Source organism: Pyrgilauda ruficollis, unplaced genomic scaffold, assembly GCF_017590135.1.
Source record: "Pyrgilauda ruficollis isolate IOZ18807 unplaced genomic scaffold, ASM1759013v1 scaffold24, whole genome shotgun sequence".
Taxonomy (NCBI): domain Eukaryota; kingdom Metazoa; phylum Chordata; class Aves; order Passeriformes; family Passeridae; genus Pyrgilauda; species Pyrgilauda ruficollis.
The window spans coordinates 7,494,152-7,611,414 of NW_024523648.1; the positions used below are offsets into that span (position 1 = coordinate 7,494,152).

Below are 117,263 nucleotides of genomic sequence, written 5' to 3' on the forward strand. Positions count from 1 at the left end.
GCGCTCTGTGCACACATCTGCCAGAGAGGCAAAATAGACGAAGAAGAAAGTTTCAGGAAGCTCTCCCCAGACAGGTTTCTACACTAACCATAGAGACACCTCTGCATCTCCCAGTTCCTGCCAGCCCAGCTGCAAGCCTGCCGTGGCCCTCCCGATACAGTCAGCCCCAGAGAGCCTTGAAAGGGTGCCTGCAGGTGTGCTTTCCTGCCCGCTGCCTCTCTCGTGTTTCATTAACTCTCTCATCAGTGTGCATCGGCACAGGAGTTATCTGAAGGTGCAGGGAGGCTATCACTTCTTCAGTGGTGGGTTTTTGATATCTGTGTTCCTACCAGCTCAAGGCAGAGACCTCTGAGGTGCTGGCTCAGCCTTCCTGTACAGATAAAGGTGCTGCTAGCCTGTGCTGCTAGCTGGGAAAGGGAAATCTGCAAGAGGTTAAAGCTCCTACCTGCTCAGCTAAGCCTTTCTGCACCAAAGAAAAGTGGTTTGCTGTAGTCATAGGCTGAAAATACCTTTCAGTTAAATAATAAATGAAAGAGATTATACTTTGCTTTTCTTTAATACTCTGCTCATACTGGCCTTTGCCTCTGCCCTGCTGCCCATTTCATCTCTGTTTCACCAAGGCACATTCCCCTGATGGGGTTCGGGCCCAAACACTGCTCCAAAAGGATTGATGGAAGTCTTTGATCCCCATAACAGAGAACCCAAGCCCATACTTGGCCAGGACTAATGACATGGATCATTTCCCTGCCCATGGCTGATGGCTCCTGCCACTCCCACTCAGCAGAACCCACAAGGGTTCTCTTGGTGTCCTCAGGTCCAGGATCATCTTCACTGAAAAGCGAGCTCTGATTGTATCTCAAGTAACATCCTCCAATCAGGGAGGTACACAAAAGCCTTTCCCTGGAGGTGATATGCTCCTGGCTGGAAGGCCCACCAGGAATAGGACCCATCGGGCCATGTTATACCCAGCTTTGTCACGCTCTCAGCAACTTCCCACCTGCCCAGGAAGAGGATGGGTTCTCCTGCTGCCCCAAGAAGGTCCCACGGTGGCAGCAACTCACAGGCCTCGCTCCTGAGCTATCACCAACAGAGAAACACCCTTAACTTTCTTTAATCAAAGAGGTTGGAGTAATCCTTTTCTTGCCAACCTCTGATTTGTGGCCACATCCTTTAACAGAAAACCCATAACAAATAGAAATGCAGTTTGTGTGATGATAAGCTACAGAACTGAAGTGACAGTGCCTCCTCTGTCACTGCTCTGAAACCCAGGGCTCTCTAGTACAAACCTTCATTGCAGCCAGCTGGAGTAGCTGCTGTTGGAATCTCAGAGCCAGACCCGGCATGGTCAGGGAGGACTGAACCCAACACACACCTGCACCACAATTTTGCCACAGAAATCACAAAGCAGCAAGCATGATGATTAAAATAAGATGCTGATTATTCCAGCAATCCTCCCTCCTTTTTGTCACTAAGTTTTGCTGCGCTGTCTGTCCGACATCCAAAAAATACTTATTACCGTCCTCTCTGGCAGTTCATCAATGGAGCAACTTGGCTTTTTATGTGACAGACTGAGCACAGTGAATGTGCAAATTTATTTGATACCTTTGTTTGCCTTTCTGTTAGTGATACAAGCTCTTCTTCTTTAATCTTTAACATCCATAATTGACTTTATCCAAAGGATTTCCAATAACAGAAATCCACTTTTGTCTAGAGCACAGAAACTTTTCCAGAAGGCTCAATGCCCCAAAGGGAGCCCTGTACTCTCTTGAAGACCATGCTGAAGGTGCTACAGCTTCAGCCTTGCTCCACCAAAGCAGGTTTCCACACCCTAATCCAATCTTTCCAGTAAAACCAGGCACTGTGAAAGAAGAGCCCAGTTATCGCTCTTGTAGGTTTGGACTGACCAGATTTCTCTGGACTGAACACATAGGCTGGCCAAGGACACTGAAGTTCTGGAGCAGTTCTGAAGTGTTGAAGAGATGAGGATGTTATCAGAAGTTGCATGTAGAATAACACAACCAAGAACCAGAGTGTGCTGCCCTTGCAGTTTCCATGCCCTTGAATCTGCTGAGGAAGTTTGTGTTCACAAGACAGCTGCTGCAAGTCAGCAAAGGACTTCCCTGGGAGGTGATGATTTTCCCTTACCTTTACTCATGTTAGGTAAGTGCATGCAAATCTCTGTCTCTATTGTATCTATTATATATGTATTGTGTATTTTGTTAGAAATAAAGGAAGGATATTTTATTGAGCAAGCCCAAATCCCAATCAGCAGTCTGAATCTATGTATCATATGCTTCCTTTATGGAGACTTGTTCACCAGAACAAAAACTCACAAAGGACAGAACTCAGACAAACAACAGACTCCACACTCAGAAAAAGAGAAAACCATCCAAACAAGAGATTGCTGTGAGAACATCTTCTGTGATGAGAACTGAAACTGCAAGTCACTGGTTTTCATTGAAAGCAATGCAACCAAGAGTCTGAAATCAGTCATGTCCCCCAACTGATGAGTCGTCTGAAATCTGCCACCTTCCAGATAACACAGATCCTGAGATTTCTCAGCTTCCTCATTTGTGATCACGGATTTCTGTAAAAGGGTATTTCATTATTAAAATTAAATTAATAATAGTAATCATGTAGACACAATGGAAAAAATCATACACAGAAGTTGCCTGACATGTTTGGTGTTATTTTCCCCTCAATGAATAATGTGATAATTTTTCAATTTATGCTGCAAGTGATTTAATACAAAACCTTTTATCTTAGAAGTAATGTTGTCAGAGGTCGGTTCAGATACATCAGGGTTTAGAGCGGACTGGACTTAATTTCACAACTGTATTTTAACCTAATTCTTCCATGCCTGCTGCAAGAGCTTCCAGCTAAGTCAATGGGAGTAATCATGTGAATAACACACGCAGGTTTTGGCCTGAAAATCTCTACCACCCTTGTTTGTGGGTCAAGGTTGGTCTGCTTGGGGAAAAGCACAATGCAGTGCCAACAGTGAATGGCCTTTACATGGTCCATTTCCAAGAGATACAATGATACCACCAAACCACCAGGACTGTATGCACATAATGAAAAGTGACAATGCACTCATTTGTGAAGGATATAAGACAGCCATGGTAGTTAGGGCAACATTTGCATAATCACATTAACTTTAAGGACCTACTTTAAAATTGACCTAACAATGGCTGTCATTGTTTAAAGCCACAGCTGCCCATGCTGATCTGGCAACATGCTTGGTCAACTTGTGTCGCAGCCATCTTCTTCAGGAGGACTTAAAAAGTTTGACTGAAAAAATCATAGGCTCCAGGACATCCTGTGAATGTCTGGCCTCCCACCGTGGTTCGAGTATCAGAGAATCCACAGCTTTCAGGGCTGCACAACTGCTGCATTCTCATTGGGTCCGGTGTAATCTATGACACAGCTTTATTTTTCAGAATTGTTCATCAAGGTTGTGTGGAAAAAGACACACCAATTACTTACTGGCTGCTAAAAATATTGCAAAACATGAATAGTCTGAGCCCTGATTATTTTAGGCTTGAGCAAGTTACTGCTTAAGATTATTAAAAAATCAGAACATGTTCTCCAGACACGACACTTCAGTCAGATGTTTCTTCTACACACAGGGAAGACTGAACCATTTGCACCTTCATACGCCTTGCACAATCATCCCCCACCACAAAATTGCTGATATTCAGCCAAAAACGTACCTGGTGAATGTTCTTCAGTAGAAAAATATTTACATACATTATCACCACATTTCAGGGTATTCAGTTGGTCAGGTACATGGTTCTGGTGAAAACCCATACTCTTAGCTAAGATTTTTTTTTCTCTGATTATAGAAAGGCAGCCGTGTCCACTTTGAAAAACATGTTTATTTTTAACTATTTTCAGGATTCTCAGACAATGGAGGTGGTGCTGGACTAGCTGGAGGGAACTCAGAGTTTCAGTTACAGTGTGTCTTCTTTGAATAACACTAACCACAGGTAGGAGAATGACTAGAGCACACACTCTAGAATGGAAAACAAATAAAGAGAAATGTCGAAGAAAAAAAAAATGTTGTAGCAAAAGCAGTTCAGCCCTTTCTGAGAATGAGGTTGAGGAAAACTGGTTTTTCCTTGCCGTGGTAGGCCTAGTTAGCATAGCGTGAGTCTGTGAACTTTAACTGACTTTTTGTTTTGCATTGCATATAGTGTGATTAAAAACCCATTTAGACTCCCCACTGTCATTTGGTCTGAAACCATAATAACCAGTTTAAATATTCTTATATTGGTTTCAATTAAGAAAATCTCCTGGCTTTACACTGTGGACTCAAAATTTTAGGCAGGATTGTAATTTGTGACTCTTATACCTATGAGGACTCATACAAACTTGACCAAGTCTTGCCCTCGAGCACTTCATTCAGCACAGGAGCACCAGGGGCTCACCTCCCTTCGGCAGTTCCCCTCCTGGGCAGGACGTGCCACCTCTCTGAGGGCAAGGGGCTGCCCGTGTCCATCTAGCACCCTGCTCTGTGCTGTAGGGCAGTGTCACAGCGGGCTCAGCTGAGCTGCCTCGGTCCCTCCTGCTGCTCCACACCGAGCCTGCTGCACGGCAAGGACCAGGCTGCCCAGCACCAGCGCGGGGCAAGGTGGCTGTAAAGGCAAGCTGGGAGCCATGGGAATGACTGGCTAGGAGCCAGATGTAAATATGTGCATGAGTGTGTGCGCACACATAAATGTGACTGCGTAATTAAGATTAGTATTGTAATGAATATACACAAAAGTGGGGAGTGAGGGGAGGGTGAATTAATTGCATGTCAAACCTCACTTCTGACTCCCCTAACTTTGAAGTACTGCACTCCCAAGCCTTAATGATCTTTTAATTTATACTTTAAATGATAATTTTTACCTTTTGATTATTCAGAAGATGGGCAACATTTGACACCAATAGTTTACATTTAAGAAAAGTAATTGAAAAGATGCAAATGCCTTCACTGAACAGATATGCAGAATGCCCTTCTGTGTTAAGCACAGCTAAAGTGAACAAGCATATTAATATAGGCAAAGTTTCACTAACCACACTTATTTATATTTTAGGCAATTACTTCATCATGAAGATCAGCATTTATTCCTCATATTCATATCTGATCATATTAAGGCTACTGGAATAGTTCAATAGCCTTACAAGAGAACTGCAGAGCATAGATAGGAATGAGATCTCTGAAGCCTCTTCAGAAACACCTATGCTGTTCCAGCACTTCTATACTGTTTCAGCACTTCAGAAACTTGTGTACTTTGGGACTGAAAGAAAATGCAGCTTCATATCAGTTAGACACACACACCTTTGCCACACGAAGGAAAGCCTCAGAGGTGAGTACTGTTAAAGAAAAAGTAATGGTTGTGCACTACTGTCTTCTGACAGTCAAAACAAACCTTTGGCAGGGAAAGTGATATGACACCTTCATTTGATCTTATTTTAGGATTCAAAAAGCTATGGCAGTCCCTTTATGTTAAGTTGATGTCAATATTCATTATGTGATTTCCAGTTTTGAAAATCAGCATTGTGGCATTCGTAGATTCCTATGGATTTGGTTATTACTTGAACACAGTTTTGTTGCATAATAGTAACTAGGTATTTAATTACACAAAAAGTTTTGTGTAAGTTTCTGCAGGGATTCAAGGCTGAATGATCAGATTTCATTTCTCGGTGTGGCAAGGATTACATTAGTAGCTCTGGGATTTCTGCCTAGAAAAAAATCTCACTATTTCATAGGAGAGACTAAAATGTGTAAAGCACAAAGGACTGAACAGGGGAATCCATTAATGTGCTCAGTAGGTGGAGTATCAAAACCCTCCTCATCATCAGACACATCCAGTACCACCTGCCTGCCAAGGTATCTGCATTCACACTACAAAACATGTGGCCATTTTTAGATGCCATTCCCAGCCCCTCCCCACATACAAGCCCAGTCAACATGGGCTAAACCCAAACCTTTGCCAGGGAAAAGGCTAACAGCAAATCAACATAGCATCCAACTCAGGCCTTCTCCACTAACTGGGACCATCCAAAGTTTGTGCATCCAAAAAGGAAGAAAAAAGTTCTCTTCGGGAAATCACACTTGCCTTTCAGGCTCATTTACTTTTGAGGTAAAAACATGCTCGTTTGTTTAAGCAATGAGCATTCACTTTCCTGTTACCACTATTTGCTGACAGATTAGAGTGTTTCAGGTTTCAGCTCCACCATTTTACATAGACTATAGCACTTATACTGAGCACGTCTTCATTGTCAAACAATTTGGAATAACTTGAAAATTATGTCAAATGTGAGCTCACAACATCATAAAATTGCCTATTTACAAATAGTACTGCTGGTAAAAAATGCAGACTCTAAACATAACTTTAAAGTCATCCTCTGTAAGACAAAATTAACTATTACTAATGCATGTGGATGTAAAACGAGGAATAAGAATAGGATTGTAACTGCTTTATGTAACTGTCCCTGTGAAAGAGAAACAGTGAATCATTTATCTTAATGATGCCAATATTCTGCCACATGTAAGATAAAACTTCACAGTGTGGATAGAAAGTTCAGAAACTCATTCAAGCACCAAGCAAATTCTCATCAGCTATCAGGAAAAGTAACTCATTTACTACAGAGTCAGACAAGGTTTACAAGGAGAGCAATATTTTTATTAGACTACCTGATAGAGCTTCTTAGATCAATGGCTGAGCTAATGCAAAGATATTACAGCCTTTGATTTTCTCTGCAGCAGAAAGCATAACCTCACTTGCACCCTTGGGCAAGCACAGGCACAGGAGCACTCACTAATTGCATGGCACACGTGGGACAAAGTGTTGTCCCATGACTGCATGTGGAAGCGGCGGTGCAAGACCAGCACTGGCAAGAGCTGCCCCGCAAAGTCAAGGGTGGCACTGACACCGCACGCCAAAGGCCAAGCAGCACAGAGGCACAGGAGCACACTGTGCGTGTGCTGAAGCAGGTAGGACCCTCCATCCAGCTGCCATCCTCTTGTGCCTCACACACACCACACGTGGTGGCACCTCTTGCTGTAGGGACAGGCGAGAGCTACCTGCAAACCAGGTTAGTGTTTTCTGCACTGGTGGAGAAGAGGCCAAGACATCCTTTTTGGGGTACTGCATGCCCTGACATGTGAGATTTGGTTAATCTTTCTTAATACCAAGTGTTATTTTGTAGCCAGCTACCCATGTTGTACACATAAAAATACGCTGTTTAAAGACAGATTAGCATTAGAAGGTCACAGGCAGCTCAACATAAAATTACACAAACCCGACCCAGCTACCTCCTCCAAAGTCCCCATACACTTCATTGCAATATGCATGTGGGTTAATTTCAGCTGCTGTAACTCACTGATCTCCATTTAGCAACTTCTGTTTTTTTTTCCTTTTTTTTTTTTAATGGCACTTTGAAGGTGTAGGCTGGTAGAGAAGTGATGTAAAACAACAACCCAGGAAAACAACTTAAATTAAGCATCTGTTCATATCACTGAAAAAAGAGGAGGAAAATGATATGTCTTTTCCTTCTGACAGTATTGTCAAAACCCACACAAACGTGCATAACTCTTTAACTTTTCCAATGGATATTTTGGGGGTTTCCCCTGCTCAAAGCCCTTTCACGGAGACTGTTATCCTGCAAGTTCCGCTGTTATCCTTATGTTCCACTCACATTTAAATATCTCAGATCTTACTACTGCTCTTTACCTGTTGTTCATTTCTATCACAGCACCAGTCAGAAATGTGAAGGAGAGCCTGACTGTGTGACACAGCGTAGCACAACCCCAGAAAGCTCCTATTGTGTCAAGCAAAATTTGCTGCTAGGAAAATTATTTAATAGTAAAATATTGTTGTAAGAATAGATCTCACACCTTCAAAGAGCCCACGTGTTTTCTGTTGCTCTGCAGTGAAGGCACCTTCACAGGCAGGTAGGACTACTCATTTTCATCATACAAGAGCATATTATGACATAAATCTGCACGGTTTCTGTGAGAACTTCTTTCATAGGCACAAATCAAGACATACAGCCAGAGCTCCCAAGCAGTCTTTTGCCTTTCTTTTGCTTATTGGAGGAGCTGCAATAGCTCCTCTATCGAGGAACTGCAGTAGTGATATTGCAGGGTGTGTACTATACAGTGGTGGCTCGTTCCCCTAGTTATGGTCAGCCAGTTTGGGATTTCTTCCATGAGTTCACTGTTGCTCCCAAATTAAAAATAAATAAATAAATAAATAAATAAAAGGGGTGAGAAAGAAAGGAGGGAGGCAAAAAGGGGAAAAATTAAAGTTCTCAGCCTGTTTCTTTCACATGGAGACCACGTGCAGCCTGCTTCCTGCTTTGCCATGTTCTGTGGCAATCACTTTGATCCCTGGGGAGGTGAGACGGAAGTTGGTCTTCACCATTTAATTTTTTTATAGATAGCAAAGTCCATCCTTCCACCTGCATCCAAAGCACTGAGGCAGCTGGCAGAACAAAGCAGGAGAGAAAAATACTTGACCAGAATCTATCTGAAATTGCCAGCATACAGGTGCAGTCTTGTTTTTCATCTCAGTTGCAGCAGTCCCCAGTGACTGTCAATGTTTTACTGAGGCTAATTAACCCCTTTTTGCCTAGAAAGGATCAGAGAAAGAAAACAACAAATCAAAAAAACCCCAAAAGCTATCCGAACTAGAACAAAATTACATGACTAGAGAAATGCAAGAATCATATCTAGTTCAGAACTATGCTACAAATAAAAAGGCTGCTATGCAAGTAAAAAAACCCCAGCAAATCTGTGGGGGAAATTTGCATCTTTGGATTGTTGAGACAGCTCCAAGGTTAGCATGTTACTTCTAACACCTGAACAAGGTGGTAAAGATAAACAGAGAAATCACTCAAGAAGCACCGTCGAGAGTAAAGGAGCAATTGTTAAGCAAGGAATAGTAAAACTGAACAATAAACTTGGATAAGCACTGTAGACGGGAAGTCAGCAAATCTAAACAACTGAAATAAGAGATAAGACTTTGAGGAGAGATAAGAATTCCCAAAGCTGCAGTTTGGCTGAGCCGTCCACATTAAACATTCCTTCGGATCCTCAAGGAGAAGTGGCAAAGGAGCCTTATGGGGAAATTCAAGTGCAAAAGGCAGGACTGTTCCCTGCAATGTGGTGCCTCGTGCTCCTTCTCTGGCTGGTTGTTCAGGTCCTAAACTACAGGCTTCCACTACTACCCTGAGGTGATGATCCCATAATTTCAATGTTAAGATTTTTCCATTTACATGTAGCCCAAGTTTTGCTTCTCATTTTCATCTCATTCCTGCTATTTATACCTCCTTCCATTAAAAAGAAAATGTCCATTGTTACCATTTGATTATTATACATGTTGGCCTTCTTTTCACTCTCTAGCTAAGCAGCTAGGGTGTATTTACTTCTCTGACAGCCTCTGTGGAATCCACCTGGCAGTGAAGGGTCTCTCCAGCCCTCCAGGACCAGGCTCACTGCAGTGACTGAAGGGAGTGAAAGGTCTTTATTTCTTGCTCCCATCACCTGATACCTTCAAATGCCCCTCTCAAAATGCACTGGGCTTCCTTCTCCAACCACATGCTGAGTGTACGTCTAACCTCACTAAAAGTGCAGTTTCTTGTCTTGCAGAAAGTTTATTTGGTCCAGGTTATTTTTTTCCCCACCATCAGTTTTTCCATAGCAACTTGAATTAGAACTAACTGTCCCTCTGATTTGCCACAAATTCTGACAGCTGCCTGCCCACCACCGAAAGCTGAGTGATGGCAGGACAGAGACGTCAAACACTCAGGCAACATCTGGGCTTGTTTTTACCTTCAGTCTTTGGAGCCTCAGCTTTCAGGGTGGAGAGTTGGTAAGGATGCTCTGCAGCTGCTCTTCAGCTGTGACAAAACACAGACTTAGCTCTGCCAAAGCCTCGTAGCTGTAAATAAGGCAGTTTTGGTAGAGAATAATGCATAGGTCTGGGAGGAAAGAGGGGGAAATGGGGGACAAAGGCTCAGTTGTGCTGGTACAGCAGGAGTTCAGCACTGCTGTCAGAGCTACTGAGCCCTTCCTGATTCACCTCAAACAGGCCAGTTCGAAGCTCCTCAGCAGCCCAGAGGGAGGGTTTGAGCTGCACTCACATTCCTGGCCCTCAGTGGAACCCCCCACTCTGCGGCACCAGGGACAGCAGCGATGCCTGCAGACCCAAGAACTCCAAGGCTGCGCCAGGGCTGGAACTGCTGCAAAGCCGGGCTGTGGTGCAATCCTCTGGCAATCATCAGCTGCGCTGCAGCAACACTTGCCTGGCTGTGCCACTTGTGCCTTCTATATCCCTCATTTTGAAGAATGAATGCCATGTGCAGACTCAGTGAAAGGAAAAACATTTCCCTTGCCAGGAGACTGCAACAGCAAGTCTTGCATATTCTGTTGGCCATAAAAACAGAAAACCCTGTTTGGTGATGGAGATGCCCAGTTTCTTCTGACCTCTCAGTTCCACACACAGTGTTTTCTCAAAGTCTTACCTGAATCTTCCTTGCTGCAGTTCAAGCCTATTCCTTCTTTTTCAGTCAGAAAGATCATGGAGAACACCTCGATGTTTTCTTCTTTGCAGCAATGTTAAAAGTATCAACAGATAATTACCCTCTAATGAAATGGAATGGGATTTAGAAATATCGGCCATTAGGAGCCTTCAGCTAAAGGGGAGATGAGGTATGACAAAACCTTAAGTATAGTATTTCAGGATTTAACTGGATTCACACTGTTAAATGGAAATTCCACAGCAAATGGAATTCTAGGCTTGCAAAACTACTTCCTCCCATTTATAAATGGTATCACTTTGCATATATTTGAATGGTCAAACATCTATTTAGTCCCTGGAATTATTTGCTCTTTCATTAATGGAGACTAGATGAAAGCTGCAGATAACAGCTAATAGTGATTGAACATAAAGTAAAACCCCTTTTATTGTACAGGATCTGCAGCCCGAGCACCATGGCAATAATCTAATGATGCCAAAACTTGGATGCCCTTCAAATGCTCCAGAACAATAGGTGCTGCCAGCATGACCTACACGAGGCACCAGCGGCTGAGGAGCCAGACTCTGAAGTTGCACTTTAACTCTGCGGCCGTGGCAGCGCCCCAGGGGCACCCTGGAAGGGCTGTGCCTGCACAGAGCTGGGCAAGGGGCCAGCGCTGCTCAGGACCAGCCTCTTGGGGCTCCTTCTGCTTTAGAGCCTCTGAAGTCCAGCTGCCAGAACTCAGGAGGAGGGAAATCGGAGTCCTTGTCAGGGTATTCCAGAGCAGGGAGGCCCAGCAGCTCCCATGGACTCCAGAAAGGCTTGCCCAGCAGTGAAGCTCAAAAACATCTCTGTTTGCAGAACTTCCGCATTTTAAAGTTGACAGGGGCTTGGTCTGGGTAAGGGCTGTAAGACGAAAGTTGCCTTCTCAGGGACAAGCATGCAGCACACTGTGGACAATTAAATGCACTGATTGTGTGCACTCAGCTGTGCATCAGCAACTCCTTTAGAAACATTGTCCAGCTTCTGTCATTTGACACCAAACCCCAAATTATTTGAATGGCTGGTGGGAGTACTCAATGTATGTGCCATAAAATCCACACGTACTCTATGTAGCATGAAACTAAAACACTGATGAAGAAAATACATTTATACTAGCAAGCAAAAAGGGATTTCTCAGACTAATACATGGAGTAGATTTGGTGCTTTCAGACAATTTGTGGGACTGGGAAATGATAAGGAACATAACAAAACCAAAATATGGTAATGTGATGTAGCTAATTTCTTGACTATTATTTCCCTCCTGTCCACCAAATAGTTGCATTCACAGACTACCTAATTTCCAGAACAGAAATCTTGTTAATTCTGCATTGCGGAGAAAGAGACCCCACAAAGAAAAAATGTGAGAACATTACAGACCATTCACCAACTGAGATCACAAAAGAAGAGAAATGGACAGGGAAAAGGCCAAGCTCTTCAACAGTGAGACATTTCCAGCTGTACCACAGTATTTATTTTAGTTTAAACATATGGCTCAGTGAATTAATGAAATGAAGGTACAGAGGTCAGGATCCACCAGAAATACCCCTATCTGCTGTCATCATATAAGTCTGCATATTTTTCAAAAACCTAAGTGATCACACCTTTTATTAGTCCCATTTCAAAGTAAAGATACTTCCACTCCTTACTGAGAGAGTGCTTACACTTGAGATAAATACTGGATTTTCAGCATGACCCTTCTATCTATGGATAGGACATTATTATCTTGTGTTCTGTAAAATAAGCAGGGTCTCCTCCACTACTTTTTAATATATTTCTGTTTTGTTATCAAATCAAGACAGCATTATATGTGCTGGGCAGGCATTCCTGTTTGTAGAGGACAGAAACTTGGGTCCTTTCCTTGCCAGCTTATCTAGCATTTATCTTTTCTCTCTGTTTTGATGGTAATTATCACTTTTGAATGCAAGAAACCCGAGGGGAGAAGTAACCTCTCTTTCCTTGCCATGGAACGTACTTCAAGGCTTTCAGTTTTTCTGGCCAGACTCCCATCCCAGATTTCTGGAGCTCCAGTGGAGCTTGCTCTACTATTATAGCTGCCAGCAGAGTGTATTGTAGTACCCTATAGTGTCCAACTACAGCTGAGTAATCCACCTTTACAAACAAAAGGTCTTTTCCAGAGCTTTTTTGCTCACATACCTGATAGTGCCAGCCCCAAAAATAAAATAATCAAAATTGCCCTTCCAAACTGTAAGACTGAAAAAACATGATTTCACAGAAGTACTGTAAAAATCCCCAAACCCTCAAAACTTAGTCCCACCATAAATACAGACTGCCTTTCGGCTACTGAGTCATAGGTATGTGACAGCTAAACTTTTAAGACTCTGCTTGAGGACTGGACATTGTCAAGACAGTCTCACACAGATTAACTCTCAGGCTATCCATGGGAGAAATATTAGTATCTTCAGCTAAAGACAGGGAAATTGAGGTGGAGGTTCAATTTAATCAAGGTCATGCCATAAATCACTGGAAATGCACAATTAAAACTGAATAGCCATGGGCTCACGAGTTCTGGAGAAAGATTCAGGGTCAGGATTTTTGCTCCAGCTAGAGATTTATGACAGAGGAGATAATGAATAAAAACATTTCACCACAATTTTCTTCTCAAAGAATGGTTGTTATGCACCAACACTGATCTAAGTGAGTCTTACAGATGATATTTTAGAGGAAGAAAAAGACAACTAATAGTAGTACACATAACAAAGAGCAAGAAAGGAAATACATGATCATATAATTTAAATGGACCTAGAAATAATTTTTATTTTGCTCCATCACACTGCTGTAAAATAAAACTAAACTTTTCCATGAGAGAGAAAAAATAATAGATGATCTTTCTAATGAAATCACATGGGCATAGATTATACCAAACAGAGCTACCTCATTTCTTGCTTTCTATAAAAACCTTAAGCATCCCTATTGTGTCTCCCAATCCTTACCTCTTCTACACTAAAAATTCAATCCCTTGCACATTTTTTGTAGGTTTCTAAATCTGTTGTCATGCCCACTGCTGTCCCCTGAACCATATTCAGTTTGTCTGCCAGATCCAGTATGCAGTGCCCAAAACTAAAGCAAAGTTCCTGCTGAGGCTCCACCAGCATAACTTGGGAAGGAGTAATAATATGATTTTACACACTTCACCTCTGTTAATATCACTCAGGTGACCTATTTTTCCAAACAGACATAGTGTGTTGATGATTCACTTAACTCATCTTTGAACCTGTCACCTTTCACATTTTTCTGCAATGAAACTGGAAAGCTACTTTGTATTTTTGTCTTTGGTTCCTTCTTCCTCTAGCAGAAATCTTACTGGCTCCAATTTTACTGATTTGCACCATTACTTATATTTTCCAACATAATTTTTAATTCTGATCATGTCCTACAAACAGCCTGCAAACTCCTGGTGTCACACACACAGTTTATAAATACAACTACATCATCCAGCTCATTAATGGAAATAGTGAATAGAAGTGACAGAGAACTGACCTCAGGGACCTCACTTGCAATATCTCCCTGGTATGATAACTAAACTTGGATAACTCTTTTTTGAATGCAGCTTTTCTTTTTTAATTAGTTACGCATCAACTCCTTGTGATAGTTGACCATATATTCCCCCATATATTTTTTTGGTAATAAAAAACATCATATAAGACATTATCAAAAATCTTACTGAAATCAAAAGTCATGTCACTTATTATACACTCTTATTCACTTAGACCACTTTTACTGCCCACTGAGTGAGTTGATTTGAATATCCAACATCAGTCTTTTTCATAGAAAGATTTTTCCCCAAAATGGTCCTTAAATAAGCACAGAATTTTTTTGTGAAAAACTGCCAACATTTTCAATATTTCCTATGACAATGTAGTTCTATTCTTTTCAAAATTTGTAAAATCACTGCTCGTATTTTTTTAGTAAATACTGATAAAATATAGCTAATGAATTAGGTCTTTGAGTATTTAGACACAAGTTTCAGATTAAAGTAACTAATCTGATTTCAGTTGAAACTCACAAAACCAGCTGTAAGTTAAACTCAGCAAAGTGGAAACAAATAATCATTTCAACATCTTTTGACAGAGTGTTTTCTTGGTTTTCAGACAGCACTAAGAACCCATACCACAGCTTTTAATTTAACTTTCCAAAGCATTTCCAAATGCTTTTCTTCCTAGAGCGGACACTTTAGCACCTTAGGACAGAATAAGCAAAAACTACTTCTTCTCACACCTTTCTAGGCAAAAAAGTTGCAACGATAGCGGCAAATCAGCAGCCAACCTGCCTACACAAAAAAGCCAACCTTCAAAAGGGCCGAGGTAAAACAAGGCAGCTATATCAATATTTGCACAGATTTTTCCAGGAGTGGGCAAGTTCTTTGAGCCACAGGAGGCACGAGTGCCTGAAGCAGTGAGTCACGGCGGGGATGGACGGCAGGCTGTCCGTCAGGGAGATAAGCGGCGCTGGATGCCCGGCAGCTGGCACACTGCCACCCATCCCATTTCTCCATTTCAGCTGGAGTTTTGCACAGGAGGCAGGAGGCCAGCAGGGAGCTGAGGGCGACTGGGAGGGAGAATGGGAGCAGCACCACAAATTGCATGTCCTTCCAGGAGTCCTTAATCCCATGTGACATGTGCCACTGCTGACAAATCTGCGGAGAGCCAGGCCTGTTTTCCACACTGCTGCACTGTGCAGAGAGACTGCCAGAGCCCTGCTCAAGCACTTCTCTGCTGGTATCGCACAGGTTCAAATGGCAGCAAATTCTCTCTTTTCCTCTCTTTGGCTGAGCTCTTATTCAATTTACAGGATTCAATCTGACACTGTGAGATGCATTCAGGACAAGAAACTCCAACTCACACCAGAACTCTGCAAGTGAGGTTAGCCAGCATTCAGCTACTGTTGCAGGCACAAACACATGGACCTTCAGTTTGGAAACTGTGCTGGTCCATTGCTGGGTCCTAAGAAAGCAAGTATCTAAATTTAGCTAATTCTAGCTCTAGGAAAATATGGCAACACTCTGGAAAAACATACCAATTGTTCAAATTAACTAGGAATAGATTTCTTCAATTATACCAATTTCAATTATACCAATTTGCAATATGTTTTACCACACATTCAAAACAACAACAAAAAAAAAAAGGAACAAAACCACTAAAAAAAAAAAAAAAAAAGATAACCCAAAACATTCACAGATGTTACAGCACTGATCTTAGTGTGGGAAACTGGTGGAGTTCAAACAACTCAATGAAGCAACCTCAGCCTACAAAAAGACCAAACCTTGACAGTGTTTGACCAATGTCAGCCCCAATGTGCTGAACTAGTCACTCTTTCCTCTCCTTGCAAAACTTGTCCTTAGAACAAGCAACCTGAGCTAAATATTAGCTTTATCACCTTTGGTGGCAGGCCTCGTATGTACATTTAGGCTGGAAGATATTTGAGTCTTACAGCTTTCTTCTAGTTATCATAGCTCAGGAGAAATCTTTGTTGATAGTGATGTTGGTAATGGCCGTCAGTATTACTTGTTCTGTATCGCCTTCCATTTCACTGGCACGAAAAAACAATCAATTCGAAGCATTGTTAAAAATATTAACTCTCCTGATGAAGCAAACTGAATCCAGTTTGATGACTGCTAGATGATAGCACAAACCATCAGGAAATTGTATCTTACACCATGTCTACATAGGCCTCTTCCTCCAACACAGAACCTGACCAATGAGCAGAACCTCAGAATTATCAGACAATTTTTTTCCTTGTGAATTCAGGCTACTCAGGGATCTAACTGGAGGCAGCCAAGTCTCTAACTCTTGTCCCACAAACTGATATCAAAAACACTGCCTCAGGTAGGTCTCAGCAAGAGCCAGGTGCCCAGGTTCCCAAACATGACTTGAAAACCCATACTACTGCATTGACAAAGAGTACAAAGGGCAGAATGCCAGAGACACTGAACTTAAAGAGCTGCCATGGAGGGCTTTATCTGCTTTCAGAGAAAATCTAACCCTGACTGAAGGAACAGCAAGGAAGGACAACTGCAGCTACCATTTCTACCGAGTGTGAGGCAAAAGTGCCGCCTAGAGCCTCCACCCTCCTTCCCAGCACTGGCTCAGTGACTGGCACTCATCCCTGGGGAGCAGGAAGCCCGAGCCCTGGCCCTGCTCAGTACCAGCCCCTGGGTGCCCCTGCTCTGAGGAGTGAGGGTGCCCTTGCTGACCCTAAGGGCAGCCCACCTCCTTCTCATCCAAGCCTCTGGATACAGGCAATCTTTGGGGTCTAAACTAGGAGTCCTGATTCTGGGATGTTTCTCATGGAGAACATGACCTGCAAGGTCCAATGAAGCTGTATCCTTGGGAAGCAAGCCAGTGCAGGGCCAGTGTTGCTCCACACCCTCTGTGTGCCTGCACACACCCACCGTGCATCACCAAGGAAAGCCACCCTGGGATGTTCATGCTCTGTAGCTCTGTCTCAGTTAACAGGAGAGCCACTTCCAGTCACCCTCCATTGCAACCTGGACCTGCTCAGCTCTGCTCATGCTGTTGCTTAAGGAGGAGGGATGTCAGGAGCGCTTGGCCACACTGCAGTGCACATTTACTGCCCCTTCTGCCCTTTCCCTGATGTCACCTTTTTATTATGACATTATACTAAACAACAATGGGGATTAACCAACCTCGTATAAGCTTATTATAGGCTTATGCAGCCTGCTAAAGCTTGGCTTTGGATGGCACTCATTTTAATGAACCTCAGGCTGATGTCACTATTACACCCATGACTGTATATCCCCATCAAGCTCTGAAATGAATGCAGAACATAACATGAAGTTCCTTTATGCAGTGTCTGTACAAAGGTGTCAAAATCCTGATGACATACACTGAAAAAAAAGCAGGCTGATGATGCAATGGCAAAATAAAAATGTTGAGGTGAAACTAAAGGAATAATTATGGTCCATAAAAAACCAGCACTGCCAAGTGAGTAACACTTGGTGATGATAACTACTTGCATGTACTCTGCACAGCTCACCTACAGCAATGGACATGCAAAGGCTTAACTTGTGCACTTTAAAACATGCAGCGCAAGCAAGGGAGCAAACCAGCCTATTCTACTTACCAAAAATTTGGGAGGGGAGAAAGAGGATTTTCTTCAAATTATACAGCTGAGCAGTGCTGAATTAGCTATGTTTAGCTGTGGATTAATAGCAGGATGTTCAACATTGAAGATAACCTCCAGAAAAAGATGAAATTCAGTATTTATTTTACCTGAGAACTGAGGCAATGAACTTAGGATAAGCAGCTGAATGCAAGGACAACATGTTCTAGTCACCTCTGTAAGAACTAGAGACATTAAAAAACTGATTTGTGAGAAATCTGTACTAATTCTCTTTCCAACTCACAGACAATTCATTGGAACTCTTTCACTATTATTTAATGAAACCAAGAGTCTCAAGCATGGGCAGTAAAACAAATATGGACTGATCAAGAAGAAAGTTAAACCAGCACTGAGTGTCTCAGCTCCTGTTATTAACTTCATCACCAGAAGATGTGGCTAGGCCTGTGCTGACTCAGAAAATGTGTGAAAAGAGGTCCCTCAGTTGAACATGTCCACGGAACTTCATTAACTCTCCTTCTGATCCCAGAACAGTAGGATCTAAGCCAATATATTCTGCAACAATTTCCTTCCCAGCTAGTTAAGGCAGAGGTACTGAGTCTGCCATGTGCACTCCACGATGCTGGTGAATGTGAGTCTGGTGAAAAATTTCTACATAACAGAAAAATAATGGTAACACTGGGCTACCTTTTCTTCTTTTTCCTTTAATACCTGCATTTTATGTGACTACAGAGTTTTCAAACAGCTATATCATAACAGTCTGTCGCAAGCGTATTGGGTGTTTCAGTTTGCCAGACCTGTCATAATAAATTAATTACAGGATGTTGCAGAAGTGGCTGAGTTCCAGCAGCATCTTGCACAGTTTAATATAGACCTATTTCCCCATTTCGATGTATTTGTGGTTAGATAAATCCTCAGAAAATTTACAGCTGCTACACACTAGTTTATTATACTCCCTGCCTTTGCAGGCGATATAAATGCAACAAAAATTTGAAGTCTGCTCAGAGCATAGATTTTACTGATATTGCTTTACCGGCGCGGAAACATTTTTTCCGCTAAAAGTGGCATCTGCAGCTTCTCCTGATTGTTTGCATTTGAGCATTACACAGGACTTGTAAACTTGCTTGTCACAGCCAAACACAGTGAAAATTCATTTGGCTTGACAAAGTCCTCACAAACAATCAGGTGGACGAAGCTTTGTATGAAATGCAGAGCTGACATCTTCATCTGTGACTGCAAGAGAGAAAATGTTTTCCCAGCCTTTAAAGTTAGTATACACTAATTGCAGCCATGATGTTGTGGCTCAAAGCCTGCTCCTTGCAGATTTTGCTGGACTTTTGAGTATAGGGGTCCATCTACTCTGAGCAGCTTGCAGGACTGGGACTCTACACAGACATCCCAGTGCTGGTAAACAAACCCTTCTGAAGGGGAGGGCAGCAGGCAACCTTCACACAACAGATGAACAAAAGACAAAACTCTTGTCAAAACCACTACGAGCAGAACACACCTACATGTAAAAAGGGATCCTATGACATTAAATGTTTGAAAGAGCAGCTTGATTCTTGAAGTTCCAATCTCTGCTGCAGCTGTTTTGCACCAGATGAAGAGGCTGGAGAGGACTGAATCAAGGCAGTGGTGCCTATCACAACTGTGGTGCCTCCTGAAAACCTGTACCAGAAATCAGGGAATGAAAGCCTCATCCCTCCTAACAGCTCTGCAAGTCAGACTACATGGAACTCCGCAGGCTGTAGCTCAGAGTTAGAACACCACAGAGCTGAGTTACTGGAGAGACACAGAATGTTGCTCATGGGTCCTGAGAGTTCATCCCAAAAGTTTCTGTAAATGGCACAGAACAAATGTTTTAAAAAGTGAAGTGGTTAAATATCTGAATTTCTAAAGTCTAAAAAACATGACTGAAGGAACCAAAGCTCTGCTATAACATACCTACACGCTATCTTCTGTTCCTTCTTCTTAAGTTCCAATTTCTAATTGCCACATTTTTGCAAGTCTCCCCCAAGCAGCAGCTTTCTTCTCAAGTTGCTTATTTCCCTCTCTCAGACCTCCCCTTGTTTCTCTTCCCTACATGCAGCAGTTTTGTTCCTAAAGCAGGTACGCTAAACTCCAAGCAATAAACCCCCTTGACTGAACTAACACAGTACATTTTTACAAGTGCAGGTGTACTTAAAGTAAATGAATTTGTTTGCAGTATTCTGTATGGGCACTGGACAGAATGCTAAGGGAAAAAACCTGGAGTACCAATCTTTACATGAATTTTCCTGGCCTCCCTCCACTAGTCAGAAAATATTTCTATCCCCTCCCAATTCCACATCCATAAAATAGGTTGCGCTGCATACATACTAATTTCATACGTGCTGGAAAAGGATCATTAAAAAACCCCGTCACTCTTTGTGTTTACCAAACAAGTGTTTTTGCTCTAGTCTGTTCCCGCCTTCAACGAAGTATTTCCTATTCACCTGAGTAATTAGAGCAGAAGGATGTAGTGAATGAAGTGCCTCATTACCAAGTTTGCATCCACGGTCCCTGCAGAATGACTACCATGCCGGCTATTTTTCATAGCTGTCTGCTTTTGCTTGTAATGGGCCATTGTTAACCCTAAATGATCCTGACATTCAATTCTCTGGCAGACAATTGCGTCCAGCCGGCAGATTTAGTTCACTAGTCAACAGAGACTTTCGGTTGTCATGTTCCTCTGTGTTCTCATTAGCCCTTGTTTGACTGTGATCCATCCCCTACTGCCTTCTGAATTAAGTGATGCTACAAATATTATGTTTTATGATGTCTGTTCCTCAAATTATTTTAAGGAAAAGAATGAAATGCAATTTGATGGCTATTGGGAAACACAGGAAAAACACGGCCACGCACTTTCTTCTGCGTTGCTGATTTACACACAGCTCTCGATATCTCTGCCCTACCATAAAAACATAATAGCAACTCTACCGGGCAACCACACACACAAAACCTACAAACACCAGAACAATGAAAGACCCACGATGCTGCTATTGCCAGGCAGCTATAAATATCTAATATTCACACTTTTTAAAGCAACATTTTGTCTGGTTTGTCCCAGCAATGAACTCGGGTCACCCTCTAAGGAAGTCTCACAGAGACTTTTATAACTCCTGCATTTTAATTCATACATCATGGCTCAGGGAGCAATTTTGCAGGACACTGTAATGCTTCATCTAACAAAAAAGGAAAATTTTCAGTAGGCAATCTGAATCCTTCTGGAATTCTTTTCTTCCACTGATATTTAAGTCCTCTAAGTACTTAAGCAATATTCAGCAAATGTACATGATATTCACTGTAAAGTGATTTTAGAAAATGTGTAGATTGCATTAACACAGAAACAAGAAGCATTATATAAAGTTTTTAAATTAAAAACTTCATTTTAAACCATTAAAACGTTTAAAAGTTTTATCCTTTTTTTGTAAATTTAAAATCCCAACAGCAATGTCAGAAGAATAAAAACTCTACTAACACCAAAAAGTAGTTCTTCTAAAAATGAATGCATTAACCGTATTTTTGAACAAAAGGTAAAAACTGTCTTTGCCATTGTGCCACGCTCATAATTTTTTAAAGAGATTTTAGGGTGAAGGCTCTAATTTTAATACCGAAGGATCATAAACCTTTTTAAATTTCAGATATTTTTGTTCCTTCCCTGTGAAATGAATGCAGAAAACTAGCACCACAGTGACACTGTGTATAAAGGAAAAGAAGCCTCTAACCAACCATGTGGGGGAAGAAAAAAAAAATAGAGAAGCAAAACAAAAGCTATAGCAATTACAAGAAAACATCATGAAAAGTTTATTTTCAACTCCTGCATTTTCATGTTTGGCTCTTATCTGATTCCTTCTGCTTAATTGTTATTTGGAACTGTGCCTTGGAAGACACTACTGCTGCCTCTCCTCTCAATTTGGAAAGTGTGGCAAAGCAGCTCTATTCAGCTTCAGAGCAGTGAACATAATTGGAGCCCTAGTTCGCAAGCATGAAAGGAGGTGCTGTGCCTTTGATTAGAACTACCATCTCTCCGTGGTGTTTATCTGAAGTGTTATTTCTGTCTTCAGCGTCGACAATGGCAAATTAACATTTTACAATGCTTTCCAATGAGCTCCCAGATCTTGGCTACTGCTCAGCTCTCCCTGATGTGGAGCCTGATGTCACGCTCTGCCCTTGTTTTAAACGTGACCCAGGACATTTTAAGAAATGTAAGATGTCGAGATTTTTCCCCATTGTAAAATCTCTAAATGGCACATGTCACACAGGATGATGAGCTGGAACACACTGCAGGGACATAAGAGGTGGGGAGCCTGGACAGAATCAGGCAGCCCCAGGACTGAGGTAATTTTACACCACCTCTGACTGGGGAAAGACGCATTACTAAGTTTCCAGTACACATACACAAGCCCCATTTAGGGCAAGGCTCCATGCACACGCTCCAGGCAGAGCAAAGTTAGGACTTCTGGCAAATAACAACTACCAGTGGGGCGAAAAGAGAGGATTTGCTGCTGTGGTTTACTCAAAAGAAAAAAGTTTATAGATTTTTCTGGCTTCAAAACATGTGCAAGGAAGATATTACAATATACAGCAACTAGTCCTCTGCATCTGGGTGCATTTCACACATCAGCGCCCAGCATTGTTATTTTCACTTCTTTTTTTAATGGAATCAAGTGCCCTGTCTACTAAATAAGGGCTTTCTAATTTTATGTTATTTATTGCTTCAGAGGGGGAGGAGAAAGAATTTCCTAGCAGAGTAAAAATAAACTGGACATCATCAGCCAGAAAAAATACCAAAAGTAACTGATAGAAAGTGTTTTGTTTAATATAAAATATAAATTATTTAATGCTGTAGATAATTAGTGAAGTCATTAATAAAAGTTCACAAAATAATATTCAAGTAAAAAAATAGAGTAATGATATTACTCACACAAGTGAATAGGGACTACAAGTAAAACAAACAGCATAGTTGGATATCAAATATTTCATTCAGACAAAAGAAAGTGTATTTGGCAAGACTGCTGCCAAAGCAGCCAGGAATTCTGACAAAACTGCAATGAATCTTTACTATGTGCAGCACACCTCATTCGAAAAATACAGCTGCCTGGAATTTGCAACACTAATTTATTTTGATAAGAACAAGTAGTCCTACTGAAGACAGTGTAGTTGCATAGGTAGTTACTCCACAACTCCCTTTAGAGCTGCAAAATACAGTCCAAACATATTTGATGTCAGGAAAATATTTTTTGAAAGTTTCTGTTTTCAGGTATATCTTAATGTCAGTACTCCTTTGGTATTTTACCATTCTGAACACTCTTCTATTTAACTTACAGCACATTTTAAAATGCTACTTTAAAAACTTACATAGTGGTTGGGCATGTTTTGCTCTAGAGCACACTTTTTCACTTGATTCTTTGCTCACAATGGATTGATCTACAGCCTACACAAATGCCTAAGTGACAGTTTAATCAGATATCAAATTAGGAAACATTGTATTTGACAGTTTCAGTTCTTTTCCAGTCCAGTGAGGAGCTCAACCTTCAAGTTCTGTTGATTTCAAGGAAGCCAGGGCAAAAGTCATCCAAAACAGGTTTGCACTATTGATAAGTCACAACTGGTACCATTTTGCATATTTAAGTATTTAAGTATTTTAATTTATTTGCTTGCTGTTAATCCTAGAAGAGAGATCGTAATTGCAGCTTTCAACACGTGTAATGAACGTGGCCCCAGTATTCAGAAATAAATTATGCCTCTGCGTCATGGCGTTCGAGTTCAAAGGCAATATTTGTCCTTCCACTTGTGCTTAAGTTTGAGCCTCTCGCTGCCTTTTTCTTCTTCTTCTTCAATTCCACCCCATGGGATGCAGGTTCGTTTTCAACACCATTAGTTGTAACTGATGACAGAGGAGTATCGACGCTCATTAAGTTGTGCTGATTTTCTCCCTCGTTCCTTTGTATCCTTTTCTTCTTTTTCTTTGTACCTCTAGAGGAAGGTGGATATAAAAAGAGTAAAAGAAACACAAAGTTAGCCCAAATTTAGAGCTTTTTCCACCTACAGCTGATGTGTTAGAGCAATTGTCTGCCTGTCCTCTTGAGCACAATGCTGAAACAACTACAAAAACTACTGTTCCACAGCAGAACAAAGACAGAAAAACCATGAAGACAAAATATGAGACCACTCCACTTGTCTACTTTTTATCATAGCATTGCTTTGAAAATAACTGCTCATGATCTTAAAAATCAGCTCATCTTGATCAACAGACAACAAACATAATTAAAAAATACAAATTAACAGTCTCCTCCTCTCATAAAAGCAATTGCACTTGTCTTTTTTCACTTTCCTAAGTTCAGACACCAAAATACTTACAATTAAGGAGAGACTCCCGGTTTATTTATGCAACAAGAATAAGACACACAGTCGAAGTGCCTAAGATTAGTTTTTCCATTTTAATATACCTGAACAAGGACAGAGTCAGAAATTGCTTTAATGTCTATTTCTGCTTATCAGCCTTCATACAGTGCCAAAAGGACCAGTCAAGCTCCTGTATTCCAGTTGATGCCTCTAACTGGTCTTGCACATGATGGCAGGGATTATGCAGGTGTTATGTTACACCACTTTTACCATGAATCCCCACTCTTGGCAGAAGTTGTAACTTTATTTAACTATAAATACTTAACAATACTTTGACTCTAACCTTTCAAAGGAAGGTACTGTCTTTGTTCAAAATTTGTATGGTGCCTAGCACAAAAAGGTCTTGGTTTATGACCTGAACTGTTTAATGCTGCTGAAACACATAAGCAAAGGGATGAATCAAGACTGAAGAATGTAATGCATGTCTTTTCCACAAAAATGGTGTTACAGGTGCTGCACTGTTGATGATACTGTCCTAATGTAATCAGTCTTTACAGATGAAAATGTTTACACATAAGCCTTGCTAATGAACTGATGAATATCTGCCTGTAGTTGGAACTGTTTTGAAAGCTAAATTGTATACCCTATGAATATGTGGATTGCTGCAGCTCTAGTACTGAAACATCCCAAGGAAAAAGTCTGAGAGTCTAAGAACCTCTCTGTTAGGATTCCTAGAACAATTTGAGGAGTACTGCTACATGAGGAAACTAGGTAAAAGATCATAATTACTCAGTGTTGTAAGTACCAATGCACCAAACCCAGCGTTCAGCTGGGTCTCGTGTAAATTCATGCAGAGCACTACCTAGTGCAGCTCAAGGAAACCATACAACGGGAACACACCTCAGGACATACTGGCTGTGCTGACAAGTAGCAGCTAATCATTACTATTCAAAGGGTAAGGTTACTATGCTGCTTCGAATTAAAGCTACTCTAATTTTGAGAAGCAGTTTTCATCTTTTTATTATTTGAACATCCGACGTGATGATGTATCAAAACTTAGATGCAAATCACTTAGCATAATTTCTCTATTTCTTCTAGAGTGTATTGCAGAATACATATCAACTGCTTGGCTAAGATAAAAATACACTGCCATCTTGTATAGAATTTGTGTTCCTATTGCAAAAGCATATTTTTCACCCAGAAATTCTCAAAAAATAGACATTTCATAGGGACTTGCCATTCATGTTGTTTCACAGCAGGTATTGTGGCTGTAGTGAACAATACTGTTCTAATAAGCAAATGAGTAATCATTCATTTGGCTTAGCAAGTTGTGCAGGTATTAAAGTTTCACTTCTCCATACTGAAAGTGTGTACTTGACAACCACTTGATTCTTAGGAGTAATGCAGTAAATAAATTTCATATCATATACGTCAATGTGACATGAATATTAAGTGCATTTTCACAGAAAACAGGAAAATAACTGCATGTTTTAGGTGGAGCAACTATTTAAGTACAGATTGACTGGATCTCAAGTCAAGTTGATATTGCTGTTAGATGCTGAAATACAAACCTTTCCCAGTTAGGATGGCAACACTTGCATATATGTAAATTTTTAAGGACATTTCAAGACACATTGACTGAAGTGAGCAAGAAAACTAGAGTCCTGACAAGTCATGGTTTTGGTAAGAGTAAAGTGAGAGTTTTCTTGAAAAACAGGCAGCCCTGTTTCTGAGCTGTTTTATTATCTGATATAATAAAACAGAAATATTGACAGTTTTTCACACTAGTGGCATCAGCAGTGTCAGAGGATTCTTTTCTAGCTTCAAAATAAGGCAACAGCTTGTAGTCTTTTCTGAAAAAAACCTGGTCCACATGGTCACTGCTGTGAAGTGCTATGTCATGCATGATTTCAGACTGGAATCTCCATGATGTTCCTGCTGTCTACGGCTCAGGATGAGGGAGCACATTCCAGTGATTCAAGCACATAGATGTCTTCTCTCACGTTTTTGAAATGTAACTGAAATAATTTTTGGGCTATATTCCTTCAGTGTGATATCTTCTCAGGATAGTCCTAGTTTCAATTAAAATTAAAATTTGTATTTGGTATGACTCAAAATTCTTGAATTTTCTTAAATCATTTGCGATTCCACATTTTATATCTGTGGTCCCACATTTTTCAGTGGATGCCCTGGAAAGGTCAAAAATAATTGTCTCCTGAAGTCTTACCAATGGAGTTGAGTTATCCCAAATTTTTGATACTGACTTCTAACAGACTGTGTCAACCGCCACAGTAACTGTGCTTTCAAGGCATTTCCTTCCTTAATGTATATACTACTAGAATAGCTGTGTCCAAAATTCAACACTGAATTCTGTTAATGTGTAGTTCTACAAACCACTCTTCATCGTGCTTGAGGGTTAAACTGTCCACTTACAACATACTTTCAAATCTAGGTACAGCTGGAGATACAAAATTCAGATTTTTGTATCTACTTATAACCTACATAATCTAAATAATCTTCATTATGCTGTAAATGCACATACATACCTGAAAAGGCAGGTTCAAATGAGGTGTGTATCTGCATTTACAGCACAATGTAGATGATTTATATGAGGAGGGAACCAGACTGGAAAATGGTCAGTGAAATAACTTGGCTTAGGTGACAGATACCACTGGAAACATGGGAAGTATTTTCAGATATCAATTTTTGAAGCAAAAATGGTTGCAAAAGCTAAGATATTGTGGAAGCTCATGTTCAAAATGCTGAGATCTTATCTGCTTACAGCTTTCATGCAACAAAGAGCAACAATTTTTAAGAAATGCAAGTGTCATCATCAAAGGTCCTGCTGGCATCTTTTTTAGAATGTGAAAACCTTTTGGAATTTACATTAATTAACTTTTAGAAGGTGCAAAAATAGCTTTTAGTCTGCAGCAATAAATCCTAATACAAAGCTAAGGGATGCCAGTGAGCAACCACATATCCCTGAGTTTTGACTGCAATGTATGTTATAGTCCTTGCTCTTCTGGGGATGTGCATATGTATATGAACTTCATATTTGTTAGGAAGTTCATATACATATGTTATTTCCTTCACATTTTGGGTGTGAAGCACTCTCCCACTGATCACCCTAAAGCTAATTTCTTGTTTTGCTTGAAAAAAAAATCAACCCTTCCAACATTTCTCAGTTTTCAAACAGTTGTAGGAATAAAACTGCAAATTGTTTTAAGCATTTCTTGCTTACTCTGTTGCGGGTGAGTCTCTATCTGTGTCATGTTTGGAGATAAATTTCAGGTCCCCTGACTTACTGGTAGCTGGTGACATCTGTAAAAGAGACAATAAAAGCAGGAAGGTAAAAAGACAACAGACAACGGGGCCAACACATGTGCATAGAAAACCCACCAGCTTCCTGAATAAGGAGAGAATATACCTCGTTTGAAAAAGAATGTCTATCAGCCATAAAATGTTAACTCCTATGTGGTTACAAACAAGGAAACAGTGCCCTGCTATAAAAAAAGGGCTGCTTGCAAATAAAAGACAGTTTTCAGGCATGTGTAGAAACAAGAGGTTATGAATCTGCTTGAAGCCAGCTTAAAACACACATTGTTTTAAAAGAATTATTTGTGCTTCTGCAAGTAAAAAAGCAGAATGCTATAATGCCTTCTTATTGCATAGTTTTCACAAGAAAAACCTGTCTTTTTTAATCCTGCAAGTTTCATTCAAAAGCAGTGCAAATCACTCCAGGTTACTTTGTAGCTCAGGGCTAAAAAGATTCCCCAAATCTGGAAAAGTAGATTTCTCTCACTTCCAAGGTAATTAGAGGGTCTCTGTACAGCTTGCTCCCTCTACAATAAACCTAATTCTAACAGGTATCAAACTTAATGAAAGGAAATGTGAATGCCCTTCCTGAATCTTCAGGGATAGGTTATTTTATTAGTTTAATATTATTTTTCTGCTGACTTAGAATAAACAGGATCAAGCTCCCATTGACTTACGGAATTCATACATTTACACTGCACACAACCATGTTCAAACATTAGTCATTAGAATTAGTCTGCTGTAAAAACACAGATTGCTGGATTAGTTTAGACAAAAGTCAGCCTATTAGAATACAATAATGTAGCATTGGCAGGGCTAGGAAGAAAAATCATCTACTTCACACACAAAATCCTTGTTAATACAGTAATAAACTTGAGACTAAGTCAATGGTAAAAGTAAACACAAAAGAAGGAAATATAATACCACTGATATGAAAAATACAAGGGAGTGTTGTAAAGGGAATGACTCCAAGTAATTAATACTTCCTTCAGCATTTATAACCTTGTGGTTCCTTGCCATTAATTCATTCTGTTCGCAATGAAAACAAAATATTTTTTAGAAAATCCTGTGTGAATGATGTTGAACCATTTTACCCACGTTTTTGAGCAAATATTACAGAAGCTTCTCACTATACTAATACTATAATCAAATACGAACCATTCCAAAGAACTGTAGAATTCCCTGAAGTGCTGCTACAGAAGACTGACCTCTTATAAAAAATACACTAAGATTTTTAATACTTTCTGACACCTAAACACAGAAAATTATCCTTGTTTTACAGTTAGAAGCTTGAAGTATCCACTAACTTAAGCTGCTTAACTGAAAATTCTTATGCGTTTTAAAAATAATTCATCACACAGCCTTTCATATATTAAAGCACAGCCTTTTAGTATGAGTACCGAGGAAAGAAGAGCACACAATTGCAGACATTTGAATAGCTGTTCATCTCACATGGCAATTCACAAGAATTCCTAGGTCTGTGGAGGCAGACTCCCAACACTCCACAGTACTGTTCATGACAGCTTTTTTACTTCATTCCTACAAACTTTCAAGCATTTAACAAAGGAGAACTAGATACTAAATCTTTGTGAATCAGATCTCGCTGCCACTACCTCCTTTTGCCTGTCCCACACACCTTTGTGTCCCTCTCAGCCTACTCCTTGACCTTCTTTTCCCATCCTGGTGATGTAAGAAGTAGCAGCACTGAAGAAACAAGGGGATCAGCAGCAGATACAAGGAGGCAGTGCAGGAGCTGGTGAAACAACGGGATGAAGCATCAGGAGGAAGAAGTGGAGGCTGGGAAAACATGCAGATCTTCGGCAAAGGAGGTGTGGTAATACAGACTGGGAACTCACTAAGGACATGTCAGGAGCAAGCCAGGGAAGGCTGGAATATGGAGGAGTTGAGGAGAGATCTTCGGCAAAGAGGTGTGGTAATACACACTGGGAACTCACTAAGGACAGGAGCAAGCCAGGGAAGGCTGGAATATGGAGGAGTTGAGGAGGCTGTTGATCTCATCTTTGTCCATTTCTAAACCTCTCAACCACTTGTTATGCATGGATAGATCTCCCAGGAAGTTCTAAACAGCTCTGCACTATCCTCACTGCCTCTGTGCTAACATGCTGGTGCTGGAACAGGCATGGTGCGAGCCGTGACACTCCTCCAGATGGTATTATTAATACAGCATTACTGGGGCACTGTTAGCTTTAAAGAAAAACACCCTAATATTTCAGACACTTCTGAATATTGTTCTGTTCACAGGAACAAATACTGAACACAGTACCAAAAATGAGCTCATCTGTACAGGGCCAGTAATGGTGTTCAATTATGTTGCCATGTTCTAATTCTCCCCTTTTTGAGAGATATAGCCCACCAGAAGAAGAGAACATTAATTCATGTCAACTGTAGAAGCTTGGCTTTTCTAAAGGCTTTTTTTGCTTTATTATCATAGAAGTGAAAATTGTAGTAAAGTACATATTTTCCTTTTCTAAAGGGCTTGCTTGCCTCACAACTCTTTCATTTCATACTTAACATTCTCTCTTGCTGCCACATAAGAAGCAACCAAAGCAATATAAATAAAGGCAAAATACATGAATGCATATCAAGTTCCTGATCCCTGCTATAGAATCCACAGCAGTAAATCAAGCACTAAACCCTTCCTCTGCAACTTGTGGGAGTAATCAGGTATTTCAGAACACACTTTCTAAAAGAACCTGAAGCAGAGGGCATCTAAAGGAAATACTAAAGACATAGTCTGATCCCTAACCTATATTTTTGGTGGTGCTTTCCTCTAGGTTGTGCAGTGTTGTCCCTAAGACTGGTCTGCAGATTCTGTGGCAGACTAGGAGGTAGATGGACAGAATAGAGTGGTGCAGGAAATCTATTCAGATGATTCAAGCCATGACAGTAAATGAGTTTGCTCTACAGCCTACAGAGGAACTCTCCCATAGAAGCTGTTTCTACAGAACTTCATCTAATTAAAACTCATTGGATCACAGATGGCAAGAATGAACATGTCTCTGTGCCTTTTCATGCTCGCCTTTAGGACACTACACTCAGCACTAACCCTGTATCTTGTTTTCTATTATGCAGTCCACGGATAAAAGATTCACAGCCACGTATTTAACTACCCAAAGCTATGCCAATGCCTGCTGTCAAAACTGTTCTAACAAGTCAAACTCAGGAGAAATGTGACACCACGCCTCACTCATCATTTTCTTCCCTGCTATTCTGCACCCGTCCACACATTTCCCCATTAAATGACAACTGGCAGAGACCTTTGCTAGCAGAATTACATTTATTTCTTTTGCCATGACCTTCCTATGTAAAACGCAGTTAACTTACAATTGCTTTTTCCCTTCTTTAGTGTTTTTAAAGAACAAGCCTATGTAAATCAGACTGATCATATTCTGGCCCTTATATCTAACAGTATTAACTTAAATGTGAGACTCTAGAAGAACCATGGCTCTGTATAGAAGAGAGACATTGGCATGAATTTCTCTCTTTTGCATAAAAGGAAAAATCTGTTGGGTGAAAATTGTAGTCATGGCTTAACACCAGAAAATCATCAGAAATCACCTGCATCTCAGAAATCAAACCCACTACATGAGTTTTTGAGGGATAACAAAAAGAGGAGGAGGAAGAGTGGAGACAAGGTACTTCAGATTGAAGCAGTATGGCTTAGAACACCTGTTTTCAGTCCCAATGATTTGGCCTCTGGGAATTTACATGGAATCACAGCTTTGCATTAACATTTGCATAAAAAAGTTCAATTCTCTCCAAAAAGAGGCTAAGAGCACCCAAGGAGAAAAATGGAGAACGGAGAAGTCAGCTTGCTCCTGAGATAATATGTGTCACCTATCAGCATTTTTGGTTCTGCTTGACCAACTCAGTGGCTCAGCCTGATTCTTCCTGTCTTTAAGCAGACTGATCACCTACAGTAAACATCTATGCATGAAGTTTCCCCTTCTCTTTTTTCCTCCAACAGGTATTAATTTGCTTATAAACCACATACCTTATCCTTCAATGACTCCAGCAATACTATAGACACAGGTGTAAATATTTCTTGAGACAGAACACATAGCTACCAGCTTAGAAATCAAGTAGCACCACACATGCTTAAGAGAGAGTAATTCAACTTGCACATGCAGCTGGAGGGAAGTGATGCCGTCCAGAGGGACCTTGAGAAGCTTGAGAGCTTGGTCTTTGCAAACCTCACGAAGCTCTACAAAGCAAAGTACAAAGCCCTATACCTGGGTTGTGGCAATCCCAGACACACCTACATACTGGGCAGAGAAGTGACTCAGTGCAGCCTTGTGGAGAAGGATTTGGGGGTGATGGCTGATGACAAACTCAACATGAGCCAGCCATGTGCGCTCACAACCCAGAAGGCCAAATAAATCCTGGGCTGTATCCAAAGGAGCGTGGTCAGCAGGTCATAGGAGGAGATTTGGCCCCTCTACCCTGCTCTTGTGAGATCCCACCTGAAGTGCTGAAATACTGTGCCCAGTTCTGGACATGGAACTGTTGGAGCAAGTCCAGAGGAGGGTCATGAAGTTGTTTAGAGGACTGGAGCACCATCCCTATGAAGACAGACTGAGAAAATTTGGGTTGTTCAGCCTGGAAAAGAGAAGGTTGTGTGGAGACCTCATAACCTTTCAGTATCTGAAGGCAGCCTACAGAGAAGCTGAAGAGGGACTTCTTTTTCTTTGTCCTGATTTCAGCCAGGGCAGGGTTAAATTTTGTGCAGTAGCTGGGAGGGGTGCAGCCAGGACCCAGGTGTGATAGAACCTCACATCACTGCCAGGGGTAGGGGAAAAAGGACTGTCTTAGAGAAGGGTGTTCCTTCCAGTCCAACACTTGGTGGGGAGAAGCCATCTGGCACTAATTTATTGTAGCAGGCTCCACAGAGAGCATCTTTGGATGTGGATCACTCTCTCTTTTGTAAACTTTCGTTACTAACATTGCTGATGTTACTGTTCATTTTCTTATCTCATTGCTGTTTACAGTAAATTGTTCTTATCACAACTCATGATCTTCACCTTTTGTGCCTCCAATTCTCAACTTCATCCCGGCACAGTGGAAAGTGGGAGGAAGCAGGAGCAAGAGAGCGCCGCGTGGATTGGCAGAAGCTCAGTGGGGGCACTGAACTGGGGAGTACCATTCCCACAACAGCCTGTAATGACAGGACAAGGAATAACTGGTATACATTGAGAGAGGGGAAATTTAGGTTACATATTAGGAGGAAATTCTTTACTGTGAGGGTGGAGAAACACTGAAACAGGTTGCCCAAGAAAGCTGTGGATGCCCCAACCCTGTGAGTGTTCAAAGCCAGGTCAGATAAAGCCTTGAGCAACTTGGTCTAGTGGGAGGTGTCCCTGCCCGTGACAGAGGGGGTTGGGACTAGATGATCCTTAATGTCCTTTCCAACCCCTTCAAATTCTATGATTCTATCTCAAACAGTACAAACTGCATTTTAAAGGAAAAACAGAGTACCAAGAAATAGGAAACTGAAGAACTCAAAAGCTAAAATATGTTAATATTGGGTAAAGACTAAAAAAAATTACCCATTCCTCATAGGTGATGCCACAGTAACATTTCCTTCAGATGAATTTCTTAAACAATAATCAAAGTAATTACTACTTCAAAAGTAGGATTTATAAAGAAATATCTATTTTATAATGCTATTAAACAATATATGTGGAAGACTAGACAGTGGCTTTGCAGATTGATTCTAGAAAAGCATCGTTTCTTTCAGCCCAGATGTCAATACCTTCAGAAAGAGAGATCTGCAATCATATTAGCTAGGAATGAAGCCCAGAATTATGAACTTCACTTCAATACATTCTAATTCAATTGAAAATCACTTTTTTTCTGCTATTTCCCTGAACCTTGAAAATGAACAGACTTCATGATGTGTCAAAAGTCTTCAGATCTATTCACTGCAAGAATTTCATTGTATTAATTCCTTAGTATTTCCCTCATTATCATAATCACATCTTTCTATTTCCCCCTCCTCTTCCTAAAAGATTATCAGTCTCTGAAGTGTTCCTCAGTAACCTGAAGAAAGGTAACATTAATGGAGAAAACAGAAACAGTACAAACTATAAAATAAAAGTGCATGATGAAATGAATAGAAAAATTTCTAGCTATTATTTTTGAAACATGGAACAAGCTTTCCATGCTTTTTAAATTTTTAGATTCAATAAATAAATTTTAAGCCCACAAAATCACCCACATGTAGACAGCCCAAGCCCAGGGGAAAAGCATCAATTGTTTGGCAGGTTAGTTTCAGACACACTGGGCTAAGAATTCACAAAGTCTGACAAGAACCTCCTCTAGCGGAAGAAGAGTGAGACCATGAATTATTTATGTGAACAGTGATAATCCCTAACTTTGTTTAAATATACATGGAATCAAGTTTTGATGACCTTTGGGTAAATTATTCAAATTGTGCAATAGTAATGTGGTTCTTGCCAGTAAGCCTTTTCTTTTTTTTTCCTATTTACATCTTGACATCGTTTTCCAAAGATAAATATACCAGAAAGAATACTTTCTTACACTTTTAATACAAGTTTTAAATTTAATGTTTTGTCTATTATTACTTCCTACTATTCTCATGTAACATGGCATTGCATATTTAATATTCAGAATCCAGTTACATGTATTTCATGTAGTGAGTGGCAGGCCATTGAACTATGTTTACAAGATCTTATAGCCAGCAGAAAATTTCTGGGAAAAAAAAAAAAAAAAAAAAAAAAAAGAAAAAAGACACTCTATCAACTTTGAAATGTTTCTGATTGCCCAAAATTTTGCAAAACCCACACTATGGTTTCTAATAGAACCCTAACTGTCCAGGAATTCCTGTCCTTTCCACCTTCATCTTAAGGAACCTGAAAACAACACATTAACTGGAGCAGCCAGATGATAAGTCCACCTCTATTTCTCGGAGTTCTTCATCAGTGCAACGAGAACTTCATTCCATGAAATTTCAATTGGCAGTTTACATGCATGTTGTAATTAAAGATGATTATGACCTAATTTTGTGGCTCAGGAGTTAAGTAACTCCTAAGGCAGGAAAACAAGGTTTGCATAAAATTGTTATGAATGCAAAACTGATGGTAGAAAGTATTTTGAAAGAAAGTTCTTTGAACTAAAGCTTTTCTAGAAATTATTTGCAAAGCTTAATATTGGATCTTAAGTATTACACCCTCTTCTAATGTTAATAATTCCACTTTATTCACTCATAAGGCTCTGACGATTAGCTAGATATGCATGTGTAATATCTGCAGTTGGAAAAATATTCTTAATTAGACTATCTGGTATTCTCAGTAATTAAAACCATATTCATAGTCAACATTTTAAGTGCCTTATTTAGTCTTGAACAGTACCAAAATCTCACATGTAATTGCTAGGATGACTTTCACAGTAACTGTTTTGCAGTCTTAACAGTGCTTAACATTTGAGTAATCCTCAAAAAAACCCAGAAAGAACAATAGATATAGCAGACCTAGGTATAGCTAAGTATTTGGGAAAACATTCTTGTGTCCAAAAACCACACAACTAAAATATTAATTTATATTTTCCAGCTTGTGTCAACAACTTAAGCAACAACCTAATTACTCAACAAATATTTTTGGATTAAAAAAATAAAAGCTTTTCTACCAAGCAAAAAAAAAAAACCCAAAACCAAACCCAACAAAACACAGGGTTTTACTAAGTTTTTCTTATCTCCCATATAAAGGAAATTGGCATTTCCCTTCATCAGGTCTTATACTGAAAAAAAGTGAAAGGAATAGGAAGAAAAGTTGCTGTGTCACTGCTGCAAGACAGGAACTGCCATAACCGATGAGCCCCCTCAGTGATCATCTTAGCAGTTTTGTCTCAGAAGTCTCTGGTATGCCTAAAGCCAAAGCCCTGCACAACTTTCATTCATTCTGGCAAACAGCTGAATGACTAGTTGTTTCTTCTTTGCAGAAATCTGCAGCTTTTGTAAACCTATTACACTTCAAGGCATCATAAGTCTTACAGAGATTTGATTCATCATTTGGTTCAGCTCACTATCTTCTTGATGGCTTATACAGTGCTGATGTGACTCAAAATTTTAAAAAATCCACCAAACCATGTTTCCCACTCATTCCAATGCTTTTGAAATTTCAGTCATTACCTCAGCCTAAAACATGTTATTAAAGCAATTAATCCCTAAGCACACACATTTAAGAGTGTCTTGTAGTAGTTGAGTTCACCAGGATAACTAAGCATGGCATAAACAAAAATTTCCTTCTACCAATAGTAGATGTGATCCATTCCAGCTTAATGCTCCCTGACCTTGTTTAACAGCAGAAGGAAAGCAAAGTAAAAGAAAGAGGAGTGCACAGACTTCACACCAGGTTCTACTTTGTATGCTCTCTCCAGTGCTCATTCTTTGCTAGTTTAATCTCATAGGTATATCCCCTTATATAATTTTTTCCAGGACTTGTTTCACAATTTCCCTCTAGAATCTGTATGATTTTGTACTACCCTTGGCTGCTGTGCAAGATGAAAAGCAGTGTATTTGCTTGTTGTGGACTGATACCGAACATTTGATTCGTTATGTCTTTCTTGTAGACTATGTAGACTACTACAAAATTCCAACTAATTATTAAATATGTAGTCAATTTAACTCAAGTTACAAGCAGAATTCAATTTAAGAGCATTTTAAATAAATAATATTAAAACTCAGTGTTACTAAAACAAGTACTACCAATAATAAAAAAACTAGTGTTAGAAAAGTATGTCAGCCATAGACACTTGAGAAATTCTAAGCAATTGAAACTAATCAAATGTTGCTTCTCACAAAGGTGAATAACAAATATGCGTTGCAAATGTTAGTAAGTTATGTAGTTGGTGTACATAAAAGTAGTTGGTGTACATAAAAGAATTGTGATACAGTAAATTGACTAAATTCCTACCAGATTAAAACAGAAAAAAATGTGGATAACAAAGACCAAGCCTAATAGAAATAGGTATAACAGTGCTTCTCTCTCTTCTAATCCAGGTATGAATGAAAGTGGGTGATTCCAAAAACATCCTCTGGGATACCCACCTTGCCTCTAGCCATGCAGACAATAAATTAAAGAAATCATCAGTAATAAATTTTTTCTTGCATTTATTCCAATCTGCCTTTACAGAAGTATCTAGAACTAGAGCACCCCTGTATTTTCTGGACAATGATTTGCCTAGGAATTTCTCAGCTACAAAGAGGTAAAGGATACTTCAGATTAATTACTACTACTCACTGTAGTGATAAATTCCATTTTTCAAGTATAGTTAGAAACAAAACACTTAGCAATTTGATTTATAGCAGCCAGCTTCAACAAGACTGCCAAGTGAGTGATCTGTGCTCAATAATTTATTAAATGCTACCTCTATATTCACTTACAAAAAACAGAAGCTGCACAAAAAAGGTCAACGGAAATAGTCTTGAGTGTTTTAACCTTGAACACTGCAATGTCTTTTCCAGCCTAAATAATTCTATGATTGTATACACTATGGAGCAAAGATTAGATGAATCATTTGAGAAGTCCCCAAAAGTTGTAACTAAGCAACACAGAATATGCTTAGAGTCTTGCAAATCAGATACAAAATATTAGATTCAATTTTAATAAAGTACATGGAAAAGTCAAATAATCGAAAGAAATCTGAACAACACTTTTAAAGTAGTTGTGTTAGTACCATTTCAGTAAATGAAAATTAACAGTTTTGGAAAGTACACTTATTAAGGATACAAATATTTTGAAATAAAAATTTCTTCAATTCTAACAGTTGTTTAACTAATTTTTAATTACTTTATTTCCTAGATGATATCCCATGTTTTAAGACAACTGTCAGTCTTATTTCACAGAAGGGAAACATAATCATGCAAAATTTCTCATCTCCTCAAGAACTGAGAGTCAATTGGCCTGCTTTGCATATAGTGGAATCTCTAAAATTCAGGAGAAAAAACCCCAGTCCATAAAAATCAAATGTCTACTTTTTTTCCTGGACTAAGAACCGGGTCCTCTTTTTCTTCTGTATATTCTGACTAACAAAAAATCACAGAAAGAGGAATGCTTACACACACATAACTTCTGTAAACTTGGAGTCAATGGGAGATTTGCCACGCATTAGAATGATGAAAGTAAGCAGGCTATTTAATTGCCACATAATGAAACAGCTGATTCAACATAACATAAATATTAAACTTCTACTGAAAATATACCTGCTTGCCTGGAATGAGATCTACACGTAAGAATTTTTTACATAAAAGATCAAAAATTAATACAGTCCATGTGGCATACAAAAGGCAACCTATCTCTACTTACAGAATCCTTCCTTCTCAAATTATTACCTTATCTAGTGTCAGAAAACCTTCCTCTGCTTCTGTTGATCCTTCTGGTAGGAGAGGAGTAGAATCTGGTATTAATCCTGAAGGTTGTTCTTCATACTCTTCTGAAAAGAGGAACCATAATTCGCCATTATTAGAGCTATGAAAGAATTTGTGAACCACCATGACGTTACAATCTAGCCAAAACCAGGATGTGAACGAAAACAGGTGAAAAATGTTTGAAGGCAAATGTTGTATGAGAATTTATGAAAATTTCTCCCATAAACCTTTATTTATACTAGCAAGTTTAGATTTAAATGTGATTTATATATTGGTTACTGTATGAAAGCATTCAAACATTTACCTAAGAACGAAGTCTACACTGTTAGGAAGCAGTGGATACTTAACAAACATATCTTACATATTTCTTTTGATTCAATAAGGTGATTATCAACTGCAATAGCAATTATTTACCAGAAGTTTTTTTTCACAATTGGACAACTGCTTCAAAAACTTTGTTTAGGTTTTGTCTTTGTTTTTCAGAACATTTTTTTAAGGCCCTCACTGAAGACTCTTCATTCAGACTTCTCTTTGGGCTATCTTACAAGGAGGAAAGGCAGGGCAAAATGCACAGGATGCACAAGGAGAGGACAATAGGGAAGGGCATAGTAAATCTAACTTTATTTGACCCCATCAAGTGACCACAGTGCTATGTGCAAGTGTATTTTAGGAAAGAGGCTTAAATACTAGATTTCACTTTAAAGACATAGGGAGGAACTAAAAAATGGGGGAAAACATCTTGAGAAATGCTGGGTTAGAAGATTTCTAAATACCAGTAATAACTGATACTTTGATAGTTTAGGAAGGCAAATTAATTTCTTGTAGTGTGCAACCACATGCTGTGTCCATAAGCTGAATGTTTACATCAGTATACTGAGCATACTTACAGCAGTGGACTAAATAGGATGCTTCCTATATTATTTGTTCAAATTCATCTATGTTTGTCTGTATCAGTTTAAACAAACAGTTTTGATGAAAAGGACCTGGTAGCAACTTCAATGCTCAGATGTTTGGTAGCAACTTCAATGCTCAGATGTGAAATTTAACCATTATTGTTCCTTTAAAACTTCACACTGAAATCCAGATATTTGGGAACTGAACATTCTCCATTAGAGCAGGGGGAAAATTAAGTTTGTACAAAAGCTAGATTTAATGGAAATTGCCTAAGAAAAAACCCCAAGATGTTTGCGAAATGCTCTGATGTGTCCTAAAATATTGCCAAGCTGGGGCTTGAATTAGGTGGCTCTGTGTTAGAGGAGACAAGGGATCAATCCAGCTGACAGATAATTAAGTCAGTAATAAACTGACTTGTTCCATAAGCTGAAAGTGCAATGGTAAGCTAACTTAATACAATTTTTGCACCACAATAAGTCATCATTATGCCACGTGTGTACTACATAAATTCCTATCTTCAGAACAATAAGCAGAACAACATGGTAAAATCTTGGAGCATCAGTTAAACCCACACCGGTATACCAGGAAGACAGCAGTAAACTTACTTTCACCAGCCACATAATTAGCTGGAAAATAGCCTTGCTGTCCATTTGCTAGGCTGCCAAACCACCAGTTATCATTATCTTTGTATAACACTTGGATAATGTCACTGCGATGGATGGTTAGCTCATCTGATCGATGCGCTGTGTAGTCATAAAGAGCCACTACCTAAAAGAGAGATAAGAACACCACAGCTTTATCACAACCATGCCACAGAGAAAAAAGCGCAACATTCACTTCCTCTTGCAGAAAAGCAGCTGAAACCAAAGCTGCACTTTGGTAAAAGCTGAGGCTGCCTCAAGTTTTGCTAATGGGATCAGGGGTGGTGGGAAAGCAGCAGGAGAGGCAAGATAAAGGACTGTGGGATTGCAGAAATGGTTAAGAACATTCAATTCACTAAGATTAGCTTCAAAACAGCAGCTGTTAGTTTTATAAGCAATTTGCTTGTGAAGCAAAAGGGAAAAAAAAAACTTCATACAGTCACTTTCTCAGAATTGTTACACCACCTTCAGATCCCATTCTATGTGTGCTCATGAAGCATATGTGTTTGAATAAATACTTCAACAGTATGACAGCTTTATCCAAGGAAAAATTTAATACAAAAAGACATTGCAAAGTTTTGCTTTGATCACTCTGTTTTTTCTTTTTTCTTTTCTAGTTTTCATTTGTTTTGTTTAGCAATAAGCATTTGGATATACAATTTCATAATATCTGCAAAAATATATTTATTTTCCATTTCACAGAATAAATCTATTTGACAGTGAAATTCAGCACAGATATACTTTTATGAAAAAAAGTACTAATAGTCATCAGGACCATGGATACTACATATAATAAACTACTAGAAGCCTGCTTTCTACCCTGAATATGAAAATATCAAGTACAATTTCTTATTTTTTTCCTATGCCCTATGAACAAAAATCTGTCCTAGTGAACTCTGAGCAGAGAAGCATGAAAGGAAAACAAATGAACTGAAAGAATAACGGAATTGCTCACTTCCCTCATCATAAGTGAAGAGCACAATTATGACCTATTTTACACACAGAATGCTGCTTCCCTACCTACAATCTTCACCTCATATTCCTCTACTAAATTGTAAGTAGAGGTCAGAAACAGGGATCATTAGGAGCAATAGGAGGGGTAATGGGATCGAAGGAGACAGCAAAGTTATGGTGATATGGATAGGAAAACACCTTATTTTTTATTACTCATACATGCATTTAAATTTTAAGACTGCTGAATTCCACAGTGCTTTTTATATTTGTATTTCTGCTTCAAGCAAGATCACCTGCGAGTTGCGTGTGTAGAAAGATAGCCAATGTCACTTGTATTTCCATAATTCCATGTCACCAATTAAACAGATTAAATCAGTTATGAATGGGCAAAGATGGAAGTGATTCTACCATTGTAAATTTTATGTGGCAATTTGTGAGCTGGTCAGCACCAAAGAATTAGTATCAGCATAGTTTTCAGTAGACTGGAAATTTACCTAAATATGCATTCAGTAGACCTGAAGTTACATAAAGAAACTAAACCATTAAATGCGTTTTATCATAACTCTCCTCCCTGCATCAGGAAAGCTAACAGTAATTACAGGTGATGTTGGCAGTACAGAAATATGAACTATAGAACAGAACCAAACTAAACCACACTAATGAGCACCATGACCATGTCCAGTAAGAGGTGCTCTAACAGTGCCCACTTCAGTTAAGTGACAATCTCATGAAAACCATGAGGTCACTTAAGGTAAAAAAAGCCAAAACCCAAAAAGGAATATAGGAATGCAACAACAATTACTTGGCAGCATAAAAAACAATGAAAGGCAGAGCATGAACTACTTTTTTTTTGCAGGGTCTTTTGCAAGATAGTTCTGGTGCAAATGTTGTATTTAAAAAAAAAATATAAAAATTCAGTCACGTGGAAACTGCCACAAACAGTTCAAACCAATCAAGCAAGTGCCACTGTCTCTCAGAAATAAGAAATTAATATACCAATGTGTCCTGTAATACAACTGGTTTAGTAAGCCTGGCAATTTAAATAAAATATGGAAATTGTCATTATATTCTCTGTCAACATATGATCAGAAAAATGACCATAACAGGATATAAGAAATGCACCTCAGAACCAAAGAAGAATGTAAACAGCTCACAATTACACCTAAAGTAGTGGACTTTCTTCTGGTGTAAAATTTAAAAATTTGTCAAGTTCTATTTGGGTCAATGTCCAAGCAAAAAATAAAAAAATCTATATTCAACAAAATTTTACAATATTGTTTTTCAAGATTGATGTAAACCCAGAAGTAATGTAGTTATACAGTTATGAACATCTTTGTAAGAATTACAAAATCTACAGTAGAAAAAAAATGTCCTTGGGACCATGCTAAAAAAAAAAAGGCATGCTTTCAAAAGCAGATATAATATAACAGGTACAAAAGATATTGCAAAAAATTACATAACACTTACTGTCTCTTGCCCGGGTGGACAACTGTTTCCTCCTCCCACTCCTAGTGCAGTCAGGCTGTCATCATTCTAGAAGAATAAGTTGTTATACATTTTAATATAAAGCACTTTGCTAAACTATGATTGCATTTTCATTTCTCCTGTATGACAGTAAAAATTATCTGCAACAAAATGCTTTTTTCAAAAAAGAAAAAGCAGAAATGATGTTAAGCAACACTGAGTAATATTGGCTATTGGCTGGTAGATGTTTATAAAAATATATTAAATTTTTCAAGTATGCACACTGCACTAAAGACACCACTGGACTGAAGACTGTGCAGTCCAAGCTTGTTTGCATTGCAAACACTGCAGCAGATATTTAAGAAGTTGTTGCAGTGTACTTTACCTCTGAACCAATATGCAAAAATGTCACTTCCATGTAATGGAGAATTTTAGGTTGGTCTTAATAATGAGTACTTTAATTTTAATCGTTCTGTCCTCACCACTTGCTCTTCAGACTTTCAATGAATTCAAAAGAATAGCAGGTATACATTGCAATAATCAGGATAAGCCTGTACCTTAAAAAAAATTGACTTCTGTAAAATATTCAAATGCTTAAGCTAAAAGAAGATTTAGAATAGAAAAATCATGAAAATTAGCAGAGGAACAACACACTAGGGGGAAAAAAGGAAGAGCTGGAAGTCCTTTGGTGGTGTTATTTAATTTTTATTCAATGGTCTATCTTCACAAAGGGGAAACCAATTTCCCCTCGATTTTGTGTGCAAAGGATCTACACTGCCATACATCAATTAAAATATTTTAGAGTGTTAAATGTGTGCTTTGTGAAGTAAATATTTCCACCTCTAACAGATATACTGCATTATAACAAGTTAAATCTGAAAATTTTAATCCAACATACTTAATCTCTTTCATATTTTACAGCCACTCCTTTATATATCTTATGCATGAACTTCTTTCTCTTCTGCTTTTAAAAAATATATCTAAAAGGTATTGTTCTTTTTATTTTCAGTGTTTGTGTTTTTTAATTTTTTTTATTATGGTGGTCCAAGGAACATCACTACAAATTACAGAGAAAATCCTTGCAAACCCTCAGCAGAATAAATGCCATTCTTGGGAACAGGCATTCTTGCCCTCTGTGTGGTTTACATAATTTAGCTGGGCTTATCCCATATGGGAAAGAAATCACTGACTATCCTGCACTCCATCCAGTCTCCAGATTGTTTTGGTACTGCCACAGTAGTTACAGAAACACACAGCAGTTACAGATGAACTCAGTACAAAAGCAAACAGTTGCACTCAGTTCTTATAATCTACCAGAACATCTAAGCCTACCACCTAAAGAGTTCTGAATAATTATGTACATGCACAGAAGGAAAAAAAAAAAAAAAAAAAAAAAAAAAAAAAAAAAAAGTAGTGTAACTGCTTGATTTGATAAACAAATTTTGAACAAAGACTGGTGGAGCTGCAGTTCAGAGTACACTGCTTGTTCAGTGGTCTATTGGTAGTCAGCACTGCTGTGGAGGTTTCAGCTAATTCTCATTTTTCCATTCTCAAGGTTAAGAGAACTGTGCAGGCAATGTGCTTAGCCTGTGGGATGGGAGTGCCTCCTGTTGCTCAAAAATGATTCATCAGAATTATTAGCAGTATTATTTAGGTATCTAGTTCAGGTACTCATATTGCCCCATTATTGTGTCTCAATCTGACTCTCTCATTTTTTAATAAAGTATTTATGTGGCTCTCAAACACTGGAGAACAGCTTGAAGAGAGCAAGCTGTGTGGAAATAACAAGCTAACATCTATGAGTCACCCCGAGACTATGCTGAATGTTCTCAGACACTGCCCTAAACTTTTAAGGCAACAACAATCCAAAGGGGTGCCTCTTGAAGAGGTGCTCTGAGTACGTCATGGGCCGCACACACCTCCACCTCCAGCTGTCAGGGGCAATTGCCATAGCTGCCTAGCACACACACAGCAAGGCTGCCTTTGCTGTGCCCTGCCATCCCTCGAGTAGTGCCAAGCCATTCCTCAAATAATGCCAAGTACCAGTTACACCACAAGAAACATTCAACAAAAACTAGTAGCCTTTCAGCTTAGAAATATCATTTTTTAAATGCTGTGTCACAAGATTAAGGCATATTTTCAGGATTTTGAAAAAAGCAACATACTGAATGGTATGAATGCATTATTCTTAATACAATATTAATGTCTCCTTTTTTTCATGCAGGATGGAAACTAGCTAATCCTTTTCTTGCATTGGAACAGATGTGGGGCTATAGTTTTGTCCTGAGGAGTTGGTCTTTTTGGGAGGCAGACCATCTGTGAGAAACAGAAACAAAATGCTTTCTGAAAAAGTGTGCTATGTCACACTGATTGTGGTTGAACAAAGCTGTTAGGAGCTTTCAGCATTAAGGAGCATCCTCAGAGGAAGATAAATACATCCATCAGTTGACACAGAGTTCTAAACCATGGGGTATCACACTGGTTATCCATGACTAAACCACTTAGATACCCTTGACATTTCCAACTCAAAACCAAACAAAAATGTTTCAAGATGCCAATACAAAAGAGACCATTGCATGTGAGAGTAACCTGACACATTGTCGTACCAAGTTTTATAGATTCCTGATAATGGCCCTAATTAAAATGTTTATGGCTTCTTTTTAGTGGATCCGTTTCAGTGATTGCTCACATGGAGGTTTTGGTTTTTTGATGCAGATGTATAGTGGCATGCAAACGGATTTGGGCATTAGTGCTCATTCCCTTAGGAGAAGGGGCACTGAGAAAGAACAAGTGATATCTTATTGCTGCTTTTTCTGTAAAAATGTCAGGATTTAATTTCTACTACTGAACCAATATACTTCAATTATCACAATAACAAAATTTAAAGAAAAAAAAATCATACAGTTTCATATGCGTATTCCTTATACATAAACATATTCTTAATTGTAACAGAATAAACATACAGACTAAACCCCACTTCTAATTAACTCTTAATAGCAACACATGGAAAATAAGCTTTTCTAAGACTAATTTTAGGCAGACCCTACACATACCAGGGTGAACCCAGTATGCACACATGGCCAAAGTCATGCCTCCTTTTCCCATCAGTGACAGACTCAGGGACATGAAGGACAAACATCTATTTCCTGGATGTTTCTCAGTGGCACTGCTTCCCTCCACTCCACCCCTCCATACCTGCCGACACAGTGTAAGAGAAACTGGGAATATTACTCAAGCAAACACTCCAGAAAAGACACAAGGAATGTGTGTTACAGCTTCTCTTGTGCGTCCAGTAAATCTGAGCCTCGGTGTGTAACAGCCAACGTTCTGAGGCTGTTTCCTTTAGCGGATTTCTTTTGTTGCTGCTTTTGGTTTTTGGTGGTTTGTTGATTAGTTGTTTTTTGGGTTTTTTTGGGTTTTTTTTTGTTTTTTTTTTTTTTTTTTGAGGAGAAAGAATAAGAAATTAACTTCTAGAGCCTGACTGAAAACTCTTGGTTGACTTAAAAGTTAATATGCAAAACATTAAAAAATTCTACAGAATAAATCTGATATTTTACTGTTGCTCCATTGTCTTTTTCCTTAATAACCTAAAGGTTAGAGATTTACTTAATTGTCTCCTCACCTAAGAACACTATGCAATTCTCTTTACTCTTTACTAAGTAAGGTTTTAAATTAAATACTATGTAAGATAAGACTTAGAAGAAAACAGCTGGATATTGTCAGCACTTCTGTATTTTGTTCTTATTCTCTGGTCCTAGCTCAGGACAGCTAACTACATATTTAGTCTATGGGAAACAGAAATACAAACACTAGTATTAATAGCTAAATTATGCTAAAAGTATCAATTGGCAAGAATGATAAACTCTTTTTCAGTCATAATTAATGTGTCTGCAGACACTGTAAAGTTACTTCCTTAGGCTTCAGATGACTACAATCCTGATTTGATTACAGCCCTTCAATATTTAATAAGCACGGGAATCTATAATTTGCCTAGAGGAAGAAAGGACCAAAACTGCACTTTATTGAAACCTGCAATGTGCAAACAGAAATCAGAAATGCAAACACAGTTCCTGCAGTAAAACCTACAAAGATTACAAAAAAAGGAGAGAAAATAAGAGAAAAAGACCAATTCAAAAACATGTTAAATACTCAAAACCTCTTCAACTATTTTCCCTTTTCTAAAAATGCTAGTTTTTGATATTAATTACTCGGTTAACCTGCACTTATATATATTAATGTGTTTATAATAGGAGAAGTAAAAAATGTACTCAAAACATTAATTTAGCCCTCTCAAAAAAAAAAAAACAAAAAAAACACTATTTTAAATTACCTGCTACCTAGCATTTCACAAAACAGTTGGTCCTGCAAATGTTTATCAAGCTTGCTGTGGTGGAGAACACTACAGTACTGGTTGAACAATATATATTTTTTCCTAAAAAATTACATATTGATGGCTAAAAATTTGAAAACATGAAAACAGGAATCATTTAGCAACTCAACACAATGCCAGTGTAAAACCATGCTTTCAACATTTCTTGGTGAATCCTATGTATCTTACAAGCTTGCCACAACAGTCTTAACAGATTCTGTTAAAAAAGGTATGTCCAAAAATCCCGAAACAATAAAACCAAAACCCCAAACTGAAATTGTAAAACAGACATAAATGACCCAAGTTAATTTATGTCCATTTATTACATTTCTCTCAAAATTAAAATTAGTGCAATTACAACAGAATATTAAACCATGCCATTCTTTCCAAGAGAGCAGAAGAATTAACATCTCCAGTAGAACAGGCCAAGCTTCATGGAGACACAAATGCACTCAGTATTCAGAAGCACCACTGCTTCTTTCTTCAAGAGTTTCTCCACACATTTTGTGCTTAATACAGGTTTATCAAATGTATAGTTGCAATTAATAGCATTTACAGATTCTGTTGGATTTTTATTATTGTGATCAGGAAAGCAGAAATAAATGAAATAACAAATATAATTAGGAGAAGCTTACAATCAATATTTAAGAGATAAGCAATTAAGCAAACAGAGGATAGCTGTGATTTATCTTGTTACAAAAAGATGAAGTATGAGTAAACAATGAGAACATGGTGCTGCAATGAGAATTTCATTCCAAGTTATGTCTTTTTCTCTTAGCTACTCATCAACGCCTGTTTTTTTAGTAAAAAAAAACCAAACACATGAGCATGATCTTATTTATTTATTTGTACACAACAAAAATTAAGTAATGAAAAAATATAAAGCTTTTGATTTGCAGATATCTGATCTCAGTACCAGCTGGTCACAGCATAAGCTAATTTGACCATGTAGACAATTGGTTTGAAGACACCTCTTTTTTGAATAAAGACAGGATAAAAAACACCTCTCTACAATGAGAACTTGTGAATAGTGACATTTTATAGTTAAACATCAATTTAAAAAAAATGCAAAGAGAGAGTTCCTTACCTTCTGTAGTCTACCCAATAGTGTTCGACTAAGAGGATTTCCTACTGGGCTGAAGCACCCTGTGAAAAGAAAAGGCTGTGAATTTTCTGCTTGTTATCCTTTTCCATCGAATAAACCATTTTATTTTAAAATCATTATGTTAGCAGGGTATGTTTGACAAAATTCTAATGAAAAGCAGCAGCATCTTTCAGTCACAACTATGCATCCTTCAGTCAGGAACAGTTGGAGGGTTTATTTAACTAACAGACCTGACACAAGGTTAACTAATCCAATATTTCCATTCAAATGATTTGGAGAAGTAGCTCAAGCTATGTCCACATGCCACCTCGTGCTCAAAGCTGACACTATTATCTAGGCCTCATTGCTTTTCTCTTCATTGAAATTCCAAGTAATGCATACAAAGTTTTCCAACAGAAATGATCACAAAAACTCACAAAGGAATTACTTCCTTATTTTATCTGAAAGAATAACTATTCCTATTCAGTGGCTCCCTTTGATCATCTGAGTTCCTATCACAACACATCTTGCTGTTTATTTTATTCACTCTCTACATAGCACACTTGAACAAGTACTTGTAAATTCTTTTCTTTTCAGACTATTATGTTAACTACTAAGCTCAGGAAAATCCTTTCATCATCTATGGATTTATCTTTTTGTTATTGGTCTCCTCAGCTGTATACTTAAGAAAACATCTTAAAAAGAAAAGATACAAAAAAGTCGGAAAATCGTTGAACGTGACAGTGAAAAATGCTACCGCTTCACTGGAGAACAGTTTCTCAAGTACAGAAACACCAGGCAACACAGAGTTAAGCTCACTGGATTTTCTCTGTGAGACACTAGCTTTGAAACAAATTTTGTTTTTAAAGAAAAATAAGTTCTGAAAACTCATTTTCATTTGCCACACCAAAAACCTGCTTTTGAGGACTCTAGCATCTGAATAAAGAGGACTTTTCAGACTCAGATTCCCATGTACTGGCAGAGCTCCACAAGGAAACTTGCACAACTCCACCAACAGTATATTTTCTAAAGCCTAGTGGTTTTGACTTTCACAGGAGATTTACTCACAAATGTTTAATCATTAAGATATTTAGATATTTCTAACTAGAATAAAAGCTGCAAGCTCAAATAACTGGAGTTAAACCATGCTCCTGCACATCTGTATGTGACTAATCTACTTGTGAGAAATCCTAAATACATGCAATAATGGATTATTCAGCTTCATGAATGAATTAAAAACATTTTGATCTTAATAATTTAGGAAAATCTTGTATAAATTCTGAAATACTTTATTCTGAAAGGCTTTCTTTGCTTTTATTAATTTTTTCCACCTCTTTTAAGAAGAAAGAGATGAGAATGTAAACCATTTTCTGAATTCAACCCATATTTAAAGACAGTAGTCCTGAAGGCAACATTTTTTCAAATAAGCTATTTGCTAAAACATTTTTTCAGCACTAACCAAAAGTCAGTGGGGATATTACTCCTATTAATATTGTTATCTACACACTCACAAAGTCAGAAAACCAGATGCTACAGAGATTATACTACATATGGATATACTATCACATACACATGTTGTATCAAGTCTTTGAAGAAAAAACAAACAAACTGAAAACCAAAAAAATTTTTTTAGACAGAATTTGAGCATGGGAGTGTTGCGCCAACTTACACAAGCACATATTAAATAAAACGTATATACAATATTTGATAAAAACAATTGTTTGTCTGGAAAAATATTAAAGTTTTAATTAAAAACAACATTAATCTGCATTTTTATCTGTAACATCATTGACCTTCATATTTTTCTAAGGAAAACACGCATTACTTCCAGGTGCTCCTGGACTGTACGTTTATGTATGTCAGTACTTCTGTGCAGTCTCTATATTCAGCTGTTTATCAGGTGAAAACTATACGGTTAGACTGATATTCCCAATTCAGCCCCAATAAAGGGCAGTGCAGACCTGCTATGCTGCAAGTGTAGTAAAGACAGATGTGTTACTCAAAGATATAGGGAGTGCTGTACGGAATTCTAGAATCTGGCATTGGTTCAGACTCAGTGTTTTCCATGACTAGAGACAAAACAAACAGAAAATTCTCATTACTTTGCTTGAGGTATAAACAGACCACAGCACACCTGAGCACATATGATCATGCCTATTGGCTACCCCAAAGTAGACTTCAGCATTATCTATTACTTGTTTTTAATTATCAAGCATCCATTTTTGTAGCCCCTACATTCAAAACAGCCATTAAAAACTGCCAAGCAAACGAAACAAACCCAAACCAACAAAAAAAAACCCTGTTCAAATCTTCCTCATTCACAAAAGAAGCGCCATTCAGCAAGCAAGGGAATATCCATCCCTTCTTCCCCAAATGAAGCAGTGGAATTTTAAAGCCATGTTCCACAGCTATGGGCTTGATATGGTTCCACGCTTGATGAAGCATGTAAATGACATCAAGCAGGTGTGACTAACAGCCTCAGCAGTGCTTGCCTTGGTTCCCTCTCATCCAGGCTGTACACGCTTTTTAACTACTATATTGAAACTGAGATCTGCATTCCAGAAGGACATTTCCACTTGATCTAAAAATTAAGTTTACAAGACACCGTGACCTGCTGGGACTCTCGCTTAGTCTGAGCTCATAGAAAGGTCATTAAATCCTATGTAAGGTCAAGCCTGAAACAGCCCGAACACCCAGGGTAATCTAGACTGTCCTGTCTTAAGGTTACCTCAGAATCACTAATGGAGAAGCATTTTTATTGATGCAGATGCTTTACTTGTGCTCTCCAACAATCTTCTTTCTTATCTGCTGTCTTCACCTTCAAAATCATATACATCTTGAGAAGCTAATCTTCCCAGTGAAAGTATCAATATTTGAATAACTGCATTTCCTATTACTCTGCATTGATTCTTCAGTGGTTTCCTTTACATGGAATTTTACATGAGAAGATCATACTACTTCTAGGAGAACTTACTGCTAATGTCTAGCTGCAAATCAGACATCTCAAAACAATAGATGCTAATCCTTTACCTCAAATGATCTGAATTTTCACATTGACACAATTCAACAGCAGGACAGCTCTTCTTCAGTAACCCTATTGCTACAATTATGCTGTGAGCCTATCAAAGAACTGTTTTGAAAAATAGTGTATCTGTCTGCCTTGAGAGGAGTCTGAAACCCTGGTAGTTTCCTGTACAATTTGAACAGAGAACTTCAAGTGTACCCTCAGTTCTCCTCGGTCACTTCTGGCAATTTATTCTTTGCCAGTATAACTGCAGCCTAAGAGGAAAGAAGACAAAATCCAGGCAGTTGTCTTGTCCCAAACGTGTTTGTAATACCAAGTCCCCAGTTTTATTGCATGCTTTCACTGAAAAGCTGCCCTCTGCTCTAGATCACCTCACATCAGTGTGGGCTGATCAAATTCTAAGTAGTTGGACTGAAATGCACAAAGTAGATGAGTTCACTACCAAACAGACTTGACTTACACAACAGCAACAGTGCCCCAGAATAGAACTTGTAATAATTAAGAACACTTCCTTTAAAATAACAACATCTTTAGTGATTTTGTTTTAAACTAACAGCATGAGAAGCAGAAGAGGAAGGGAAAGAAGTCTAAGGAGTCACATAATTCCACTATTATCCTACTGGACTGTCTATAATCACCCAATGTGAAATGTTTTTGTGAAAAAATGCTGTTATAAAAAAGGCCAGGAGAACATTTGTTACAGAACTCCTGTTTTAATGAACTTTTCTAAAGAAGGCTTTTTCTCACTTTCTGAAATGTTCTCAATAAATTAATTTTGTAATTACTAAAGGTATTTGAGCACAATAAATCTCTAAGGCTTCCAGTCAAATAGAATCTACAGCTAATGAAATAATCCAAAAGTTCATCCTGGAAAATTCCCAGAAAATCACAGAGCAAAGGACAAATACATATCTAAGAAAACTGAAATATGTTAATATTCACACATTTGTGTGACAAACACCTCTAAGCATGCAGAGAGAAAAATATCTTACCTACTCTATTCACACACTATTCTTTTTTTAACTGAGTTTTATTTTAGGTTTATACTAATTGCTTAAGTCTCAAAACCCACAAAAAATCCTGCAAGACATGAAAATAAACAATGCCTCTAGGAAATGGTATTTCTTATTGCAGACATTCTTATGAATTATATCACGGTCTCTTGCAACACAGTGTAGTTAAAATACACCCAACCAAATAAAAAACACTGGAAAAAAAGTCAAGTCAGATATAAGACGAATATGTGTAGATCAGCTCATTCCTCTTCCTACTCATCTTCTGTGGCTTTAAAACTGTTTCCAGTAATGAGAGTCATATCTTCATCACAGTTACCTAGCGTAGTATGACCAAAAGTATGACCTTTCTGACCAAAGGATCTTTTAGTGTGCAATATCATCTCTACTTTAGATTTCGAATGAAAGTCTTGAGGTTTTTAAAGTAAAAGCTTTCAGCTATTTCTGAAATTTCATTTTTCAAACGATGTATAATGTAAGGGAATGAAGATAATTTTGTAATGATCTAAACATATATTAATCTTCCCTCAAAGACTTTATCCTCAAACCAATTATGCTCTAATAGATCAAACAGAATTCATTATATAAAAAGATTGTTTATATATTGGGTAAGAACCTGTTTTCCTTTATTTAAACACATGATCACAAATACATTTAAATCCCATCACAAACATTTTCAGATGCAGTTCACACAAAATGAAAGGAGTGGATGCACCTACTTAATACAACAATCTACCAGCAAAGCAGATGTTTCACTAATATCCATTGCTTTAGGTGAAAACCCACTTCCAACTCTGTTCTACATAACTTAGTCTAGCACCTATGATTTTGAAGATATTCCAGACTGAAGAGCAGAATTGATAGGACCAAAGTGTATTGAAAACTGTTTTTGTGACATTTAATCTGTATCACAGTGACAGGACAAGAAGAAATGTTCTCACACTGCATTAGGAGAGGCTCAGGTTAGACATCAGAAAGAATTTCTTCATGGAAGGGGTTGTTAAGCATTGGAATGGGCTGTCCAGGGAGGTGATGGAGTCACCATCCCTGGAAGTGTTCAAGAAACAACTGGATTTGACACTTAGTGCCATGGTCTAGTTGACAAGGTGACTTGGTAAAGCTTGAACTCAGTGATCTTGTAGGCGTTTTGCAACCTAAACAATGCTGTGATTCTGTGATCTTGCAACCACTTAAAATGCATGTGCTTAAAACAGGCAGTTCTCACGTGCTGTACATACAAAGGTGCTGTGATGGCAATATTACTGAATGCAAAAGTCTTCTATGAACATGCATAAGATTCCTGAAGTGTGTTCTGCACTGACAGAAGTCTACTCAGTGTCAGCCCATGCTATTACTAGCACTCTTCTTGTCTCTTCCCCACCTTTTTCTTCTATCAAAGCATCCAGAAAACGTTGAACTATCTCCTCAATGTCATTCTCATTTTCTAAATGGGGTTCCAATTTATTAAACTAAATCTATTCACTTAAAACCAAAATGCAAAATCTATAGGACAAATAGAATCCCCCTGTTTACTGTCTCACTTTTTATAAGTTATATACAGATAAACATCTGTTTATTAAATATTTGCCCATTGGATATGAGAGCTGTTTACATGCTATATACATTTCAGTAAAATGAGAGACAAAAAAGCTCTGGCAGCTCTACTGCTGTCAGACGTCACTCCTCCAGTGTGAAGATTGATCTAGATGGCAGGCATTAAAAAAAACCCAAATCCACCCACCTTACCCTCTCCACATTCAGCTGAAACAGCTGTGCTGATAGGTGGAAAAGCATGACTTATTTTTATTTCCTTTCCCCATCCCTATTAATACAATGAAAACTTGTAAACGAACAGAATAATCTTGGGAAATTATGTCAATAGATCAGGCTTTGTTTGCCATTCAAAATACTACACTGTATAGAAAGTCTGTACAGAAGGATACGCTTTCAATGAAAATGTAAGTAATGTTTACCTTTTCAATCAATTGTTTACTAAACACTGGTATGAAAAAGAGTTATCTAGAAAAAAACCTCTAGGGAGTTACACAATTCAGGACCATGCAGTTCCTTACATCGTGCTGCAGCTTCTTTAACACAGCATGTGATTTCCCAGTGGATGCCTCAGCTGCAGCTACTAGGAGAACCCTGGGTTCCCAAACCATAAGCAAGTCATAGTTTTCCTGAAGTGAGAGACACAACTGCTCTAGTTGCTCTAGGCTTTAACACAGTAACCTCCTTTTCCAAGGACTGATGCAGTTATCACTAGCTAATGCATCCGCTTTGATTCCACAGCTCAAGTGACCAGGTAGTTTGTCCTTGCAGCAGAGTTAAGTAAACACTGGAACAGTGGAACAGAGCAAGGCTTAAATTCACACCTGTAGATCCACAGAGAGATATCTTTGCTGTAACATCAACCAATTCCAATCCTCATATAAGAGACCTCAGAATCAGACAGCACGAACATGAAAACACTGTGCTTCTGGCAGTGCCAGATCCCACAACATAATTATATCTCCCATCAGCCAAAAGAATGCATAGAGATATTCATTCAAGGTTAGCCATCATTTTCATTTCTGGTTCAAGGTATACAAGGGCACATGCATGTGTTTGCTCTGAGAAAAGTCCTCCACGAGGAGGACTATAGAGATAATCTGTCTGTCACTGGCTAGGGTTTCATTTGAGAACATTTATTCTGTACTTAGGCACAATGAAGAGGCAGAATTTGGCCCCTATTTACAAAAAGTATAATGAAGTAAAAACTATTGCATCACAAAAACAATTAAAAAATCCAACTTTTTAATTAGAGATTAAAATCAAATACACTTAGCAGCCTACACACCCACCTAATTATTTCTGAGTAATCTTATCAAACCATCATCTTACATTTTTCTTGCAAATGTTAAGTTTCTACAGTACCATATATAAACAATGCAAGTAGTAGCACATGTCCCAAGCATTCTTTTGAAGTAAAGAACATTTATTGAATTCATGCTAATCAGGAACGTGCTAATTTACGACAACTTCTAACATTACATCACAATGGCAGTAGATATCACTGAAAATGAGCACAGGTTATAGTAACCAGTTGTTTCTTTCTACAACTTGGAGAACAGAAGGAGATCCTACAGCAAACATCAATAAGCCTGCACAGATACCATCAGCTTTCTGAAATCAGATTGGCAGCATTATTCACAAGTTTTAGATAGCAGATAAAAAAGATGTAAGGAAAATGCAGACTCTGACGCATTCTTTGTATTAATAAGAGTTATTTTTCTTCTAGTGCTGCAGATATCCGGAGAAAGTCATTATTAGTTTTGCTAAGCTCACATGGACTATGTAAAAGCAAACACACTAAATCAAAATAGAAAAGAAACTTATTTTGTATTCTATTACATGTAGTTTGTGGTGCTCCCTATCAAAAAATACTTCACAAGATATAAAAACTGCAGTCCCTTGGAGCTGTAGATGCCCAACACTGAAGTAGCAACCTTCACTTTTCGCTTTAATAATATTTTTGCCTCTACTTTAAATTACCCTCCCTGAATCAGAGGAAATGGACCTCTTAAGCAGGCTTTATTATTATCTGCTTTCTAAAAATATGTAGAACAGTTAGATTTCATTTATTAATACAGGTAATTCCTATGTAATACAGTTAAAATAGAATTTAACTCTATCTGCTGCTCTCAAGGTCAAGTATCTTATGACCTCATAACTCTACTTGTGTCTTCAAAAAAACATACTTAATTACAGGTAAAAGACAAAGAATGAAAATTATGCAAGGAAGCAAAACAAAGTAATTTTTTCACATGGCTCTTCCCACAACAGCAATTCAGCAATGGCTAGTTACTCAGAGTTACTTAAATCAAATTAGCTTACCATTCTACAAGTGGAAAGCTGTAAGAAAATATGCTTAGGATACCACAAATATCTTTCAAAATCAGCCACTAACAAATTTTTGCAATGCAAAGTCTTGTCAGCTAAGTGAAAACAACCAGCTACTGCATAAACTACTGAATTTCTATATTTCCCAGGAAGCCCCACAATGTCAAATCACACCTTGACTGGAAAAAATTCTAAAAAAAATTTCAAAGCTTGTAAATGCTTATGTAGTATTTTCCTAACATTTACATTCAAGGTAAAATAGTATCACCAACATCATATGTAATATGCTGGAAAAAATAAGTCAGCTTGATATTTCAGGTCTTTTTCATGACCAGAACAGCCACCACTTTCTCTATGACATTAGCACTTTCAGCCAGTACTGAGTATGAATTCTGACAAAGTATTACCAGAAAATTCCATTAAATAGCCAAACAATTCATACATTATCAAACCTGAAGAATGCAGGACCACTGGCAGACACTATATCAGGAAACCACTATGTAAGATTTTTAATTTGGCCTCAAATCAAAAGAGTAAGGGAAAAAGTCCATAGCAAATATACTTCTATATTCAGAAATAGATCATATCTTTAAAATACATCCTCAAATTTACTTTCCATTTTGTAGTTCAGAAATTAGACTGATCAGATATTTCACGGAAATATGTGTGTGGTAAAACCACGCTACCCCCTGAGAGTTTTCCCACATGCACACTTTTTGAGTTTTCAGAAAATTTATGGATAAACTACTTTTAGAAGGTTTTTCTACATATCAGTCAATAGAACATGTATGAATAAGTAAGCCCTTTCTAATTAGTATCCAATTGTATAGGAAAACAAAATAATGGCCTGCAACCACTTTGGTAACAAAAATCTGAATATACTTGCTTGTAAATAACATATGAAAAAGCACTCGAGACTAATATTGGTGTCATTGTTACTACTTTTACAGCAGCGGATTTTTAGAATGTTTGGGTCTTAGATGGGGGATATGCAAAAAAAAAAAAAAAAAATAAAGCATAGTAAATGTTTGCATTGAACATAATTGGGCAGCAATACTCCCTTTAATTTACAACAGCAGTACCTGATCTGAGGAGAGGTAAAAGGCGGCAAATCAAGACTAGCAGATTCAGAAAGAGTGGCTGTGCCCAGCTTTAGGCTAAGATCACATTTCTAAAACTCTGGATTATCCTGGAGGGAACAGAATTCTCTAAAAGGTTCAATCAGGAACACAAAATGGTACAGTTGGGATTAGAAGACAGTAAGACTTTTCACCGTCTGTGGCAAGCGAAAAAGTAGAAGTAACAGTCCTATCCAGTGAATTAGTATCTTGTTTGTATAGGAATTTTGGAACCAAGACTCTTTGCACAGCAAATCTGAAGATGTAAACACAAATAATAATGAAAATTAAATTCTGAATTAAGAAATACCATTTGACTAAATTTCTTTTACAGTATCATGAAATACAATATACGTGCTTAATATACCATACTAGCTTTTTCACATCATCACATAGGTAGTGCCAAACTGTTAAAATCTACAGTACTTTAACATGTAATCCTAATTATATGACCCATCCCCTCTGGTTTGACTACCAGTTGCTGCTAAAATCCCTACTGACTACGCTCATACAGCTTCTCCAATAAACCAAAACCCAAACAAAAGTAGCAAGTGCTAAGTTTCCATAATGATCAGTAAGAGGGAGGTGATTAAGGTCTGAATATTCAAGGACAGGAAATTCTTCTCCATAGCCTTTTCTAAAAGGAACCACTCATTTCTATGCATTATGAATGATACCTGAGTTTCTTTAAAACTGAGTTCATCGTCAACTGCTACAAACATTTGCTTCTTCAAAAGGACCAAATAACTGAAAACCACAGAAAATTGTCTAGTAACACTCTTAAGTTTGGAAATCCCAAAGTATATGTTTTAATAGCCTTATTCAGTAAACCTTCCTAGATGGTTTTTGCACACATTTACGTGCCAATTATTAACTCAAGAACTGGTGATACAGACAACCCTGGACACACCTTGTTCTCTTTGAGTGATTACTGGAACTTACTCTGAAAATTGTTTTGGTAAGAAAAGCTGATTTGCAGGAAGAATCTTAATTGAAACCACAGTTTAAACTGCTGACGATCCTTTACATGTGTGAGTAGCAAACAAAGATGGAAGTTTTCTTTATGTTCTGTACCAGAAGGAAAACAAATTTCCAATAAAGTACTGTTATCAAGGTACACATGATGTGGTATGTTACAGACGTGCATTAGGTGGGCACTACACCCCAAATCTTGCAAGTAACAGTAGAACAACTGTATTTCTTCTTCTCTTGTTGCTGTTTTTTATGCAGAAGCAACCAAATCAGAAGCAAATACAATTTGGCAGAACATAGATTATATTAGATTGAACTGCTGGACACAAAACGTGAAAAGCTGCCACCAATTAATCAATATATATATTCATAACTTTTGTTTTAAATTATTCTGAACATTAAAAATTCCAACAACAAGCTTGGAGTTCTTACAGGAAAGAAACACCTTCTTGGTTTTAGCTAGGGCCTGGCTCACAACAGAAGTTCTTCAACTAGCAGCATGAATAACTCTGTTACAACATTCTCCTGAACAAGCAGAAGAAGTGACACACCTCATGGATACTTTCTTGGTATAGAGACAGATACAAACCGCTCTCCCCCTTTAAAGGATAGGCTCATCCTTTTTTACTACAAAGGTCAACTCTGCTTAAATGTGGTTATGCATTAATGAAAACTCAAAGATCCAAGGAGTAGGAAAATGGAAGCTATTCAAGGTCTTCACCTGAAAATACAACACCTCACAAAGTGAGTCTTATTACGCTCTGTAGGTGCATAGGGAGAACCAGAAGTTTGGAGAATGAATTCTCACGACATTTCAAATTGCTACTAGGCAATTTGTCATACCAAAAGATGCTCAACACATATTTTGAAAGAAGTTCCAATTTTCTGTATGTTATTATTCGGCATATTAGCTGCAGCCGTCTGCTTCCTTTGACCAGTCAGGCTCTGAAAGGATTCCAGAAAGACCTGTACCAACATATGCCACTGCAACACCCTTCAGCTAATCTGTAAGGAACCCCAATCAATGAGGCACCAGAAGCTAGCATAGATAGACAGCTGGAGTAGCGACTGACAGGACAGGAAAAGGGGATGGGCTATCTAGAATCATATGGGGATGCAGTACGCTGGAGTCAATCTTTAGATGAGACACAGAGTGTCAAATACTATCTGTTACATGGTCGAGTAAGAGCCTTCTGCAAAGGGACTGTCCAGCAAGCCAGAACAGAGCCCTGGGTCAAGTGAGCAGGGGAAACACTGAAAGAGTTTTTTTGAATTTGCCTATTTGTCACTTGAATCTTTTTTCTTTGCCTGAGGAAGTAAAAACTGAAGAAACTGAGTCTTAATTGTGAGAGGAAAATATGACAAAAGAACCTCTGCAATCCTTCACTGCATGCCGTAAGGTTGCAAAAAACAACCAAATACAAGTTTTCAGAAGCAGAGTTTTAAGAGAATTCTAGTGCTTCATTTGAGGCCAGCAAGGAATGAGTCACTGTTCCTTGCAACCTCCAGTGAGCAAGAAAGCAAGCTAACGATGAGCATGCAGGCTCCAGTGAAGCTCTCGTTTCATCTGGATCAAGGCAGCACATTGAGGCCAGCTCTGTATGCAACAGCAAACTACTGTGTGACAACAGCAATGTCTGACTCGCACACCTATGGAAGCCCTCACCTCTCTGCACCTGTCTTCTGCTTTCTTAATGCTTTCCCAAGCCACCATCCTCTCTCATTAGTTTCTACAGGACCAACATGATGCGTATCAAACTACAATGACCAAAGTGCATCGGTACCACAACCTACTGCAGAGCATATTACAGACCACATACATCCAAAGTTAACTTAAAAGGTGTTACATTAACAGAATTAATCATGCCAGGGAAGTTTGCTCTCACTGAAATTGGTGCTTCACCAACAAGAGTAACAAGGTGCATATGAATCCATGGAAATTTAATTGCTTCACACATAAAAACTATCAACAAAATTAGCAAAAGCTTTTTAAAGCAGTTGAAAAAGTATGCATGTGTACCAAAATGGGATGGATAATGTATGTTTAAAACATAGATTTTTTTTATTTTTTGATGCACTTAGGATTTGCTAACTTGTCAAAACCAGCAATGAAGTCAAAGTACTTTGGTCTCCTCTTGGGAGATGGAGCTCGTCTCCCTCCTGTGCACCATGGTGGCCACTGGGGCTCTTCCATAGTCCTCCCAGCTCCTCTGGAAATGACAGGAACAGAAGGATTGGAGCAATACAAGCAGGGATCAATTTTCCCATTTTATTCACTCATGTTTACTGCTATACAGACAGCATCCTTGCTGATGTGAGCTTTCTGCTGGACAAGAGAACTGACACTTTACTGCACAGCCCTTGGCAGAAGGACTGTTTCCCTCTCTGTGACCAGCTGAAATTTCATTCAAGCATGTTGGTGTCTCATGGCTCAATAGCCCAAAATTACAGACAAGCTCAGAGTGAAAACAGTGAACAGGACCTCTCTACTTAGGAATTAATTAGATTCAGTTGTTTTAGGATCCACATAACTGAGAATGTAAGGGCACACTTAGGCCAAATCTCTTTTGGCAGAGACTTACCACAGTACGACGTCACACCCTGATTTTGCAATCTATATCCATTGCTGCCAAACAGAGAGTAATGCTTCATTTAATCCACACCCTTGTATAATTTGGCTGAGAGTACTTCCTTTAGCCTGAAGGCTCAGCAGTAATTACCCTAACATACATCAATTTCAAGTAAATATAAATGGTGTTCTTTAGATAAAGTTTTTGGAATCTTCAAAGATTGCTGTTATTGTGCTCTGTATTTAGTGTAATTTTTAGAGAAATATTTTAATTAACTTACCTAGAAGAAATATGAGAAAGAACATATAAAAAAGGAACATGTGTATCTTTGATCTCAGTATAAACAATTTTAGCAAGTTTAACTAGAAAATATAAACTCTTCTGACATTTATAACATCTTATCAATCAGATAGAAGAAGCTGGATAAGTAACCTTTTACAATAGAAGAACTAGCTTGTCATTAATGTTAATGGTTATGTCTCTGTGTCTTTACTGTTCTATTGGAACATTTTTGTGGTTAGATGAATCTATTTATACAACTTATGTTTTCAAATTAAAAAATCATTTTTACTATTCATTTTTTAAATGTAAACACCCAGCTCTTCTACTGTAAGACAAGGTCCTGTATCTGTGCCTTCAGCCAGAACTGAAATTGTCCAATGATGTGGGCAGCACAGCAGGGTCACAGAGCTCTGAAGAAGTTCCTTCCCCTGCAGAATGGCCTGAGCTGCCTGTAAGCCATGATGTCGTGATACTCTTACTTTTTATTTACTGCCAAAGTCAGCTGTAAGCTGGAACATCATGAGCCTTTTAAATCTATTTGCACTGAAGAAACTGAGTCACACCTACTTCAAAATGTAAATGGTATAGCCAAATAGGTTATAAAAGGAGGTACACAAAAATAACAAACATCTTGTGACAGATGTTCCTATTGTTTTATGAGAAAACTAACTTTCAGAAAATTTCAGTTCTTCCACAGCGTTATAAGCAAATAATAACAAAAAAAAAGGTTTATTTTCTTTCTCTCTTCTCTTACACATTTCCCTTAAGTCAAAGTGAGAGATATAAATATCTTAAAATGAATGATCCTCTTCCCCAGGGGAGTTCCTATTCAAATTAACAGACATATATAAAAAAGCACTTTAGACTTAATGCACTTCTGCTTAAGGTAAAAATACTTTAAGCAAATATCAGTGTAATTACATCAGTTGACACTTGCTGAAAGCTGATCTGTGGTGTTGAGCTGGTGATTTCTCTCTACTGAGTTCTCTGACCATCTTTTAAAAAATAAAGAGAAAATCTGCTAACTGGATCTAAAACAATTCATTATAATAAATTCTCAGTGACTATGCAGTAATCTTTAGTTAAAACAAAGGCTTATAATGACTGTAAAGGTATATTTATCTTTGGTTAATAGGAGGAAAAAATCCCACAACAGAATAATATGCTCAAAAACCAAGGGACTAAAATAAGTCAAGTTTACTCACTTAGAAAGTGCTAGTGTTCTGCATTATTGCTGTCATTATTGCTATCTATTATTACCAAGTGATGGTGGAGATGTTTAAGTAATTCAGTTTCCAAAAGGAAAACACACATACTTGATCCAGCCACAGAGTTCAAATCAATTACATCTTACAAATTACAGAAAATGTGAGAATTCTTCAAAGTAGCAATAAGATATTTCTTGCAATAACAGAAAGCAACTCACATTTCTACATTCAAGAATGTAAAAAAAAAAATACTAGGCAAAATTCTTAAATTTTTGGCATCAGTGTCCCTCTAGAATAATTAAATGAAAAGGATCACATTTAAAAAAATCCATCCCCATAAAAATATAAGAACAGTTCTCTTGAGAATTTTTTAAAGTGTCAATTTCTGAAAAGTGTGTCAGGCAGATTTAGTTCTTAAGATATGTGACAGAGCAGGAAGACAGCAAACTGCGCAAGACCATAGAAAAATAACTGCAAAGTGAGAGTACTAGACACTTAATTCTTTCATCTTGATGCACATTCCCCTTTTTCAAACACATGACATAATCTACTAGCAGCAGATTGCAGCTTGCAGGAAGCTAACCACTCCACAAGCATTTATTCTCATGTATCACTTCCTATGCTGGCAGCACCTCTATAGCACATACTGAAAGTGCTCTGCACTTCTGTCTAGTTCCAGACTCCATGGGCAGCGGACTGTTAATCAAAACATGTTTCACCCACTGGACTGCCTGATCACATCAAGGCCATTAGGAATATCCCTTAGTGAATGGGGAACTTGCATTTCTCCCTCTGTAGAAGAAGGAGGGAGTTGTAGTAGTAAGAATAAACAGAAGAGATAAACAGATCAGGCAAACAATGAAAAGACTACTAAACTATTTTGCACAGGCTCATAACATCACTTCATTATTTTCTCAATCAATAACAAAAAAAAAGCCCAGACTCATCAATATAATGAAATTGAGAAACTTTGTGAAATTATTATACATTACCTATTTCCCTTTTGTAAGTTTTTTCCTAAATAAAATAAAGTAAAATTAGTTTTGTATCATTACCTACAGCAGATTGTACTACACCCAAACCACTTCTAACTAACAGTGTGGGTTCTGAACCACTTTTAGGTGTGTATTTGGTTCTCTACACCATAACATGTTTCTGCCCCAACTTTAAGAAGATGTGGGAATAAAAAGAAAAATGTCAATGGAACTTAGACATTATGCCAAATTGCTACACCATTTCCATAGCTCTGATCTGTGCAGCCCTGCAGGCTTAATTGCTTTCACCACCACAGCAAATCTAAATGAAGCTGCTGGGTGAGCTAATGAGGCAGCATACATTACAATTCAACAGGGAACAGATATACCCAATATTCTTTCAAAACAAAATTGAGTTCTTTTCTTATGTTGATATTCTTGGCAAGAAGTCTTTTACACATACTTTAGAGATTTCTCTTAAAAAGTGGATAGGAAGATATTTCACTCCTATGTTAAAATATGATTTATTAAAATACAGTATTAACACTAATATGCTAGGATTAAAAAAAAGATATTATGTATTCAGTGATCTGTGTGCCATTCAACTTGCCTGCAAGGATTGGATCCCAGTAACAGACTACTCCAATGGGCACTCCCACTAGCACTCCCTCTAAATAAAAAATATTCTCCCACCCAAGGTCAAAATTACATATTTTCAGCACAGTAGTGCAGGGAAGATGACAATGCTGCCACCTGTACCACACAGCTTCTTTTAGTCATCTCATGTCTTTCAATCACCTCTTTCAAGAGATACTACATATACTGCATTTCATCTTGTACTTGGACTATATAGTACACATACATGCACTCTTCAGTTAATATACACTCTGTTGTTTTTTAGTATCTCTTTGGAATATTTTGTTGATGATTATTCTCAAATTAGAAAAAAAATAAGTTGTTAGGATAATGAAATTGAATTAAGTTGTTCATTTGATACATCTACAATTACAGTTTGTGTAAGTCTCCTTTCCCCTAAGAGTTTCTCAGTAAGAGACAAAAACAATAAGGCCACACTGAACAAGCTTTCTGCAGACATTCTTCCTTGAGTGGCACAACATTGTGTGAAAGGCATATACCCACCAAAAAACCCAAACAAGTCCATCCAATTCCTTCAGGGCTTTTGCAGTACCAAAGGATAGATATTACAGAGTTGGGGAGAAATGAAATTAAATACTGGGGAGGGGGGCAAGTAAATGATTGATTTAACATACATATCAGACTGCAACTTTTGACATGTATTTCTGAACACCTCTGCACAATGTGAATTTTGCTACTTGGTGTAGCAAAATTGTATGTCCTTTTTCTGATTCTAAAAAAAACCCCCAAGAATAAAAATGGTATTTTAAGAACATTTAACTGATGCATTAATATTTCTGATATCTTTGATGTAGAAATCTATTTCACCATTTGCTTGATCCTGAAAGAAGCAGTTTTAAATAGTCTATCAAATGTAACAGAAGACTTAAATGTGAAGTCAGTTTTGTTAATTTTTTTAGAGAGCAATAAAGAGCGCTTTGAAGCTTTCTCTTTATATAGGTTAAAAACACCTTTGACTGTCAGTTGTGTTAATGGAGAGAAAATTTCTAATTGTTCTCAACCCTGCCAAAATGTTTTTTGTTTTTGAGATTTTCTTTAAAGATACAAGAACCATCACGTTTCTAGCACATACGTAATTAATTTTTAAGAGCAAGTTTAATTAACTGGTTTTACTGAAGTCCAAATTTCAGTGAACAGATCTGTGTAGTATTTATAGTCAAGCTTCAATCTCCCAGATAATTAACAATTAGGGTCACCATTAATTACAATGACTTGAAACCTAAAACTTATTTTAGAAAGCATGTCCTGAACATAATGGTAGTTACTGAAGAATCACTGTTGAATAAAGCCCAAAGATGCCGGATATTTCTTTCATGGCATGCCACAGACCTCCAAAACAGTGTCTCACAGGAAGGTGATTTCACTGTCCAAAGATGCTCACAGTCTTAAGGAGGAAAGGCAAACAAAACCAGAGGGGATTTTAATGTCTGTCAGCCAGAATGAGCAATTGAAAATCTGAAGTTTTTGCTACTTACCTATTTGTCAAAAAAATAACAGCTAGGAAATGGGTCATCCTGGAAGAAGTTATGAAAGAGGAGCATATGAGAAGAAAGAGACAGGAATGTTTAAGACAAAGTTCTGGATAACGCTACAGTGCAGTGCTGCAGAACAGCACTGCAGGCCAGGTATGATAAAACTAGCACTAAGCATAAGTGTAGCCAGAGTCATACAGCACAGGCAAGGTAAAACCTAAAACCTCAATTCTGACTATCAAAGACAGATCTTAATCAAATTATGTTACCAAGGAAGGAAAAAAAAAAGGAAAAAAAAAAAAGTTAAATGTTTACTTAGTGTTACCAAGGAAGGAAAAAAAAAGAAAAAAAAAAGGAAAAGGAAAGGAAAGGAAAGCAAAGGAAGAAGAAAAGAAGTTCAGCAACCTTAAATATTACATACCTTTAGGAACAGACTCCTTACAGTACTAAACACCCATAAGACTTTGTGAATCTAAACTACAAATGTAAAACTCAAAGGGGATGACTTTCTCCAAAGACAAACATCTGGCAAACTTTTCAAATTACTGACATTGTTATGAGTGCAGCTACAATTATACTGAGGCAGACAGAAAAATTATCCTCATGTGGTAAAATGAGTCACAATCCTGATGAAAAATTTCAGCAAACAGGCTATCACGACAGACAGTAAGAAAACCTAAGTTCCAAGCTTTTCCCTCAGATTTAAAACAATCTTTGTGAGAGGAGGGCACATAACACACATTTTCTCTAATTCTGTTAAATCTGATGAAATGTCTCTAATGAAGTGCTTTATACATAACAAAAAAATAAGTGGATCCATGTATTGTACCTGCTTTGTGGCACTTATTTGCTAATTACTATTTGGCAAAATTCATTATGTTTTTCTGGTAATTCTAACCATGCTCTTGACTATCTCTTGCACAGCACTGCACAGAATCAACGGGAAAGCAGTAGATGTTGTTAACCTTGAATTTGGCAAGACTTTCAACACTGTCCCCCATGACATTCCCACAGGCAAACAGCTCAAGCGTGCACTGTGTAAAACAGACAGTGCAGCAGACTGGAAGCTGGCTGAGCTGGAGAGTTTAGAGGTTTGTAACCACTGACATGAAATCTAACTGGAGACTTTAGACCAGTGGTGCACTCCACAGGTTGATACTGGTGTCCACACTTGAACTTCTTCATTAATGACCTGGATGATAGCACTGAGTGCACCCTCAATGAATTTGCAGATGATAAAAATCTGGGAGGAGGAGCTGATACAGCAGAGGAACATGCTGCCATTCAGAGGCACCTTGACAAGGCACACAAATGGGCCAACAAGAACCTCTTGAAGTTCAACCAGAGGAAATACCAAGTCCTGAACTAGGGGAGAAACAATCCCATGTATTTCAGCAGACTGAAACACACAAAATACAATTGAAAGATAATTAAAAATTCTTTCCTGTGAGAACATTCAAATATTGTAATAGGTTGTCCAGAGAAGTTTTGGAGTTTCCATCCTCAAAGATACTCAAAACCCAAATGGATACAGTTCTGAGCTCTAGGCAAATCCACTTTAAGGAGGAGGGTTGGCCTCCATGGTCAATAATATCATGATCTTGTCTTTACTCATCTCACATAAAGAATATTCTGTCATTGAGAAAGATACTGAAGCTCTCTATTAGATGATTAAACAATTAATTACTTAATTTAGAGCAAACTGGTTGGAAACAAAGGCAGTCCTGCCTCAGCATCCATGAGCTAACTGATCTTGAGGGAAGTGGGGAAATAGCAGAATAAATAGCAGAATAAGACTGGGGCTTTGTTAAAGCCTATAAATCTGAAATTATGCACTTGAAGAAAAGCCAAAACACATGATATGTCAGGGTATACAGAACGCATTTGTCAAAATGAACACACATATTTAACATCATAGCAGTGAATCTTATTTTTATTTGAAGTATAATATTAGAAAGTCACAAACAGCTAATTCTGCAAATGTATCTGGATATGAAAAGATTTAAACACCAGGAAAGATCTGCTTATTACTGCTACTGTCCATATAGCACATAGATGGAAACACGTTTTTCCACTGTTTCCTACCTCAGTTTTCCTACTGAGACAATTAAACTGTATTTTAAAAAGAAAGGGCTGCATATATTCTGGTTTTCCACTGTTTCCTACCTCAGGCAAGACTGAGACAATTAAACTGTATTTTAAAAAGAAAGGGCTGCATATATTCAGGCTGCTACACTGTCCATACGACAAGGTATCAGCTACCACCTTACCAAACTATTAGAGCATACACATACACCTGTTACGTGGTAAATACACTGCTAACAGAGGTTTACACATGTAAATGGGAATTCTGCACTTTGCTTTAAGAAGCACGAAATGCACAGTAAAAGGTGACAGAACCGAAATGTCAACATAACCTTCAGGAATATGTAACCATCTGCTGGATCTCTAGTATAGGCAATTGTTAACAATGCAACATCCCCATTAACATAAGTACAAAATGAAAATACATTTTGTATATAAAACCAACACAGAAAATAAAGGTTCTGTCCTCACAGCACTATCAATAAATCAGTAGAAATGTTTATATACAGATTTTCTATTATTCAAAGGCAAAATTTACCTGGCAGTTAGGCACTACAAACACCAGCACTTATCTTCACAGTTCATAACCAATGGGAATTGATGAAATAGATAAGTAAATCTTTTTAGTGTTTCACTGAAAACAAGTCTAACACAATAGAACAACTTGGAGACCCACAAAACGACAGAGAAGTAATTCACAATTTTAAAACATTTTCTCACAGAAAAATCTATTTCAATTGTGGCCCATTAGTATTTTTATGGTTGCCTTCCCTTAAAAATCTTCCTGTTCTCATAGCTTCTTCTTTACAATATTTCCTATTTTACTATTCTTCCCTAGTATAAATACTTTCCTGTACCTGTGGATCATCTTGGAAGTATCGGTCAGCTTTGGAAACAAGAACACTGAGAGTGTTCATACACAGCTGTGACATACACTATGTTCATGCTATTTAGGAAGTCTCCATCAACACTTTTATCTGTGCGTCTGCATAAAGTAAAATTCAAGAAGATAAAATTCCTTGGTTTGAGCAATACTAGGAACAGCCATGTAGAACAACTTAAAAGCATATGTTAATGTTCTTTAAAGGGTTAGTCCACTTACTTTAAGTATTCACAATATGTAAGCATATGCATTCTACCGGCTCTGTAAGATTTACACACTGTGGAAATAACATGCATCCGCTGAGCAACGGATGAATATTATTATGGCTCCAAGCTCTTTTGTTTAGGTAGAAAATAAAAAGACTGAAGTTAATTGGTGTATGGCCATTTGCATTGTGAATTAGTGACTAAGAGTGATTCTGAGACCAGTGGTCTGTCTTTTAGACCACACTAAGGACCATTTCCCCAGCTGCTCAGAAAAAGTAATCATAACTTCATTTGCGAAAAAAATTGCCTGCCTTTAGGAGATAATTCTGTATAATTACAGAGATTATTCCTATCTTTACTATCTACATTTTAAATCTCTATTACGTGTTTTTATTTCATTATATATTCCACCCTCCCTCTGGAATTCTTTTTACTCTTCTCAAGGATACAAAACAAAAACACTTTGAAATTGAGGTGCCAATTTTCTGTCTTATTTTACAGGTGCCCAGAAAAAATGGCATGAAATTATAAATTTTATTATTAAATACTGCGATTATCAATGAAACAGATATTATTAGCAAAGTAAGCATCACAAATGTACATAATTGCATTACTTACTTTTTTCTCAGACTCTACTTTGTATATTTAGGGAAAGAAAAATCTAAAAATAGATTAAAAACAACTGCAAATAGACTACTAAGCACTAAGGTTCTGTAGTAGCGTAAATGCTATTCTTTTTGAGTGCCCATGTTTAAGATATTTCAGTAAGCATTAAAATATTACCAAAATATTAAATTAAGAAAAGCTGGCAATCTCATCCTCTTCTATGAACTTACAGCACTAATAAATAGGTGTACAGCTTAAAGAAAGAAAAATTTTACGAAGAAACATGCATCAGCATTGGACTGTATCACACTGGACTTAAAAAACAATATCACATATAACAAAACTGGGTTAGTCCCTGAAAGAGCTGCACAGCAAAATTTTAAAATGCAGAAAATAAAAAAATCCTCATAGAAGTTATCAGCCCTTCCCTACAAAGAATGAAGAAATAAAGAAACTTACCACTTTCAGCAGTGAAAGAATACAGAGGATTCAGTGGAATACCCAGAGCACCCGGCAGTCTTAGCCTGGAGTGTGGTGACAGAGATGATGGTGCAGGAAGCAAGAGATTGGAGTTTGCCTGTAATAGGAAGACAAAGCAGAAAGTGAAGTGTAATTTCCTGGGTCACTTACTGATGCAATAGCTATAAGAGCAATATTTGTTTACTGTAAATAACTATTAAACTCCAGGAAAAAATTAAAACTCAAGTCGATGATGACTAACAACTTAAATATCTATTTCTTCTTAGTATTTGGAGATACAGACTTGGAAAAATTACTGGCACAGCAATAAACTGAATTGTGTGTTTATATATGGACACTAACTCTCAAGCAGTGCAAACAATGAAACAGAATTGTCTGAACCAGCATTTTGTTGCATCTTAGTGTATAAAAATAGGAAGACGTGCATATGCTCATAAACTTACAAATATATTAAAATAATTTCTCATTTTTGAGTACTCAAACTACACTACATCCATGAAGAGATACTCAGCACTACAGAAAAAAAAATCTTAAACCAATCCTAGCACAGAACTGATTTCTGTAAAGCAATAAACACTGAAATCCCAGGCACTTCCTACTTGCAAATGACACATAATATAGTTCCAGTCCTAATCTCCATAGCAACAAAGATAATGTAGTTAAAATCTGTTTTCCTATGGACTTTCTTGATATATATAGAGTTATTAAAAAGCAAAAGTCCTTCCCAAATTTTACTCTTGTCATATTATCCAACACAGTCGATGAAAAAAAAATTAATGATCTTAAGTTTCTGGTTGATCCAATTGAGAATTTTATTGGTTGTTAAGTATATTTTCACTGCCTTAATACACCAAAGCCAAAGCAGAAGAAAAACAGGACTTAAATAAAATATTTGCAACCTTCCTCAAGCAAGATATTCATATGCTAAAATTCTTGAGAGTTATTCACATAAAATAACATAATTCCTGACCCTTTCAAAAGTCAAGCCTATTTCATCATATAGAATAAAAGCATATGGTCACTCAATCCAACTAAAATCTCCCAATCAGTAGAGCACTACCCTTTGGCCCCAGTAAACTCTAGATCAGAACTTTAAACTTCAGTGATGGGCCAGTGATATTTTGCAAATTTTCAAACTACTGGCTGGTAAATTCTGTTTAAAGAAAGGAGACAATCACCGATTCACTTTGGTTTAACTATCTCAAAAAACAAATATTTTATAGAACTATAATTTCTGTAATTCAATAAATATTTTTCAGTTCGATAATGCATAATATTTGGGTATTGGCAGGTGTACTGAAATGCAGGTAATATAGCATAAAAATGTGTGTTGAATTACTTGACTGGGCCAGAGGGTATCTGCCACCAACTGCTCTGCACCACTACACCTGACCTTCATCTTAATGTGTCTGGTTTTTGTGCAGGAATATGGATTTAATTCTAATGTGGAAAGTTTACAGCAAATATTATCTTTGACTAACAAGGAATCTTGCAGCAAAAGTGCACAATTGTAATGACTATACTCCAAAGCCGACAGAAAAGTAAGACAGAAAATCAGATTAATCATTGAACATAATTTTAAAAAGGCATTAAACCTGCTAGATTTTAGTACAGTGTATAAATTTAAAAGAATGCTAGTAAACAGTAGCTGGGAAATGTAATCAGAATGGAGGCCTGTTTTTCTGAACAACTGCAACAATAAATCAATCTGTTTTTCTTACATTTACATATGCAAGCAAATAAGCTTCAATAATATAAAGTTTTCTCTGATAAAAAAGAATGGTGAAAAGCTATTAGCTTACATATTTACTCAAACACAGAAAAAATAATCTGTTCTGCAAATGTTTTGATCTCAGCTTCCCAGTGTTTCATCTTCTTTAATCTACTGTAAACTCTACGGAGAGCCTTTTTCCCTAGATAAATGAGAAGATCTCCCCTTTGCATGAATTTCTTGCTAAGTGCACACTCACACTATACCACAAGACAGAGGCTTTGCAGTCCAATACTTTAATGGAAGTCTCTTTCAAATTTGCTATCAAAAATTAGATTGCAGATAATATCAGGAAATGAAGACAGGTTGAATATACCGGCCTTTGGAAATCAAGCTAAACAGGACAGAGCAAACTATTGAAAACTAACACTTAATAGATGCTTCCCTAGTTCATCCTGGAAAGAAGAGTTATGAAGCTAAGCTTGTCTTGATTCTGTCCTAGAACAAATTATATAAGAGATTTGGAACTCTGTGTAAATTGTTCCTGTACAACACTTAATTCACTTCTCTTTACTTTCCTGATGTATTACGCAAACACTCTCACTGTACATGCCAAATAGCACACTTTGAAATCAAATGCAACAAGACACACAGAAGAGAGGACTGAATGTGCAGCCCTGAGGATTTAAGAAAATCACCTGTTCTAAAATGCAGCCTAATTTCCACTAGAATACTTCCTTCCTGTCCAAGGCCTTAAAAACACTATGAAAACCTTTTTAATAAAATATATTAAAAATTAAGTTTTAAGTAGTCTTACAGGAAGTGATTCACTCCTCCCCTTGATGGCAGTGAAGATGAATTCAGGTGAGCTATAAAAGACTGCCCATCCAAAGCAGAGACAAAACCAGAGTTTTAATGACCTTTCTGCCAATAGCTCTTATGTATTATTTAAGTCTCTGAGAGGCCCAAGGAGGGAAAAAAGGCACAACGTTGTAACAGAAATGGGAAGCACTCACCTAATAAGTGAGGAATTGTGATTCAAGCACAACTGCTTCCAGGTGAAGTACACTATTCTATGAAAAATTATTAATGCTCCTACAACAGGCAGACATAAGACTGTTCACAGAACAAAATTACTTTTTTTTTTTTTTTAATGAATGTGGTGGGAAATCATCGCTAAATACCTTTACAACAATGAGCAAAGTTGGCTAAGAGAGCCAACCATGAATTTACTTATTTTTCACAACAGGCTCTGCTTTCTTCATGCATAAACTGCAGCTTTATCAAAGACAGAGTTTTCTACTTCTGTGAATTGAGTAAAACTAAGAATTAAAACATTCTTATTGTTTCCATCACAATAAAGATACCTACATAATTTTTGCCAGGCTTAAAGAAAGATGATTTGCATTTTCTTTTCTGTGTTAGGGCAGCTCTATGCAAATTATGCAAATACACACTTTCAGTGAAACTAGTATACACATTAAAAGTGAATTGCATGAGACAAAAAATAGAACGGTCTAAGACGTGACAAGGTGGCAAAAGCATATATTGAGAGATAAAGCAGCCAACATGTAATTGATTCCAAGACTAGTACTACAGAATATATAGAGATGCTATTTGTAAGGGCTACAAAGGGGTCAGACATCGAAAAGCCCAATTTTAGATCTAGAATATTACATCTTCAAAGAATGCTCTTCTCTTCCTACACAACATATATCATCCCCTTGCTAGGGATAGTTATAAACTGGTTTTTTACTGCTAGATGGAAGGGAAATTAAAAAAAAACATAAATAGTAATTGAATGAAAAACTCTTATGAGCACTTCCAAGAGCCAGAGATGAGTTAAATGTTTTCCTATCAGAAACCTCCATTAACAGAATCACACATTCATATTAGTTTCTTGAGGTAGAGATAAATAATAACTGCTGCCAAGATTCACTACCCTGTAATTTCTCTATGTGGTACAGAAGCTAATTCTGCACTCTGGTTTCATACAAAAATTAATTTTTACCTTTTGTATCAAAAGGTTTTAGCTTTTGTGAATTGCTAAAGCTTTAGCACAGTAATCAACTCTTGGTTCTAATTTCTGGGCTAAGAATGGCAATGCTACAGAAGAGAAGAAGCTTAATCTATCTATCATTTGTTAAGGTTCATGTTTAGGTAAAAAGAAGAAAAACAAAAAAAAAAATTATTGGTTCTAATGGGACCTAGAAAGGAGGCATGGGTCATAAGACAAAGAACACAAGCTTATACAGGATCAAAGTATTCTCTATCTAGCTTAACCCAAGCTTTAATGTATTGATATCACATTTTCCAATTCTGTATCTAAGTCACAGAATTCTAAACCCTACACTTTGAAGTTAGTTTTAAATCCAGTAGCTATGCTGTTAAGTTGACACATGCGAAAACCAGAGCCCCCCACCTTGGCAGATTTGCTGTTTGTGTGTTTCAGCACCTTTGTCTCATAAAACACGATTCCAGGTGTGACCTTAGGCCAGGTCTACAAGGTATGCTGCCACCATGCCTGTCCCAACATCACATTGCCTACGTGTCTGTGACAAGGGCATGCAAACATGACCCAAAGACCAGGATTACTCTGCACCGGGGCTGCCTCACCTCGAGTGCCCTGCGCAGTTTCAGCTGCCGCAACATAAGAAAGACATTAAACTATTAGAGAGTGTCTAAAGGACAGAAACAGAGATGGTGAAGGGCTGGGAGGGGAAGCTGTGCCAGGAGTATCTGACTGTTCAGACTGAGAAGGGGAGACCTCACTGCAGTTACAGCTTCCTCATGAGGGCAAGAGAAGGGGCAGGCACTGCACTCTGTGGTGACCAGTGACAGGGCCCAAGGGAATGGCCTAAAGTTGCGTCAGGGGAAGTTTAGGTTGAATATCAGGAAAACTTTTTTCACTCAGAGGGTGTTTGGGCACTGGAACAGGCTCCCCAAGGAAGTGTTCACAGCACCAGCCTGACAGAGTTCAAGAAGTGTTTGAACAATACTCTTAGCCATGTGGTGTGAACTCGGGGTTGGTGCTGTGCAGTACCAGGAGCTGGACTTGATCTCTGAGGGTTCCTTCCAATTCAACATATTCTATGATTCTGTGAAATACATACAAGGTAACACCTGTGTTCTCATCTGGATTTTTAATGTTCCAACTCAACCACAGGCCAGCAAGCCACCCTACGTGTGGTTTCCTAAAGTTGACTTTCTCCACTTCGCTTGTCTGTTCCCAGAAATATTAGCACATTCTCACACATGTGGCTGAGTGGCAACTTTTAAGAGTTCTACTTTGACAAATACTTTAGCAAACCATTCATGTGAGTGTGCATTCTAATAAGCCTTCCAGCAAAGCCTGCACTTACATACACACATCATTTTTCATATGAGAAAGGGAATTGCACACACATTAAAAACTAATTCCCAATTACAAATTAGAAGCAATTTTAATGTAGTATATTTTATTCTGGGGCTGTCCAAAATGTGATAAATCAGGCAAGCAGTACAGCAGCCACATGCAAAAAACTATCCCATGCCTGCTTGAAAAGTATCTACCGCTGTCCCCTGAGTCTCATGTTGGATCTCTGAAAAGATTAGCATCAAGACTCCTTTCAAAGAAACCTCCTCCCCCATATCCCAGTGGTTGATAAAGTCCTGCAATGAAGCACTCTCAGTGTTTACAATCACTACTGCTATGTGACAGATATCAAACTGGACGTGCATTCTTTCAACCTCCATCCTGTACTGTTTGGAAACTCACACAGGGAGAAGACTCAGATTAACTTTTTGACATCTCGCACATCAGTAGAGGGCTTGGAGGATGCTGTCAAAAGCACTGATCATTACTCTGCTCACAGTGGACTTACTCATCCCAAACTAGTCAATGGAAATCTAGGGTTACAAAACTCCAGTAGCTAAAAGTTATTCTTTCAAACACAGTTATAGGCTATCTATTTCATCTAGTCACACAGTAATATAGAACTTGTAGATGCTTCTGCTAAAGCATCTACAGATTCGTCTTCCACAGTCCAGAACCGCTGGTTAATCTGGGAGTAAATAGTTGCAACGATAAAGGCTCTCATAAATTCTCTAACCCCATCTTTTTCTTCCTATGGCCAGATATCCAGAACAGTAAAAACATATCCTGGAGTATCTTCCTGGAGTACTTGCCCCAGACATAAGGCTACATGCTCCATTCTCTCCATGTTGTGCCTTTCGCTGATGAACAACTTGACAACATCAGCGCTCACTTTGTAGGTGAGCAGAACAGAATGAGCAGAAAGTAGAAACAAGGTTTGCTTCCTTGTGACAGGCCACACGTAACTGAAAGGTAGAAGCAGCATACTACTGTTACCCATGAGAGCTACCGTGTGGTGTTTCATGAAGGGGTTCACTGGGAGTTCACAGTTCAGAAATCTGTGGTCTGTGTGAAGGTCTGTGGGATAGCTTTCTTCCAGACAGTTTCAAAGTTCAGGCCTAATGGGGATGCCAAAGCCAAGGAACCAGACTAAATCTAATCCAAAGTAAAACCCCTAAAGCATGATGACAGTAGTTACAGCAACCCCAGCAACAACCGCTTTCATCTACTCATCTGCTTCTTTTGTGATTCACTACTTATTAATGCAGACAAAACCTAAAATTACATTTAAAAAAACTACATGCACTCAAAAGTACTTCAAAATGAAAAACAGCAAATGCAAACTAAAATGCGGTTCATGTCATTGTGAAAAGTAATTATAACTTCACAGTGCTATTCAGGAACATTCTGCATCCTTGTTGAATGCAAAATTGTCTCAAGTTGGGGAGTTTAACTTAATTAAATTTATTGCCAATTACAAAAGCTTTAATTACCGATTTGAGTATTGAGAAACAAGACAAAGAGTTAAACACCCAACCAAAGAAAACACTTTTCATCCCTCTTTGTCTGTCTCCACTTCAGGCACCTCTTTTTTCTCCTTTCTAAAGCCCAGTCTCCTTGGTTTTGACATTACATTATATTCAGTCCCTTTGGAAAGGCAATGGAAGGGTGGGGCAGTAGAGTAAGACTAGTGCATAGTGACTTGCTCTTTTTGACTCTTTTTTTCTTGCTCTTTTCAACTGCTTTAGTATGGGATCCTCCACCAGACAACATCCTTGGGGATTGTACCTGTCCAGCATGGATTCTTCCATTGTTTGCAACACATTTGGAGATGTACCATCATCTGTGTTTTCTTTTGCATGTCCTCGTGTATCTCCTGTCTTTCCCTTCAAGCCTACTCTGTTATTTCCCTAGTATTTCCATTTCTGTGTTGTTTTGTGTCTCTTGCATCATTTTCCTGCCTCCATCCGAGTCTTCTTTTACATCTCATTTCACATGACTCCTCGCATCCCTCCTCCTATATCTTCACTTGTGCCCCCTCACACATTTTCTTTTGCATTTCTCCTCTGCTGTGGTGTTTCCTGTCTCTAGTAGGTTCTGACCTTTTTTAAGTTTGTTTTCTCAGAGGTGCCATATTCTGTTTGGTTCAGTTGTGTAGTGGGTCCATATTGTCCTTCAATGAGCTGGCTTTAAACAGCTGTGCCCAGCACAGGACATGCTCTCCTCCCTGCCTTGCAGCTCCCTAAAACCCCTAGCATTTATGCCACATACAATTTTTAAGGTGGAAAGGAATCTCAACCATAATGATCTATGGATCCCTGACTTCACATAAATGGACAAACAGCAATGGGCACTAGCACAAAAAAAAATCCCTTGTCATCAGTACTTGAAAAATGGAATTAAGTTTTTTATGATTGTTCTTTTCTTAAGAGCTATTTACACCTGCATTAGTATAAGTGAGAGATGTATTCACTTCTAAAGACCAGATGCCATGACAACACATATGTGTTTTTTAAGTATACCAGTTCCAGAATATGGAAAGACTATACACTTCTGAAATTAATTAAATTTGACTTACCATAACAGAATCAAGTTTTTGTTTCACCTTCTGCATTCTCATTGATGCTCTTGCAGCACTGACAAACTGATCTGCTGGAGACATCACTGAGGTTTTTTGTACAGGAATTTCAGAAAAACTGCTAATGAAGTGTGGCCCTCTTGGTGCAGCTGTGGTAAGTGATGAACTGAGATCTCTTACGAGTTCAGCTTCCTGTTGAGCAACTGTAGAAATAACCAATATTAATGTCTCAGGTGAAGCCTTACATTGCCATGGGGAAAAAAAATTGAAGGATCACAGTCATTTTGCCAGCCATGTCATCAGTCAAATACCATCAAAAACTGTACCAACAGTGCTATAGGGAAAACCTGAAAGTGACATGAAATTTTCCCCTTACTACCTCATTTTCCCCCTAACTCTTCTGATCACAATATCTCAGTTCAGTTATTTGTGTTTAGTAATCTCTCATACAGAACTGGTATTTTTGTATTGCTTATAAACAATAGTGTTCCTCATGCGGAAATATGGTACTGGGTGGGGGAAAGAGTGGGAAGAGAAAGGAATTTTTCAAAGGCAATAAAGTTGTAAAGCATGCACTGAGTTCAAGTTGGTGACATTTCACATTTTTTCCAGCCTAGTTCAAGTGAGTTTATGATGCCTGAGCAATATTTCATAAGTTGACAGACAGGCACAGGACACACTGACTGACAAGTTGACTTTTGCAATTTTTTGTACTATGGTCTCAAGCCAATAAAGGTTGAAAGAAATCTTTATGGAAGTTCTGCCCATGATATTAATGAAACTGTTGGTGTATCTAAAACACACGCTGTCAGAGTCTTAAAAATTAGCATTTTAGTCAGAGACTAAAATTATTATTACTGTACTATTAACTCTTTCAACACTGTGGCAGTATGACTATTTTCTGAAAGCAAAAAGAGTGCTTTTAACCCAAAAAGATCATAAAGATAGTTAGGAACAATACAAAAAAAGACCGCAACCTATTCAAAGCCTTACTGTCAGCAGTTAAGCAGTCAGAAGACACAAATAACTACGACTGTGCTGTGTGGTCTCTATATGCATATGCACACATATATATATTTCAAACTACTATGTTAAGTTTTTTAAGACTCACTGTATGCTCAACAAAAAATTCTGAAGAAACCCTTCACCCCAAAAACTTTCATGGTTTTCTAAAATGCCAATATCCTACTTAATTGAGTATAGCACTCAATACCTATTGCAAAGTCATTCCACTTAATGTTCCTGTAAAAGTCAACCAATTCAACAAATAACCTACACTGAGATTTTATATGAGTAATGCTACTACTACACGTTACTTTAAAAGCCAGTACATAAAGACAGGATTAATTTGACAGACCCGTGTCCCTTGCAAACGTAATTAACATTAAAAAATTACTGCATAATTCATATTAACACATTAACTCTCTAGATGAAAACATCCTTAATTGAACACAACTATCAATAAAACCTGTGAAGGACAATCTGAATTTTATTTTGTATACCAAAAATTCTAAGTTAGCATTTATTACTATCTTCTCTTCAATATAACATGGGGAATAAACATATCTCTGACATAATGACATCACAGCTATAACAGCTATGTATCAGAAGTCTATGCACTCTCATTCATTTCTATACAGCTCCTCAACATGATTTTGTAACATAGCTGGCACAAACTACTCAGACTCCAATTAAGCTACTAATTAGTTTTCCAAATTGTATTTTCTGGATCCATAATCTACTTTGATATTGCAAAAAGAGCTTTTGTATAATGCTGCCTATATATGATAAAATGCTGCAAAAATCACACAGTATGAAACACAAAAAAAATTGAGGGACTTCTGGTGATTTTGGCTAGGCCAAAACCTCTGCTTAAAGCAGCATCACATAGAACAGGTAGTGCAGGATCATGTTCAATTCAGTTTTGGTATCTCCCAGAAAAAAAGATATGCATTATCAACAAAGGACTGATTTCTTTTCCTCTCAAAAGAAGTACAAAAACTAATAAATTGCTTCTAAAAATAAAATACTTACAGGTAAGTATCAAGAAAATTTGTACTGTACCTTTATAATCATAAATGTATACAAGGATTGGATGGTTTTGACCAAAGGCACAAAAAGACACCATGTGTTCGTGTGGATGAAAGGCAACATCACGAAGTGGAGATGTGAAGGAGAGATCAGAATATATGGCCACCTGATCTCCTGCAGAAGTGAAGTAAGTGTATTAATGCCATGGAAAAATATTTGAAACATTCAATACAGCACAATAACAGCTGGTTAAATTTTGTATTACTGCAATGTTTGCCACTGTAAATAAACATTCTTCAGTCAATTTCCTGATTGAAAAGTTGCATTTTGGCATAAGACAAAGGAAATATTGCCTGCTTTTAAGTTATTCAGTAAGTCAGAAAAGTTAGTGCTGTTGCAATAGCTGCAGGAAATGCCAGAGGAGGATGCACCAGGTTAGATGAGTTCTCTCGTTCTGATAAGCACGTTCTGGAAAGGTGGCGTTCCACAGTATTTGTTTGTGCTTGCATTGTACAAAGATAGCCATCTTACTTGTGGATTTCAGCTATATAATACTGATAACAGGAGTGAAAGTCGAGGAGAGAATTATTAAAAAATATAAATAAAATTAGGTCTTCAGCTGATGGCACTATAAATGCAAATACAGTGTGTAAACAGAAGTCAAAATCCAATAAAAACATACTAATAACAAAGTTTCCTTCCTTTTAGTTTTATAATTTTTAAAAAGTTTTCAGGCAAATTATGTAGAGGCAGAGATGCAAGCTAACATAGTCGGAAACATGGAAAGAAATTCACAACAGAACTATTAGTTATCTGCCAGTTTCAAAATATTTACTTTTTTTTATTTTAAAACAGATAGAATATAATATCATCAAATCCAAAACGGTATTCTGCTACTTCCTGCTCTTATTTTCATCTCTTTTACCTCCTGTACAAGAAACTCTACCCTACATTTTTGTCACATTTTTTCAGAAAGATTTTGGTAGCTATTTTGAAACTCCTTGGCTTGGGGACTAATTCACAATAAAATCTTATATACCACACACAAAAAATATTCAGTCTCTGACCACCCACCACAGAGATGAAGTGGTTCTGCAGAAGAACCTGATTCTCAAATCTGAGAAACAGAGAAAATTTACCTGACCTAAAACATTTTTTGTGCATTCCATCTTAAGATCCTCACCACATGTAAAGAGCTGCAGCACACCAAAAGCTGAGCCTCAGGTGCTCCAGTCATGCTGGATATTACAAATGTTACCTCTACTAATTTCCTCTAGAGAATTAAATCTCAGAGATTAATAACAGCTATTTAGAAGGCGGAGTTAAAGCTTCAGAATTTAAGAATGTCTTACCAAGTTTTATTCCATATCAAAAGTGTTTCAATAAACCTTAAAAAATCCTTTCCCCCTCAGCTTTGACAATTTGGCTTAAGCCCATAAAATAATTAGTTACCTGTTTCTGGATTCCAAACATAAGCCTTTCCATCTTCACTTCCTGAAAACAGGAATGTACCACACGGTGTTAAGGTGCTGTGAATCTTTTCTCTGTAATTTGTGGCACCTACATATTTCTTTGCCGCCAAGCTAAAGAAAGTTTGCAAATATAGAAGATATATTCAGGATAGACAATTTAACTTCTTAACTGTCAGTTCCCCCTCTATTTCTCAGAAAAATCAGCACACCTTGCATCCCAAATAGATATGCAAGCACACACTTTTTGTAGAGTGAAGTACTTATTTACCCTTTAATTTCCTTAACCTTCATAATGCACCTGACAGTATAGATAAAAATGTACATCCTTGTCTTTCAGAAGAAAAAGGAAACCCTCAGATCTAGTCAACAGATAGAGATGCAGTAATTTGCACTATCTTGATCCTGGGCTTTGCAAAAAAACAGGGAAATTAGCACTATTACACCAAGCTCTGTTAGAAAAGCTTTCATTATGGCTCTTGAACTTGAATGATTAAACCTAAGCAGTAGCTCTCTTCAGCTCTTCAGACCAATGTCTCCTTGGTCAGAAAAGCAGCAGTAGAATCAACAAATTTCAGACACAAATGCTGATTTACTATTAATGTGTTCGATATTATTTTTGAACTTAAGTATCCTAATCTTTTTTCAGCGAAACACTATTTGTCAGCACAGTAATAATGATCTACTACCAAAGTCTGTCAGCATCAAGTAGGAGAGAATCCACAAAAGGATGGAAAGAGGATAAATCAGCTTGTAAGAGGCATAGCCTGGAAAAAGGTATCAAAGTTCAACATGGACACTAACCCAGCAGCAGTACTACAATGCAGAATTTAAGGCAAGAAGAACAGCAATAAGCTACCATGGCCCTCAAGGACAGCATTATTTCATATTTGTTACTGCAAAAACAATGGAGGTATGCTGGGCGAAGTGCAGTGCATTTAATATTACAGGAAAATAATTTTAAACAATATTCCAAATAAATATACCCTAGATGATCCCACAGCAAGTCCATATTAGCCCAAATATGAGTTTTAGCTGTATGAATAAGAAAGATAGTATCTCTGAGATGTCATTAGAAGAGCCCTGCAAGATGTAAAACAAGCCTTCATATGAAACCCTAAGGAGAGGGCTGAACTAAAACCAAATCCCTGATCACATACCTAAGTGACAGGACAGCAGCATTATCCAAAAAGATCAAAAAAGCAAGTTGAAAGAGGAAAGTTAAGAGCAACCAGCTGTCAATCAAAGTGAATTGTGTTCATCTGTGACCTCCACCCCCTCTTTTCTCATGCAGGGAATGAACAGTTAATGCTGACGTGTAAAATTATCACTGCTTGGTATCTGACCCTGTGGTTTATTGATAGACTTAAAAGTCAATGTAACTGTGCGCTGTGGTCAAAGTAGCAGTCCTGGTGGTGTCCTCTCCACCCTTATTTTCCCAGGCTCTCCCTCATTTCTTCTCTAGTGTTTGGGCAGCTATCAGATACATTTGATCAGAGATTTGATTAAAATGAAAATTAATCATTTGTATTTGTAGGCTAATTTTTAGTCGGATCAGCTCACTGATCTGACTTACCCCGCATCAAAAGACCTCTAGAAATGATAAAAAAGAAATGCTAGGAATACACGGCCAAAGGTGCGGGAGATTACAGGAGATGGTACGTCCTATGGATAAATTTGCTTAAAATAATTATGAAATTGCACCCCACGTTAAACCCTTTCTTAAAGATTAATATGCATGCCCATCTTTCCCTCTCAAACTAAAACTCTCTGCACGTTTTAGTAAGAGGAGCAACAGAAGAACACTGCCTAAAAAACTACAGGTTCCCTCTCTTAATCCAGCAATTTCATGCTTTGATTGAGTGGATAGTTCAGTTTCTAGCATGGTCATTATAATTTATCATTTACAGAAAAAGAGAAACGTGCACCATAATACAGTAGAGTCCTCAGCTAGTTCAAACATTCAATCCACTACAATAACAGAATTGCTTAGTTTCAAAATGACCTTCAAGATCATTAAGTCCAACTGTTAACAAGCACTGTCCCATCCACTACTAAACAATATACCTAAGGGCCACATCTACACAATTTTTAAATACTTCCAGGGATTTTCTGTGAGGTGAGGGGTGGAAAGAAACCTGCAAAATTATGGATGAAACATTTTAGAAAAGTTGTTCATATCTTTAATGTGACTTTCCAAAACATAATGTTCAAGTGCATCTTATCAACATATGTAAGTGATTGGTGAGAGACTCTGCTCACTCCCACCCAATGAAAGTACAAGAGGGAATGGACATAAATTGAAATATAGCTAATTCTGTTTAAAAATAAGAAAAAAGTATTTTATTTTGAGGATGAATGAACACTAGAACATGTTGCTCACAAAAGTTGTAAAATCTTCATCCATCAAGATATTAAAAATCCAACTATATACAGCTCTGAGTAGCATCTTTAGAAGACTTAACATTGTATTCTTCATGCCACTTTAGGCTCCCAAGTAATCTAGGAAATTTTAGATATTCTGTTCTAAAATACTTACTCAATATCACCCAAAGACTTACTCAATATCACCCAAAATGTAACACAGCAGTGTTTTGAAATAATTTCCTAACCCTAACATTTCTATCCTTGATTATTAGGACATCTTTTTTCTCTCCAGATACACAACTAATACCTTTGCAGAATTTATTACCCCATGTAAATTTTAAAACATAAAGGAAATACACATGTGTCACCAAAAATACCAACATTCTGAGATCCATAATTCTCAGGGTACTGTCTTTGGCATGGATTAATAAACGCCTTCCATTCGGATGCACTTCCAAATGATTTACTGGTGTTCCTTTAATATCATTTTCTTTTATTTCCTACAGAAGGATGGAAAATAAAGAAAATTATATAACTTTGTGGTTTAAAACTCGTATTTTGTCACATTATTGCCCATTTTTCTCTTGCATTACTATTTTTCTACTCAATTCATTTTATTTGATTAAGGAAAAAGTTTGGTCCAGTACTAAGGCATTACATCCTAGACATCAATGTTTTACAACCACGAGGCAGATTTTGTTGTGACTGAATTTTTAAATTTCTGAATTTCTAGAAAAATTAAGCTGATGGCGGAAATGCTGACTAAACATTAGGGTTCTAAGGTATGAACAAATGTGTTTTTTAAAGCCTCTGGTCCATTTTATTTTTGTCTCTAGAGAACAAAGCATTTACCTGTTAGAACAGTGCTATCAAACCTCAAGTATTTTCATGTTTTATGTATTAAAAAAAATACAGAATCACAGACTCCTAGAAAATCCTTAGTTGCAAGGGCCCCCACTATGAACATCAAAGATGAACTCCTGGCCCTATACAGGACAGCCCCAAGGATCACACCATGTGCCTTGAGAGTCCTAATACTTCTTGAATTTTCTCAGGCTTGGTGGTGTGATCACTTGCCTGGGGAGTCTGCTGCAGTGCCCAACCCAATTAAGTTGCAAAACAATTTAAAAAAATTAAGTCAGTGAATCACTGCACACTGTATCAGTTCTTCTACAACATTTTTAAATAAAATACACCTCTGCAGTTAAACAAAAGGTAATGTATTAAAAAAAATTAATTCAAATCAGATTACTAGATTTGGAATAGTTCACATTAAAATTACAATGCTCATTAAGAAACCTGTTTACCTTATTGACCTTCCAGTGTTGAAAAAGGTGTGGAGAATTTCCTTTGACAGGTGTATCCCAAACTATTATCAGTCCTGAACTATCTCCTGAGAACATGTGGTGTCCTGAGAAATAATGTCTTATAAGTAAAATACCACAAAATAATAATACAGAATATAAACAATCTTTCGTTATCTCATTTTTGTGAATAGACAAATACCAATTCTTCCATCTCTTTTGCTACAATATACTCATTGCACACGCATTTTGCTCATATTACATAACATAAGCTGATACCACAAATCTGGATGTAGCATATACATTAAATACTGAGGTGTAGACCATATTTTTAGTTTTTTTCATTTTTATTCATATTCTAAAATATGAATTCTAAAAGTGAGTATTTACAGCTCAACGAGCTTCACATGATAGCTCAATGCTTACTTATACATTCACTAAGAGAACCTTGAACTAGAACAAATAGTGTTTTCCAACATTTTTTAAGCACAAATATTTAGTCTTTATAAAAACACAGCTTTCCTCTTTGTAGTACCTACTCCAGTGACTAAATGAACCACCTAACTATTAATGATGTCACTAATACTAGAAAAAGTTGAGCTTTAACTTTCACCCATCTTCAACTCTTCCTCCACTAGTACATATCAGTACAACCTTGAATTTCAGCTGTCAGCCTACCAGTTAACATGACTCACAATGGTCAAAGCTCCGTTCTTTTCTCTCCGTGCTTCCTATTCTCTGTCAATATTGAAAAGTTCATCACATCACCTTCCCACTCCTTCAGCCTAGAGCTAAAGTTCTCAAAATCTAATTACTACCACCTCATTTTTCTTTATCGATGGATTTGGGTTGAAAGGGACCTTAAAAAATTATCTACTTCTGACCTCCCTGAAATAGGGAGGGACACCTTCCACTAGAACAAAGCCCAGACCAACTGGCCTTGAACACCTTCAGGGATAGGGCATCCACAATTTCACTGGGCAATCCACTGCCCCAGTGTCTCAGTACTCTCCCAGTAAATAATTTCTTCCTAAGAAGAATACATTGCCTCCATGAAGTAAAGAAAACTAGTAAAACTCAAGATGGTCTTCAATTGGAAAGACAACTATTTGTAAAAGCAATATTAACTACATACCTTCTGCATCAAAACAAAGTGTGTTGATGAAACTTTTATGGCCATCAAGCTCCTGTAGCAGTTGCCCATGGATTTCTTTCACATTTGCATTCCAGATTCTAATCACTGAGTCGTAACATCCTGTCACAACCAAAGAGTCAGCAACTGGGTGGTACTTGGCAGTATAGACAAATGAAGGATGAGGGAAAACTCTCACTGCAGATGCTGCCTTCATTTCTATTTTCCACATTCTAAAAGGAAAAAAAGTTAGAATGTCTACTGTATAAAGCAGTCACACACAGAGGTATGACTGATGCCCGTATTTTGGGCTACTTATTCTAGAGGCAAATGCTTGCAAACACTTAACAATACCTGTTTATCCCACCAATTTGTTCCACCTCTTTTTAATCCTTTATTATGGTACTTTCTAACCAGAATTAAGAAAAATTTACTACTTTACACAGTATTTGGTCTTCAAAGCAAATTAATGACTACTTACTCACTTAATGGATATATTTCTCATTTGAAAATACTCACTCAAAGAATTCCATGAAATGAATTGGTTTCTTTCTTTCAGGAGTTATAAATAAATTAAGCTCTTCTGGGGTATTATTCATATAAAACAATATTAGAACAAGAAAAGCCATAAAGGAACATTTAGGGCCAATAAATATAAATAAAATCACATAAAATTTTAGAATAATTATTACCAGCCACACAGTCATCATGATCTCAAGGATGTTTACATCTCCTAAATTCACTTCTTACTATTCATCTATTTCCTATCCTTTGCCAACCATAAGTGTAAGATCACATTTTTGTTAGTGTTTTCTATTTGATGGTATGCATTTTATTAGTGAGCCTTACCCAAAGATGAGTCCACAAAGAATAAAATAGTACCCAGATCACTAAATACAGGTGAGCAGCCCATCACATACAGTATTCAGTTACAAAATGTTATTGAATTGTTTTAGTGGCACCCACTTCTGGTGAGGCAACCACATCTGGTGGCTATTGAAGAATTCTAAGTTTACTCAGAGGTGACTTAATTACAAAATTGCAACCTTTTAGAGTACAACAATTAATCTGCTATTTGATGCAGAAAGGTCAAAAGGAGTTTACTTATCTTTTAGAATGGTTTTAATCTAACCTTTAAAATAAAAATTAATTTATTGCTCACAAATAATGTGGGACTAAGCCTTGGGAAGGCTTGAGGTTGACACAGAACACTATATAAAGAAGAATTCACAGAAGTTCATGAGTTTACATTTATGTTACCTTAGAACTCAGTAGGAGATAATCCAAATAATATACTGATAATGAGTTTAAAGCAATGGGGTGCTGAGACTTTTTAAGGAGCTGAAGGCAACTCACAAAAAATACAGGAACTAATAACTCATATAGTGACTGCACACAGTACACAGAAAAGGAGGCAGACCACTGCAGTTTCAACATGCTGCCAGAAATTCAAGAATTGAGGAACAGCTCAGCCTTCTGACAGGCAACATAAATGACTGAAATTGATATTTACTTCAATATAAAAAAAAATTCTTACTTAATCCACTCCCAAATGAAAAAAAAAAAAAAGTGCTGAACTCTCAACACACTCTTTTTCTGCCTAAATACAAGCAGCAAAAAAACACTAGAACAGTTCCACACATACAACATATCATTTAACAATTCTTCTGTCATTTCAATTATGCAACTGCCTGTAGCATTACTGAGCTGCATATCAGAAATAACAGATAGGGATCTGAAGGCCTAAAAAAACCCCAAAAAACTCTGTGAAAACCAATGAAGTTGCTCACAATAAAATTGTACAGTGTCCCAGCAACATTTCAATGTGTACGTACAGCTTTGAGAGTTTTGGTTTTTAAATCTGAGCAGATCAATATTTTAACATTAACGCTGTAGGAAAGTACACTTTAATTATAGAGGATTCGATTTAAGAAATAACAGTATCAAAATTAATTTACAGCAATTTAAGCTGAATTACTTTACTAAGTGTAAAAAAACAAAAGAACACCACCAACATTCATACATGCAGTATGAACGTATGTATGTGTACACACATAACTTGAATCTTAAACTTTCAATTTCCTGCCTAGTGTTCAAATTTGTAAACTTAATTCTGCATTCATAGTATGGCAATTTCTCCAGGAAGAGAATATTACAACTGTCTCTGTCTTCTCAAAATAAAAGCTCCTTTAGTTTTTTACGGCACTATAGATTTAGACACTAGCGTTTTTGGAAAAGCTTTGGTTTCAAATACAAATACATTACAAACAGTAAATACAGATAGTGTGATTAACCCAATCACAATTTTTATATTATTTTAGTCACATGGTAACCAAATCTTTAATTAAAACATTATAGCACAGTTTGTAGTAAAACACTGAATTAGACCACTTTCTTTTCAACTTCTGATGGTATCTGCCAGAACATCCCATCATACTGACCTGACAGTGCCATCAGAGGAAGCAGTAAGAAGGTATTGGTTGTCTTTTGACCAACAAAGATCATACACTATGTTAAGATGACCATAAAATTCTCTCAGGAACTGTCCAGAAGGAATTTCATACACTAGGGGAGTAGAAAAAGAAAAATAAAAGTTTTGTAAGTATTTGCAGTCAAAAAGATGTACCTACCAGAGCCAAAGTTTAGTCCAATCTTAGGCTGATTTTCTGCCAGCATAAATCAACTCACTTTCTTTATTTTCTCATTCTGAGGCAACAGGATGAAATAATTGCTAGATATGAACAGACAGCAGGCATCTACTTCCACCTAGTGGTTCACGGATGTCACAAATGTCTAAGAAACACCTTATTTGCATTAAATTATCAGAACCAGATTAGGATTATGTTGGTTTTCTTTAAATTTTGACAACTATTTGACCAATCTTAAAATATTTTAACCCTGAGATAATTTTATGGGGCTGTGTAAAAAAGGAATCTAGATTTACTGTTCCTTGCATTTAAACACTTTGTGTACATTTAAGAAACTGCTCTTTCTAAATCTCAAAACTTTTATGCAAGGTCTAAGAACTATGCAGTTCAAGCTACCGTGATGAAGCAGCCAAAAATTTGAGTTAAAGGAATGTTTGCACTTCGACTGAACTGGACCATGGGAAACAGCAGCTTCCAGTAGTCTGTCTGGAGATGGTAACATTCCAGTATCCAACTTTCAAGACAGGTTAGGAAAAAAACTTACATGAAAAGTGTGTAAGGTGGAGGCTTAAAATGTTATTTCCCTTAAAACATTATAATCAGAAACTACGCTCTTTCTGCAAACTGATTTAGTATTTCCATTAGGCCTCTGAGCAGAAATGGTGTCATTTCATGCCATTAAACTGTGTATATGTAACCATGTAGGAAAAGCCAGTTCCAGCCCTATTAACACAGAAAAAGCATTTTCCTCAATGCTCTTTAACGCACAGAACAATCATCTAATCACAACTACAAACTAGAAACTCTAAAAAAGCACAATTTAAAAATTAACTTCCCTTAATCTTTAATTTCCAAATACATGAATTATAAGCAAAAAGCCAAAATGTATTTAAACTTACAAGCAATGGGATAGCCACTCCTTCCTGCACATGCTGCTGCCAGCGTTCTCCCGTCATGCGAGAAGCGGATACAGAAGCAGCCCATATCTCCACCGCGCAGGGAAAACAGGTGCTTGTTGGGTATGCGGCAAGCCTGGCTTTTCAGGGAACAATTGGTAGGAATATTAACTATCCAGTGCAGGGAACACACTCAGCTCCTGACATGCATGAGCTCTAAAAGGCTAATAACATCTTAATGGCATTCCAAAGTAAAATTCAATGTATTATAAACAGAGACAGTTTTGCAGCACAACCGAGGCCCAGTGAATGTGTATCTCTTTCTGCCCCATTATTGCAAACAACTAGCATTGTTTAAAAAACCTGAAAAAAAACCAAATTGAAATAAATTGTTTAATCTTAATAATGTCTACCATCAGTGATGTAAGCTGTGGAGTTAGACTGTAAGTCAAGGTTGTTTAAGGAGCCTAAGCACATCTTTTAGTCACCTAATGACTGCAGTGTGAACTCAGAAGCCCAACCACAGGCACTCAAAACTCTGGTCTTCTACCAAATAATTTTAACATTCCTCATCTGTATTTAAATATCTGGCTTTTAAAGGCAGAACCAGAGATGAAGCACCTCAAAAAACTGAACTGGTATTTTAGACCCCTTTCTTGGCTCTCAACATAATACCTCTTTTTGACCCAATGGCTTTTTCTCCAAAACTAAATTCAGAGTTTAAGGTGAAGGGCAATATCCACAGTAGCTACGTGGTTCTTCAATGTAAGCTCTTTCTTTTTTCATAGCTTAAAGATGTCTTCAACAAACAAAAAGAAAAGTCAAGAAAATGTATTTCTAATCAAGCTGAAGTCTGAGAACTGGCTTCTTGTATTACTTCTTACTCGTTCAAATTCTTAGTGAATTCTGCAGACTCTGACGGCTCAGGTAAAAAAATGCGTATTTGCTAAGGTTAAGCCTCCTTTACTATCTATGAGAGTTTTTTATGTTTTGTTTAATATCTTTGTTAATTATTTTAATTAATTACTTGCTTCATAATACCTATAAAAATACTGAAGTTATTTTCATTTAAAATTCAAAGAAAAATGCTTCACCTGTCCAGGCAATCTTGACCATTTAAATGGCTCCTTTTTCTCCTCTAAAGAAGGTTCACGTCTTTCTCTCTGGAGCTCAGACAGCACTGTATTACTTTGTTCCTGTTGAACAGCTGCCATAGAGTGAAAAGAAGGACCAACCTTAAGGCAAACAAAACTATGTATCAGGGAAAAATATTTTTAAAGTGAATAATGTAATTTCTAAAAAGGTTAAAAGATACTTTTAATTTAAATGTCTTGCATTTTTATATCTGAAACACAGAGACTGGAAAAGGTTAATACATGAAAACTGCATTGCAAAATGTCATTTAAAGTAACCAGTAGTCAGAAAGTAATCAAAGCTTCCAAAGTTGTGTCAATCCAATGGTATCACAATTTTTTCAAATAATCAATTATCTCCTATTTTTAGTAACTATCAAGGTCAGTGAAAATTAGAATTACTCCACTATTGTGTTGTACTACTGAGAGGGCGCACATCTCACCAGGCTTGCACAGCCCACCCTTCATAGTACAAAAGTGAGCAGAAGAAGTTATTATCACACCTCTAAATACAAATGGGAAATTACAGAATAGAACAATATCGTACTTGCACCAGAGAAAAGAAAAAACCATATTTATCTTGAACGCCCATCTCAGCACATACCAGTGTAAGCCTATTTTTAAAGTAGCTTTCATATGTGAAAAAAAATACAGCTCACTACAGCTAGAGGGTGCAGGGAAGCAAAGATAAATAACTTGCATCTTTTCTCAAAGAATTTTTACAACTGAGTGAGTTCAGTGACTTAAAAATGGCATTTCTGCTAAGAAGAAGAAACATTCATCTTAAGAAAGTACTCTGAAAGTTTTCAGAATGCCAGTGGCAAATATTCAAAGTTGCAGGTAGAAAAGTATGCCTATTTTTCAAAATTACCTATGAAGGGCTGAGTTTGAAACACCTACCTTGAGATGTAACATTCTTATTTTATATTTTACATACTGCATGTTGTAAGCACAGCTTTTATATACATGCATACAAACACAGACTCACATGCTCTACCTAGGTACTAGTTCCTACAGAAAAGTCTGCATATTTGCAAATATATTTATATATTATATACTTAACTTACATGATCTGGCAGTTTTAGGCCTTTTACAGTTACGTATAAAGTTGATGGGTAACGATTTCTAGGGCATTTTGCCCACCAGTCATAAACCTCAACTACATTTGAATGTGACTTGGTCCTTGAAGATGGGTAATATAATTGCAGACGAAGTTTTCCACCAACGTTTAGAACTCCATTTGCACCTACAAGCTGGAAGAATGATTAAAAAGAGGAAAAAGGGAGAAAGATGAACACAAAAGTAATTGATAATTTCTAATATCTAACCTAACAGTATAACCTCTTGAAATCATTTCCCATTGCAGAAATATACTAACTCTAAAAGTGACAGTGAACTAAGCATGTATTTAATCCCCCCAGAATCAAATAATAAAGATTAAATCTTAGATGGCAGTCTAGTTTCAAAAGATGCTTTACAGCAGTAATATCTTTAAAGTGGGAAGACCTCAGCAGTACTTGTTTTCTTTTTTTTTAAACTGCTACTTGCTAAAATCAACCAAATCTCAATGAACTGCCAATCCATAAACAGCTTCTTCCAAATCTGTCCTCTTTGAATGCTGCAATGAAGGCTTTTGTTCAGAGCAAAAGATACAGCAGTGTAGTACCCTCTCCAGCTTCAGAGGAGACAAAGTCATCTCTACTGAACCAAAGAATAACAGAAGCACCTACTGCCATTAACAATTGTCAGTCTTGAAATGAGAAATTTCTACTCTGACTGATACAGGTAAAAGGATAATGCAGGCAGATGCAGTAAGAATGAAGAACAGGCAACAATTTTATTCATAATTATGAGCTGAAAACTTATTCTTCCCTCTGTTCAGGAGTAGGCTGTACTGAAGGCCTGGATGCACAGTTCCTACCAGCTCTGCTAACAGACCTGGGACAGCAGGCCCCTGATTCCAGTAGATTTCTCCTGGGCAGAGCTCAGAGGAATCTCTGTGTTGAATTGCTATAGAGGTCCCCATCCCTCCACCTATACTTGCAGTCCATTATCTTCTCCTGCATTTCTCACATTTCCTCAATGTTGTGGACTGCTCAGTGACTGTCAATGACTATCACACACAAGGGTAGGTGTAAATAAACAATCCTCAGGGAAAGTGAAGTTTGTCAGCTCTCAAAGAACTAATTGACACATTCAAGTTTCTCTTAAAAGGGTAGAAAGTTACAATGTGCTGGCTAAATTACCCGTATCTCACATTTGGCACATTTGTATCTCAACAGCCACAGCATTTCAAACTCTGCAACTGAAAATGAAAGCATTCTGTAAGTAAGTTAAGGAGTCTTTTCAAAGACTGGACAACTGAAAATGCCACTAGAATACAGAACAGCTGAGGTACAGAAATTAGTGGATTTGTCATTTTCTTCACATTCCCATAAATGCAAAGAAAACCCTAAAAGAAAACAACCTTCTGTACTTCATGAACAAACAAAAAAAAATCTTACACATTCTACACCTCCTTGAAAAAGACATGAACTTTAATGTCAAGCCTGTTACTGTGTTGATTTCATGGAGTGGAAGAAGAGGAAAAGGGGAGAACAGCCAAGCAAACAAGGATTTTTTTCTTCCATCTCTGTTGCTGGCATTATTTTAAAATGCTTTCCTCTTTAGTACCGTTAGAGATTTTCAGATAATTTTTTTTTTCATTTAAATATTTACAGTACCTTTAGAAATGCCCAACAAATTTTTCGGTAACGACCTTCCTGAATTCTTACATCAGAGCTGGCTCTCACTTCATGCATACCTGGAGAATCAAGGACCTAGAAGTATCAGCAGGAATATAAATGTATTTCTAATGAATGTATATTTCAGGGTAAATAATAAAAAACTGCTGAAAATGTGCTTGGTCAATTCACTAAATCAAACAGATTTAAATTTTAAGAAATTACAAAACCAGTGTTTCTTCCACACAAATTAGAAATAACAGGTCCTTATGCATTTACCTGATGACTATTTATAACTTCCATTAAAAAAGAAGTCTAGTCTTAAAAAAAACTTACTCTTGCTCCCCTTAGGTCTCAATAAAAGAGAAAAAACAATTATGTGTAATTTTCTTAATAATTCAGAAATCATTTAGATCACAAATCTGATGGCTAAAACCAGCTGCATATTAACCTAAATGGGAAATGGCAGTCAAAAAAGTTAAGTTTTTCTTCCTTAGCTTTATCAGTTTTGTCATCGAATCAGTCCTAGAACAATTTGGGTAGGAAGGAGCCTTCAAAGATCACAGATTTCTGAGCCATGCGCTTGGACACCTTTCACTAGATAAGGCTGCTCAAAGCCACATTCAACCTGGCCTTGAACACTTACAGGGATGCCTGTGACTCTTCATTTTTCTGTCAGGGACCTGAATTTTCCCATATTTCACTACTCCTGGAAGTTTATGTGGTATACAGAAAACCCTTAGAATAATACTTTTTTCAAACTTGTATTTCATAAAACACACTGAAGTCAAACAGCCTTTTTTCAGTGGAATCATACTTTCGGTTCCAACATTATTTCCATAAAGAATCTTCACATACAAATGTAATTAGTTTTGTGTTAAGCAATTAAGGATTCTTAATTCTATAAATATGTTCATTTACAAGCATCACAAAGCATTAAGAAACACATGGCAATAAATTATATTCAATCTACTTGAAATATGAAAAAAAAACAAGGAAGAAAAGTATATTTTTATGTTAATTCTACAGAATCTCTCTGTACAAATATTGCAATGTCTAAGCTAAAAATTATGTTGAATATATAACACAAAATTTTTCTATTAAACATAATTGTATTGGAGGACAAATTAATAATTACTTTATGAAAACTGGGACAGGAGAGGTGGACATGTAAAATGTTAATGGAAATAATGCAATGGTTTGCTCATTGGTACAATGAGGTGCTGCTACTCACAGACAAATTCTACCTTTGACTTTCTTGTACTTAAACCTCTTTTCAGATTTCAAGAATGTGAAAAGAGTGATATCCACCATATCTTACCAGCCTTCCCCAGAACGAGAGCTGATTTTATAAGAAAGCTTTGTATTCCTTGTAACTATTAAAACAGGCTCCTTTCCTATAGAAAACTCCACTTTTGGTATCTCCACTTGACTTTGTACCTTAAAGCAATGCTATTAACCCAATTTAACTGAAATAAAACACCCAATTCAGTCAAATAGATACTGTTGAAGAAAAAATACCAAAAAGCAGAATGTGCATAAATCAGATGCAAAATATTTAATCTTACCTCAAAAAACAGGATAACCTGAGGGTTATCATCAGTGTTTTGAATAAAATAAGTAAAACACTCATTAAATATTACTTGCTCTTCCCACTCTGGAATTGCTGATTTAGACTTTAGAAAGTCACATGGTTGTGTCATTATAGGAAGAATGTGCTCTATTTCTCCTTGTTCATAAGATGAATCTTCCTTCTTGCTGTTTGAAGATTTCCAAAGAATTACAATTATTAGAGCATTTAAAAAACAACCTTGAACAAAACAATATTTTCATTTACTGAAAGCTAAGAAACATATAAGATACTATTTGTCTGATTCTAGAAAAAAATTTCTAAACCTGCAGAAAAATGAAGACAATTTGCAATGCATATAGAAAAACTACAGTTGAAAATCCTAAAAATTAAGTTACTGTTAGCAAATTAGTGCATGATGATCATGGTGGAGTCTACTGCTTAAGGCCCATTAAAACTTGGTTTCAGGAAAATTATGGATAATGACAGTGGAAACAAGCAACTGAAGTAATTAAGAACATAAAGAACCAGACTTCATTTAAGGATTTTAAAAGTTCTTAATATAAAAGACAGATGCTATTTATACTACAAGAATTTTGCTTACATGTTCTTGGCTTTTACATACTTCTGACACTTGAGAAATTTTGCCTCTGGGATGAATACAGAGTGAACTATGTTGGAAATATCACAGATTCACAAAAGATGCTGAGTTGGAAGGGACCCACAAGGATCATCAAAGTCCACCTCCTCGCCCTACACAGCACCATCCCCAAGAGTCACACCATGTGCCTGAGAGCATTGTCTAAACACATCTTGACCTCTGTCAGGCTTGGTGCTGTGACCACTGCCCTGGGGAACCTCAAGAACAATACAGCAGTGCAGAGCATTTCGAAGTGCCAAAAGAAAAATATCACCCTCATTTATGGTATGTATATATACACACATTATCACAGATGTAGAAACTAATGAACAACTACCCAAGCTTAAAATACCCCCTTGTTTTCATTTTCATATTCAATTTTGTAGGGAAGAGTATATCTATTTATTGTAATCAGTGATAATAGAAACATTTTATTAAATGTCACCTATAATCCTTCTTCACATATAAGCCGCTTCTCTGATCAACAATATGGATTTTGACCACAGGATGAGATACCAAGTGATCAATTTTAAGTTGATCTGATCGATGGATATAAACTCCCAAAACAAGATCATCGCCAAAACCAAATTTAGACTGAGTTGAAATTTCTGAATTCTTCATTTCCTCATCATTTTCTGCAGCAACTTCCGTGGTTTCTTCTAGAAATTGGAGCAAAGTAAACAAATGTCACTAGTGGAAATTAGTAACTTCTGTTGCATCTCAAAACTACTTACAGTAAATGAATTTTCAAGATTTTAGATTGATTTATCAAATAAACATCCTCACAAATGAGCCTCAGAATTGGAAGAACAGAGGTACAATTGAGTAAGTTAAGAAACATAGGTAACTCAAACAGCTCAATCACTTCTGTGCTACTACTATGGACAAGTATTTCTGCAGCAGCACCAAAAAAAGCACAGCTAAGTAGGTACAGTATTATAACATTTTGCTGGCAGACCTTTTCTGCTTTTCTTCTTAACCTTCTTGGCCTTAGGTTTCTGCCTTTCCATGCTTCCCTCCAGTTTCTGTCCTTCTGATGTAAATAATCTTTCAGGCGACTGACTTTCATTGCCACCTGCTTCTGGAAGATGATGCTGCAGCTCAGAAAGGGACATTGCACTGCAAGGTAATGGATCACTGTCAGAAGCTGCAGTCCACTGCATAGATTGATACAGTTACTCACTGCCATTATTAATCCACTTGAAATTCTGCAACTCGTTATCTGTGTATCTTGAAAACGTAACAGCCCCATTAGTGTCTTGCCTTTTTCAGTGCTCTCCCCTCTTCCTTTCCCCCTAATTTCCAGACAATTGCAGAACCATTTATGTGAAGAGTTAAACAAGTACCTTTTTGCCAGATCACAGCCATCACTTATCACTAAAAAAAATCATGCATAAAACTATCTTATGTTAGTTAAGAGCGAGTTGCACAGTAAACAAACATCAAATAGCAATGAAGAAAATTTTTTTTAAAAGTTGAAAGGAATCCATGAGCTAAATATGAATCATGACAGCCTTTTGAGAAAGGATTTAGTACTATTATTTCATAACAGAATCATCCAGTTAATCACTCAGAAAATATGAACAATTTATCAGAAAGCTGCTGCTTATCTTAAAATGAAACCTTTTGTGTAAGATTCACAGACACACCATGTACAGTTTGTCATGTTACCTTGTTTCAGCTTCACTTAAAACTGCTCGCTCTTTCTTCTTTTTCTTCTTTTTGCCCACTTCATTATTCAATGCAACTTCATGCCTTTGAACAGTGGAGGTAGATTCAGACATCTGTTCTTTAAGTTTCTTTCTCATTTTCGTTTTAATTGCATTTGCCTCTTCCTCAGCCACATGCAGCTGATAGGCTTGAATTAGCTGCTCTTCCTCTTCTAATTCAGTTACATTTCTCACTTCAGTCAAGGAATTTTTGATCATTCTATCACCTTCTTGATCAGGTACATCTGTTTGTGATTTACTTTTTGTTTTCTTCTTTGGAAAATCATTAGTCTTTTCTTCAAAACTCCCCAATTTAGCTTCATATAAATCTTCCTCCTCATTAAATTGTTCTTGTAACAGTGATTTCTTTTTCTTTCTGTTCGACTTTGGCTGCTTGTTCTCTTCTCCACTAACAACATCATTGTTTATTTTCTTTGCAATTGACGCTTTCTCTCTTAATTTATTTTTTGTAAATCTGGGGCTCTCTTCTTCAGGATTATATGTGTTGTTTATAATTGCTTCATCATTTACACTTTCCTTAGACAGATCAATATTATTTCTAAAGGTATCAAGCTATAAATGAAAAGAACATAAAACATATTTTTACTAAAAATCATGTTCTAAGGATAAACACTGCACTTCATGTTATTCCTTCAGCAACATTACTCAAAGTAAAATTAAATCAAAGATTCTAGTTATTTGGTTGCTTCAATTTGACAAGCAACAGATTGAAAGCCAACACAAAATTCACACTGAAAAAAACCATTTGTTATTTGGGCACCTCCTCCTCAATGTTACACTACGTTTTCATATGACTTTTACACATATCCAGTAAAAAAAGGAAATCTACTCCATAAACAGATGCCTCCACACTGTGGAGGATGAGAAGACTTCATGCACCACAAAAACAAATACTTTCATCCACTGAAAATCCAAGTTAGAGACAGATTTCAGGCTCAGTTGTTTGCAGTCTCTTATACTGAAAGCCACTTGTCAGAACTAAATTTCAGCAAAGGCGTTTGTTTAAGCACTTCTTGACAGTTTTAGAAAAAAAACATTGTAAACTTTCCTCTCTCCTTCAAATTTCTATTTCTGGTTACTAAAGATTATAGTGCCACTTGCTGGCCTCCTTGGATATGTTCAAGGTCAGGATGGATGCTCTGAGCATCCTGATCTAGTTCAAGATGTTCCTGATAGCAGGGTGCTTGGTTTAGATCACCTTTAAAGTTCCTTGCAATCCAAACTATGATTCTATGATAATCCCAAAGAACACAGCAAGTAACTGAGGTCTAATTCTGTCAGGTCAACACAGAGATCTTTGTTCTTTGATGTAACTTCTGTAAAGCCACTGAGGTTCATTTACGCTGTTGTCTTACAGGAAACTCTCTTAGAGCTCCAATGTGAAACATCAGAAAGGGTTTTAAAACACAACAAAAGCAAATTCAAGCTTGGAGAAAATATATTTGCCTACAAAGTCATATTTGCCAAGACCTTCTTCCTCAACAAACACTGACACTGTTCCTTTCTAGTCAGGATACAACTCCCAGTCATAGAACCATGTTTGTCTCAAACATTTGTAAAAAGGTACAATATGTGTAATAAGTACGGAAAAATTGTCCTCTCATTTTCATCTTATACGTGCTTAAAGAAACCACTAACATCATATTTTTTTTATAGGTCAATTATTCAAGAGGATGGGGAAGATTTCATAGAAATAACCTGAAATACAGAACAGAGTAAGGAAAATAAAAGAGCAAGCTTTGTATAAACTAAGAAAAACCCCAGAACAGAATAATGTTCCAAACAGATTGTTCACTTCCTTATCTTTATTTCTGTGAAAAACTTTAACTGTAAAGTATGAGAAATTAAGATTAAAACACACAGACAATTAAAACTGAACAGTGGCTGATAACTGTCTTGCTGATTTTTGTATTTGATATAACATCAATCCACTAAGTGCAAGTAGTAGAATAATTTGAGAAATCCTAAACAAAAAGCCCTCATCTATGACCTGTTCAAGAGTTTCTAAAATAACTCTGATACTCAAGAATAATCTCCTTAAAGGAATCCACCTGATGCAAAAGTTGACTTGAAACACTTACTAGAACTTGTTATTTATTATTGCCTACAAACAAAAAATCATAGATTCATAGAATCAGTCAGGTTGGAAAAGACTTCTGAAATCATCAAGTCCAGCCATTAACCCAGCACCACTAAACCAGATCCACAGGTGCCACATCCACATGCCTTTTGAACAGCTCTAGGGATGGTACTCCCACCACTTCCTTGGGCAGCCAATGTCTGAATATCCTTTCAATTGAAAAATTTTTCCTAATATCTAAACTTCCTCTGGTACAACTTGAGGCCATTTCCCTATAATGAAAACAAACCACAATCTCAAACTACAGCAAATTTCAGGAACATTAATAGATACTGCAGGCAGCACAAAGCTGCTTCAGCAGTTCAAACTTAAATTCCTCAGATAAATAGACTGTATGATCTCAATTCAGGCCACCTTTCCCACTTGCTGTAATTACATGACATAATTAAAAAGAGAGGAAAGATGTAAAGAAGTTACAAAACAATGAAGTAAAATCCAAGAGGTTCATAAAAATCTTCAGATTAAGATTCTGGCAGAGGTGGGAATACTGGTATAGATCCTCTGAAACACAGGACTGAGAGATATCAACTAAGAGCAACCATCAATACATAAACAGTGAACTGAATTAGAGAAAGGAGTTAGGCTGGAAAAGCAGCTCAGTAAGACAGACCTGTCTCTAGAGTAACTCCAGAGGGCTGCTGACCTGAACCTGGCTTTCTCAGCTTAAAATATAGAACAACTAAGAAGGCTTTGTTTCAAAAGAGCTCTCTGGCCACATTACACCAGGGCAGAGGAAGCATTCCACCCTGAAAACGGCCTTGCTTGCACTACTGGCTTGAGAGGAGCAAGTGATGGGCACCAACCAAGGTGCATGCACGCGGGCTGACACTCAAGGCTCACACCACAATCAGTCAATCACAGGTCACATCACTGCCATTCGTGCCCCAGAGCTGTCAGCAGGGCAACGCCTAAGAATCTTACACCTTTTCACAAGGACTTCTCAAACACGCATGAGTGGAAGCTGGCATCGTACAGAGTGAGTTTGTCATGGGTGTTTGGAGCTTGTGTTACCTGATTTACAGAGATACCTGAATTTCCACCCATAATAACACAGGCACAACTTGAAAAATTAGAGATGGACACTGCCAGCCCACTGAAGCACTGATATGTACTGGTTGTAAAAGACCATTAACCTACAGTTCAATTGTTACTGAATGCACTTGTGATGATGGCTTGTTGAGGGCATGTTTAAGAAAATCTTAATGTACCAGGAAACCAATTTTACTGCCATTGCTTGTGTAAGGCTATAAAATATAGACACTCAAAGCTAGAAGAACTTTAATTTACAAGTAAGATGATGGACTTGGAATTTTTCCACCAAATTCTAACAGAAAACATTGAGAAAATGTGTGGATCAGTTATATAGTCAACTATTATCAGTTCTCTTATTTTAGGCACAAGAAACAAAGGGGAAAAATCCAGTGGAAATCTCAACAATTATTCAGTGTCTTTCAGCCTACAAACCAGATAAATCTGCTGCAGCCCTGCCTTGAACACAAAACCCAAGTCAGCAATGCCTGTCCTTACCAATATTGTAATCTGATCAGATTACAGTCTAAGAAACAAATTTTTGCCTCCATACAGTGATCTAGCCTTTTCATTTGATAGAAAGTTTTTAAACATCATCTCTTCAACCACAGAATTTAGACTGAATTAAATAAATTCATTCACTTTCATGATGACTTTAGACAGATAAATGTACCTGGACATTGCCTGATCTATGGCTTGCCTCAGTCTAAAAAGTTGCAACAGGAGCCACAATTAGTAAAAAATAAATATGGTGGCTGCCCTAGAAGGGACATTAGCAAATTCACTTTCTGACTGTGTCTCAATTGCTTGTTTTTTCCACAATGGCTTTAGGTTTCACACCCACTGTCCCAGTAGCTATTTGCTGAACAGCAAAGCAGAACTTTTGCTGGCCACACCTGATGTGTATTTCCATCTCCACTACAAGCTCTTCACTCCTATCATTGTGGCTGCAAACTCATCCTGCCCTACAGACATCAACCTTTCCTCTTCCAAGCAGACTGCCTCCCTGCTGTCCAGGCAGGCTCTCCAGGCAAAAGGCACACAAAGCAGAGCAGGCAAGCAGGCAGGCACGCTCCTTATCCTCACTTCTGTCATTTAAAACCAGAGCAACCCCCTGCAGCTCCAGAACTCAGGTTTCAAAGAAACAGTGGACTGTAAGGGAAAAAGTCTTATTAATCTTTAAAAAAGGCTAGAGCAAAGACAAAGGAAGGAAACGGACTGGAACATTTCAAGTGGAAATAGGCTCTGAACCATGACCTGTTTTTGATCAAAGCTGGGAGACCATTTATGGCAAGCGCATGACATGAAGCCAACCATCACTGACAAATTTCACATTATTTCACGATATGTGAAACTCTGTACAGTGAAATCATATGAACTGAAGAAAACGGGAACAAAACCAGCCAACCTCCTCCATCTACCTACTCTTCCACTCCCACACACATTTATTTTTTACAGAAAAATTACTTTATTTGCTGAAGCTTTTACAGAAATTTCTACTTGAATGCAACCAGCATGGAAAATACCAACCTGACCTCCTGCAACTTTGTCACACATTAAGAAAATATTCCAAATGGTCAGTAATATGTTTCAATACAAGCTCTCCTCAAATCCTTAATTTTAAGCCGTTTAATTTGTAATATTTATAGCTTCAACAAAGCCAGAAATTTGAGCTTCCACACTGATTCTAAAAATGCTTCTTAATTTCCTTGCATACCACTGAGTTTTGATTCTTGTCATTGTGATTTTAAGTGTTTCTACATAACTCCAAAACACTAGTGTTTCACATCAGAGACTTCTGGAATAGAAACCAATTCTAAAACCAAAGCAAGTTTAAAATATTTACAAGTAATATGTAGTTGCATATGAACATACAATTATGTGTTCAAAAATACTTATATACTACAGAATTAAAAATTCACATTTCATAAAAAAGTAAACTTAACTGAGAAAGAACTTTGTCTTTTATTTACATATATGCCAGTAAATAAGGAAAAACCCCACCTTCTAACTCTCTGTACTATTTTTAGGCATCAAGTTGATACTTCGTATAGACTACTGACTAAATAGCATATAAATCAAGGAATATAAATTTTAAAAAGTCCATACAAAATCCAACTTCAAATTGCCAACCTAAGAGCAAATATTTAGCAATACTAAGTTCAATGAAGCTATTCTGAATATACCTAATATATATAACTACATGTAACATTTATGGTATTACATGAAATACCACCCATTTGTCTTAAATGAGTATTAATGAAGGAACATTCATTTCCAGAATCTGATATGGACACAATTGTAAGAAAAAAAGACAAAAAATATAAAACCTATCAGGAGGAAAATAAAAAAAAAATCAGAACATTTGTCTTCTAAACAATTTACTTTCTTTCCAAATTCCAAATCTTCTAAGTCAATGATCAGGTATATATAGAACAAGTTCATACTGAACTTTTATTCCCCTCTCCAGGAAAAAGACTACAATATGAACCATAACTCAGAGGGATTTCTGAGGCTCCTTTAGTGACAACAAACAAAAATGTCATCCAACTATGAAGTTGGGGTGATAGAATCCTTCCTAAGCTGCAAGTCACAAGCTAAGGTCAAAATCTTCAAAAAAAAAGTTGACATGTGAAAAAGGAACCACTCAAGACACAAAGCTCAGCACATGCAGAAATTCACTGATTACTGAGATTAAAAAAAGTAGAAAATGGAATAATTATTATCTCTAATATTATTATATTTTCTCATCAGTTATCCATTTACAGCTGTGTTAGACAGATATACCTGTATTATACAGAGATAGTACTCTCAAAATTAAATACTCTCACAGATATAATTCTACTAGCCCTCAAACATCTAATTAACTCCCAGTAAAGTCAGTACTGAATTTGAAAACATTTATGAAAAAGGGGTATGGAAAAGCAAGTACTGGTGAGTACTGGTGGACATTAAACAAGTACATGCCTGCATGTGACACTTTCTCTTCACCACTATTAAAGTCCACATCATCTTGGCACACCTCCAAGTTAAAAGGATGATTTGCTGGTACACAAAGAAGAAAATAAAAGCCACACCAAAACCAAGGGGTATGTACAGAAACCTACTTTACACTTCATTTTTTAAAAAATGCTTACACCTCCTTCCTGCAGTATATTTTCCTGATCTTCTTTCTGTTAAGGAAGGCAACCAAACAAAGGCTGCATGTGTTGCAACTCACCACAATACTCTCTTGAGAGTCAAACTTCTTTTTCCTTGGTTTCTTTGTGTCTGCTAGGCCAGCATGGCGTCTGAAGATTTCCTCAAAGCGGACTTTGGTTTTTGCCTTCGCCTCACTTTCAACTGCAAAAAGAAATTGAGAGCATGATTTGCTATCTCAGTAATCACCACTGCTAAAAAAAAAGTGAACAATCTTTCTCTAAAATTGCAAAGGATGAGAATTATTTATCAGGGAAAGTTTACCAAGAAATTCACTTTATTCAGTTAAGAATTTCCACTGGCAACATAACCCATCCAAGGCTAACTCAGCGGCTTTGTGCAGACACACACCAGTCTTTCACTTTTGCTGAAGTCAGCACCATCTACCCTGTCTCCCAAAGAAAGCACATTTTGAAGAGTATGCACATCAGCATCAGCACAAGACTTGGGCTAGCCAAAGCAGAGGCCAGATTACTGCCCTCCCTGTTTATAAGCAGAGGTGACACACTGTCTTCCAGGAGAAACAGCAGCTCTGGGTTCTTCCTGGGTCTGGAAACCAAAGCAGCACCATCCTGAGACAGACCTGTAGGAGCCAGGAGCTGGCACTCTTGCCTTTCTGTGAATCATGATACTGCCATCAGCAGCATTTCAACCCTTGAAGCAGTGGGTGTTCTAGTTCCCCTCAGGTAATGCTTAATTTGCAACTAAGAATTCAAAATGCAACCTGGAACACCACTGAAAAAGGCTGCTGAATCTTCAGCTACAGCATATTTACCACTGTCATTACAACTTTTTGTAAAAGCCCCTGAATTTAAAATAAAAAAATAACACTACATGAACTCAAAAAGGTGACAATGGAGCATTAAGGATTTATATAGGACAGAAATAACTTCTATCATTTGCACCTAGTTCTAACTATAAAATATGTACAGGAAATCACACACAAAGTATCCTTACCTGCTCGCATTTTCAGTCCTCAGTTGGAAGTGGCTCAACACAACAGCTGCTTCTTCCTCAGAATTCACCATTCTATTTAAAGTATTTAACAACTGTCATTAGCATAAGTGGTCCACAGACTTTAAGTTAGTAATTAAATCTGTGCTAATTAGTACTAGGGATGACTACATTTTATTTTGAAATAAGTATTTCCCCATTTGTCTAAATTATTAGAAATTTTCTGCTATCAAATTCCAGCTCTGATACTTATTATGTGAGGGCAAATAAAAAACAACATTACAGTAATTTAATTAGCTATATGGCTATTTCTGGGTGGTAGCCAAATAATTCAGGACTTTAGTCCTCCAGCCTTCTAAAAAATCCAACAGTTTGTTTAAATAATAATGACCCATGAAACCATTTACGTTGAAGCCATTCTAATCAGATTCCTCCCCTGACAGCATCACTGAGGAAGCTGGGTGATAGTTTTCAATACAAAAGTTAGTATCTGTCAGCAAATCTAACTTTATTACAAATCTCTAAATATTTATGTTTATATAAAGCATTTGTATCTTTATAAAGCAGACAAGCAACCACATGAAACTCATTTCTCTAAAGAAAAAAAATTGTCAGGCCCTCCTGGTTGTGAAAAAAAGCCTGCAAATGCAATCCAAACAAAGCTTGAAGGCAAATAAAAATATCACACAGGTTTATCTTTTCATCAAGAAAGTTCAGACTGCTCTACAAAAAACTTTAATACAAAGAGCTGTTTTGTAAACAGCAGAACTAATGAAATGTAGGTTCCTATGAAGGTGTGATGTTCCCCTTAGCCTTCCATGCAAGGAACTCTTGTACCTATGTCCCTCACAGCCCACCAGGTTCTCCCTAGGTAACATCTCCTGTTAGACACCAGTAACTCAACATTCACTGCACACCCAGACTACACTGATCCTAACAAATTAAGACACAGCATTAAACACTGCCAGGATGTGTGGCTGCACTATTCTCTGCTTGGTCCAAGCCTAACACTCACCCAAACTATGCCTGAAATGACACTGATGAGGTTGCAATATTTTCACTACCTAAAACATGCTCTGACTCCTACAGCAAAACTCCATGTCACAACTAAACCAGTAACTGTTAAAAATAACACTTCTTACCACAAATTAAAAGAGAAAACACCACTGAAAAACAAAGCTGCTTTTGCAATTTAGACTTGGTTAAACCTAATGGTCATTTTAAAAGTACTACAGTCACTAAGTGCTGCTTCCCAAGCAGTCAATTCACAATTTGCTAGAAAGCACATAATTTAGAAGAGCAGAAAACTAAATAAATTCAAAAAAATACAGCAGATTCTATCACTTTAATCATTGACTGACGACCACAGAGACATGGAAAAGTATCTTATAATTAGCTGAATGATTTCAACAAGTCCTCAAAACTAATTAAAAACAAGAAATTAAATACTGAAGGGCTCTTAAAACTAAAGCAAAAATATGAAAGACAATATAGTACACAAAAGCAAAATTAAATAAGTGCATACCTATTCTAAGTACAGAAACAGTAAAGAAAGTTTCTGGCCAAAATCAGTCCACCAAAAAACTACAGGTTGGTTAAAATATTAGTTTTACAGACAGTTTTTGATTATAATGGAACAAACATCTTACCAAAGGCTAGGGTCACCACACGGTTACAAACCCTCTCGGTAAAATGAAGAATTAGCAAAATTCACCAACAAGTGCATCAATGTTTATTTATTCAGTGTCTACCCTGTTGTGGCAATAAAACTAAGAGATAAAGTCCTCTAATGACAGTGCTATTGTTTAATAGGCATTTCCAATTTAGAGCTTCATGGTCTTCGACATGCTGCATTAAAGCAACTATCAGGCCTGTGTAAATATAGATCATTAATCAACAAGGATAAGAACAAGGCTGTTTACTTAGCGTAATCTCACCTTAGAATAGGAGAGATTTAATTGTGTATCAAAGTTCAGCAACCACCATGCCCCAGTCTGAGTAAGCTCAGTTATCGTGAGTTTTGTAAAACACATTTTTGCCTGGTCAGATTGGATCTCTTCCATGTTAGTAAATATAAGACAATCCAAGCCTGACAAAAACACATACCTGGAAAGTGACATAGTCCAGCCAGCAGGAATAAACAGCAAAACAAATTCATAAAGCCTAAACTTTCAATTACTATACCTTCCTGAAAATAACCTAGTTTGCTCTTCTCCAATATTCTATTTGTAAAGTGATTCTACATCAAATTCTTGCTCTTTTCACAGTATTTTACAATACTCATTGAGTCGCTATATTCTACATCTGTAATACAGGGATTCTATGCTAGACATGCCACAAGGGTCACCATACACCCACGTTTACTGACCACTAACAAATGATATAAATCAAATCCGTACTGCAATGAGCAGAGCATACAGAATTTGCACTATGCAATGGGAAGTGGAAAATTTCCTACCTAATTATAACCATTTAGGAAACTGAGCTGACAAAATATAATTGCACACTAAGGATTTTCCTGAACTAAATTCCTCGTTTTTCTTTCGCCGCAGTAAGTGAGCATAAACTCCAATGGCTGAAAACCAGAACATCAGGCCTTGTTTATTTCTCATGTTTTGGATCATAGAGGGAAATCTTGGGTTTTACTAGTAGGCTTCTAATTTAGCTACATGTAAGGATCATTACTCTGAGATGTGAAAGAGCTTCAGCTTGGAATAATACAGCAAAATTACACGGAGATTAATCTGTTCCTCGTCACTATTGAAAAATCTGACATCAAAAACCAATCTAGTTTTATTAATGAAAATTCAGTATTTAAGTCCAGAAAACTGACAGACGAAATAAACACCTATGCAAAACCTTGTAAAAGTGCAGTAGTTTTCTACCAGCTTAGATGTGCCTGTAAAAACCTTATACTAATAAAAGATGTTTTAAAAGGTTGGTGTTACCCTCAGTTTTCTAGTAGTAACAAAGTTTTTGCTTCATAGGAACTGTCAGACTGGGTGGGGTTTTTACCCCAGAAATTTGGCACCTTTAGTCAAGAGAAAGTTGCGAACTTTGACGGCAAAATTTGTGACTTCAGTCCCACATAAGGAAATATAGGAGACTTTCATTGTTTATTAAGCTTTAAGTTTCTGCTTTATCTTAGATCCTAATTATGAAAAAGTATCCTCAGCAAGAGACCACCCGAAGTATTTTAATTTCCAACGTGACATTCTGCTGTGCCTGGAGGAATGGTGGTAGATTTAAAAAATATAAAGGGACATTCCCACCACACACCACAACGGGACTAACCGAGGGAATTATTCAACGAGGATGCGATGCGCGTCCACATGGTTATTCGACATGCAAGGGAGGCATCCCTGCTTTGTACCCAGGGTGCCAGGCATGGAGAAGCACTGTACGCTCACTGCAACTGCCCACGCATGTCACCCCGGTGAACTACACAGCTCGTGAAAAGGGGAGGAGGGAGGGCGAAACACCGCTCTGGGGATTAGGGCTTCCCGCGGCACTGCCCCGTGCCGCCGCGCCGGGACGGGACCGCGACAGCGCGCCCTAGGCCGCCGGTCCCGCCTGCCCGGCAGAGCCGCTGCAGGGCTACTCCGGCCACGCTCGCCAGCCGCGCCACCCGCTCCCGCTCCCCACCGAGCGCGCCGAGCCCGCCCGCGCACCCGGCCCGGGCTGGCTGCCGCCCAGCCCGGCCACGCTCCCGCTCCCGCCCCTGCTCCCGCTCCCCAGCCCAGCGCCGCTCCCGCCCCTGCTCCTGCTCCCGCTCCCCAGCCCAGCGCCGCTCCTCCGCTCCCGTGGCGGCCGCGACGTGGCCCGGCGGCTGCTGCGGCCGCCCCGCCTCCCCCCCTTCCCTCCGCCAGTGGGCTCTTCCTTGGCCCCGCTCCCCCCTCCGCAGCGCCGCGCCGGTGGTTCCGCCCAAAACAATCCCGGCTCCCAAGGAAACGGCACCAGCGCCGCTCCCGCCCCTGCTCCTGCTCCCGCTCCCCAGCCCAGCGCCGCTCCCGCTCCGCGCCCGCGCGCGCCAAAGGCCGCGGTCCCGGCGCGGCCCCCGAGCGGCTGCGCCCGTGCCCAGCCCCAGGCTGAGCCCCCCGCCCCGGGGCGGGAAGGGGAGCCGGGGGAGGGAACAGCGGCGGGGAGGCGTTACCCAGCCCTACCCGCCCCCGCGGCCGCGCACTGCGAGGATCGGCGGCAGACGGCCGGCGGGGCCCGGCCCGGGGCGCGCCCGTCCCGGCTCCCAAGGAAACGGCAGCAGGGAAAGGAAAAAAACCACAAAACAAAAGAAAAACGAGCAAACAAACAAAAAGCAGTGAAAAGCATTAGAAACGGGAGCCCTCCCACGGGTCCACTGTAAAAGAAAAGTGTCGAAAGTACATGCTAGCTCTCAGAATTCAGACTAACGAAAGTTGCTTGCAGAAGAATTGGAAGTCCCTGGGGAATGGGCTCTGTGGGGCTCGGCAGGGCAGGTGACAAGTGCTTGGAATGCGCACAAGCTTTCTGCAAATAGCGGCACAAATAGCGAGCTATGCAATACTGGGGAAGTTTTTGTTTGTCGCCCAGTTTAGTAGTTGGTTTAAGCAGTGTTTTGGGGGATTTTTTTTTTTTCCTCTCTTAGAGATAATTACCTAATAACCTTAAGCATATTTGTCATTGAAAACTTGTACATTCATTTCTTCTGTGTACAATTTGATTAAAATTGTAGATATCGAAAGTCTCATACGCTAGAAGGTTTGAGAAATCAGTGCAAGGTTTTTGATGAACGTGGTTAGGTTTTTTCAGAAGTGAAGTTGAGTAAAATCAGCCTTCAGTTGGCAGCAATTTGCAGAAACTAGAGGTGAGCAAATGCTTGTGATCCTGAGCTTGTGACACAGTTCCCAAGCTTTGTGTCAGTCAAATTCTGTCAGTGGCTTCCAAAAGAATGCACCTTCTGAAGCCTGGCTTCCCTGTTCCTCATGTGTTGTTAGTGACAGACACTATTATCTCTTTTTGTGCTTACCTGTCCTCTGCTTTCTCAACTGCTTGCATGCCCTCAGCTGACAGGTAGGGATTATGTCTGGTTTCCTTAGGCAGGTGTCCTCGGTTGCTTTGGCATAACACAAACAAAAACCAATTCCTCAGCATTCGTGTGCTTCCCTGTATCCTCAGTGTATCTCCATTCTTTTATCTCTCTGTCCTTTGTTGTACCCCAGACTCTATGAAATAATGACCTTGAACAACCTGGTCTCACTTTCAGGTTGGCCTTGCATTGAACAAGAGATTGGACCAGAAATCCAGATATTCCTTCCTAACTAACTTTCTGGCAGCTGAGAGGCTCAGTTATGGCAAACTCAAAACCAGTCATTTTTAATCATTGACATGGAAAGCAGATTTGATACTGTCTAATTTGACCAGCAGTAATGGGCTATAAAGCCTTCTGAATAAGCCTGGCACGAGACATCAACAGGTTTTCTGTTACTAGCAAAAGCTTGTGCCAAGTTTCCAGGAACACTTGTTTCAAAAGAATGTCTTAAAGATTTCTGTGACCATTACACCTTTGAAAAACATGAGGTATTTGTGCCATCTGAGATCTACAAGCAAGTAGTGGTCAGGGCCATTTTCCGTGTCAGGGGAGAGCAAATCTGACCTCTTTAGCTGACTTGTTTAGTTGGGTTTTTGGGGGGTAGAGACAGATGACAATACTGCAGTTCTTACTTATAAAAAATTGATAAAACAAATAAGTCTGTGTTAAATTTGTTGCTTTCATCCTGGACTAATTAAAAATCACTATTCTGGAGTTAAGAATGTTCCAGACAGAAAGCTGCTGTAAGCCAAGGATTGACATGCTGATGCAAAGAAGACTTTTTCCCCTCATGTTACTTCTTACGAGGTCCTATGTCTTACAGTTCTTCTGATGTGCTTTGCACAGCGCAAAACATGACCTGCTGATATTAAGCAGTTCCTGAGACTGCCAATCACACTTTCATTACAGCTAAAGATGTTGCAATGTGTATTCCTGTATCAGTGTCACGAATATTTTTTTTTTTCCATTTCCTGGCATGGAAATTTTTAAAAAAAATATTTGGACTTTGCTCATTATTGCAAAAGCAATGCAAGTCAGGAGCAGCACCTAAAGAATGCAGGGGAACCTGTACAGCCCCCAAAATAACAGGATGAGTTTTGTCTGTACTTTGATGGCCTGTGGAACAGACCAAAGAAAAGAAAGCAGACTCCAAACACAACACGTCCTCTTCGTAAGCAGAGACAAGTGTGCAATTTCTATTCTGCCAGAAGCAGAAAACCAAGACACTTGAAAAATATGGAACACGTATGCATGGAGTTTTTCAATGGCTTCAAAAGCATGTGCTCCCTGTGTTCACCTGTTATTTCAGTTGCAGGGGCTTGTACAGAGAAAGCTTTCCATTATCTTACTTTTGGGATGTGTGGGAAGTAGGAAGGGACACGAACTGAGGTGGCATATTGTGGGTTACAGGTGAGCAGTTTGGAGATACCAGATGCATTCTGAAAATCTCGCAGGAATTCTGATGAAGAATGGATCAAGGTTCTTGTCAGAGCCTAGCTTTCAACAGAGGGTAAAATCTGTCACATGCAGTGACAGCCTCGAGGTGTCACTCGAGTGCACGAAATAGAAACAAGATCTGGAGTTGGGTAACTTGGAGAGTGCTAAAGGCGCAGTAATATTTTGGCAGAAGTTAATTGTTTAACTGATCAGTGGGTTATTTTCTCTTGATAGCAAAATATAATCGGGTTTCTGGTATTTGTCATTCTGAGCAAACGACCTGATTGTTTGACGTAAGTTGGAGCTTGAGTTGAGGCAACTGAAAGAAGAATTTTACATATATTATACTGATAAGAAAAAGAAGGGTCAAAAAGTTAAAGACGATAATCAATTTCTTTAGTAATTAGAGAACAATTGTGCAAGGTGTTCTGCATCCTGAGATGATTGCATCTAGCATGCTAAATTTCCAGTGCTTTGAGTGCAAGCCATAAGGACTAACTATGCTAGAAAGCTGATGTGCCCCAAATATATGGAAATTGGCAGTAGAAATGCCTGTATGTGTTTATTTGGAAGTCTAAATTTCTGTGGCTGCTTCTCAGAGATCTGAAAGTCTCTGAACTGGAAAGATTTCCCTGTTGGTTCAGTCCTCAACTTGCCTTCTAGTCCTGAAGTGGGTGCCCTTAGTTGATGGGGGCAAGCAAGCAGTCCTTTCCCAGAAGAGAGTTTAAGAATGTTCTTTATCCTCACTGACTTCGTTGAGCCACATTTACCTTCTCAAAGTTATCTCCAGAGTAGGTACAAGACCAATTATGACCACAGATTTTTTTTTTTGTTGTTGTGTATTATCAACTTCTTGTGGGTGACAGTTCTACCAAAGCTAAAATTCTGTAATACAGAAAAGTTTTTTCACAGTTTACTACAGCTTTACTTGTAGGCCAAAAGCAAAAAAAAATCTTACCTTAAAATTTAGCAAAACATTTAAAGAAACCTAGTTTCTTCTTTTTTGAACATGTTTTCAGTTTAGGGCTTTAAAATGTTTTAAGAAAATCAAGTCATATCATATTAATGCAGAGACTTGAAGCAAGGCTGGAATTATAAAGTGGCACAATCCTATGGATCTGGTGTTAACAGGGAATGCAAGACTCCTAAATTTTTAATAAGTAATTTTAAGTATTTTTAATAAGTATTTTTTATTTTAAATTGGCTGAAGTTATTGGGAGAGTCACATGAACAGTCCCTCGTATTTCAATATGTTTAACGTACTAGAATGTCTGTTTGCTTTGCAACACGAGGAAAAGAAGGTAAACACATTTTATTTCACTGCCAGAAAACTAGGTTTCAGAAGTTCAAATTGTGTGTCCAGACAATGATGTCATGAATGCTCTGAAGACAAGTTTTGTTGTGTTTTCAGTATTAGTGTTTCCTGAGCAACATCTCCTGAGGTATAGCTAAATCTCTGCTGATGTTTTCCTGTCCTCAGATCAAGAATGCTAAGGTTTTTTGAAAGCAGGTTATCATTTGGAAAACCCTCGTGTTCTCAGGAAACTTCAGGTACTTTGCCACAGGATGGCAGTGTAACAGCACATGTCGTCAAGTCTAATTTTTGTGACGTGTTCTGGAAGCTTTGGATATTGGAGCTGGAATTTGTCTGTAACTAAGAGCAGCATTGTTGCTGCTTTTTAACTTTTCAAAATACAGTTGTTCCCCTTGTACTGTTAGTGCATCTTTGCATATGTTTTTATTAAATGATTTTCCTTTTGTGCTGTTTATTAGCTAAACAATAAGCTTTAATAAAGAGCAACAGAGCTCCTCAATATCCCTATTGTATCCTGTCGTTAACAATATTTTATTTATAGACTAAGTCCCACAATCGTTTTTTTCAGAAAAGTATTTATTCTTTGAAATGTACTTGTTTTGTTTCAGAATGTAATTGTTGATGTGGTTCATCAGATATCTTTTCTTTCTTATAAAGGCTTGGTTTTTAATCAAGTCCCTTTGGAGACTTTCATTTGTAGTCCTTTGACATGTTCTTATTACTCTTTTTTTCAAGATGTTCAAGCCTGTCTTTTTAAACATTATTATTTATCTCTCTGGAATATTTTATTCTTCAGTATTTTATTAAGGTTCATTTCATTCCCTGCTTCCACTGACATATTGAGTGAGAATCTCTATTGTCAGCAAACAAGTGGCCATTTTTCAACTTGGGAAATACTTAAATAGTTCTGTTGCAAATATGGTGTTCACAAGTCTAGCATTAAAAATCAACCCAATGGTGTCCTGGTGCCCATCTCTCATTCCACCTGAGGTGGTGAGGGTTGAGAATGCCCAGCTGCTTTTGACTGGCCTTTGCTGCAGTAGGAGGCAATTCTTCATCCCTGCAGCTTCCAGCAGTGATGCTGGTGTCTGTCCTCATTCAGTCCCAACTCCCACCAGCAAACTTGGCCTTACCGAGCTATATGCAAGGGATGCCCTTCCCACCCTGTTTGCCAGACCCACCTTTTTAAAATTCCACCTGTGAAACAAAGCCAAGGATTCTTCTTTGTATGTGCATCCATAGAATACAAAAAAAAAAAAAAAACCAACACCTGTTCTTGTCTCTTGAGTTTCACCATAAAGCTTCCAGATCTTGCTGTACTTTCTTCCCCTTCTCTTGTCATTTAGCAACAAAATTGATGTTATGAAAATAAATATAAGAATATTCACTCTTATATTAGTGTAAATCATCAGCATTATTAAGAAGTGATTTTCTCTAGCATAGACAGTAATTGTTAGCTTTCCTCTCGCCTTTTTCTTCTCTCTTACATTGCAATTTTTCCTTTTTTTTTTTTTTTTTTTTTTTTTTTTTTTTCTTTTCCCCCCTGGGGACACCTTTTTTTTTTTTGTTCAGCTTGCCACATGGTGACAGCTACTTCTTATCTTCTGGTGATCACAGCCAAAATAAAAATGCTACAGGCTAGATTTAGTCTGAAATCTATTAGGATGGGAAAATCAACACACCATTTTTGCATTTAAGCAGTGGGAAAGAGAGTCCTGCTATGTCATGCAGCTTGGGCACAAAATCAGCATGGAGGGGGAGCAGAGACAGAATCCCACATCTAAATAAACTATATTTTGGGAAAATTCAACCTTGGTTTTACAAAATCTTGCTTGTCTGGAGAACACCTTAAGTTTGAAAGAGTTCAAATTGATGTAAATCTAGGCTAACTCTCTTGCAGAGAAATGGAGAAAGAAGCACCCACAGGTTAGTGAAGCCTCCCAGAGCCATGGAATCAGGCCTGGGTTCTCCCCAGAGCAATGGAAAAGGATTGGCACTGGAAGTGTCAGGAAAGTCTAGGATACTTCTGGCAGTACTGTAGTGACCAAAGGAAATTGAGTGGGGCATGTTCCAGCAGCAACAAAACAACAGAAACACATCTGACCCCTAGACTCCCAGTCAGTAACCCAAGCTAATTCCAGAATTTTTTAGCTGTTGTTCTAGTTTTCTGTGTATCATGTAAAAACATACCACTTCCAAACAGAATATGTGTTGACCTACATATGAAAAAAATGTATCCCTGCCCAATAGAAATGGACCTTTAAATCTGAACAAGGATATCTGTATTTTTTAAGTCTGCCTGTTGAACACCTGATATAAAGTATATTGTAAATCTATATCGAGTATTTAGATATTTTGTTATTGTTATAAAGAACCCTACAGAGATCAGGCTCTGCAAAAACTGATTTTTGGATTTTTAAAAAAGCTACAGCTAAAAAACAATAAAATATTTGCAGACTCTCTGCTTACTCCTTAATAATCTTCATCAATGATTTATGGCTTCCATTCTGACCCATTCATCAATTTCTTTTGTTTGAATAGCTCTTCTGTAACAACCTTCCTTGACAGCACCTTTTCCTTGGATTCCTTCCAAGTCCTGAATTTTGTTCCTGTCTCCAAGCTCCTGCTCTCCCATTCAGTCTGCCCTTAGTTCTTAGTATCCCCATCACGGCCATAAGAGCAGGCTACCTTTTCCAAGCATGTGGGCCTTAGTGTGGAGTTTCTCACAGCACCACAGACCATTGTACTCTAACCAAGGAATGCTGGAAATGGTGGTGGCACAGGTACATGGAACCATGCTTCAGCCTACAGCCACTTCTGCAGCCTGCTGTTACCATTTCCCTCACTAATCAACCAGTGGGACAAGGTCAGAGAAAAAGCTGAAATGTGAACTCAAAACCAGCTCCCTTTGCTCAGGTGTAGCACTCAGTGTGTCTCTGCCTTGTTCTCCTGTTGTACGGCAGCCCCAAGGGCTTTTCTTGAGCTTCATGCTCAGTAAATTTGGATGCTTTCAGAACCTGTTGAGCACACCATTTCCCAGAGCACACACAAGGCTTGCTGCCATCTGGCACTTGCTTTCTGTCCCCCATGCACTGATGGCTTTGAAACTTCTGCCAGAAGTGCTGTTCTTTAAAAAAAACATTGGCACCAATTCTCTGTAATAACTGGCCAGGCCCAAAAATTGTTCCTGTTTCTCTTGGTTCCTGTGAGACATTCTGCAGGTCCCGTGGGCACTGTCTAATGGAAATATCTGGTATTTGATACTGTCTTTTGCTAGCAGATGCTGAACTGTGCCTGCTGGGGATATGCCCCCCTAGGTGATGCTGTTGCCTGCAGAGGCTTTGCACAGTAAAGCCTGTAGGGCACAGATCACAGCAGGGCAGACTTGGAACCCAACAGCCCCATGTCACTGAAATGCTGCTGCTGTTTCATGTAAACCAAAGGTTCTTGATTTTAGAGTGAAAAAAGGCTACTCTTCTCTGACACTTTTGTCACTGTACCTCTCAGTGCTCTTTGGTTAGACTTGAGGTGGCTGTCAAAATAACCATTTTGATGGTATTAAACATTGCGTTTGGAAATCAGATTTCTTGCCCAGAAATCTGTGTGACTCATTAACAGCCCATCCTCTTGCTATAGGATGGGAGCTTGGAAGCTAAAGTCTGTCAGGCCTTCACTTTGCAATATTCTGTGAATCTTCTTTGACTTGATTCCACAGCTATTTGCATCTTTTCTGTGTGTCATTTTGTGACTTGGGATTTTTTTTTTTTTTTTGGCTTTTGTGAGAACTGAGTCTGGAAATCTTGCATTATTTTGTCCAGCTGAGAAAACTGTTGCAGCTTATCTGTTCTCAAGCAGCATGGGAATTCTTGATTTATTATTAGTCATCTATCTTAATTCAGGCATCTATTAAGGTGCTACTTCTGGCAAGATTTCCTGCATTTTCCAGTCTTTGATGTGCCTAAATAATAAATCTTTTTTCATGTTTACAGTTGAATACTAGGACTGTGTCATTACTGCTTGGACTGTGTCAGTATATTGTTGTAGAATGTAGGAACTTGGACCCTGATTCTGATGATAACCCCAGCACTTTGTCATCGGATGGGACTCTACATCCTTGGCACACAAGAACCATCCTTCTCATTTCATCTGTCTGTGTCTGCTTTGGTGATCTGTATGTCTTTATTCTGTCACATTTTCAGATGTAGTTTCACTGATTTTTTTGTTTTTTCTGTATCTTAACCATGTAGACAACACTCCAAAGCTTTCTGAGTACTAGAAAAGCATTATTTTTTCCAAGAGGGTATCTTACACAAGATATCATAAGACTAATGGGTAGTTTGTATCTAGGGAATGTCTTGCAGAGTTTGAAAAACAAGTTTGGAAAAAGTTACTAAGATAATTCCAGTTGCTGACAGCATCATCTGTTTAAATTTTTGCCCACTTTCATCCACCTTCCACCCCACTGTTTGTGATGATTCTTATTTCTTCACTTTCTAGGCCAAAAATAGAACACAGTATGCTACAGTCTTTGGGACACACAGCACATGTAAAATGGCATATCATTCAGTAGTTTACTTTGAATTAAAATATAATAGGAGAAAATTATAAAGCTGATCAGCAAATTTTCCATGATTTCTAATGCAAAATTTCCTGATCTCAACTTGGGAGTTTAGACGAGAGTCAGGAAAAAAAGAACCAATCAATTTTTCCAGTATTGTCTTCAGCAAAGGCAGGCTGTGGAATATAATGACAAGGTCTTTTTGCATAGGGACATAAACATGATTAAAGAATAGAGGAATTTTATACAAAATCTATTAAACTAGAACTGCCAGTAACACTTTTATTAACTGTTTGTAAACAAAGATATTATAGTAGGTTATATTCACACACATAAACACACTCACACATATGCATGCCCACACACACAAATGTAATTTGTCAAAATATTAAACTAAACTGAAGGTGATATTCTCACGTTGCTGACATACTGTTGAAAATCTCTGTGACTCAAGTGTCTTGAACTGATCCTAGTCTAAACAGCCCTGAATGGAGCATTAACATCATTTTCTGCCTTACCCTTTTAACACTTACTTTCAATAAGATTAAACTGGTTGGAACATCCCTCCTTTATGCAACTAATGACCCAGGAATAAGCATGGAAATAAACCTACATGTAAGTGACAAGCAGAAAATGCACTAGGAAATTTCAATATACACTTTGTGGGAAAATGGAGGTGGCTTGTCCCTCTTTTCTGAAACTGTCAGAGAAGTAAAGAACTATAAACATTCATCTTATTTCAATGATGTTTCTAGACAGTTGATTTCATCACTAACTGGAACCATCAGTTAGCAAAACACTGCAGCACTGATCATTGTGTAAAACTGCCTAAGTGTGTAGGAAAAGATCAGAACAGCACCTTAAAAATAGCAGGCATTTGCAGGGGTCTTTGGAAGCGCTTGGACAACTGTTGGGTAAAATGCAAAATTTCTCCACACAGTCTGTCTTCTGCTTTTCTAATCAGAAGTGGAATAATTGTTATTCTTCTTTTCTTCATTTTCTCTTCCACATTCTGCTGCCAAATTGCCCTTATTCTCATCCAAGGACTCCTCAGTGACTAAACATTTTGAACAGAGTGGTGAAAGGGTTAAGTTGCACCATTAGGTGTCAGAGGAAGGACTGATAAGAGTTCAACAACCCTCCTCCTGCATGGGTTCCAGTGCACAGCTTCCAGCTGAGTCCTGTGACTTGGAACAGCAGAGGCAGGAACTGCTCGCCTGCTAAACACAAAGAACTGCACCAGTGACCTGGCGTGCACCAGTCTTTGAGAAGCCTAAATACAAAAAGATTCTCACTTTCTTACAGACTCTTCCAAGAAGAACAGAACTAAAAAGAAAATCAGACATACGTGTTGCATTTCAGGTCCTATTACGTGCTGCTTCTCTGTTGGTGTTCTGCAGCCCCACATGTAAGGACTGGGTAGCACTCTTTAGGCAGGGTGGTGACAGTAGTATAGCAGGAGAATAACAAAATCAAGGAAAAACAAGTTTGGATGCAGGACATGTGCTCCCCCTGACAGAAACGTTGAGCAGGCTACAGCAGATCACCACAGCAGTTTTGCTGAACCACTTTCCAAAGCAGAGCTAGTGCTGGATGTTACAGGCTGGGATACTCAAGCAGGACTCAAAGCTGTACAATCCCTCTGCTGTCCATAATTCTTTAGCTTAGCACTGGTTTCTCTGATGTTCTCTGTGTAGGAAACG

At 37.8% G+C, this 117,263-nt stretch overlaps 1 protein-coding gene across 1 annotated transcript; it reads right to left on the reverse strand.

Annotated features, from left to right (window-relative positions):
- Positions 1 to 22,471: 22,471 nt before the first annotated feature.
- AHI1 (Abelson helper integration site 1) lies at positions 22,472 to 106,803 on the reverse strand. The gene is made up of 25 exons (XM_041470131.1): positions 106,480 to 106,803; positions 103,189 to 103,260; positions 102,254 to 102,375; positions 95,806 to 96,416; positions 95,093 to 95,253; positions 94,580 to 94,793; positions 93,493 to 93,682; positions 91,925 to 92,020; positions 90,269 to 90,454; positions 89,163 to 89,303; positions 88,072 to 88,204; positions 86,966 to 87,089; positions 84,528 to 84,757; positions 83,396 to 83,499; positions 82,470 to 82,588; positions 79,705 to 79,835; positions 78,286 to 78,426; positions 76,222 to 76,424; positions 68,557 to 68,674; positions 47,148 to 47,206; positions 41,695 to 41,760; positions 39,238 to 39,400; positions 37,703 to 37,803; positions 27,260 to 27,339; positions 22,472 to 23,649 (listed from the first exon to the last, which is right to left on the reverse strand). Exons 2-25 carry the CDS (start codon positions 103,196 to 103,198, stop codon positions 23,412 to 23,414), a joined length of 3,741 nt encoding a protein of 1,246 aa, XP_041326065.1. The 5' UTR covers positions 103,199 to 103,260; positions 106,480 to 106,803; the 3' UTR covers positions 22,472 to 23,411.
- Positions 106,804 to 117,263: the final 10,460 nt, after the last annotated feature.

Excerpts from the sequence above, each read along its gene's own strand:
- AHI1 (XM_041470131.1), bottom strand. Across the intron at positions 89,304-90,268 it reads GCCTAAAACTGCCAGATCAT|GTTGGTCCTTCTTTTCACTC; the intron begins GTAAGTTAAGTA and ends GTTTGCCTTAAG. Across the intron at positions 82,589-83,395 it reads AACACTGGAAGGTCAATAAG|GAAATAAAAGAAAATGATAT; the intron begins GTAAACAGGTTT and ends ATCCTTCTGTAG.